The 107,375-nt window shown below is 40.3% G+C and overlaps 5 protein-coding genes, 1 long non-coding RNA gene and 3 other non-coding genes across 13 annotated transcripts; 4 read left to right on the plus strand and 5 right to left on the minus strand.

The window, feature by feature from the left end:
* Positions 1 to 10,837: 10,837 nt before the first annotated feature.
* PSPH (phosphoserine phosphatase) lies at positions 10,838 to 39,730 on the minus strand. 3 transcript variants are annotated; one of them, XM_087889055.1, is made up of 7 exons: positions 37,848 to 39,730; positions 36,762 to 36,830; positions 19,942 to 20,097; positions 17,719 to 17,853; positions 15,593 to 15,738; positions 12,730 to 12,878; positions 10,838 to 11,029 (listed from the first exon to the last, which is right to left on the minus strand). In XM_087889055.1, exons 2-7 carry the CDS (start codon positions 36,785 to 36,787, stop codon positions 10,919 to 10,921), a joined length of 723 nt encoding a protein of 240 aa, XP_087745181.1. In that variant the 5' UTR covers positions 36,788 to 36,830; positions 37,848 to 39,730; the 3' UTR covers positions 10,838 to 10,918. The 3 variants fall into 3 exon arrangements, with proteins under 3 accessions (XP_087745181.1, XP_034276870.1, XP_034276869.1); XM_034420979.3 differs by lacking the exons at positions 36,762 to 36,830; positions 37,848 to 39,730 and adding an exon at positions 30,579 to 30,833; XM_034420978.3 differs by lacking the exons at positions 36,762 to 36,830; positions 37,848 to 39,730 and having other exon boundaries at positions 19,942 to 20,208.
* CCT6A (chaperonin containing TCP1 subunit 6A) lies at positions 39,173 to 50,631 on the plus strand. Its single transcript, XM_034420977.3, has 14 exons — positions 39,173 to 40,107; positions 42,024 to 42,087; positions 43,068 to 43,202; positions 43,992 to 44,165; positions 44,310 to 44,413; positions 44,963 to 45,073; positions 45,500 to 45,659; positions 46,021 to 46,103; positions 46,601 to 46,697; positions 47,064 to 47,211; positions 48,343 to 48,476; positions 48,695 to 48,797; positions 49,809 to 49,881; positions 50,313 to 50,631. The coding sequence occupies exons 1-14, from the start codon at positions 39,974 to 39,976 to the stop codon at positions 50,383 to 50,385; spliced, it is 1,593 nt and encodes a 530-aa protein (XP_034276868.1). The 5' UTR covers positions 39,173 to 39,973; the 3' UTR covers positions 50,386 to 50,631.
* LOC117667793 (small nucleolar RNA SNORA22) lies at positions 43,506 to 43,635 on the plus strand. The gene has a single exon (XR_004592146.1). It is a non-coding gene; the product is annotated as a small nucleolar RNA SNORA22 (small nucleolar RNA).
* LOC117667792 (small nucleolar RNA SNORA15) lies at positions 44,721 to 44,855 on the plus strand. The gene has a single exon (XR_004592145.1). It is a non-coding gene; the product is annotated as a small nucleolar RNA SNORA15 (small nucleolar RNA).
* On the minus strand, positions 46,301 to 52,042 carry LOC148116979 (uncharacterized). Its single transcript, XR_015732971.1, has 2 exons — positions 50,710 to 52,042; positions 46,301 to 48,560 (listed from the first exon to the last, which is right to left on the minus strand). It is a non-coding gene; the product is annotated as an uncharacterized LOC148116979 (long non-coding RNA).
* Positions 52,043 to 52,610: 568 nt separating this feature from the next.
* SUMF2 (sulfatase modifying factor 2) lies at positions 52,611 to 63,724 on the plus strand. The gene is made up of 9 exons (XM_087889066.1): positions 52,611 to 52,837; positions 55,227 to 55,377; positions 56,757 to 56,871; positions 57,571 to 57,615; positions 58,643 to 58,793; positions 59,465 to 59,520; positions 59,931 to 60,015; positions 60,724 to 60,889; positions 62,365 to 63,724. The coding sequence occupies exons 1-9, from the start codon at positions 52,750 to 52,752 to the stop codon at positions 62,471 to 62,473; spliced, it is 966 nt and encodes a 321-aa protein (XP_087745192.1). The 5' UTR covers positions 52,611 to 52,749; the 3' UTR covers positions 62,474 to 63,724.
* Positions 63,725 to 66,156: 2,432 nt separating this feature from the next.
* On the minus strand, positions 66,157 to 90,108 carry PHKG1 (phosphorylase kinase catalytic subunit gamma 1). 2 transcript variants are annotated; one of them, XM_034420975.3, is made up of 10 exons: positions 89,955 to 90,108; positions 86,737 to 86,873; positions 85,345 to 85,520; positions 81,945 to 81,999; positions 76,777 to 76,842; positions 74,672 to 74,835; positions 72,658 to 72,748; positions 70,981 to 71,134; positions 70,535 to 70,660; positions 66,157 to 67,056 (listed from the first exon to the last, which is right to left on the minus strand). In XM_034420975.3, the coding sequence occupies exons 2-10, from the start codon at positions 86,817 to 86,819 to the stop codon at positions 66,805 to 66,807; spliced, it is 1,167 nt and encodes a 388-aa protein (XP_034276866.1). In that variant the 5' UTR covers positions 86,820 to 86,873; positions 89,955 to 90,108; the 3' UTR covers positions 66,157 to 66,804. The 2 variants fall into 2 exon arrangements, with proteins under 2 accessions (XP_034276866.1, XP_060549137.1); XM_060693154.2 differs by lacking the exon at positions 70,535 to 70,660 and having other exon boundaries at positions 66,670 to 67,056; positions 89,955 to 90,085.
* A 3,397-nt stretch (positions 90,109 to 93,505) lies between these two features.
* Positions 93,506 to 99,587, minus strand: CHCHD2 (coiled-coil-helix-coiled-coil-helix domain containing 2). Of its 2 annotated transcripts, XM_034420974.2 has the most exons (4): positions 99,366 to 99,587; positions 95,210 to 95,447; positions 94,579 to 94,732; positions 93,506 to 93,781 (listed from the first exon to the last, which is right to left on the minus strand). In XM_034420974.2, the coding sequence occupies exons 1-4, from the start codon at positions 99,413 to 99,415 to the stop codon at positions 93,771 to 93,773; spliced, it is 453 nt and encodes a 150-aa protein (XP_034276865.1). In that variant the 5' UTR covers positions 99,416 to 99,587; the 3' UTR covers positions 93,506 to 93,770. The 2 variants fall into 2 exon arrangements, with proteins under 2 accessions (XP_034276865.1, XP_087739534.1); XM_087883408.1 differs by lacking the exon at positions 93,506 to 93,781 and having other exon boundaries at positions 94,571 to 94,732; positions 99,366 to 99,573.
* A 2,514-nt stretch (positions 99,588 to 102,101) lies between these two features.
* Positions 102,102 to 103,563, minus strand: LOC117667537 (uncharacterized). The gene is made up of 2 exons (XR_015731617.1): positions 103,374 to 103,563; positions 102,102 to 102,276 (listed from the first exon to the last, which is right to left on the minus strand). It is a non-coding gene; the product is annotated as an uncharacterized LOC117667537 (transcript).
* Positions 103,564 to 107,375: the final 3,812 nt, after the last annotated feature.

The following is a 107,375-nucleotide window of genomic DNA, read 5'->3' on the forward strand; positions in this document are numbered from 1 at the left end:
AACAGGATTCTCCACAAGATCAGGCTGCTCAAGGAAGACATGCTTTCTCTGGAGAATTTCTGTTCTGAGGATAACTGAAAAAGAACCATCTTGCATAACCATCTTGATCCACAATAAATGCTTCCTATTTGACATTTTTGCACTCTAGTGTTGGAGAAAACTGTTGAGAATACCATGTACCGCCAAGAAAGCAAACCAATGAAACATTGGAGAAATCAATTTAAAAGTTTTTTCATTGAAAGCACGAATAACCAGGTCAAATTACCCTAGGTTTTTTTTGTTTGTTTGTTTAATTTGATTTATATATGCCGCCCTTCTCCGGAGACTCAGGGCGGCTTACAATGCATTAAGCAATAGCCTTCATACTTTTGTATATTTTATACAAAGTCAGCTTATTGCCGCCACAAACTGGGTCCTCAATTTACCTACCTTAGAAAGGATGGAAGGCTGAGTCAACCTTGAGCCTGGGGAGATTCGAACTTACAGTAATTGCAGACAGCTGGTGTTAATCACAATGCTATCAGTCTGCTGAGCCACCAGGCCCAAGCATATTAGGCAAAAACCTATTTCTCTCATGTGGACTCTGATGTTGGAAAAGATGGAACGAAAGAGAAGAGAATGAGTAGCAGAAATGTGGGTGGACTCAGTTACAGTAATAATGAGTACCATTGGGAGACCTGAAAACAGGTTAGGGATAAGATTGCCAGGAGGAAAATCTATTCACTAGAAGTTGAAAACAACTCAATGGCACATAATCTTTATACTTCTATCTATCTAACTATCCATCATCTATCTACTTCTTAGTAAAGGTGTCTGATCTTCCCCATCAAAGTCTGATTTCCACAACCATTTGCCACTAATTTGCTAGGAGGATTGTAGAAATAAACCCCCATAAATTTGAGGGTTTTCTATTTCCTGTGGTTCAGACACAGAATAGTTAACTAGACCTACAGTACAGTAGTAATCAACACAAGTAATAAAACCTTGGAAGAATGTCTACAGAGATTCTCAGTCATGCAGGTCATGGTTGTCCCAAAGCTGCTTTTTTAAGAGGCAACTGGACTTTCTGGGTTTTCTTTCAAGACGTTTTGCTTCTCATCCAAGAAGCTTCTAAGCTGAAGAAGCTTCTTGGATGAGAAGCGAAACATCTTCAAAGAAACACCAGAAAGTCCAGTTGCCTTTTGAAAAAGCACCTTTGGGAAAACCTTGCAAGGAAAATCAAATCCCAAGAACCAGTCAGGAATTTGGATGTCTTCCCTTGCATGAGTTTTGATATAAGGACTATTTTGTCTTGTACTTCAGGGATTTCTGTTTTCTCCTTTGAAGCTAGTTGAAACAACGTTCCTGCCTGTCCCCTACCCAACCTCAGCTGGTAGAATCTGAATTTATCTAATGAATTTGGAGAGCAGGCTGGGGTACATAAAGCTAGTTGCAGAATAGATTTTGTTTTATTTCATGGATTGAGATCCATAGATCGAATATTGCCAGTTCTCAAGAGTAAAGCGACAAATAGCATATTTAATCTACTCAACAGTGAATCAGTTTTAGCACAAAAAGATAAATCTTCCCTTGACTTCTGTGCTACATATCTAGGCTTTGCTGACTTCTAGTGATCAACTGGATTTTTGCAACCCGGATGTGATAAAACTACTTAAATCAGGCTCCACTCCTGGTAATTTAATGTGTATATTTGTGTTGCTTTCTTGGCAACAGTAGTAGTCTCCCATTGTTTTCTTCCAACATGGTTTTTGATTTCACAATCTTGCTGTAGCTCTGGGACTCCCTGTAATTTTCCATCCGCATCCTGTATTAACACGCCATGCCACAAAATACTAACTAACATGTAGTTAATTGGCTGGACCTGTGGGTGAGAGGCTGGCGGTTTCAATCTTTCTTGTCTAGAAGCCCACTGAATCTACACGATATGGCTTGACTTCTTGCCCTGGTGCAGCAGTTTGGTAATTACTGCTGCTATCTAGCATCTTCCCTCTAATTCTAGTTTGAGAAAAAGAAGACTTACACAACCTGTAGTGTCTTTGTAGCAAATAAAAGGTTAAAAAAATGGAAATAAAGAATATATATAATGAACCTGGTAGCATGAAGACATCCTTTAACCCTTTCCCCCCATTGGGAGATCTCAGAAGTGATAAAATCAAACTTTATTTTTAAAAATAAAGTCACCTGAAAGAAAAGATCTATGAAAACTCAAATTACACAAAGGCATGCAATGTTCATGGCAGACCACTAGATGGTGATAATCTACTCTAGGGATCATTGGCAAAAGATCCCCTTTGTTATACAGTATATTACCAGTACTTCCAAATAAATCAAGAAGTAAAAATAAAAAGTGAATAGAACTAGGAATTAGAATATATTTTCTAGGATACTCAGACAAACGAAATTGAAATTGAAAACACATAATTAGAGCAGTCATTGCTTTCTTACAAATATCAGGAACCAGTATCATTTACTGGTGTCAGGGGGGCTAGTTCCTATATTGGGGAGGGCGTTTCCATCGGCATTGTGGGTGGGAGGGGCAGATATGGCGGGAGCAGGGGGCCACATCGTGTTAGGGGAGGACGCACTCGCTACTTGCGAGCGATTGCGTGCTCCGGCCCCCAATGCTCTTCTCGCTCCCTGGGTTGTTCAGATCCTCAGGCCCTGGGCCTCCGGTTGATGTGCAATGCCAGGTCCATGGTAAATAAAGCCCCCCTCATTTGTGATCTGGTTCAGGAGGGGTGTGTGGACCTGGTAGGTATTACGGAGACCTGATTGGGCCAGGAGGGGGGGGTCCCCCTCGTTGAGATGTGCCCACCGGGTTTCTATGCATTCCACCAGCCAAGGTCCCAGGGGAGGGGAGGGGGGGTGGCGGTTTTTGTAAAGGAAGGTCTCGCTCCAAGGGAGGCCACTGTACCTCATAGCCAGATGTGAGTCTCTCCTGGTGAAGTGGGGACAAGGGAGGCAGATGGGCTTGCTGATTACGTACCTGGCTCCCTGCCACATGTCGGCTGCCCTGCACGAGCTACTCAACGTGATTGCCGAGGTGGTGGTGGAGACCCCCAGGCTTATGGTCATGGGAGACTTCAACCTGCCATCTGTCAGCGAAGTCTCTGAGGCAGCCCGGGAGTTCATGGCTTCCATGACGGCCATGGACCTGACCCAATTAATTCATGGACCCACTCACACGGGAGGACACACTGTGGACTTGATTTTTGTCTCTGGGCAGTGGATGAATGATCTTGAGATAGGGGCGGTAGCGATTGAGCCCTTGTCATGGTCGGATCATTCCCTCCTTAGGCTTGACTTTCTAACTGCCACACCCCGCCGCAGGGAGGCGGAACAGACCAGATGGTTCCGCCCCAGGCACCTGATGGATCCTGATAGGTTCCAGATGGAGCTTGGGCCATTTCCTGAGGCTCTGACTCATGACTCGGCTGAAGAGCTGGTGGCCGCCTGGGATAGAGCGGCCGCTGACACTTTGGACCGAGTCATGCCTTTGCGGCCTCTGACCCGTCACCGAGTTTACCTGGCTCCTTGGTTCTCCGAGGAGCTGAGGGAGATGAAGCGCCGGAAAAGACGCCTAGAGAGCAGTTGGAGGTCTAGTCGCTCCGAATCCGACCGAACATGGGTAAGGTCTCATATTAAGACCTACCTAGTGGCGATAAAAGCGGCAAAATCTAACTATTTTTCCGCTCTTATCGCATCGGCAGATAACCGCCCGGCCGCCCTGTTTAGGGTGACCCGCTCCCTCCTCCACCTGGAAGCGCGGGAGGATCCCTTGCAGGGTCGCGCTGAGGATTTTGTTCAGTATCTACACGATAAAAATACTCAGATTCGGGAAGGTTTGGTCTCTGACTGGGTAGGTACAGACGGAATGATGGAGGCCGGTCTTGAGAATGTCATTTGGGAGGAGTTCGACCCTGTTGCTCCCGAGGACATGGACAGGATACTGGGGCGGCTGAACGCGACCACATGTTTATTGGACCCGTGTCCCTCCTGGTTGGTGCTGGCCCCCCGGGAGGTTACATGAGGCTGGCTCCAGGGGATTATCAACACTTCCTTGAGTGAGGGTGTCTTGCCATCCGCCTTGAAAGAGGCGGTGGTAAGGCCCCTCCTCAAGAAGCCCGCTCTGGATCTGGCTGTTTTGGCTAACTACCGTCCGGTCTCCAACCTTCCCTTCGTGGCGAAAGTTATTGAGAGTGTGGTGGCGCGACAGCTTCCTGGGTACCTGGATGAAGCTGTCTATCTGGATCCGCTCCAGTCTGGCTTCAGGCCTGGGCACAGCACGGAAACTGCATTGGTCACGTTGGTGGATGATCTCTGGAGGGCTCGGGATAGGGGTTGTTCCTCTATCCTGGTCCTGTTAGATCTCTCAGCGGCTTTTGATACCATCGATCATGGTATCATGCTGCGCCGGTTGGAGGGGTTGGGAGTGGGGGGCACCGTTCTGCGGTGGTTCTCCTCCTATCTCTCCGACCGGACGCAGTCAGTGTTGGCAGGGGGGCAGAGGTTGACCCCGAGGCGCCTTGTTTGTGGGGTGCCACAGGGGTCGGTCCTCTCGCCCCTTCTGTTCAACATTTATGTGAAGCCGCTGGGCGAGATCATCCATGGCTTTGGGGTGGAGTTCCATCAGTACGCTGACGATACTCAGCTGTACATCTCCACCCCAGGCCATCCCAACGATGCCCTTGAAGTAATGTCCCGGTGCCTGGAGGCCGTGCGGATCTGGATGGGGAGTAACAGGCTTCGACTCAACCCTTCCAAGACCGAGTGGCTGTGGCTTCCGGCATCCCGATATAGCCAGCTGGTGCCATCGCTGGCTATTGGGGGCGAGTTATTGGCCCCCACGGAGAGGGCTCGCAACTTGGGCATCCTCCTGGATGCACGGCTGTCTTTAGAAGAGCATATGATGGCCGTGGCCGGGGGGGCTTTTCATCAGGTTCACCTGATTCGCCAGTTGCATCCCTTTCTGGATCGGGACTCCTTACACACAGTCACTCAGGCATTCGTCACTTCCCACCTGGACTACTGCAATGCTCTCTACATGGGGCTCCCCTTGAGGAACACCCGGAGGCTCCAACTGATGCAGAATGCGGCCGCGCGGGGGATTATGGGAGCGGGGGGGCGCTCCCATGTGACACCTCTCCTGCGTGAGCTGCATTGGCTTCCGGTGGTCTTCCGGGTGCACTTCAAGGTGTTGGTTACCACCTTTAAAGCGCTCCATGGCATAGGACCTGGGTATTTGCGGGACCATCTTCTGCCGCCGATAGCCTCCCACCGGCCAGTACGCTCCCACAGAGAGGGACTCCTCGGTGCCGTAAACCAGGCAGTGTTGGCTGGCGATCCCCAGGGGGAGGGCTTTCTCTGTGGCAGCACCTGCCCTCTGGAACGATTTTCCCCCGGAGATACGCATGATACCAGATCTCCAGGCTTTTCGCCGTGCCCTAAAAACTTTTCTTTTCCACCAAGCAGGGCTGGTGTAACCCCCCCCCCCCCTTTTGAGATGTTAGATTTTTAATTGTCTATGGGTTTTAGTTCAGATGTTTTAAATTTTGGGCCAAAGTTGTGTAATTCTTTTTAAAAATTTTAAATTTTGTATTGGAATGTTTTTATTTTTGGCTGTGCACCGCCCTGAGTCCAGCAGGAGAAGGGCGGTATACAAATTTAATAAAAATAAAATAAAAATAAATTTATAGTATACCTATGTTAATAAAAAGTAATTCTGTCTGAAGAGCCTACCAAATGTGAGTTAGACAATGCAGTGACACTAAAGGTTCTTTACCACTATCTCTGTCCCCAAAGTATGCTGATAATGCATTCCCACTTGTAACGGGTCTTTGTGGCTGGGAGACTGGTGCTTGCTGTCCAGTTTCCTCCACTCCATCTTCTTTGATCTTTCTAGGTAACCATGAATTTTCCTTGCCAATCAAGGCAGGTACTGCTTTCCTTTGTCAAGCCCAGGCAGATCCACATTCAGGCAAAGCTTGATAGTGGCTGAGATATACTGACTTCCATACTTAGGATTAACTAGACTCTCCTGTACTGTAATTGTGTATTCCTATCCATTTTTTAAAACAAATCCTAAGATTTTCTATTCATTCTTACATGCGAGAGGAAAAAGTCCTCACTAAGATGCCATTGCCTTTTTCCTTTGGACTGGCAAACCCCTTCAAGTCTAGAATTAAGTTGCAAACATGGAGTTAGCTGCGGCTATCAATATGGCTCCCTATTTTTGTTTTTGCTCTTCAGTTGAAAAAGTGAAGGTTTGGTGTTGCATCACCCGATCATTTCCCCTCTGAGTGCTTCTGACATGTGTCCAGGCATGTTCCCTGACCCTGAAAGTCAGCTGTTTATTTTGTCTGTCAAACAGTGGATTTTTTTCATGGAAGCCCTTGAACTTTCTGACTGGCCAGTGGCATCCATCCAGCTTCACCAGTCAGTGACTTAATAGCCTACACTGGCCAACAAAAGTGTGCCCATTGCCATGCAATCCTTTTGTCGAAAGTGTTAAAAGTTTGGGTAGAAGATATGTGCGTATGTGGCCTGCATTCACATGTTACGTTACTGTTTTTTGTAAAATACGGCTAAACATGCTGTGTGAACCAAGCTGCTATAGCATAAAATTAGTACTCAGCTTATGACCATTTGAAGTTACGATGGACCTTCCTGGGGGTACTTACGACCAAGAGTTGAAGTTCTAATGGTTGGGACTCCCTGGCAGTTGCACGCCCGCAATTCAGAAGCTCAGCAACCAGGCCAAATTTATAGCGATTTGTTTGCTGCATCTCTTGGAATAGTCTTGGAATACAGAACATGGCTGTGTAACCATACAGTCAGGGAAGTTTTTAATCAGAATTTCTCTTACAAAACAATAAACAAAATCTCTGGGTATAAAGCAAGCACATTAGAAAAAGGCAAAAGGGGGAAAGGCCAATACACTTATCAAATTTCAAAAATAAAGTCAGTCCAACTAAACCTAAACATATGATTACTTATTTTTTTATTTATGTATGAAATTTTTATGCTGTCCATTCCCCCTGAAACACAGATGAGCATCACCTCCTATAGTTGGCAACTACTAGCAGAGTAAACTCTGCAGGAATTCCTTTCCTTTTTCCTTTCCACCTCTATGGTTACTCTGGGTGACTCTACTTGCCCAAGTAAATTCCCAAGCCCTTGAACATGCAAGAGTTCCTTCCAGCAAAGATATCTTTATAGGGAGCATATGTGGCTCCTGCTTGAATGTTGTTATACAAGGGCCTCCTTGCTCTTTCCACAAATTTTGTCACATTTATTACAAAGCTGTATCTCTGGCTAGCACCATTTGATCAAATCAAGAAAACGTAATTCCAATGTCACAAGGCCAGCCAGCAAGGAGAAAATACCTAACAGCTGGTGCCATACAAAGACATAGGTTGCATTCATGTGAACTTCTGCAACCCACTTTCTTTCATCATGGAATACTTTGATACACAGCATGCTAAGATATAGAAAAGTGAGCATGCAAAGTTTAGCATGTTATACAGATGCATCCACTTCGTCCTTAACTAATCTGCTTAAGAATGTTCTAGGAACCCAACCGGAGGCCTTGGGTTAGAAAGCAATTAAGAGAGAGCCTGTAAACTTGACCATATTTTATAAAACCTGGCATTGTCCTCATGTAAAGTTTGATGAATAATGTAGAACTGTATTATGAGTTTGGCAAAACAATTCTCAGAAAATCATGTGGTGTATCAGCAGCCAGACAGACACGTGTCCTTGGACTGTCTTTTGAGGCCAAATCCTGTTTTATATTGGAAGAAGTGACATAGAGGATTTCAAGTGAAACTTCTACAATAAGCTGAAATTCTCTTTCCAGATATCTGAGCTCATCTTTTGAGCTCATCAGAGTATCTGAGCTCACCTTTCAGGGCAATTTAGAGGAGGAGGAGAAAGAGGAGGAGGAGGATGTAACTAAATAACTATATTTTGATAGTCCTTTCTCTTAACCCATTCATTCAATTTACAAAGTTGAAAGCAAAGCATTTCATAGGGCTAACAACTATATTATTAAACAAAGATTTGTGCAACAGTATTTATGGACTACGGTCTGCAAATTTGTTACATATTATTGCATTTTCTTTCTGTCTTTCACTTCTATTAGGCTAGAGATTCTCCACTGTCTATGCCAGAGTTTCTCAACCTTGGCAACTTGAAGATGTATGGACTGGCTGGGAATCTTGGGAGATGAAGTCCTCACATCTTCAAGCTGCAAGAAACACTGGCCTATGTTGTCTGTGCTGTAATGGCATTAGAGGTCAGAGATCTATATTATTTAGAAACACTGGACATAATAACTGTTACTCTAATCCAGCACAGTTTTTATGTTCTGCTTTCTCTCTCTTTTTTTTTTTTCTGCTGAGCAGTTATGGATGACCTGAAATTCTGAAATTATAGTGTTGTTGTCTAAAGGGAAAGAGAAACATGCCCCTTCTCAGCCAGTGCTGCATTATCTAATGTGCAGGATTGCATTCTGTTCAGGGCCTGCAAAACTCCCGGAATCCAGAAGTTCCAGAAATTTTCATCTATCCCTGTTCTCAGCAGTGATTATGAAGGAAAAGCTTTGAGGATATATTTTCCTAGATTGAATCCCAACATTTATAATGATGAGCCTTAATCCAGGGATGAAATGCTCCCGGTTTGGACCGGATTGCCCTATCCAGTAGCGATGGAGGCAGGTGGTTCGGAGAACCGGTAGCAAAAATCCCTGCCCCACCTCCCACCCCCCATTGCCCAGCTGAGCCACACAATCATCAGAGGCTTTTTTTTATTTTTAAAAGCATTTTTTCTACAACCTCTTTGGCCGAAAAAAATGCTTTTAAAAGTAAAAAAAAAAAGCCTCTGATGATCGCGTGGCTCAGCTGGGATCATCAGAGGCTTTTAAAAGTATTTTTTCTACAACTTCTTCGGCCAAAGAGGTTATAGAAAAAATGTTTTTAAAAGAAAAAAAAGCCTCTGCTGATCAGGCAAGTCAGCTGGGATCGTCAGAGGCTTAAAAAAAAAAAGCCTCTGCCGATTAGGCAAGTCAGCTGGGATCGTCAGAGGCTTTAAGAGGTTGTAGAAAAAATGTTTTTAAAAGTAAAAAAAAAAGTTGGCCATGCCCACTCAGTTATATTACATCCCCCCACCACCACCAAGCCATGCCCACAGAACCGGTAGTAACAAATTTTACATTTCACCACTGGTTGGATATGAAATTCTACCACTGTAAAAGAAATATGAGAAAAAAAGCGGGTAGGGGATGGGGTGAGGTTTCTTTTTGTAATGTCTCCAAGAGAAATCCTGCCATGGGTCAAGCTCTTCAACTCCCAGCATAATACCACAATTGTTCCTGCCTGAAGATTAAGAAGGAAAGCTGCTTGGCAGTATTTTCCTACCGGAATTGCTGCAGATTTCTGTTGGACTTTTATAGAGCAGAAGTGTCTGAGGAAAGCCTTGTGCTGGTACAGCCTGAGCTTTGGGGTAGGTATTATTGTTGAAAAATATTGTCTGGGTTCAGACTTCACACTAAGCTATAATGGAGTTGGCCTGATTTTGGTTCAGCATGGAATTTGAATCCAGAAATTTGCTATGATTGCTGGGTGGAAAGTGTGAACCCAGACAATTGTGGCATGTTCGATAAATCAAATTTAACTTGTGGCTTGGCATAATTTGTGAACTCAGCCAATGCAAGTTTGGGAATATGGGTGGGATGGGCTGTCAGGAAAGGGGAGCTGGATAGATTGGTAATCTGCATACCATTTCCCTTGCAGTTCTCCACTTCTGATCTCTTAAATCCCTTCTTGGCTTGGGATATGCATCTAATGTTGTATTCTGAAGTCACCTCTTTTGTGGTTTGATTGAACCATGGTCTATTGAATAAGCCACATTTGCAGGATTATATAACATGCAGAATTAGAAACAGGTACTGTAAATCACACTGTGGTTAATGTGCGAATCCTGTCATTGGCTTATATTGAAGTGTAACATATGGCAGTTGTGAGCCACTATATTATATTTCACTGAACCTCAGACAGACTGAGAATGTTATCTCTGAAAGTTACATGGACTTCTGCAAATCAGGGTTGGCCTCAAAGCTGCAGGAGACATGAGGCTGGAAACATATTCCTTGTTTCAATACTGCTTTAAATGGCTTGACTTCAGTTATTTTGATTTTAAATGTTTGCCGAAGAACTGGTGATATTCCTCTTATACTTATCAAATGACACCTGAAAAATTAAGATTGAAGCAGGATATACATTTTGAATTTCAATCTCTTGTTTTACAGTTCCATTTTTATTCCCTTTATCTTCTCTTCCCTTTCATTTTGATGCTGCCTTCTTCACATCATAGTTTGCTGCTTCTTTGATGAACAAAATTTATCTTTCTTCTCTTGTTCCATTCTTAACTTTTTCCCAATCTCCTTTCCCTCATGTCTGAATCCCCAGACTATTTTTCTAAGTGGATTATGGGTACTAGTTATGAGATACCTCATTTATTGAAACCCTCGTTTTACCATCCAATTATATCATTTCTGCCATTTTTGTCCTTTTTTTTTATTTTAATGTTTTCTTTTTATTGTTGTTTCCTTATTTTTAAATATTTTTAACAATTTATAAACTGCTTACAGTTTTTGGGAGCCTGGTGACATATTGTTATCATTATTTTCCCATCTTCAATGGCAAATAAAGCTTTGCTATGATTTTTATACAGGTGCAATTTCCTCATAATCTGAATTATGGGTGTTCAGAGGAAAATGATAGTAGTGATGGCTATGCCCTCCTGCAGAGCCATAAATGAACAGTCCAGAACACATCCATTTGCAAATAACAATATGTTTAATTGCATAATTATATATCTACCTACAATAAGTATTAATAAAATAAGTCTAGTTAATAATTTATCGTTCTTCCAGTTCTTTCAGCAACTCGTCAAAATGAGTGATGTACCACTTCGCTTTTTCTTTTACTTGTTTCCGTACAACGTTGCCCCCGAAGCCGATGAAACAGTCCTGGGCAAACAGAAAACAGACAAGCTGGGGGTTATTCTTCCTCTCCCTAGAGACCATTTCAGAGTTCACAAGTCATGGACAAATTGGAAATGTGTCCTCATCCTCTAGTAACAATTGAAAAAGCAACACTTATGAACAGCAAGACTGAATGGTTGTTTATTCTTAGGAGAATTAAATACTTTGGGCACATGGACGTTTGAGAAAATAAAGATATTAATAGTCAGGCAAATTCCACTTGTGGAATTCCTGCCTTTCGGTCTTAATGCTTCCCGTGGTTAGATAATGTAGGAGGAGAACTGTGTTAGTCTATACAGTGGTCAAAAACGAGAGGGTGTGAGTGCCAACTAATCAATGTTATTAAAGTGTGTGCCTTTTAATAAATGTGTTAGTCAGGAAAGTGCTACAATTTTTTTTTTTGATTTTTTGCTTTTCTTTCTGTATCTTTTATCCTTAGCCGCCCTGAATCACTGCTTTATGTTGTGTTGTCCACTGTTAAAAATTCTTTAGAGGAAATGATTCTGAAATAACTTCTTTTGGCTAGCCTAGCACCATATCTTTCCTACCCAGGAGGCACTGCATTGCCCTCCTTTATTTGGTCATCCAAAATTCCAAATCTAAATCCACTGATCTAATAAAGGAGAAATATTTGCCTTTAAATGTCAAGCTGGCCAACTACCGTGACCAGCACGAGGATTTTGCTTCTGAATGCCAAATCTAAATGTTCTGATTGTTCCATGATCTATTCATTCTGATTTGCCTCCCCTCCCCCAGAAGATATAAAAGACAATAATTAACAATGAGTGATAATTATTAACCAGGAATGGGAATCATGCTTGGTTCCTTATGGAGAAGTATGTACCAAAAAATGAATTTTTAAAAAGGCTCCCCTTTTTCATCTGCATGCTTTGTGGGTTCATTTTGTATAAATGGTGTGTAGATTTTTGCACTGTAATGTGTAAATTAAGTTGCTTTTCTTAATACTAAGGTTGGGAAAGTGCAGGTAAATCTTTCTGGAGTGAGAAAATTGAAAGGAAGACAGGTGAATCTGTGTTTTATCAGGAGGCTAGATTAGACCACTTTTATATAGTATATGCCAGGCAAATCTGCTGACTGATTTATAAGGGGTTTACTGCATTTAAACGGGGCCAAAAAGGCTCCCCAGCTTTTGGTGAGTCTTGGTCTCTGACACACTGCCTATCCCAATCTCTGTGGAGATAAAAATACAGGAAACTCAGCACAGAATTCCCATAGACCAGGGGTGTCAAACTCAAGGCCCGTAGGCCAGATCTGGCCCGCAGGGTGCTTAGATCTGGTACACAGGTTTGCCCTGGAAACAGTGAAGGACTGGCCCGTGGTGCCTCTGCCAGCAAAAATAGAGCTTGGAGGAGCAGCGCATGGCCCTCCCGGGGCTCTGTTTTCAGCCACGACAGCCTCCTGCAGCCCTCTGCCAGTGAAAATGGACCCCAAGCAGACTGGGTGAGGCCGGCTGCAGGAGGCCGTCATGGCCAAAAGTGGAGCCTCGGCGAGTGATGTGGAGCTAGCCATGCCCCTCTGGCCACTCACCCCCAGGCCCCTGAAGTCAAACACAACCCTGATGCGGCCCTCAATGAAATAAAGTTTGACACTCCTGCCCTAGACCAACAGGAAGAAGGGTAAATAAAAATTAAATTGTGGTTGAAACGTCCATCTTTGATACTCACTGCTGGAGGGCAGGCTTCCATATCTGTTGCTCCATCTCCAACCATAACTACTTTCTTAAATTGAAACTGTTCTTTCAAGTAACTGATGACTTGTCCTTTACCACCTGATTCAGCTGTTGGCTGTGTCTCATCAAAACCGGCGTATTCTCCTAAATAAATGACACAAAGGGAAACACCTTGACTGGCTGTCCCAAAATACTAGGGAGAATTTCAAGGATGTTAGAAGTCTGAGAAAGGGAGAAAAATGTCCTTAGGGAAATTCTAATCATCGGAATTCTGATACAAAAGATTTCAAGTCTGGGAAATCCATTCTCTGGTTAGAAATCTAGCTTTTATTCGCATGTTGGATTTATATCTTACCTTTTCATTCAGAAGACCAGAATGAGACCAAACTACAACAAGAACTTGGAATGAGAGTGGCCCAGAGTCACCCAGGAAGATTTTAGGGCTGAGGTGGTCTAGAACAGGGGTCTCCAACCTTGGCAACTTTAAGACTTGTGGACTTCAACTCCCAAAATTCCTCAGCCAGCTTTGCGAGTTGAAGTCCACAAGTCTTAAAATTGCCAAGGTTGGAGACCCCTGGTCTAGAATCTGTGTCTCTCCATGCCGTTCTGATCCTTTAATCATTATGCCATCCTGATTCTGTCTTAATAATCTGTTTTAATAATCTTAGTACATGAATTTGGCTATTTTCCTCTGAAGAGGAAGAAACTTTTTCTTTCATGCTCAGGGGCTCAAATGTCTATTATTAGGCCATTAATTTCAAAACTAAATCCTGAAAATAGGTCCCAAACACATTAGGTTCTGATTCCATCATTTAAAGTTTGGGGGAAATTACTATTCCCCCCTTTCTCTATATATTCAGGCTTCCTATCCTTCTCTACAAGCAAAAAGGATTAGAACAGACAATGGAAAAATTCTGATCCTTCACATTTGCTTCTATTTGTCCCCCTGGCAATACAGAGTGATTAATCTAAAGCCAAGTACCACACACTTGAATGATCCTGTTTATTGCAATGTTCCAAATCAGCTGAGCCTGGCTATCAGTGGGATATCACTAGCAGGATATCTTAACCTTGTAGTTGTATGTCAGCTAATGGATAAGAGACCCTGCTGATTGCTCAATAAACAAGCTGATCTCAGCAACACACCCCTTGCTCTTACCATGTGCCAAAGCAAAGTATCAAATCTTAACCCTTGGAAGAAATTACTTGTTTTACATTACCTGGGCAATTGATGTTTCATAACTGGGAAACTGATTAGCAGGCCTAATTCTTCAAGCGCAACCTTTTACAGTCTAAAGATTTCACTTCAACTTGTTTTCCCAGCTGAGGGTCAACTTACGCAACAACTAGATCTATGATCTAAAAAAAAATTGAACAATTCAAAATATTCCAGAGGGGAACAGGTTTGGAAAACCTTTTCTACAAGAACAGGCTAAAATTTCTGCAGTTTGGAAGCAGGGAAGATTTAGTCAGGGTCACAGTAGTTTACAGATTATTAGCTATGATGTTGGAACAGAATCTCTAAATCTATATACTGCTGAATCCTAGCTGATGGGAAAGCAAAAGATGAAGGCCAGGGACCTGCTGCTTCAAGAGAAACTTGTGGCTTGTTGACTTCTTTGGGAAGCAGGAAGCTGGAATAAACCAGTCTTCCCCTTCCTTTGCCATCCAGACTACAATCCCCAGAGTTCTCAGCTACATGATCAGGTTAGACACAGCTGGCCTAATGGACTTTTAGTTCTGCTTTATGTTCTAAAAAAGCAAATGGAGCCCATAATTGCCAACCCAGAAATTTGAGAAGCTTAAGTGTCCTAAGGCTAAAAGCTCTCAGATATTTATAACCCCAAAGATCCTTTTTGCAGACAGCTCAACAAACTAGTTTTACAGTACACTTTATTCACATTTCTGAAATGTATTCTGTAGTGTGAAAAGTCACTAGAAGATCTGTAAGAAATATGCAGCAAACCTTGACTTATTGTATGAACTGGCAATGAGACTTGTCAGTTGGCTTGTTAAGGCCAAGTGGAGGTTTAGCTACCTCGGAAAAGGCCCTCTGTGCATAGAGTGCATGGTCATTAATTTGAATTATGTGTGAGAAACGAGTAGCCATTTTCTTCATGCATGGATGAAAATGGACTGATCTACCAGTGAGGAAGTGCTAAAATGTAGGTATGACACACATTTTGGGTTTTGAGCCTTCTTGGGTATGCCATAAAATACTGCAACCTTCATCTGAAATAGGTTCCCACTTCTAATCTAAATTTGTTTGCAACTTTATTATTTTTCAATGGAAATGTATCATCTGGCCATACATACATGTATTAGAATACCATTATTTTCCAGAGTTCCAAATCAAAAAAGAAAGTTCAAGTAAAAAGGTAATTTAAAAAGCCTTTCTGCTCATGAGAGGCAATATGGTCCAGTGGTTAACATACCAAAGTAAAAGTGGGGGAACCCAGATTCTAGTTCATTCTCAGTTTGAGAAACTCCCTGGGTGATTTGGCCAGTCTTGCTTGCAACCAACTTCACAAGCTGGTTGTTGGGGAGAAAAAATAAACCCTATGCTTAGAAGTACAAACGAATACCTACTAAATGTAAATTTCAACAATGAAGGAAGAAATGATTTAATCTTATATGGAATAAATTTTCACATTGATTACTGTAGCTAGTCTTCAAATAATTCTTATATATTTCATTTTTTTTAAGGCAACAGACTTTGATTTTGTTGCTACAGAATTGAGATGTTCTATAATTCTGTTTCAGTTAATACATCATAGAGATATTATTATTATTATCTTTGGTCCCTATTAAGTCAACAACCTTATCAGTTCTAAATTCAATCATATGGAAAATTTTACCATTAAAGTAGAACTTCAATCTGTTGGCATAGATATTTGCTGTTGGTATGTTTAATTGTGAGGCGACATGTTCGACAATGCTCTGAAACCCTCCAGAAATTAAGAAAACCTGGACACCGCGCTGGTGGAGCCGGTTGACGAGTTCTCTTTAAGGGGGAAAAAAAAATAGAGACCATAAGGTCAGGGGAAAGGAACGAATACATTCAAACAGGTGGTTTTTGTTTGCTATCTGCATTATTATCATCTGCATAATAGACCCATAATGAGCACTCCCAACAAACAACAGCAGCATTCAGGCTTATATATTGCTCCATAGCACTTTATAGCACTCTCTGAGAAGTTTACAATGTAGAACCATTATTTGCATATTGTCCCCAATAATCTGGGTCCTAATTTTACCCACCTCAGAAGGAGGGAAGGCTGCATCAATCTTGAGCCCTGTCAGAATCGAAGTTCAGGCTGTGGACAGAGTTTGCTTAAAATACTGCACTTTAACCACTGCACCACCAGGGCAATAACTCCAAGGTTTTTTTTAATCAAAATCTGGCACCATGATTTCTTGGCCCTGTTTTTATGGTCATGAGACTGACCTTGACTGGGTAGCACATGACTCTAGGATGGGAACTGAAAGTTGGTGATTTTCACAGATTTACAGCTATGTGGAGATTCCCCTCCCCTTTTCTTTTTTTGAGTAGACAAAAAGAGAAAAAAAAAAAAAACCAACCCAAGAGGGTTAGCTCAGAATGAGCTCTAAACTTGTAGACTTCTTAATATGAAGGAGAAATAAAAATATGATACTAAACTCCTCAAATAGCCAAGTCTGGGCATAGCAAAAGCTCATTTTCACAAAAGAACTATCATTTTAGTCCAGTAAAGGTAAGGGTAAAGTTTCCCCTCGCACATATGTGCTAGTCGTTCCTGACTCTAGGGGGTGATGCTCATATCCAGTTTCAAAGCTGAAGAGCCAGCGCTGTCCAAAGACGTCTCCATGGTCATGTGGCCGGCATGACTAAATGCCAAAGGCACACGGAACGCTGTTACCTTCCCACCAAAGTGGTCCCTATTTTTCTACTTGCATTTTTTATGTGCTTTCGAACTGCAAGGTTGGCAGAAGCTGGGATAAGACAAAAGTAAGGTCTTCACAGTTCTGTGAAAGAATAAGGGGTCAGAGCCACCCATACCTTAGGAGAGATTGTTCCAAAGGACAGGGGAAGCAACAGAATAGACATGTCTTCTAGGTCCCATTGTATGACTACTTCAAACAAAGGACTGTTACCTTGGTGTGTAATTTTGGGACTGTCAGAAATAACAAGAAGTAGATGATCCTGAAAATAACAGCCCTGTTCCATACAGGGATTTATAGATGATAACTAACTTTTGAATCACACCCAGAAGCCTATCAGGAGCTGTTGCAATGCACAGAACACAGTAGTGGTCTTACATGGACATACCAATGTGCCTGTACTACTGCACTCTGGACCAGTTGCAGCAACTTAGAAGGCAGTCATTTGTAGAGACCACTGCAGAAATCCAACAGGGAGATGACTAAGGCATGCATGACAATGAACAGGGCCTCCTGATCTAAAAATGGGGGCAATTTATGCACAAGATAAAGCAGTGCAAAGGACTTCCTGGACATAGCTGTCATCTGTTCTTCATAGGAGCCATGAGTCCAGGAGGAACCCAAACTGTTCACCAACTTTGAGTCAAGGAATGCAGTTGCACCCAGAACCAAAGATGAAAATCCCCCGATCAGAATCCAAATTCCACGTTGTAGCTTGAAAACAAGCAGATAAAGCAAAGTTTGGCTGCAGTTTGAGTACAATGAAAAAAATAGTGTTATTGCAATGGATTTTAATCTCAACTGGCAATGGGCAAGACAAAGGAGGGGGAGCAAAGATAATCTTGCCTGAATTCAGGAGCAGCTTGTATGCTTTGATGGATTGCCTTAATAAACAGGGGGGGGAGAGAGAATCCAACTCAAAGGTTCAAGTCCCAGTGCAGCATTATTGTACTATGTCTTTCATAAGATCCTAGGAACACACAGCAAGGACCTATGACAATCTCCATGGGAAAAATACATCTTGGGAATATTGCAAAACATAACCATTCCTAATATTTCTTACCTTATTCCTGGCGTTAACTGGGGTGGATGCTCTGATATTAATTTCTGCACTTGTTCGTAGGAAGGTCGTATGAGGCCTAGCCGTGCAGTTAAAGCTGCCTTGAATGTTACTGAACCTCCCATTGCTCTGCGAGTCCTAAATTAGGAGTCAAAGAAATTCATTTCAGACTTTTAAGGAAAGCAGAAGGATCTCCTGAGGAGTTTCAATACACAAATCTGATAAACTAGAATGTATTGTGGAAACCCACTGAAAATTTATTCTGTGATGTAAGAATATAAGGGCTCCCCACTATATCAAATACTGTTTCGGGCAGTCCATTCCCCATAATGGCCAAATACATGTTTATGGAATCCATAAAGAGGATAATACTGACTTTTTCAAGCTGCTGTTCAAAAGCTGGAACCCGATGTTCACTAATGCTAAGTTTGTTTATTATTTATTTATTTTGAAGTTTTATATGGCCGCGCACTCACTCTCTGAGACTTTGGGTGACTTACAAACAATAAAAGCCCAAATAACAATTTGGATGAATAAATGTCTGTGAATGTTGCCTCAATCCCAATCACCTGTAGATGCTATTTCAGTGTTAAAAATGACACATATAGTATTTCCAGTATGATCCTTAAGTGGTTTTTAAAAGGAATTAAAAGTTCTTATGGTTATGCAACCTAACAATGGTAAATGCCCTGTGTTCTTGTACCACAACAGTGTTAAATAATTTCTCAACTACACCCATTACAGGCTGGCATTTCTCTTTCATTATTTAAAAAAAACAAACAAAAAATGCCAGGAACTTGCACAGCTGGTTTAACTAGAAGTAGCAAGAGGACAGTGAAAAAATACATACTGTAAGTACTGGAGGCAATAACAACTGTGTAGCTGTGGTCAGCAACTTTTTGGACAGACATGACCAGCTACAGGAACTTTTCACATCCATTGTCAATTCACACTGTGTTCTGGCTTGGGCAAGCAGAAAATCCAACAGAATCTCTCAGCATTTAGACCTGGTCCTGAAAATGCCAGATACTGACCACAACATAGCTATTTTGTAAAGATACTTTACAACACAGCTATTCTAAAAGTTTACTGTAGATGCATTTCTAAACTGTACATTAAAGTTGTGCCAGAGATACTCGAAAACCCACATGGCATTATGAAACAAATTTTACAGGAAGCTTAACTGAATCTCTCATGATTAATTATATGGTATCACAAAAGTTTCAAATCCACACAGACACTGAATGTTATACTGAAGGTATGAGATATAAAGGCCTTGGACTGATAATAAAATTACACAAGGTTTTTTTATTCTTCATCACAGAGCTACCTCAATTGTCTTTTCATCTTTGCACATACAGTCTCTGATAATTTTCTCTGTGTTATTCAGTGAAATGCCAAAGTAAGCAAAAGCACAGGCAAACTTTAGAGTTACTTTGTAAGTCATATTGAAGAAATACAAAAGACAAAGCTTGCTGCATTACTAAAGATTTAAGATGCCATACTAGGGGGAAAAAGTTAGCAGCGTTCTGATTGTGCCATGAAGCAGCTTCCAATGAGATAATAGATGAACTCAAAATGAGTATATGTTGTCATATCAATATATTTAAAGCAGTGGTTTGATTCGGTCAAAGAGAAGCAATATTCCTTGTATAATTTTCCTGCCTTCCATCTTCTTGACTTTAGTGTTTATGATCTGTTTCAAAGGTAACTACAAAACTGGTTTCTCAGACTAGAAATAGTTCTGATCTGTATATGCTTGTTAGATGCTTGCTCACAATTATTTGTTCAAGAAGCTTCATTAGAAGACTCTGTACATGATCTAAGATCTGATAAAACTAAGCAACTCTCATGAAGGACTTTAGATGGGCAACCAAACCCAAACATTAAACCTATAAATTTAATGTATTTAATAAACGGTTTTTGTTGGTAAGAGCAGTCATCATCATATACAGGCCAGTGGCTTTGACCTGACTTCTCAGATTCAGGTCAAACACACTGTTGAACACACAGTCTTTTGGGTGAACAAATTTCCATGTCTGTGCCCCAAAGGTGCTTTTTCAAAAGACAGCTGGACTTTCTTTGTTTTTCCTTGAAGATGTTTCACTTCTCATCCAAGAAGCTTCTTCAGTTCTGAAGTAAAGAACTGGACAACCGAACTGAAGAAGTATCTCAATGTCTGCTCTCTCTTCTCAAAAGCATCAAGCAAGACACAATCATACTTACATTTCTGCCACCGCATCTCCAACACCACAGAATTTTGCCAGTTCATCGATGCCCTCTTCTTTAATGACTGTGCTGTCCACATCGAAGCAAACGGCATCAGCATTGAGGAAGATTTCTTTCATCTCCATGATAGAAGACATCTTTTTGGGAACCTTCCTGTTATGTGAAAGATAGATGAAGTCATTCTGGATGTTGCCAGCCTGTACCCTCAGTTGGGCCATCTTAGAAGCAGATCTGTGGCTGAAAGCCCTGTGTTGAGAGGGGAAAGCTAATGCCGCAGCTCCTTTTTAAGCAAGAGCAGGGAGTGGAGGAGGGGGGTAGAGGACGCTGCTGATTTGCTGGCTTCAGGGGCAGCAGAGAAATGGGCAGACAATCAAGGTTGCCCCCCCCTTTGAGTTAACCATTCTTGAAACTTTCACTGACACAGTCCATCTGAGGTATCGCACACATTTACTAAAGAGAAGGATTTTTCCTCCAGGAGTGGCCATCTATCTTACTCTTTGCTATCCAAAAATTCCACAAAATGAATTTTACCTCTTGAATAAAAATAACCATCTTTGGTGATAGTTTTAAGCAAACTATCCCCTCCAGTTATACAGTCTTGCTCCCCGTCAAAAGCACCATCAACTGGTAGTCAGAGCTCTTGACATAAATACAGCGGAACACTAAAAGAATCCATCTTAAATTGGATTGAAGGCAAAGTAAATAATCATTTTTGATATCCCAGGGAATGAAACCAGAGTCTTAAAGTTTAACCAAAGAACAAGAGGAAAATTAAAAAGGAAGTATTACAAGTGTATAATTGTGGGGAAGGGGAAGAATCAGCACCATGAGGAAAAAACAAGAGTTTTTCATTAGCAACTGGAATGGGATGTTTCTATATATAATGATAATAAATGATTGCATCAAGAAGATCCATTCAGTCACAAGAATAGGAACTATACAAGATCCCCTTCATCCTAAACATAAGTTATTATTTTCCACATGCTTTTTAAGACTACCCTGGTTGTGGCAACCAGATGTCTGATCAAAAGCCAAAGTGTCAATGGAACAACAAAATTGGAGGGGACCTTGGAGGTCTTCTACTCCCAACTCAAGCAGGAGACCCTATATCATTCTGAACAAATGGCTGTCCAATCCCTTCTTAAAAACCTCCAGTGATGGAGCAGCCACAACTTCTGAAGGCAACCCATTCCGCTCATTAATTATTCTCACTGTCAGGGAATTTCTTCTTAATTCTAGGTTGGATTTCTCTTTGGTAAGTTTCCATCCATTACTTCTTGTCTTGTCTTCAGGTGCTTTGAGAATAGGTTGTTCGCCTCTTCTTTGTGACAGCCCTTCAAATATTAGAAGACTGCTATCATGTCATCCCTAGTTCTTCTCTTCGTTAGACTAGTCATATCCAGTTCTTGCAACCAGTCAGCATATGTTTCATCTTCTAGCCCTCTAATCACCTTTGTTGCTCTTCTCTGTACTCTTTCTAGAGTCTAGAGGAGATGTTGGCAACTGGAAGGGAGATCCTGGATAGATCATAACCTCTGCCGTGTCATCACCACTAACTGCCATCAATATGCCACAAATTGTGCACACATAGCAAAGCTTACATGAGGAAAAGATGGGGAATACCACTTATAAATCAGATCAGATCGAAGTTAGATGATCTCATGGATGGGTTGGGGTAAGAAGAAGGCTGCATCATCAGGTGGGGTCCTCAAAGAAGAGTTAAGTGAAGCATGTTCCAACCAGGCAGGAGAACATGAGGAAGTGTTGAAACTTAGCTTGTACCTAAGAATATTTTTAGAGGTTTCCATTGCTTTTTGTTTCACTGTGGCCTAATTATATTTTATAGTATAAGCATAGATTAGTTTTTATACTAATAAAGGTGATGGCTATAAAATAAAGAAGCCTTACAAACTTCACTCTGACATTAGGAAGACACGGGCTATTGGTCCCGGTATATCCTGGTAGGATGTGACAATTAAGTCTTTAAACTTATGCTTTAAGCTTATGGTTTGGATGTGGTCAGAATCCGAGAAGTGGCAATTATGGTAAAAGGACAGGCTCTGGGAAAGTGTTGAGAAAGCGGACCTTCACATTTGCTCACTGGCAGCCTTGACTTGCTGATGGCTTCCAAATGTTCTGTTTGTTTTAAGCCAGAAAAGGCAGAAGAAAGAGCTTTGACTCTGGGGCGGGGTTGGAACACCGTGCAATATGACGCATTGTTACACAATGCCATGAAAAAGACACATGCTCACAGCTTTGGACTACATCCAGCTGTTTTTTTCCAGGCAATATGAAAGGATAAACATCCAACCAGAACTCAATCTCATGTCACCTGGCCAACTTTGACAGGGACATCATGCCAAGATGCACCAAGCTGCCTGCGTCACCCTGTCCCCAAATCATGATGTAATATCTGCTGATTAAAGCTGGATTGCGATAGGGACTTTTGGTGATAAAGGAAAACATGTGCCTGCCATGCAATGATATTTTACTGGCCCATACTGGTACATGCGGAGGAGCTTTATAAACATACACCTGAGCATTCATAGAAAAAGTGAGCCACTTGGGGAAACTAGTCAAATTCTTTTCAGCTAAATATATATAAAATGAAAACTCTAGTAAGAATAAACAAAAGCTAGGTCACTTTTTAAGACCTCAAATGGATTTTTAAAACCGCTGAAATTTTGAGAGATTACTAGATTTGACATCCTCACTTGACATCTCCAAAATTCATGTACCATAAGTACACAAAAATCGCACAAAATCTGGCAATTGTTTAACATTGTACCGGCAACTATCTTTAATTTTCAATATTACAAATTTTATTTAGAGTTGGAGTTCTGTAGATGCTATCTAGGGAGCTGTGAGTACCTTGGCATACAAAGATGTGCAAAAAACTGGCATAAATAGGTAGGACTTCCCACTCTTTCCCCCCCCTCCTTTTTTCTTTTTCAGAGCTTTTGTAAAGTACTGAATGCTGACCTAAAATATGAACATAGTTATTTCTCAGACCCATTTTTTCTAACCATAATTATGCAGAAATTTCAAAACAGCTTACTGCTGAAATACAGCCGTAGGTGGTTTGCTGTGGAAAACCAGTATTACTACCAGTTTTTAAGCAGCCAAACAAGATGGCATTTTATGGGCCGCACCAAAGCCTCATGGGTTTGCTGTATGTTCTTTGGACTATCCAGTGATACCATAAACCAAAGATGAGAAACTTGCTGATGCCTGGTAGCTGGGTTTTTTCCCCCAGCTCCAAAGAGCTGCAGTGAGTAACAGACGTGACATAAACAGCTCTGTACCAATCCATTCCATTTTAATTTAGCATAGTCCTGAAAGGGCATGCCTTTGCTCCAATAATGCTTTTCAGACATGATAAATATGTTTCTTGGATGTTGGATCCAAGACAAAGTTTCTCCACCAGATGGGTTCACTTTGGATATTAGAAGCTTTTTAGACCCTCTTGGGATGGGAACACTTGGACTGGCTCCAAAAGAGGAAGATATGGCAGACAAATATGCCAGAACAGGGGTCGGCAACCTTAAACACTCAAAGAGCCATATGGACCTGTTTTCCACAGAAAAGAAAACACCGGGAGCCACAAAACCTGGGTGGGTGTGGCCAACCCAACCTCACTCACTTCTACCAGTCACATACCCCCTAGCCATGCCTACCCCAGATGATCATTAGGGCAGAGAACCGGTTAAAAAACACTGGAAAGCACAAAACCCTTTTGACATCTCTCTCTCTCTCTCCCCCTCACTCCCTCCCCCCTCTCTCCCCCTCTCTCTGTATCTCTCTGTCTCTGCCCTGGCCGCTTCTCCATCCCCCGCCATCGCCCTTACCTTCTCAGGCCAGGCAAGGAGTGACTGGGGGGGAGGGGGAGGTGGGGGGCAGCCAGTGATGGAGCCACAGCAGAGAGCCCAAAGGAAGCCATGCGGCTCCGGAGCCGCAGGTTGCTGACACCCGTGCCAGAACACTTAGTCCAACTGCACCTGAAGGTGGGGAAATTTAGTTTTCCAAAGGTACCCAAGAATGTGGAAATTTGAAACATGCCAGTGCTGGCTTGTTGTTGTTCCTGTATGAGCATTCCTGTGGGAGCACTTAAAGCTAACTGTAGAGGGATAGGATTATTTGGTTGGGAAGCTGTTAACCTTTTTATAGGTATGAACCTAGCAGATACATAACTCATCTATTTCCCTGCAGGAAACTGATAGAAAATTTCAGGGATTTATTTGGTGGTTTGAGACTGAAATTCAGCAGCATAATCCTGATTGGCCTCTACAGTATCCCAAAAAAGGATTTCTGATGATACATACCTACCCCTGACTTAAACCATAGTTCATATACTGTCCATTGTCAGGGACATAATATAATTACACTGAGCGAGCAACTGTAGGAAGTCTTTCCTCACCAGTAGAAGGAAAAATTGGACTACTTTCCTTTTGTATATCAATTCTCTCTTACATGATTGAGCTGATGGCAGCACACAGCGGGGCTTCCAAGCAGGCTCCCCTTCAGGGTTGGGTTAGGCCTCTTCGGATCATCTCCCTGTCAGGGATAAGATCTTGCACCACAGAGGCTGGGACTTTAAAAAATCGAAAAGCAAAGTCCTCCTTATTTTAGAAGGGTACACTCCATTGCAAACCAATGCAGATGATATTGTTTTCATATGAACTGATAATATAGGAAAATGTATGCAAATATAGCCCTTTGTTCTTGGGTTTGCTTGCCTACAGGAGATATGCAAATAGCTCTTTACATGTCTTGGTTCTGAACTCTGGAAAAACTCCTGCTTCCCTCCTTCTGAGATTTTGCCATAATTTAAATCAATTAAATCAGATACGATTGAAGAGGAGGAAAAAAAAACAATTGATCTCCAGAGCCTTAGGTACCCCAAATGTAAATTCATATGGTTTATTATGTTTGAAAATATTTTCAAAATAAATAAGTAAAATGAGCCAAATTCAACTAAAGTGTCTAATAACAGAATTGTAATCTAATATACACATTTACCTGTGCACTCAATTAGGCTCATCTCTGTATTGGTGTTTATGGGACTGCAATGTAAGACCATAAATCCAATGCAACAAGTTCACACTAGTTAAAAAAGAGAAGTAACATTTTCCAACTATTTGGCATGCAGAACTCTACTGTCTCACCAAGTTCAGTGTGGGACTGAAGGGGATTTCAGAGAAAGAGGCTGGACAACCATTTGTCTAGGCCAGGGTCTCCTACTTGAACAGGGGGTTGGCCTAGAAGACCTCAAAGGTCCGTTCCAACTCTGTTATTCTGCTCTGTTCTGTTTAATTATAATTGCCCTGCCTCATTCATAGAAGAGATTCAAATGTATTAATCCCATTGATAATTTTCCAAAGGGTTTTTGCCATTTGCTCTGTCGTTTTTCTCATAAATCAATCAAGCAAACGAACAGCAGTAACTGATGAAGAGGGAAAGACAAAAGAGAGCTACAGGATATTTTTGATTAGTGGTGTTAAGAATCCTTGGATTAGAAGTTCTTAAATTTAGGTAAATGTGCAAGAGGACTGCAGCTATGGGCACCAACCCTACCTATACTTGAAGGGATAAATGCTAAGTAATGTGGATGACACTGCCTGCTTTAATATTTGAATGCCTTCAAGGAGTATATACATTTTAAATTGTAGAGTTTGTCACTCTTCCTTTCATGGCAAGCTTCAAAGGTAGCGGAAGAGGGCAGTGCTTTTGTTTAAAGCTCTTTCCAGTGAATACTCTTGAAAAAAAACCAAGCAGTTATATAACATAATACTGTACATAGCTTGGAGTTTTGTTGCAAAAAATTACTAGCAGCTGGGTTCATAAAATATGAAAAGTCATGGTTTGCTTGATCATTGTTCACTAAATAATGTACAATTGACTTACTGTATGTGCAATAAGATAAGCTATATTTCAGTTTATAAATCGCTAACCCTAACCAAATACTACTTCAGCTAACTTCTAAAGCTACCCAAAATTTATTTATTTGATTTTCATCCTTTATTACGTTATAAGTATCTCAACAAGTGAAAATATCTAATATTCATTCCTCCACCTGTTTTCCCACAACAACCCTGCTAAGTCATCCAAAGTCATCCAGCCAGCTTTCATCCAGCCTAAAGCAGAACTAGAACTCACAGCCTCTTTATTTCCAACCTGGTGCCTTTAATACTTTTCAGGAATTCAGCAAATTTTAAATTTTGCTGCCTAATGGAACTGAAAAAGCAAGCAACCTAGACCACATCCTTAAACGGTAGACAACATTTAGGGTTACCCAGGTGATGCTCAATTTCTCAATTTATTCTTTTTTTTGGTATGGTATTTTACATATATATTTCAGGCATGATGTAAGGAAGCTAAAGCAAAGCCACCCTGGAGGAGGGCGGGCAGTCCTCTATTTTCTTGTATCTTCTGTTCTTTAAATTTTGAACACTGAAGACATTGGCTGTCAAATTATTAATAACTTTGTGTAAGTGGCACTGGACATCTTTTTGGCTGTAGATAATTATAGCATGAAGGGGATTATTGCCAAAGTAATAAAAACAGGCATGTGATTTAATTAGCATTTTTATCCATTTCTATTGGAAGTCAGCTCTAGGAGCAGAAGAACCAACTTTGTGATTGCTGAAGAACCTACTCAGCAGGCTGGAACTTTGAGGGCGTGATAAATAGCTGTTTTAGCATTGGGCAATAGAGAAAAGGTGGGGTGATTTGGATACTGATTAGTCTCATCAGTAGGAAATGGAAAAGTACTTATGTTTTTTTTGCCAAGGTGCTATTGGTAAAGTTCAAGTGCAACCAGAATGAAAAATGGCATCATCGCAAGTGACATAAGTTTAAAGAATTAGTGATAATTTGACTCTGGCACTAGAAGCATAAAGACTGCTTCACAGTATTCAGTTCATAAGCAATGAAAATGCCATTCTTCTCTGAAAACCGGGCTTTGTTGACATCTCTCCTCTCTCGCCCTCCCTCTCTCTCTCTCTCTTCATGAAAGAGAAGCCCCTCCCCTCTTTTCAGTTTTGGAACAGCAGTCAGTGAAATGACTTCAACTGTATTCCAGCTATTGCTGGGAATGAAAGAAAACAACGCAATCACAGGATGAAAATCCAACAGACACAGAAACAAGGTCAAGAATACAACACATCCAGAAAAGAAAAATTGGAGAATGGAGGCAGCAACATCACCAGACTTTTGGCTTAGACAGCCAGAGCCCTACTCAGAAGTAAGTCCCATTAGGTTCAATGGGGCTTTACATTTCAATGGACAATTCAATAATAATAATACTCAGATGATAGGATTCTCTTGTAACATCAGTATTTTCTTTAATTAAAAAATATTATAATAATATTTAATATTATTAAGTCTTTTAATAAAAACTTTTGTTACCAGTGTTTTAATTTGGAGGACTTATTTTTATTTGAATATTTTAAATCTTGTTTGTGCCATTTTGATGTAATGCAATAGAACATGATATGAATCAATATGAATAAATTAGGATATATTATAGTATTTCATGCATCCCTTTGCTCTAATCTCAGCAATGTGTTTTCTTCCCAGCAATCAAAATGTTAATGATGAGTTTATGTGAGAAAAGGCTACTGTTTTTATATTAAGTTGTAATGAAAAATACTGCCTATATTAGCTACGTGAATGAATGAATAAAGAATGTAATGGATGCCTTACAGGATCTGACAAAGATCCATTCAGTCCATATTCTGCTTCCACTGTGACCATCCAGATGCTTCTAAGAAACTTAGAAGTAAAGAAGGAAGGAAAATCCCTCTCCTATTTTCCATCTCCTGGAAATAAACAGCTTCTGAAGATGGAGATTATGAGTTGCTATAACTATAAAAGATATTGAATGATGATACGTACTCCCACAATTGCATTTAATCCCATTTGACCTGAAACACACATGATTTGATTGCTTCTATTCATGCTTTCTTAATTTAAAAAGCTTTTTTCCTCTTGTTCAGTTTCTCATGGGGAAGAGGAATTAATAGAGCCGTGGTGGTGCAGTGATTAGAATACAGTACTGCAGGCTAAGTCACTGCTCACTCCAGGAGTTCAATTCTGAGCCGCTCAAGGTTGACTCAGCATTCCATCCTTCCCAGGTCGGTAAAATGAGGACCCAGATTGTTGGAGGCAATATGCTGAAATTTGTAAACTGCTTAAAGTGGGCTATAAAGCACTGTGAAGCAGTATACAAGTCTAAGTGCTATTGCTATTTGCTTTCCACCTTTGGAACTGGAAGAAATAAAAAGCCTGTCGGCAGCAGCTGAGCAACAGAAGGCAATAGAGACTGCTGCACGATCCACCCATGCCTAATGTGAGAATTTGAAGTGGCTCCCTCATCAAAGTATCTTATGATTCAGCAATCAGAGTCACACAGAATTTTGTACAAATCTGGCCATGGCTTGGTGAGCAAACCATAGTAAAGCTAATAATCATTTAGTGGGATATGTGAAGCTGCCAATATTCTCTATGGATCCCGTTAATGTGCCATCATCCTTCCACGGTTCTTGCTTTGAGCTTTGTCTCATTCATGCTTTGCCTAATTCAGCACACAGTGGGTTGACCCTTACTAACAGTTACTTTCTGGAGATGCAATTGGCAAGACCCCATATCTGAACAGAAGGTAACTGGGGCATGCCAAGGGGAGACAAAGGCCTTGTTGCTGCATCACTGCTCAGGGACATCAAGCACCATAGCCTGAGAAAATGTGCAACCTACCACTTATATGCTTGCTCTTTGGCCACAACTTGGCTGATAAAAGTCAAGAAACAGGTGAGTCCAGAATATCCTTTTAGAAAAGAGAGTGTGCTAGGTTTGAGGAAAAATAACTGGGAAGCCTTTTTTAAACAGGCCAGTCCTAGATTTCCAAGATTAAAAAAAATATTGACAATGATGAATCATCCTTTTTAAAGCAAGGAACTTGAACTGGCAGTTTCAAAATCTGTTTTGTTTTTGTTTTGTGCAAAGCAATTCACTCTGATCACCAAGAAGAAAAAGAAAGCTGTGTTTATATATTTAAGAACATTTTAAATCAGCAATTTTAAGCAGCATTTTTGTCAAAATTATTATTTTTTAATATCTGTTGCTATTTGTCAGCATTCTTGACAATTTTTAGAATTTTCTGCCCATAGGCAAAGTAGGAATAATGAAATAAAAAATAATAATGAAAATTTTAAATAATCAGCAATACTAATCTCATTAAGCATATCAATGATGATAGCACATTTTTAAGGATCTGAACTTCCCTCTGCACTGGAATCTCATTCTTCCTTTCTTCAACCTTTACAAAATAGAGACAAAATATGGGGATACAATATGATTCCATCAGGGACTGGGAGCATTATCTGTGGAATCTGCTACCTCGAACAATAAATAGTTCAGTATTTGTTTTTAAAAAGGCTCCCAGTTTCTTGGCCTGGTGGAAGAAAGTCCCAACAACTCAAGCAGACTGTCTCTAATAAAGGTAGTGAATTACAAGACCTTTGGAAGATCTCAATAATCAGTATGTGTGAATTCTGTGCTGTTTGTGATTCCTAGACTCTGGGTTTTTTTCCTTCTCATCCTTGCTGAACCTTTCATCAGTTTAGAACACTGGCATCTATACTGGAAATGCTGAAGAAAGTTAATAGTTGTGAGAAATTTGCTTTCCATAAAATCCAACAGATTTCCATGTACAAAACTCAGCAAAACTGCAGCCAAGAGAAACTGAAGGCTGTTTGCAAAAAGAATTTGAAAAGTTCTGCTTTTCTTTCTTTCTCTTTTTCAAAACATTTCCTTTCATTAGCACATTGTTTCAATTTCTTTCAGATAACCACACTGAATACTGTGTTTAATAAAAATGAAGATATGTGTTCTAACTCCAAAGAATCCTGCATTATTTTCCTCTAGCAAAATAAAACATTTCTTCAACATCAGATTATGTGACATGGGCTTAAATTACTTCTAAAAATAAAAATTTCTAATTTAAAAATAGAAGCTTAAAATGCCTTCAAAACAGTGGTCAAATATATCTACTGGATATGATTACTGATGGGAAAAAAATGGAATCTCCATATTCAACAGCAAATCTGTCTAAGCATGTAAACAAGATATCAGTTTCATAACTTGTGCCTCCGGTTCCTTGAAGAATCTGATCACTGATCACTGTAAAAAGCAAACTGCTAGATTAGATGATCTGCTTTAATTTTGAGTGTAATCCAAGTCAGCAGAGCTCTTCATAATAAGATTTTCCCTGAGACAAGTGTTGGTGATTTGGATATAGTTTGTCTTATATTTTTAAAAACCTTTTTACCAGAGGGAAAGGAGCTTCAAAATGACACATATTATGCAATATACAAAAAGAACAACTTTCTGCTCCAGATTGAGATGCTGATGTTTTCCCTCTTTGGGATTGCATCATTCATTCATTGTACATTACAAAAGGGCCCAGCACCTCTTTCCAGCACCACTGCAAAAACAGTATCAACCAGCAGAGGGTTTCGAAGCCAATTCTTTGTGTTAGCTGTCAGTTTGAAGCAGCTGCAAAATCGGAGGGAAAAAAAAAAGAAAAGAAAGAAAATGGAAATACGTTCCCTGAATTTAAACTCCCAGCAACTTACAGTATGGTGGTGTCCTTTGCAATTTTGGACGTCAGTGCCAGCTACCTCCTGACTGTGGAGCCGAGAGAAGGATCAGAGTAGTCCTTCAGTCACATAGATGCAAAAGCACCAAATGAACTGGAAGCCAGCCACATTTACTGTGAACAGCCCTCTTAATTCTGCTGAGCAAGCAGTGGCCCTCCTTTTTTAAAAAAATTGCTGCTTACATGAAAGCAAAGGGCTCAGGTTGTTTACAGAAAGGCTTAGGAAAGAAACGTGTAATTTTGCACTTTGGGGGGGGAGGAGCCCCTCAAACCCAGCCCTGCAAGATTCCCGATTGGTCGAAGAGAAGCCGGCAGAGAGAAAGTGGGTGGAGAAGGAGGTGGAAAATTGTCTTGATTTGAACAAGTCACCTTGAACTTGCCAAGTCTGTAGGAGTCAGATTAAGGGATGGGGAGCTGAGCTAGAAGGCCTGGCATGGAAGGCAACCTGAAGAAGGAAAGTGAAGGGGGGAAAAGCTACTGGCCGCAGAAGACAAGGGGAACAAGCCCGAGAGCTGACAGAGCAACTAATGTGGTGCAGTTTTGAAGCAGGCAAGAAAATGTAAACCTGTTTCTCCCAAAAGATCTACAGATATAAAATTGTAGCACAAATTTTGTTTGCAGCAGTTCAGCTCTTTCAGTCTTTTTCTTTTTTCCCCAATGATCTCTTTTTGAATAATTTTGCCTGTCATGAAACTTCAGTGCTTTATACATTCTGGATTATACTGTGAAGAAAAGTTGCTTAGTACTGAGCCTCTGCTAGGCCTGCTGGGCTCTCCAGGGCTGCTTTCATGAACATGAAAGTAAACATACACTTTCAAACTTCCCCACAGCCCTCTGCAAATCAATTTAGTAAACAAATTGTCTTTTGCAGAAGCTTGTCTTTCCTGTCCATGAAAATAATCATGGGTAAACTTCCAAGGTGTGTTCAAATCAATCAAAAATTATAACCCCCCCATTTCAATTTGAGGTAAAAACAGGAATTATATTAAGATACATACTGTCTCATATTATATTGTCATATAATATGAAGGGAAAGCTTACAGCCAAGAGCTGAAAAAGACCAAAAATGCTGAGTTCAGCCCCTTGTTTAAAGGCAGGATATTACCCAACATCCACACCCACACACTCTATCTATCCATCTCTTGAGCCTTTTTTCCTTTTTTTATATAGTAATATATTAAGTTTCAACATCATGCATTAAAATACAAACTAACATAAAAGGGAAAGGGAAAATAATAAAGTGACAAAAAAGAACATCAAATAAATAAAAGGGACCTCTGATTTGTAAATAACCTTACATTTAAAAAACTACAATATTTCTCTAGTGAAGTCTCATCTCTTGAGCCTTTCCAAAGAAATTTTTACTACAGCAAAAGTCACACCTCTCAAGTAATTCCTGTATCTGACATTTCAGCAGGGGAGATTGGTTCTTGTTTTATGTTAGCATACGGTGTGAACCTTGCCAATTTAATATTTATGATTTAGTATTTTGTGCAACACCAGAAAATGATGTTTAATTCAGTAACTAGATTGTGTCTTATAAATTACACAGCCTATATAGGTATTGGTCTACCTGCATTAATTTTTCAAATATATGAGAACATTTAAAAAACCATAACTTCCCTGTGGGTACATCAGTCTATCCAAAAAAGTTCAAAAGTTGTTATGTGACACCTTTCAAAATCAAGTAGGTATGAATGAAACTGACTATTTTTGAGGTCAATGGAGGAAGAGGCATCTGAGTACCTTATATCAGGAGGCATACTTGTAATATATGTATCCATACATTCATACATACTTTCCCTCCCTACCTATATACCGTACATCACACACACACACATCTTTACATATAAACTTACCTGCCAATAGAAGGATGAAGATAATCTTGTCAATTTCATTTTCCTGATATGAAGTTTCTCTCTAGCAATCCTACTCAATATTGCTAATTTCCCACTATTAATGGCAGATGGAAACCAGTCACCTTAATCAAATTTATCAGGAGGAGAGGAGAAGCAATATAGCTTCCTTCTTAATTCCAGTGGCTTTGATGCAAATCACTGGTTTCACATACCATTAAGAGTTGCTGGGAACAAGTGAAGGAGTTCAAAGCAGATTGCCAGTTTCCTTCTGCACTCAGTTGACTAGCAGGACGAATGGTGTAGGGGCTGCACAACCTTCTCTTAAAGGTTTAGTTACAAAGACCAACTGAAAGTTGATAAACCTGATCTGGGCATTATCTATGACTTATATTGTTTAAGGTAAATAGTTATATTTAATGGATTACTCTATATGTCAGTGAATCTGTCAGGACTGTTAAACATACATTACACACTGATACATATATTTTAACAGATCCCATTTAGAGAAATGCATATTATGGTGATAACTATGGTAAAGTAAAAGGCATGTCTGTAAAACACTATTTCCATTCCTTAATTCCTCAAAAGCAGCTTGCAGCAAACTTGCCAACTTTATTCACTCCTGGAATGCTGAGAACATAATGAACCAATCTGCATTCTCCCTCTGGCTGACCAGTAGGAGCTTACAAAAAGTAAGTGAACAAGTATTCCAAGCCAACACTAGTTGCTATTCCTAAAGCAACAATAAAAATCCCATAACCAAAGGGAAATGTAATGAATGGCTATTGTCTTTCCATACCTTTTTCCAATACATGCTGTATGCATTTGTTTGGATTATTTGGAGTATTGGTAATAAGATGAAGCTGCCTGACTATCAAATCGTAATTCTTCCTTAATTAAAAATTCCATTGAGTGTTGTGCCATTGACATAATGTCTTCATCAGTTTTACACCCAAGCATTTTTCTCAATATTGTTCAGAACTGGAATGGTGACTGACATTGAGAAGATATAGTAAGTTCTGAACAAAATGCTTAGTTTCTAGTTGGTGGCACTAAAATTAATTGGGCAGACACTTGTGGGTTGTAAAAATTCGTAAGACCACCAGACGTCAACAACAGAATATTGTATATATAAACTCAGACTGCTGAAACTCAGGTGGTAGAAGAGAAGATGAAAGAGATCTAGGTGTCCTAGTAGATCACCAGTCAGTTTTGAACCAGCAGTGTTCAGCAGCTCCCAGAAAAGCTAATGCAATCTTAGGTTGCATCAAGAGGGATAATTTTAGGATCACATGAAGTAATAATACTGCTTTATATTGCACTGATGAGACTACACTTGGAATATTGCATCCAGTTCCAGGTGCTAAGATACAAAAAAGATGAGATTCTAGAAAGAATAAAAGCAACAAATATAAGGGGTCTAGCGGCTAAACCATATGATGAACAATTGAGGCAACTAAGTATATCTCGTCTTATGAAGAGAAGGACTGCAGCAATAAGTTCGCATCTTCCAGTGCTTGAGGGGTTGCCACAGAGAAGACAGAGTTGACCTATTCTCCAAGCACTTGAGGGCAGGACAAGTAGTAATGGATAGAAGATCGTTAGAGAGAGATCCAATCTAGAACTAAGGAGAAATTTCTTGATGGTGAGAAGAATTAATCAATGGAATAGTTTGCCACCAGCAGTTGTGGATGCCCTCCATCACTAGAGGATTTCAAGAAGACACTGGACAGCCATTTGTCCAAAATAGTGCCTCTTGCTTGAGCACGTGGTTGGATTAGACCTACAAGTTCTCTTCCAACCCTATTATTCTTTATTCTTTGTTCTTCTAATGGAAAACAACCTGCCCACAAGCTCTGTAGAATTTGACATTACAAAAAGCAAAAAGCAAAATAAAAAATAAATTGTCTCAATTGTCAGTTATTGTCACTATTAATCAGATCTGCTTTTGAACTTGTAGAAAAGTCTCCACCTTTCTGTGGAAAGGTCTGAGGAGGAAGTTGCATAGAAATGTTGTCTGTATGTGTATGCCTTTGAGTCTTGAATCCTAGCAACAAGTCTCTGCAGTTTTCTTGGCAAGATTTCAGAAGTGGTTTGCCCTTGCTGTTTTCTTCCTAGGGTTGAGAGAAAGTTATTCCAAGTTCAAAAATTTCACCTTATTCCAAGATTCTGCTGGATTCCCTGGATTTGGACATATGGGAAATACATCATTAGATCTCCCAAAGCAGAACTCTTTCTTTTCCTTTGTAGGCTTAAAAGAAGTTTTAAGTAGCACTGCAGGTTTAAACTACCTGATAAGTGGTGTCTAAAATGTATTCCCAACCAATACCATTCTCCCCACCTCATCTCTGAAATTGCTCTCAGCCATAGGGTAGAGAACAATCGGTTTCAGAATCCAACAGTTGAGGATTGATTTATGAAAATTCACTTGAGAATAGTTTACATTTTCTACAAGCCAGAAAATGAAGCCAAGTTTTTGGATTTAGTATTAATGCACTGCCCTCTTCTGACTGATTCTATATAGTTCAAGGAAGATAAAAGGCTCCATGTATAAATAAATACAGTAACCAAGATACAGACAGATTTCAGACTAGGAATTCAAAACCAGAAAAGAATGTATTATCTTCTTTTCCAGGGGTTTACAAGCATATTATTGTCCTTGCATCTTTTGGAAAGGGGCCATATTTCCTCTGAATTAGAGAAAAAGCAACTTCCCAGATTCTGCTTTTTCTATCTGAATTTGATAGAATAGGGAGAAAATATGTCCTGGAAAATGTTCCTTCTGGTGCAGTTTAAATAATCCACATATTATATCTACTCAGAGTTAAATTCAGTTGTGTCTGGTCGTATTCATAGAAGAGACTGCATCACACCTGAAGTTCACTATTTTCAAATTCAGCTACTGGGGAACATGGTGAAATGCTCTAGATTTCAAGGTAAAAGGGTGCTTTGGAGGATTTGGAGATGCAAACATAGCACCTGTTTACAATCCTTAAGCCTGGTGTCTGATTTAAGGAAATACAGATCAGAATCTATCTTTGTATCCCAATATACTCTGAGGCACTTTTTTGGAATCAGATCCAAAATGCTATTTTGTCCTACTCTAATATTGTGATTGGATATATTGTGTGACCCTAGAAAATTGGACTAATTTCAATGGATAGGTGATGGATGTTAATCCTATGTAAAGTTTCATTCTAACACATCCATCCACAAGGATGTTCCAGTTTAGAGTGAAATGTCAACCAACTAACAATAACTTACTCAGCAAATAATTACTGTATGAAAATTCTAGTTCAGCATGATGTGTGAATCCAGTTTAGACATGCTATCGTATGTTATACCATGTTTCCTTGAAAATAAGTCCGGGTCTTATATTTTTTTGAGGGGATCAAAAGACCCATTAGGACTTATTTTCAGGAATGTCTTATTTTGCAACCAACTGTCCACTCCCTCCCATCATCTGCTTGCCCATGGCCGCAATGGCTTAAAGGGCTTCCCAGGGCAGACACACTTTTCACTGGAGAAATGACAGAGACTGGAAGCTTTGCCTGCTTGCAAATAGGGTGCTTTCAGCTCTGTTTCAAAGCACCCAATTTGCAAGCAGGCAAAGCTTCCAGTCTCCCTCTGGGCAAAAAGTGTGTGGTGGATCCAAGCGGAGGCAGAGGCACAGGGGGGGAGGCATGTGATCCCCAACGTGCTGTCCACTCCACCCCACCATCTCTCGGCTTGCCTGTTGCCGCACAGGGCATCAGGATTGCCTGCCTCTTCCCCTCCCCCTTGGTGACTCTGTCTCTGCCTGCTGCCAGTGCTACTGCACAAGCCTCCTGCGAGCCTCCCATGAGCCAGGCGGCCACGCAGCATGTCCGGATTGCCTGTCTCCCCCCCGCCTCTGCCTTCGTGCTCAGACTTATCTGCACTGTGCCAAGGAGCCGGTGGGCTATGGCTGCTGCCAAACATCGTCGGCTCATGCATGCTCACCACCTCTTGTGCTAGTCATACCCATTCCCTGGGCTTATTTGGGGGGTAGGGCTTATATTAATTAATCAGGTTAGGGCTTATTTTCGGGGTGGATCTTATTTTCGGGAGATAAGAAAAGTGGACAACCTTCAGGCTGTTTTTGCATTATCTGGTAAACCTAAATAAATGCTGGATTAAAAAAAAAAGAACCAAAAAGAATATTTCTTCCAAGAGTCTGTTAAAAAATCATTGTATACAAAAACCATAGTATGCAAATAGAAACAATGCAAAGCAGTAAATTGGAAAATTTGAAAACTAAGTAGAATACAGGCTTCATTTACCTGTTTCCTTTTTTCTTAAAGCACATCACACTATGAAGAGGACCCAATGCACTTCTAAGTTCCAAACATCTGGAAAATAGAAAATCTGGGTGACTTTCTCAAAAGAAATTACAATATATATTACTCATAATACGTAAGAAATTCTAAAAGTTTTATAAACCAGTAGCCCCCAACCTTTGGGCGCCAAGGACCAGTTCTTTGGAGAGAAGTTTTTCCATGGACCATAGGGGACGTGGTTTTGCATGCTGCCTGCATCCTGTGGATGGGACTTTGCTTATTTGTGCAGACCAGTTTCTAGCATGCTGCAGACCAGTGCTGATCTAAGGATCCCATAGTAGTTTAATTAAGAGATGACAAGGGCATGAGTGACTTTGGTGCATCCTCTTCTAGCAACTTGTACACAAGTCACATCTATGCAAAAATCCAATCAAAGTCTTCCCCTGCTCTCCAAATTGGAAACCTAAAGCCAGGAGAACTGCCGGATTGTAGGACTGTCCTTTCCACAGGAGTTCAATCCTATTAGACACAAACAGACCAATATGTTTCTGAATCAGGAATCCCTCCTCCTTGTCTGGGTTGAGTCTAATTTTTTATATCCAAACTCTGATAGCCTCCAGATCCATGACTTCTACTGAATCTCCCAATAGGCCTAGGGTAGAGCTGTGTAGCAAACATACACATTGTACATAAGTACTGCACAGTGATGGTACAGTACTTCATCCCAAACTGATGGATTACTTTTCTCAACGGTTTCCTAAAGTTACCCATTCCAAGATATGACACAGGACTTAACCATGAGACATTCCATTAAGAACATATTTTATAATTCTGTAACTGTTCTTGGAGCAAATTCTCACAATTACCAACATTTGGCCCCATTTGCAACACTCTGCCCCTATTTTTCAACCCTCACAAGCAATCCAGAAAGATACTGTGGTTGATATTATCAAAAGCTGCTAAAGGATCTAGAACAGGCCTATCAAACTGGCAGCCCGTGGGCCAGATACTTCACACACAGGCCACACCCGCCTCGGCTCTGCAAAGGCAAAAAATGTCATGATAAATCCAGAGGTGGATTCTACTTACCTTTACTACCGGTTTGCAAGAAATAATTAGAAGACAGTAGTTGTCCAATTTTATTCAATTGGGTCTCCTGAGAAGCAGGTGAAGCCATGTACCAGCCTCTACCACCTCCCATTTCCTCAAAGAAGCATTGACTATATCCTGCATCACTAGGCAGGTAGGGCAAGGATCTGATCTACTGCTGGCCGAGTTAAAATTGCAGAGGATTGTATCCATTTCTTTAGAATCTACAGGATCAAAAAAAAAAATCTGTCCTTTCTATAGATTCTGCTCATTCAGCAGAGATCAAATTATGCTTCATTTATCATTAAATGATAAATTTATCATTTAGAGTAAGCTCAAAGCTTACTCTTTATCATTACAGAGTAAGCTCAAAGCTAAGCTTTAACTCATGTCTGGTCACATTTGCCTCTTGTTTTATCCCAAGCATTGTTCCAGGCATCTCTTCAGCCATTTCATTTCCCAGAGGCCCTCACTGAACCACTAGGCACCATAGGATTGGCAGGCAAGGAAAGGCTCCTCGGGGGTAAGTTTATCAAATGCCCTAGCACTTCTGTGTTCCAGAGAGCAACAAGGTAGCCAAAAAGAGTCCTGACCAAAAGCAAAAATGTCATTCGATAAACCTGCTGTGTTCATCAGATATCTGGGAAAAATAAGCCCCTCCTCCCAGGCAGGTCTAGTTAACCTTAAAAGATCACAAGAGAATGATCTGATGTAAATGAAAATGAACTGATATAAAAGCCTCCCCACAAAGGAAATCACAACACATCTGCTCCAAGGTGAATATGGTCTTTCATGTTAGGCCACTGATGGGGATGGGACCATGATTGTCATGACAGCCATGAAACCCTAGGCTGCCTCTGATTTCAGAGAGGGAAGATTGAAATCACCCAGTACAGGTAGTCCTCAACGTACGACCACAATTGAGCCCAAAATTTCTGTTGTTAAGTGAGACATTTGTTAAGTGAGTTTTGACCCATTTTACGACTTTTCTTGCCATAGTTAAGTGAATCGCCACAGTTGATAAGTTAGTAACCTGGTTGTTAAGTGACTCTGGCTTCCCCATTGACTTTGCTGGTCAGAAGGTCACAAAAGGGAATCACATGACCTTGGGACACAGCAATTGTCATAAATATGAACCAGTTGCCAAGTGTCTGAATTTTGATCACATGACCCTGGGGTCGTGTGAAAAATGATCATAAATCACTTTTTTCAGTGCCGTTATAACTTTGAAAGTCACTAAATGAAATGTTCTAAGTTGAGGACTACCTGTACTAGCAGTCTAGGCCACAAAACCCCCACCATGAGATTAAGCAGCTTGATAAAGCATTTGGAAGGATGTTAGGATTGCCATCCCTAGCCTGTTCCTTTGGCCCCAAGTCTTGAGCATGTATTTATTAGAACTAACAAGAGAATTTTAAAAACAAATGGCAAGTATTAGGACTTTTGACTTCTCTATTTGTTCTGAGGAATATGGCATAATTAATGTTACCTACGTTATGTATTAAACGGTTAGGAAAACATTGCAAATAATTTGATATTAGTGACCAGATTTCAAATGACAGGAAGAGTGGAATTATTTTAAATATAGAACTCTCCTATATTTGTTCATTCTTTTGATTTTGTTCCTCAGTTCCTGAGAGTTCAGGGGAGAATCCCAAAATCTGAGATTTAAGAGAGCAATGTAACAGTGCTTTCATGTGTGTGGGTGCATGTGTGCATTCATAAACACTTTTTAAGCAATCCAGAGAACAAAATGTTTCTTAAACAAATAACTTAAATCAGATTATATAGTAATATTTTAAAGTTCTATGAATATTCCACACTTAGGCGCACCACCATTTTGCATAGCAACTGTCTCCAACCGCCACCCTAGCCGTTATATCAGGCAGCCCAGTGGACTCCTGAGCGACGCAGCTATTTGACCAATGGGAATGAAAGGCGGCCTTTCAGAGGACCAATAGCACCCCAAGTGCTCAGGCCTTGATATGGACTATTCTAGAATGAAGGCGGTTGTGACGTCTCTAGGCCCGCCCCTTCGTTTCGTCAGACCTGGGTAAAGTCAGGCGGGAGCGTGCGTACACTCGCTCCTTTCCTTTTTTTTTCTCCTCCAGAAGTAGCCGGGAGCGATGGCGGTGAAGGCGCTCAACCCTAAAGCTGAGGTAGCGCGGGCTCAAGCAGCTCTGGCGGTCAATATCAGCGCGGCGCGGGGCCTGCAGGATGTGCTCAGGACCAATCTCGGGCCCAAAGGAACCATGAAAATGTAAGGCGGGGGGGGGGAAGGGGGAGGGGGCTCGTTGTAGGAGCTGAGGGTTGGGGAGGAGAGGCGTGGCCACGCCTTAGCCACGCCCACCCACATGGCGTTGGAGGCCGGGAGTGGCGTGGTGAACGCGTGCGCAAAATAGCCTCGAACCCACCTACCGATATGCTCCTTTGTACGTAGCCTTTCCACAGCGTTGTCAAATCATATTTTCTTTTATAAAAATGGAAAGGATCAGGCAGTACCAGTAGTGGCATCTATTTTTTTAAAAAAAAACAAATACATGCAGAGAGACAGCAAATATGTCTACAGGGCGTGTAATTAGTTAAAAAGCACTGAGCGGTACGATAAACTTCCAGATGAGCATAAAATACTTATATGTTCTGCCTCAAGTCAATTTAGAGTGATTACATATAAGGCTTGCTTCATTTTATCTCTACGCAGTTAGTTAGGAATCTTTATTCAATGCACATCCTGCCTTTTGTACTGGAGTTTGAGGTGCCATGCGTAGTCTGCCCTCCTCCTGTTTGTCCCCACATGGGTTGGGCTTAGAGAGACCACAAGTAGCTCAAAATCACCTGTGAGCTTGTGTGGCTGGAGGTGGACTAGGACCTGTATTTTACTAGTCCCAACTCCTTACCCCACTGGTTCTCTAAATTAGGCTTTGAGCATAAAATTGTCCCATCAGGCAATTAATTTTGTACAAGTCAGAATTTGAAACATACTAATTGAACACAATTGTCTTACCTTTGAGGGTGGGGGTGGGTTTACAACTTTGCTCGTCCACCATCACAGGTGGAGCACTGTTAGCATGTACTTGGCTTAATTATCAATGCATGGTGTCAGCTGAATGAAAGCATGGCAGGTTTGATTGGCCAGATCTTAGTCTGAGGCAATGTCATAGGTTTATAATTGTACCTCTCCCAAAATTAGCACTCTTACACAACTCCAAAGTACTGAAGTTGTTATGCCGTCTCCATCTGGTTGCTGTAACTGGCTGGAGGAGGAGATAGCATTAGAAGAATATTCCCTTGATTAATAGGATAGTCAGTTCCAGAATTGAAAGTAGAAAAGAGAGCCTTGGTGGTCATGGTGCCTGCTTAGCATTTCTGTTACATAAGTTTTTCTTTCACAGTGATTGTATTATTTTATTGGTCAAGCCCCAAACTATTTTTGCTAAATCCCCATCTCTTTTTCTCTCTAAAGAGAAAGTCAAGGCTATGGAATGCATGCCAAACAATCAGAAGGTTCTCCACATTGGGGTGGCAATGTGGGTCCTTTATACAAGTAGTCCTCGACTTATTACCACAATTAACTGCAAAATTTATGTTGCTAAGTGAGACATTTTTGTGACTTTTCTTGCGACAATTGTTAAGTGAATCACTGCACTTGTTAAATTAGAAACCCAGTTAAATGAATCTGGCTTCCCCATTGACTTTGCTTGTCAGAAGGTTGCAAAAGTTGGTCACATAACCCTAAAACACTGCAAACAACATGAGTCATTTGCCAAGCATCTGAATTTTGATCATATGACCATGGGGATGCTGCAACGATCATGTGAAAAACAGTTGTAAATCACTTTTTTCACTACTGTTGTAACTTTGAATAGTCACTAAACGAATTTGTAAGTTGAGGACTACATGTAATGATATTCTTCATTTCAAATTATGATGGTTGGGTTAAGATATATATTTATTAATAGGTCTTTCCTTAATGATATTTATGATGAGCCCAAAAAAGGAAACATAATTTGCTTTGAAATGTCATCTCTTTTTGCAAAACTATTGAATCATCCTTTGTACTATGACACAGTAAGGATAGTGATATTAGTAAATTAAATTTGTCAGGTCCTTTTGCCCAAACACTTGGAAAAGGAACTGGGATTGAGGGCTGATGGCTTTGCTTTCTGTTTTCCATAGGCTTGTATCTGGTGCTGGTGATATCAAGCTTACCAAAGATGGCAATGTCCTGCTTCATGAGATGGTAAGCTTTCCCTTCCCTTCCAAGAACATAAGTTTAAAATATCAAGTCATACAATATATTCTAGAAGTTTTATTTACATGCAGAAAAGAAGCATGTTGCTAGATCTTACTAGGTGAACACTTTTGGTGATACAGTGTTACTAAAATGTTATGTCAAAGTTACTGATGATTTTATATTTTATTTCAGCACAAAATGCTGTGTTTTGTTCAAATTGTGTAACAATATTCTCGAAGGATCTGTTGATCAAAGCATAAACTTCTCTGCTTTTATGGTTCAAAGATTAGAATATATACATTGCTGGTGTTACTGTGGATTGTTTCTTCAAGTGATTAAATTGATAACAAAGCACAATAGTAAAAGGAGGAGGAATGTATTCATTTTTATTTGATTTCTATGGCCGCCCATCTCAACAAATGACTCTGGGTGGTATACATCATAAAACTTAAAAAGAAATACATACAGTTGTTGAGTGGAACTATTGCCATGGATGTTAATATAGTTAAGAAACACCGAATACATTTGGGATCCCAGGTACATATTCAAGTATTCACGCCTTATGAATGGCCAGTAGGTATGCGGTCATCTTGATATATGAAGGGAAAATATTCCAGAAGGCAGAGGTTAAGGCAGAGAAATGACATTCCTGGCCGGCAGGCCCCGTGACATGCCAACCTAACCTCCTGCATCAAATTGGATGGGTAGAAATGACTGGGAGAGGACAGTCTCTTAGCTAGCTTGGTTTCAAGCCATGAAGGGTTTTAAATACAATAATGGCCATTATGGCCACCCATCTCAACAAGTCTCTATGGGTGGTATACATCATAAAGCATAAAAAAAATAAAAGCTTGGAGTTTTTGAATGCTCTTCCTGGGGAACCCCATGTAGAGCATATTGCAGTAATCCAGAAAAGAGCTCATGAGTGACTAAGCAAAGGAATGACATTTTGATGATACTCTTTTTGTTCTCTTTACATCCATCAGCAAATCCAACATCCAACAGCTTCCTTGATAGCCAAAGTAGCAACAGCACAAGATGACATCACTGGTGATGGGACTACTTCTAACGTCCTTATAATTGGTGAGCTGCTCAAGCAGGCAGATCTCTATATTTCAGAGGTATGTGACAGTGTTATATGTCATATATGTACTTGTAATCTGCATGAGGACATCTTCATTTTGCTTTCAGATTTAAAGCTGAGTGAGAAATTATTGGTGTTGCTATTAAAACAAGAGTTAGTTGCACCATCCCTATTTTGCTAAATCAAAGTGAATATCCATTAACTAGATTAAAATTTCAATCTTTGTAGCATGTTTAACAAATTAATTTTATTTTTCCTGTGGCTCTGAACTTTTATTTATTCAGATTAGGGGTGGTATATAATTGTTTTGACCACAGTATGTGAGAAATTTTTGAGTCTGTTGCACAGTGAACACCCAAATGAGCTTCATAGTTCCTTTGGCATAATTCTGTGCAAGAATAAACTGTACTTTAACCTCTGCATTGAAAGGACTTTTTCCTTTTATATGTATTCAAAAGGACAGTACAATGTGTCTTCATGCGCAGCCCGATCATCTAAAAAAGTTGAAATAGTTTTCCCTGAAATCACTTGATTTAATCTATTGTTGCATAGGCAGATTTTCCATTGTTTTCTTTTCTCTCAAATGTTACCATTAATAATGTCATAATAATATATTAAATGTATATGCCATTCAGCTCGCAGGGATTGGGCAGCTTCAGTACCTGCTTCAGGGGTTTAAAGTATGTCTGCAGAGGTTTTTTTTTTAAAAAAATAATAATAAAAGGAAATTGCTTGTGGAAACTGATTGCTTGATTTTTGCCTATAACCAGAGTATGAAATTGTATATGTGTGCATGGTTTTTTAAAAATTGTTTGTTTGGTATTAGGGGTTACATCCTCGATTAGTTACAGAAGGATTTGAAGTTGCAAAAGAAAAAGCTCTTCAGGTCCTGGAGCAGGTCAAAGTAGCAAAGGAAATGGACAGGGAAACACTCCTAGATGTTGCTAGAACTTCCCTCCGCACAAAGGTCCATGCTGAGCTTGCTGATATCTTAACTGAGGTGAGTTTTATGGATTTGTGTTATCCAAAAATAAATTCTATATAATTCCCATATTTAAAGTGAAGTGGATTCCTGGAGGAGGGATAGTTGAGTTACTAAATTCTGTAGTCCTGTTTGATGAGGCTTGTTCTCTTTTCTTTGAAGGCTGTGGTCGATTCGATTCTGGCAATCAGAAAACCAAACGAGCCAATAGATCTTTATATGGTTGAAATAATGGAGATGAAGCACAAATCTGAAACAGACACAACGTAGGTATAAGATAAATGGACTCTGTTCCCAAAGCCTTGAAACATATCAGTCTTACATTTCCTTCTGGCAGAATTGTCACTGTTCCACATCATGCTCCAGATTTTGGATCTTGTGGAATTCCGTGCCAGCATGACAGAGAATTGTGGGAATTACTGTTCAACACTGTGGGCCCTAGGATGGAAGATATACTACACTGTTTCAGCTTTATAATATCTGATAAATAAAGATACATAGTTATCTTTTATTCTGAACTGTTAAAGGGATTGAAGCCAAAGTTTCATAAGTGTGAAGTACTTAGAACCAAGGGCATGGGTGAATTCTGCATTGGCTTTTGCAATGGCTAATGGAGTCAGACACCATGCAAGATTAAAATTTGCCTCAGATTTATTTAGTGACATGCTGTGCTAAAGCAGTATGTTTGGATCTGAAAGGGATACACAACAAAGTTGTTCCTAGGAGTCCTAATTTTAGCATGAAATGCATGAGACTAGAAGGGATAAACAATTGAAACTAACTTCTTAAAAAGCTATTTTAAATATCTTTTACAGCCTAATAAAAGGACTTGTCCTGGACCATGGCGCTCGTCATCCTGACATGAAGAAGAGGCTTGAAGATGCTTACATCCTTATTTGCAATGTGTCACTAGAATATGAAAAAACGTATGTATACATTAGAATTTACAGCTCTAATTGGGACTTGCAAACTGAGCTGGTTTAATCCTACATTTCTGGAGTTTGGTATTTGGCTTATAGGATCTTCTTGGTTGAAATCCACTATTTCTGGTGTCAATTACTTCTGACTGCCCTTACCTTCACCTATATGTTTACTGGGATAGAAAACAAATCAGGCCAGATATGATTAGTATTTGAATGGGAGACACCACATAATGCTTAGATGATATGCTAGACTTGGGAGATGAAAAAATCCTGGAAGGTGACAATGGAAAACTATTTCTGTATAGTTGTCAAGAAAACTGCCTGAGTTTTGTCCATGTAATTCCTGGAAGTTAGGTTTGACCCAAATGTTAGGTTACTTTTTATGTTTCCTGTCTAACTTAAATTCTGACAGCATTTTTTTTTCTCCAGAGAGGTGAATTCTGGATTCTTTTATAAGAGTGCAGAAGAAAGAGAAAAGCTTGTTAAAGCAGAAAGAAAGTTCATTGAAGAAAGAGTGAATAAAATCATAGAATTGAAAAATTCAGTTGTTGGGGATTCAAATAAAAGTTTTATTGTCATCAACCAAAAGGTAAGAGAAGGGTTTGGTATTGATTGAGATGGTCCAAAGTGCATTGGACAAAATTTGCATCCAGATTTTGTTGATCCATTTTATCAGAAATGGGCAATTTGTGCAAATGGCTATTTGTCAACATTTGTTACTTGTGGTATTGTAAATGATCCAGAATTTCTGGGAGTCAAATTACATTTTATTATGCAAATAACATAAACTGACGATAAATTCATCATTAACAGACATTTAGCTATAATAGGAACCCCAGTGGTCCATTAAATCATGGTATTGTTGCATCTTTTCTGTATTTAATTTTTCAGTATAAGCTTTATTTAAACCCGAGTAGATCTGCTTATTGCATGGTCTTCTGTATTTTCAGGGGATTGATCCTTTCTCCCTGGATGCACTTGCAAAAGAAGGGATAGTAGCACTGCGCAGAGCAAAGCGAAGAAATATGGAGAGGTCAGTTTCTGCAAAAACCTGGGGACTGCCTTGGGCTGACACTGCTGTTTCTTTTCCTTTGAAAATGTTTAGCTGCTAATACAGCATCTTGTTGCAAATCAGAAAAGTGACATCCAAAACTTTTGAGAGGAGTGGTCTTCTCTTACGTTATAATTCTAATCTTAGATGTTTGGAAAACATTAGGAAATTTATAAACAATGTGTTCTTTAGAATTTATTCAAAATAAATTTAGAATATTGGTATAAATTAACATCTTTAATCGCTTTGCATTGTTAGTATTACATAAAGATATTCACATATTGATCCCCCTTTTTTAGAACAAAGGGACTGCTTAATATTCTTGGTTGCATTTAAAAATAAGAGCAGGTATTGCCACCAGCCTAAGTCCTGGTTTACTGAATAAATCACAGCTTGGTTCACAACTTGCCAAGCCAAATCAAGTATGTATGTAAACACAGACTATAACAGAAATATCCAAGCATATTCTTTATGTTCAGGTTAACTCTTGCCTGTGGAGGTATTGCTATGAATTCTGTAGATGACCTTTCCATTGACTGCCTGGGACATGCAGGTCTTGTCTATGAATATACCTTGGTGAGTTTGATTTTTGTAGTATGTAATTCTTTTCAGTTTGATTTCTGTGGCAAGCATAATTAATACCTAACTTCAATAGTTTTATGTTATTCATCAGCTGAGTGGGTAGATGGATGGGTGGAAGAACGTTTCATAGAATTAGAGCTGCTCTTTGAGGGAGCTGAGTGATTTAGAAATATGCTAAATTAATCTTGGAATTCTTAGATATTACTCAATAGAGCAAACTCAGAGTTTTTTAAAAAACATAAAAATAGGCATAGTAATAAGAATATAATAAATGTACTGTTTAAAATTATAGAAAACCAAATATATATCACATAGCATTTATGATCCTTAAATAATGTCTGAATTGTTCTCTCTGCACAGGGTGAAGAGAAATTCACTTTTATTGAGAAGTGTGAAAACCCTCGTTCTGTGACTCTGTTGATCAAGGGACCGAATAAGCACACACTGACACAGATCAAGGATGCTGTAAGAGATGGACTGCGTGCTGTCAAAAATGCCATTGAGGATGGTGAGTCAGGATTAGAAGCACTTCATATTTTAGTAGCCTCAGGGCAGCCAATTGATTAAATGAAGTTTTATTTTAATATTACTTCAATTACTATATTTGATTAATAGCATTTTGAAAATTCACTTTTATCAAAAAGAGGTCCAGTAGCTCGAAGTGGCATACATAGCACTCCCTTCTCTGATTTTTCCAACAAAAGCAATGGTTAGGGGCAGATTAGACTGACTAAAGAGCTTCTTTGTCTGTAGATTTGAATATGCATCTCTCTGGTCTTTAGTCTTCACATCTTGAAGTTGCCTACATTGGTTCACTAATTTTACTTTGGAGAATACAGTGGAATCTAAAACTTCATGAATGGTGCTGCTTAAGACTGATCTCAAATAAGGAAAATTGTATTTGCAGGAAATTATATTTTAAAATGCTAAGTTCAGCATTCTTCATATTTCAAGGTTTTCTTGTGGATAAACATTTTTGCTTCAGGATACTTTTGTGTTGCTACATTTAGATAAGCCCAGTAGTACCTCCTATGTGATTGATGTGTTTTGGTTATGTGAGTACCAATATAATTGAGATTGTGGTGATGGCTAACAAAACAACATAAATTCTCTCATAAAATAGAACTACCACACCAGCTCTGGCTCCTAGTAGTGCCTGTGCTAGTATAGCTAAGCCATCTTGAATGAACATAGGTGTTGCAACTTACAATACACTGCTAAGGCAATTATAGCCAACCCCCCCCCCCCCTTTCTTTTGTAAACTGAAGCATAATAATGCACTAAAACTTCAGATTAATGAGTTTCGATATTTTAAAATAATTATAAGTAGTTACTATTGTCCTGCCTTTCAACTGAAAACTATTTTAAAGGTACATAAATGTATAGTGGGAGGAGGGAATGAAGGTAAAATAAGACTACCACATAGATGATGATTGTACAAACATCAGAGGCATACAGCATGTGTTGAGTTTGAAAGATTTTTCCAGACTTAAAATTCTTCCTTTAAGAAGACTTGAGAACTCCCAAAAGCTTTATATTTAAGAAATAGGGTTACCCTTTTAAAACACTATTTCCTTGGCTGTCTGTTCTGCATTTTGTTGCAGGATTGATGTTAACAAATGATTTTTTTATTCTCCAGGCTGTGTAGTTCCAGGTGCTGGAGCCTTGGAGGTGGCAATAGCTGATGCACTTGTAAAACATAAGCCCAGTGTGAAAGGAAGAAGCCAGTTGGGGGTTCAGGCATTTGCTGATGCATTGCTGATCATTCCTAAGGTAGGAAGCTTCTGGACTCGAATAGCATTCTTGAGCTCTGTAGTTACCATCGACAAGACTTTCCAGCTATCAGCAGAGATACAGCTGAAATGAAAATGAAAAGGAGTGGGTGTCAGTCAGTTTTAAGTATATATTGGGCATTTACTAAATACCAAATAGCTCATTTTTGACAGAGTGAACAATAGAAAATACCCCCCCCCCTTTATTTATTCTTACAGGTACTTGCTCAGAATGCTGGCTACGATCCTCAGGAAACGCTAGTTAAAGTTCAAGCAGAATATGCTGAGTCAGGACAACTAGTGGGGGTGGACCTAAATTCTGGTGAGTACAGAGCAGTGGTTGGGACTAGTATGATTGACAGGGACTTACTTCACAATTCCAACCTGCTGGGTATGTTATGGTCATCAAAGTTTTTCCTTTTACAAACTAAGCTAGCAGATGGTTGATGATTTTTAAAAATGACAGTTACTATAAACTAGTTCAGTTGCAAGCTTTTATCCAGAAAACAGTAGCACAAACTTCTCAAGAGATCCTTGGTGCTGTCTGAGCTTGGTTTCTTGCCAACATTTCTTTATGCAAACTAAGTAACATCAGCACTGATTATGTTACCTAGTTTGGGTAATGAAACATCTGCAAGAAAACAATCAAGCTCAGAGAGCACCAAGGACCCCACAGTTCAACCCTGAGCTGCAAGCATTCTCCTTTATCGATGTTCTCTTTAGAATTTATTGAGGTGAGCTGGTGATAATGGTTGTACTTTTATTTGTGACAATTTAGCAATTACATAAACTTGTAACTGTTAAAAAGGTTACAAATCTGAATATTGTAAAGAAAGCTTGGTCATGTTGCTAATAACCCAGGCAAGGGCAGGCTATAAACATTTGTTGTACATGTAATCCTCAATTTAAATCTCAATTGGGATTGAAATTAAGGTTGCTAAAAGGTGCAGTCATTAAGCAACTTGACTGGACCCAATTTTATGACTCATTTTTATCACAGCCATTAAGCAAATCAGTTTCTTACCACAATCATTAAGCGAATCATATGGATGTTAAGTGAATCACACTATTGTGAAGTGAATCTGATTTCCCCAATTTACATATTGAAAACTGGCTGGGAAAGTTGCAGAATGCTCCCAAAGGAAACAGACAATTTCTTTCCAGTTTCTAAACCATGTTTAACTTGATAGCATATTTATGCATGTCTTCAGTTTCCAACCCAGTTTGTACAAAAGGTCCTTTATAAAACAAAACAACCCTGGCAGTCTTATCAAAAGAAAATGGAACAGATATTATTGTTGCCTTTTAATGAACTTTCTCCTATGTCTTTCAGGTGAGCCAATGGTGGCAGGAGCAGCTGGAATCTGGGACAATTACAGTGTTAAAAAACAGTTGCTTCATTCTAGGTAACATTTTATAGCTAACCATTTTTTAAAAATGACCTCAACTGCATTTGGAATTGTATATAGAATTTGACAAGTAAGACCTGGTTGAGTAAACTTTTTACATAAATAGGTATGTTTTTCCAGACTATTTTAATGCTTGTAACTAGGTATGGAGTCTGATATTTCAGGATTTTTGCTTTTAATGCAGGAAGAAAAAACAGAAATGGCCATATGAACCTTCTTAAGGAATACAAGAAAAGGGGCTGACTGACTGTTTATTAAACGAATGATAAATTAGGCATTTTAACTTTGCATAATGGATTATTGTGGTTTTTATTGTTGTGAGCCACCCTGAGTTTGTTGGAGATAGGGCGGCATATAAGCCTAATAAAATAAAATAAAATAATTAAATAAATAGAGACCAATGAAATTTATCTTCCTGTTTTCTCCAGCACTGTTATTGCTAGCAACATTCTCTTGGTTGATGAAATTATGCGAGCTGGAATGTCATCTCTCAAGGGCTGAATTGGAAGACCTCGAATGGAGAATCTCTACCAACGGTTTCCTGAATTCATGTTAACAGCATCCCTTTTCCAATATGTAATTCAAAAATTATAGGAAGAAGAAAAGTTTACCTTCAGGAATTTGGCCACTCACAAATTGAGATCTTTCATTTCTATAGAAGCAATTACTATTTATTTTTTACATGCACTGAACAAATGCATCTGAAGTTACTGTCTTTCTGCCCATTAAAGTTTTGCCTTCTCTTCAGGCTTGAGTGTTGTCTATTTTAAAAATGCTCATTGTTTATATCATTTTCTATAGTTTCCCCTGCATTAAAAAACCCACCCTTTTTATGACCATGTAGTCCCTTCCTGTAGAGTCAGGGTAATATATGGAGCTGAGCATTTACTGGCTGGATGCCTTTCTTGACACCACATGGGAGTTTGCAGCAGATACTTCTATTCGCCCTAGGAGAGAAACATCGGCCGTTATCTAGGATTGAACTCTCAACCTTCCAAATGGCAGGCGAGCATCATCTCCAATAGGCCACCATGCGACTTATATTTTCTACTGCATTGTTGGTATGAAATTCCATGGCACATATTGCCAGAAAAAACTTACCTTATATATGCATTCAAGGTGGTGCATTACAAATATAAAACATCATAAATCATTAGAATTAAAATCAAGGTGTTAAAATTAGTTTGAAATTAAAAGCCTAGTGATGAAATGCATTTTTGCCATTTTTCTTGAAAGTCTCTAATGGACAAAACACTATACTGGGATGGTGGCTGAGGCACTGGAAAGAGGAGCTTGACAGGCAGGCAGTAGGTATACTGTGTTGGGACATTTGGGCAGGCAAAGGTGAGACATCTTGCCACTGAGTTAGGGTTAGGTTACTCAACTCTTGCTCATTACTACTACATTAAATAGTGTATTTACCATACTCCCCAATTTTCATAGCATTGCAGCACTATAGTTTTGCTGAGTCAAGTGTGGCTTCTTCAAACTGGTTAATAAAATGAGAACCTTTAGAACAGAATTTTTATTGGCCAAGTGTGGCCAATTGGACACAAGGAATTTGTCTTGGTGCTCTCAGTGTACATAAAACGAAAGATACATTCAAGAACCATAAGGTACAACACACAATAATGGTCATAGGGTACAAATAAGCAATCAAATCATACTAGGAAACAATATAAAGGATACAAGCAACAAAGTTACAGTCATGCAGTCGTAAGTGGGAGGAGATGGGTGATAGGAATGATGACAAGATTAATAGTAATAGTAATGCAGACTTAGTGAACAGTTTGACAGTGTTGAGGGAATTATTTGTTTAGCAGAGTGATGGCGTTAGGGAAAAATCTTGTGTCTAGTTCTGCTGTGCAGTGCTCTATAGTGTCGTTTTGAGGGTAGGAGTTGAAACAGTTGATGTCCAGGATGCGAGGGGTCTGTAAGTATTTTCACAGCCCTCTTTTTGACTCATGCAGTATACAGGTCCTCAATGGAAGGCAGGTTGGTAGCCATGGTTTTTTCTGCAGTTCTAATTATCCTCTGAAGTCTGGGTCTGTCTTGTTGGGTTGCAGAACCAAACCAGACAGTTATAGAGGTGCAGGTGACAGATTCAATCATTCCTCTGTAGAACTGGATCAGCAGCTCCTTGGGCAGTTTGAGCTTCCTGAGTTGGCGGCAGAAAGAACATTCTTCATTGTGCATTTTTTTGATGACTTTTTTTTGATGTTAGCTTAACGAAATCTTTTATTTAAAACATAACATTTATTATTTATTTTTATATGCTGCCCTTCTCCGGAGACCCAGGGCGGCTTACAATGCGTTAAGCAATAGCCTTCATACTTTTGTATATTTTTTTATACAAAGTCAGCTTATTGCCCCCACAAACCGGGTCCTCATTTTACCCACCTTAGAAAGGATGGAAGGCTGAGTCAACCTTGAGCCTGGTGAGAATTGAACTCTCAGTAATTGCAGGCAGCTGTTGGACTTTTTTTTAATGTTAGCTTAACGAAAGCTTTTATTTAAAACATAACATTTATATAATAAAATAAGGATCCTTTCGGAGACAAAAGTTTCCAATAGCCATAAATCCCAAGATCAAAAGTGTTTTTCTCTTCCTCTGGGTTTAAGACCAGCACTATGTCGAATAAAAAGAGGGAGAGGAGCGGAGTCCTTCCCCCCCCCCCCCCAAAAAAAAAAGAGAAAATCCCACGCGAAACCAACCCAGGCCCTTCGCGAAATGAAGGAAGTTCGCAGCTGCCCGTACACGTGTGTGTCTCTCCTGTCGACCCCGGAAGCAAATCGCCCTGCCCGGCTGCTTTACGCTACCGATTGCTGCCAAGGGGGCGAAGGGATCGCCCTCTGCCCGTGTCAATGTTCTTCTCTCCCGCTTTGCTCGCCAGTTTCTTGCCCGTCCTGTTGTCTCCCTGGGCGGTGACCGGGAGCCGTTCGGAGCGCCCCGGTGAGTTCCCCCCCCACCCCCGCCGCGGCTTCTTCTTCTTCTCCTTTTCCCTCCTGGGTTAAAGGCTTGGGTTAAATTGTCTCTTTGGGGGCAAGCAGGGTGCAAAACCTTGAAAAAAAAACCCTTTTCTCCTCCCCACCCCCCGAATGTTTTTGCCAGGAAGAATCGAGACCGAGAAATAATTCTGTAGAATAGAGCAGGGGTCTCCAAACCTTGGCAACTTTAAGACTTGTGGACTTCAACTCCCAGAATTCCTCAGCCAGCAAAGCTGGCTGAGGAATTCTGGGAGTTGAAGTCCACAAGTCTTAAAGTTGCCAAGGTTTGGAGACCCCTGGAATAGAGTGGAACTTGCTTCAGGCATAGGCATGCTTAGGGCTGGTGTGCCTGTTGAATTCCGATTAGAATTAAATTGGGATCCATCAGAAGGAAGGATGGTACAACATACCATCATTTCCAGGTTTTTAGGCTGCTAACAGTAAAACAATGCAGCAAAAATAGCCAGCACCCTGTGAATCCTAAATATTAATAATTTTATCACGGCTTTAAGCTTTTAGTGTACCGTTATGGGGAAAACAGCTCTGTATTCAAGCAGAGACAGCACTACTCCAGTATTTGAGGGGCTGCCACAAAGAGGAAAGAATCAAAATTTATTTTTTCAAAGCACCAGAGGACAAGAAACAATGGACGGAAACTAATCAAGGAGAGAAGCAACCTGGAATTAAGGAGAAACTTCCTAACAGTGAGGACAATTAACCAGTGGGACAGCTTGCCTCCAGAGACATTCTAGGTGCTTCATCCCTGGAGGTTTTGAAGAAGAGACTGGACAGTCACTAGTCTGAAATGGTATAGAACAGTGGTTCTCAACCTGTGGGTCGCGACCCTTTTGGGGGCTCGAACAACCCTTTCACAGGGGTCGCCTAAGACCATCGGAAAACACATATTTTCAATGGTTTTAGGAATAATTTTATGGTTGGGGGTCACCACAACATGAGGAACTGTATTAAAGGATCACGGCATTAGGAAGGTTGAGAACCACTGGTATAGAATCTCCTGCTTGAGCAGGAGGCTGGACTAGAAGACCTCTAAGGTCCCTTCCAACTCTATTCTGATTCAGAGTATACTTAATAACGTGTTTCCAAAGAGTATAACTTCAAGGAAATTTCTTCTTTTTTTATGACATGCTGCAAAACCTTTCCACTTGGAAGTTATGTAGCATGAATCCTGTTAAAACTTGTAACATTCCTAAAGCCCTGATGATTTTAGAATGGAGGTTGCCCATGTTATAGAATAAATAATGTAAAGTAAGTATTTTTATTATAAATAATTTGATTTATATTATATGAATATGAAATATATTATATTTGATTTATACTTAATAATGCAGGACAGTCGGTAAAATAGAAATATCCAAATAGATAATGATAAAGCAAAAGCAAAATGTATAATGTATAAAGGTATTGCAAATTCTTGCTTTTAAAAAATACAGTACTGTCATTTGAAATAGTTATTGCATTTGAATCTAAGAAAATAATAGGGAATGTTGGGGAAAGTATACATGAGATTGTGCTTTCTCATTTGTTAAAGTTTTCACATTTTTAGAAATAGCTGAGAACCGAACATACTATTTTGTATGTTCGGTTTTGTTTTGTTTTATTTTTTTCCACTGGCCCTACAATTTTTTCTGCTAGAAGTCTTACTGCAGCCCTCAAAATGTCATTCAAGACTTCCTGTGACTGTCCTCAAAAGTTGAACCCCTGACCTATAAGCAATATTCACACCACACATTAGACTACAACCTTAGATTAGCAAAACTTAATTACTGTGTTCATATAACATGTGCCCGGTAAATAAACCAAGTACTAATCTGTTTTCCCCAAAATAAGACATCCCCTAACAATAAGCCCAATCGGGCTTTTGAGCACATGGCAATAAGGCCAAGCGCTTATTTCAGGGTTCAAAAAAATATAAGACAAGATCTTATTTTCGGGAAAACACAGTAGCTTTACATGATGGGTGATTTAAACAGCAAGTTAAGGTTATGGAGTCTTTTCCATGTCAACTAGATCACAAACTGCCAACCCTTTTGAAGCCTTCTGTGAATCCAGCTGTTATCTTCTGAATTTCCTCCTTTCATTCTTCTTTGTAAATGGATCCAATCTGGGTCGGTCATTGGGACTGGAGGTTTAGTCTTCCGAGCTTTCGGACTCATGCTAGAGCCCATCCTCAGGGAATTTCTCTCTCACCAGAATGTGAGAAAGCTTGGAAGACTAAACCTCTGGTCCTAATGACCAATCCAGATTTGATCCTGTAACATTATCCTGGGATACGTATATTTGCCTTCATTCTTTGCTACTAACATTCTTGCTGCTAATTTTAACTCTTCTCTCAGCTTTCGGGAAAGATGAAGGTACAGTACAGCTGCCTGGTGGGAAATTGGAAATCAGAACCAACATATTGGATGGTAAAAATGAAGACAGATCCCTCAGGACAATCAAACCATTCATTATGGACAAGTATCCGGTCACCAACAAAGACTTCAGGTAAAGTTCACATTCCATGTTAGCTGAACATAGTTTTTGACTGGCGGTAGTTTCTCTCTTATTTAATAATACAAATATTTTCACTACCATTTTGGATTGCATTCACAACTTGCAGCTTTCTAACAATTCCAGGTCAGCCCTTCAACGTAGACCAGATGAGGAAACAAACTTTACAAGAAGACTAGAACTATGCACTACTTTGTTAAGAAACTCCTCAAAGTTTCAACAGCACAGTTCATGCTGCAGTAAGATTGTGGCAGGATATTCTTGAGGACTAGAATCATGCATAAAGAGTTGTCTTAGCTGGGTGGTGTAAACAGAGTGCAGATTTGGGGTTGATGGAATGTTAGGGAAGGTAAATTTCTGATACAGCTATTTTGTGGCGAAGTCCAATCTGGGAGCAATTTAGTAAGTAGTAAGAAACAACAATAATATCCTCAGTGCCAACCTACTCTCTCTATGCAAATTCCTTCACACCCTGGATTTCCTAGTTGCTTTATTTTCAGAATATCATTAGGAAAACCAATACATAAATAGTTTGCAAAGGCTAACACAAGAAACCAGTGCTGAATGAGAAAGGGCATAGTGCATTGTGGTTAGTTGTAGATCATATGTGTTCCCGCAGTCCTTCTCTTTGGGTCCCTCAAATCAGAGGTGAAATGCTCCTGGTTCGGACTGGATCGCCTGATCCGGTAGCGATGGTGGTGGGTGGTTCAGAGAACCGGTAGCAAAAATCCCTGTGCCCCCCACCCCATGCCCAGCACGATCATCAGAGGCTGTTTTTTTTAAACTTTTAAAAGCATTTTTTCTACAACCTCTTCGGCTGAAAAAATGCTTTTAAAAGTTTAAAAAAAAGTCTCTGATGATCGCGCGGCTCAGCTGGGATCGTCAGAGTCTTTTAAAAGTATTTTTTTACAACCTCTTCAGCCGAAGAGATTGTAGAAAAAATGTTTTTAAAAGTAAAAAAAAAAAAAAAAAAGTTGGCCATGCCCACCCAGTCACATTATCCCCACCAAACCACGCCCACAGAACTGGTAGTAACAAATCTTACATTTCACCACTGCCTCAGAGACCTCAAAATTATGTCCTAAGATATTTGCAGACACCCAAATTACAACAGTGCACTTTCCCACTGATGTTTTATGGGAACAGAAAGAACTAGACATATCGGACATTATGTAAATGTATAAAACTGACAAATGAAAACATAGGGCACCATCAATTCAGTTCCCATTCCAGGTGATTTCAGCACATCATTGTCACATCCCCTGCACCCTTCTCCTGCCAGAATTTTAAAAGCAGAAGCCCCCAGCCACAAAATTGTCGAGAGATCTCCAAAAATGACTGATTTGGAAATCAGTTCTATCTTTTGGGCACAGGGAATTTGTGAAGGACGAGAAATACAAAACGGAAGCTGAGAAATTCGACTGGAGTTTCGTCTTTGAGAATTTTGTCCCGGAAGAGCTTAAAAAGAAAGTGACGCAAAAACTAGAGGTAAAGGGCTACTTTTCAATATTTTGGGAGAAAGGGGTGATTTTGATCAACCTGCCTTGCTTTCCAAACTCCAGAAAGTCTTACAGTTCATAGATTACTCAGCACCAATTTACATCAGTAAACGGGTCAGTCAAGTATTGGGAAATAGAGTGGTAAGAGGGTGATTTCCCAGGGAGAGAAACTACAAGTAATAAATTCTAGGAAACTATAATTCTAACCTGAACTGTCATGAAGTGAGTTGATCTATCTCACCTAATGTAGCTTCTGTAGCTTGGCATCTTTTCAGACGTCCTGCCTAAAATTTTGTGATCTGAAATGTTCAGCCTGCAAAGTATAACTTTGATTTCTTATTGCATATATCTTCTATTGCTTCTAGTTTGGCATGTCAAGTCCTTAGGGCTCTGTATCTTTATTGAGCAACAAGCTTTAGTGATCTCAGCAACTAACATTACAACACTTTCCAATGCATTTGAAATCATAAGGGCTAGCACCATCGTTTTCTTTTAAAATGGATTTTTTCATGAACCAAGATTTGTGGTCAAAGTTTACACCATCCTTCTTCCTTTGAAAAGGATTGTCTATCCAATGTTATTCTAAAAATGGGGGACAAATGTATGTTATTTTGGTGAAGAACGGAATAGTTCATAATTGGGATTTTTAAAATTGTTGATTACATTCTACTTTTATTCTTCCCTTTAGTCAGCACCATGGTGGCTTCCAATTGAGAAAGCATTTTGGAGACAGGTGAGTCTTTACTAGAGGACAAGAGGAATATAGATGTTATCAGAGACATGATTTGGGTACCACAGTGTTGATTAGTGAACTGGATACAGTAGTAATCTGGGCTGACATCCAAGATGCATAACATTAGTTGGGGCCCTCTGCATATCCTGCCAATAGAAAATATACAAAATGTTTTTGCCAGCGCTAGAAAATCCACAGTGCCCTTAGATCATATCTGCAGGCTCCCCAGATGACATCTGAAAATTAGTCCTTTTTAAAGGGCAAAATAAAAATAAAAATCAGGAGCTCACCACATCTTGTGAAAATTTGATATATTTTTTTAGATTTTAATGAGATTTCTAGTAAGAAATTATCTGTTTCTGTTTCCAGCTGAGTGTGCCCAAGATCTTTGAGAATGAGACTAATGATGTCTCAAGGTAGTTTGGACATTGAATTAATTAATCTGTCTTTAAACGCTTGGCACCTGAAAATGTTGGTAGACCCTGCCTTGCAGTAGCTTTTTAGGCGTGTAAATTTAATTTAGGGATTTGAGAGAACCAGAACCCCCCAAGGGAATGGATAACCCCAAGAAACTAATTTGGTCTATGGTGGAAAGGCCAGATCACAGTTGGGTTTTGATCCAGTTTGTGCAAAAAAACAATTTAGAAATTCCTTGGCATATGCAGAGATCAAATTGGCTGAGCATATGAGGAAGATCCATGCCCTTGTTTATCTTATGAACTATTGCAAGATTATCTTTGTTGAGGTTTAGAAAATCTAACCTTTGACTTTTCCCCTAGCTGCTTCTTAGCTGGCTGTCATGCCATCAAATCACCCAAATTCTTGCTCAGCTGATTGTGGTAACAACAGAGTTTGTTTTTTCCTCTTCCCTCCTTGTCCTGTTTCCTTATGTCTCATATCATTTAGATTATAAGCTTCAGAAAGCACCTCACTACTGTACAGAGATTGCAAGGCATTCTGAGAGCCTTTTTAAAGAGAAAAATGGATAACAGTGTCTTAAATAACTAGAATCCTTTCCCATCTTCAGCCTTCAGGTCCTGGATCCAGCATCAAAGACAGGCTAGACTACCCAGTGTTACACGTGAGCTGGAATGATGCTCAGGCTTTTTGCAAATGGAAAGGGAAGAGGCTACCAACAGAAGAGGAGTGGGAGTTTGCTGCTAGGGGAGGCCTGGAGAGTACGTAAGCAAGGAACCAAAGTGGTCTTAGATCCATCACCATAGCATCTAGAGCACTGCTTCCCAAACTTTTTCCTACATCACCCAAAACCATTTATCCGAAAGCCCTTTTTACCCAGTGTAGGTATAAAACAGTTTAAGTCAATTTAAATGTCCCTGTTGTAATTGGGTAATGGATTGGGTATGTTGTTAGCCAAAGAAAAGCCACTTTTACCCAATTTGGGGTAATTTACCAGGTTTGGAAAGCATTGATGTAGATCAAGATTCTTGCCCTTTTAATCCAGGCAGGCAGTCTACAGCAGTATTTCTCTACTAACAACTTTAAGATGTGTGATTTCAACTTTCAGAATTTTCGAGCCAGCATTGGGCTGTTCCCTCTCTTTACAGAGTGGAGAGATTGGAGAAAAAAGGATTACAAGAGAGTAAGCAAGCACACAATGGGGCATATACATAGAAAAAAATGCCGTGGCACCAACAGCCCTAAGTGTGCTATTCAAATAGCATATTTAGGAGTTTAGACTTTAATAATCAACATGCTTTTTTAATGTTTGATATTAAAGACAAACCGCTCCAGGGTCAATGGTTGAAGGGAGGAAATTGGCATGTTTAGAATTGATAGTGTGGATTGACATTACCATTCTATTTTATTCTTTTCTTTCCCTTTTTGGTAGACAGATTGTATCCTTGGGGAAACAAATTCTTAGCCAACCGCACAAACCTCTGGCAGGTAAGAGACCAAAACTGGAATTTTTACTTTTACAAAATGAAAAAATGATTTTTTTTTATTTTTACAAAATGAAAAGCTAAAGAGGATGATGAAAATGACAAAAATGGTTAAAGAGAAAATCAGAGCAAGAGAAAACCAATTTTTTAAAAAAGGCAGTAATAACCAGGAGACAGATTGTGTGCATGTATGAATGAGTTCATATGTAGTCTTGACAATAAATAGGGATTCGCAGGCTCAGCGAACTGGTTGTTACCGGTTGAATCCCACCACTTATTTCATTGTTTCACGGGCTGTTCAAGACTACTCTTGAACTATGACACACACACGCACCTGAATTTTGGCACCCAGTTTGGATTTGTTGTCTTATTTACCTTGGTTGTTCGCATATTTACCTCCCTTTCTCTGCACAGGGCAACTTCCCCAAAGTTGACACAGCTGAAGATGGCTTCCGCGGAGCATCCCCAGTGGCAGCGTTCCCTCCTCAGAATAACTATGGTAAGATTACAGGTCTTAGTCATTGGAACTTGTCAGTCTGCGGATGCTGATGTGGAATAGGAAGCATTTTAAGTAAAGGTTCTTGAAAGTTCAAGGTTTTAGTCCTCTCTCTAGCAAGCTAAATTGTCTTCCTAACACATAGTTGCATTTTACAAAGTTCTGTGGATAATACAGGTGGATCTTGCTTAACGACTGCCCTGTTAAATGTCTGTTCAAAATTACAATGGCCGAATAAAAAGTAGCTTTATGACCAGTCCTCGCCCTTATGGTTGTTGCGGTATCCCGTGATCACATGATCACTATTTTTATGCTTCAAAGCTGACTTCTGACAAGCAGAATCAATGGAGAACTTCGCAGTAAAATTGCAAGTTGTGGTTATATGATGTCACAACGACAGCAAGTTATTAATTTAATGGAAATGACATAAATCCGACAGAGTTACATGATATTTTGCTTAGTGACAGAACTGCTGGTCCATATTGTAGTTGCTATGCAAGGACTATCTGGATTGGAACCTCCAATTGAGTTTGTGATATGAGTGCAGATTTAGTTCTAGAAAATATGCCAGCATCAGTTTTTCAGAAACCTTGTAGATACATTTTTCTACTTATTTGCTCTTTTTCTTTCGGATTTTCCAGAGCTCATATATTTCTCTGCAAGCAGTTTAGAGGCTTCCCCAAGTGAATTACTGTCTTTGCTGTATCACAGGCTTATACGATTTGCTAGGAAATACTTGGGAATGGACATCCTCAGAGTATCGTCCAAATGGTCCTGCATCCCGCCAGCCGGGTCAAAAGATGCGTGTCCTGCGAGGAGCATCCTGGATCGATACAGTGGATGGCTCTGCCAATCACAAAGCTGAGGTTACAACCAGGTATGCTGGCAGGTGACATCTTATCAGCACCTTCTCCTCCAGAATTTAAAACTTATAGTCTACTGCAGAAGCACAATCAGCAGAAGCCATCAATCTGACAAAAGTAACAGCACACTATTGTGTAGCAAGTCCTGCCCCTTTTGTATGTGTGTCATAACATCACATAGGCATTTTAAAAAGGGTGGAGCTTCTGGTATAACAATATGATGCTGCTTATGTCATTTGTCAGAAGTAGCCAGGGCTGCCAAGATTTCCAGTGATGAAAAAGCTAACTGACTTTCTACCGGCAGCAAGAGACATTGTGACTGAAAGCAGCAGCTGGATGCTGAATTCAGACCACTGAAAATTCCTTAGAAAGGAGAAATCTTGAGATTGTCCATACAACTGGGGAAGAGACTGAAAAAGCAAGAATGCATCCTTGTTCTGACCCGGCTCCCAAAAACAACAAGCCCTTTGTATTTAACGAAATGTTCCCTTTATTAGGAGCGCCAGCAACCGCTCTCTCACAAGAGGCTATCAAGTCTCTAAGTCCTGTGGAAAGTGACACTCGCTCCCTTTCCCCCTAAATTAGTCCCAAAACACCAGGAATCAATCTCTCTCTCTCTCTTCCTACATTTGCAAAGGAAGTCCTGGAAGGCGCGCTCACATTCTTCCAGCAGCAGAGAAATGCACACACATGCTCAGCAGGTGCTGCAGATTCCAAGAAGAATTCTGACAATTTCCAGACAGGATTCGGAAGTGCAGGCTATCAGTGGCTGACCGGCAGGGAGATGAATAGTTGTCTGCCACTTCTATTCATCTCTGCCCCCTGCCTTTTATCCCCTGAGCAAGGGTGGGGCTTCGCTAGCAGCGATGGCTCTTCCGTCCCAAGGACCGTCCCACGGATTTTCACTGCTCTCCTCTCCTCTGCCTTCTGCGCATCTGCATGTCATGCAGTGGACCCAGCTGTTCCTCCTCTTCCTCATCAGCCACCTCCAGTCCTGGGAGCCATTGACTCTGAGGGCTGATGGACAGTCCAGGCTCTGTCTCTGTCTGTCTCTCTGCCAGCTCCATTCCCTCTTCCCCCTCGGAGCTCTCAGGTTACCTTGATGCTGGCCCCGACTCCCATTCATCCTCCTCATCTGATTCAGCTGCTGAAGGGGCTGGCAGCTGACAGGCTACAACAATCCTTTTTATAATTTATTATCCCTGTTAAATAAACATTTAACATTTACTATTGCCTAATTAATTGGGAATTCCTTTTTAAACTCACCAAGAGTAAACTGATTGAATGAACTAAATCCCACTTTCTCCACTCTGGCATTTTTCAGGTGTATTTAGATTGCAACCCCTAGAATTTCCCAAGCAGAGTTCTGGTTATAGTCCTAAAACATGGGAAGAGAAAAAAATTAGGAAGGCTGAAGGAGCTCTGGATTTGGGCCAGATGACCCAGGAGATCTTCTGCTAAAACAAACTTTGTTCCTCTTAATCCATAGGATGGGGAACACTCCTGATTCCTCTTCAGACAACTTGAGCTTCCGATGTGCCAGCAGCCTCGTCAAGCAGCCAGCGCAGGAAGCTGTCGGCAAAAAGGCTGAACTTTGAAGCCAACATTAAACTCTTCTAAAAAGACCCAGATCTTTTCTCCTATGGAGATGGGTCAGCCTGCATCTTTGTTGGCCAGACTTTGGGTATTTTTTGAATGGTTTTGATAAAGGGCAATGTTAATGCTTGAAAGTTAAAAATGAACAAAACCTTCCTACTGGTTGTAATTGTAATACAGCTACGCATTGTTTGATATTTGCAGATTACTGGTTTCATTCTGGAACAATCCTGTGCAGGAAACCATTGTGCTATCTAAAGTGAGATTGGCTGGGCTCATTCATTTCTCTAACCAAGGGGTGTCAAACTCGATTTCATTGAGGGCTGCATCAGGGTTGTGTTTGACCTCAGGGGGCTGGAGTGGGTGTGGCCAGGGTGGGCGTGGCCAGCTCAACATCACTCATGTAGGGGGCACCTATGGTGGCCCGAGTGCTCTGCCACAGAAAACAGGTTCCCGGCGGCCTCCTGTAACGGAGCTCAGGAGGGCTGCTGTTTTCAGCTGTGACAGCCTCCTGCAACCCTCTGCCAGCGAAAACCGAGCTCGCAGTGCTCCCGAGCTCCGTTTTCGCTGGCAGAGGCACTGTGGGCCATTCCGTTGTTTCCGGGGCGCTCCCGCGGGCCAGATCTAAGCACCTCGCGGCATTGAGTTTGCCACCCCTGCTCTAAGCCATGTACAGTATTTGTTTTTGGTATAGCATTTTGAATAAACCCATCTGTTAAGATTTGCAAGCTTTAGCTTGTGGCCAGCATGCTGTGTTGGTTGATTAATTTAAGAAACCATAGTTAAGAAAATCATGGTTTGGCAGAATGAGTAAGGAGCCTAGGAGCCGCAAGGGGCATGGAGAGGGTGCTGTGATGTCATTGGCACTGCCCACACCCTTTGAAATATTGCTTAAACCACAGTTGGCATTCTTCATACAACACTGTAAACCAAAACCAAACCAATCATATTATGATTTAGCACTATGTCATAATCCAGCCACTAATTCTTTGGATTTTGAGATCCCTTCCAGGAACTGCTTATAATTTCCCCCTCCCCTCCCTTCCCCTCCCCTCCAGCACGACTCTGCCACAGTTTTAAGTGAGACAGGATCATGGCCAATTTGGGATAAGGTTCTATCAACTTTGGATGAAATTTGAGAATCCACATATCACAATTCAGTTGGTTTGAATAAAGAAAACACATTTATTGTTTGTTAAATATTTTTTTAAAAAATCATGTGCAGCTGCAATAAATAATAATTCCATAACACATCTATGTGGCGTTTGAGTCATGACAACTGGATTTCTTTTCTTTTTGCTGCTTTGAAACGTTTTGTTGCTTATCCAAGTAGCTTCTTCAGTCTGAACAAGTTAACAGAATAACAAAATAACAGAATAACCGAGTTGGAAGGGACCTTGAAGGTCTTCTGGTCCAACCCCCTACTCAAGCAGGAAACTCTATACCATTTCAGACAATTGCAGTGGTAGGTTGCCCCCGGTTCGCACCGGTTCTATAGAACTGGTAGTAAAACCAGCGGGAGGCTCCGCCCACCGTCCCTGACGTCATCAAAATGCTTCTGCGCTTGCGCAGAAAAGGGCATACAACCCCGTTGTAAACTGGTAGTAAAGGTAAGTAGAATCCACCCCTGGACAAATGGCTGTCCAATCTCTTCTTAAAAACTCTCCAGTGTTGGAGCACCCACAACTTCTGGAGGCAAGTCGTTCCACTGATTAATTGTTCTAACTTTCAGGAAATTTCTCCTTAGTTCTAGGTTAAAGTTAAAGTTGCTTAGGGGGACTCCATAGATGTCCTCCAGTGTGGATTGGAGGACATATATGTGGTCCCCCTAACCAACTTGCTCAGACTGAAGAAGCTACTTGGATAAGCAACAAAATGTTTCGAACCAACCAAAACAAGTCCAATAGTAGTTGACTACTACTACTATGGCAACTACCTGGATGACTGAGAATCTTCATCAACATAACTCAGCTATGTGTTAATGCTAGACGTTTATCTATCTTCCTTGTTACAGATAATGGAACTGCTTATATTTGATGTTTTCTTTGCCTACTTCTGCTGGATTGGGATGTGTTTCATTGCAGTAATGGCAACCTGGATCTTAACATACAGTACATCAGTGAAGCATGGCAGCAACTCTCCCACCCCACCAGCAATCCACAATAGCTGGCATTCAAAACTAGGCTGGCTTGAAACACGGAAGTTCCATTTCAGACATCATGCCGAATACATCCTCCATACTTTGAATGGAAGATTTGGGTTCTAAGCAGGGGTGAAATCTAAAATTTGTTACTACCGGTTCTGTGGGTGTGGCTTGGTGGGGGGATAATGTGACTGGGTGGGCGTGGCCAACTTTTTCTTTTTTAACTTTTAAAAGCATTTTTTCTATAACCTTAAGAGATTGCAGAAAAAAATGCTTTTAGAAGCCTCTGATGATCAGACAACTCAGCTGGGATCGTTAGAGGCTTTTAAAGGCATTTTTTTTTCTACAACCTCTTCTGCCAAAGAGGTTGTAGAAAAAATGCTTTTAAGATGATCCCGGCTGAGCCTTGCGATCATCAGAGGCTTTTTTTTTTTTTTTACTTTTAAAAGCATTTTTTCGGCTGAAGAGGTTGTAGAAAAAATGCTTTTAAAAGTTAAAAAAACAGTCTCTGATGATCGCAAGGCTCAGCTGGGCATGGGGGGGCTCAGGGATTTTCGGTACCGGTTCTCCGAACCACCCACCGCCATCGCTACCGGATCGGGCGATCCGGTTCAAACCGGGAGCATTTCACCCCTGGTTCTAAGACATGCTACCTTGGCATCCTGAATCTAACAGTAACAGGATACCCCAAAAGCAGAAATCCCCACTTTCTCCAATGTTTCCTTTCAAAAAATTAAATAAGATAAGACTGTGCTGAACATGGAGGATCCATGTATTTATAATAAATTTGTCTACCTCTTTTTAACACCATCTAAGGAAGAGATTGGCAGCCTAAAAACAATTACAAAAGCTTGTGTGTCTCTTTCTAAGAGACGTCTTCAGCCTCAAAGCAGCCACACAGTCCTGGGATGAGAGAAGACTGCTGGTTAGAAAAAGGTCCGTGTTGAATATTTCATCCTATGACTCTTAAAAGTCTCCCCTTTGGAGTGGGAAAAAAACCTTGACGGATGGGACTTGGCATTATGATTTGGTAGTGCAGCTTCGCATTCCAGAGCTTTACATTTATCCTTAGATCTCACAGGTTTCAGAAATAATACAAGTAATCGTCAACTTATGATCACAACTAGGACCAGAATTTCCATTGCTAAGCAAAGCGATTGTTAAGTGAGTCATGTCTGATTTTACTTTCTGCCATGGTTGTTAAGCAAATCACTACAGTTGTTAAAGACTCGTTTAACAAATTCCTCCATTGACTTTTTTTGAAACCTGACTAGAATTGGTTATCACGTTACCTGACTATGCTGCAACATCATAAATTTATTTATTAAATTTATACGCCACCCATTTCTCTACCTAAAGTGGGTGGCTAGAGTAAACACATGCCAAAACGCTGGGATTTTGGTCACATGGCTGTAGGCATATGGTGGTTGTAAGTGCCAGGATCAGTTGCAAGCAGGGGTGAAATGTAAAATTTGTTACTACCGGTTCTGTGGGCGTGGCTTGGTGGTGGTGGGGTAATGTGACTGGGTGGGTGTGGCCAACTTTTTTTTTTTTTAACTTTTCAAAGCATTTTTTTCTGCAAATGAAAAAAAATGCTTTGAAAAGCCTCTGCTGATCAGGAACACAGCTGGGATCGTCAGAGCCTTTTCAAAGCATTTTTTTAACCACCTCTTCCTGGGAAGAGGTGGTTAAAAAAATGCTTTGAAAAGGTTCTGACGATCCCAGCTGAGCCATACGATCATCAGAGGCTTTTGGGGGGGGGGCGCAGGGATTTTTGCTACCGGTTCTCCGAACCACCCGCCGCCATCGCTACCGGATCGCGCGATCTGGTCTGAACCGGGAGCATTTCACCCCTCGTTGCAAGTCACTTTTTTCAGTTCTGTTATTATTTCAAACAGTTGCTTAAATAAATGGTTATAAGTCGAAGACTACCTGTAACTGGTAAACAAAAGTATCAGATCCAGTCTAAACATCTGGCTGACTGTGCAATCAACAGCAATAATAATAATGCACTTAATAAAAAGGCATTCTGGTTTGTATTCGGCTTTACACTTTGCTATTTCATTTCCATCTTTGTTGGCTGGGGAACTGTGGGAGTTGAAGTCTGCACATGTGTTGGGACCCTGCTCAGCCCAATTAGGAAGATGCCAAAGGCTGTTTCAACTGATTTCTTCCTGGAGATTTTGGAAATCAGAGAAGTTCCTCTTCGGCAGCCAAGTTGAACAGGATGACTTTGGGAGTGTTTTCAAAGAGGGCAGCTCTGTTTTGAACTTGTCCTTTCTTCACCCAATGGCCATAGATCCGGAAGGCGCAAGCATCAATCATTTTGCGGACTGGCTTCAGCCCGTAAGGGTCGCGCTGCAGCACATCCTGGGTGATCGGCTTGATGTTGCGGTAGGTGAGGTAGATCCGAACTGAGGCCAGGACCGTCAGGCAGATGACCTGAGAAGAGACGCTTGTTAGACTGGCATCTTCTTTAAAGTATATCTGATTAGTTTGTGATTCTTTTTTTTTTTTTTTTTAAAAGCAGGGCTGTCAAACTCCCGGCCTGTGGGCCGGATGTGTCACGTGCTGGCCACGTCCACGCCTGGTTTAGCGAAAGGGGAAAAAAGTCACGATACATCATGTGATGCCGCCGTGACGGCGCGAGTTTGACACCCCTGTTTGAAGGATGCATTAATTCACCAGGAATGGGCCACTGCCAATAAAAAGAGACTATGTTTACATATACAGAATGCTTTTGGTTCAATTCTTTACCTCTCAATTTGTAGTCAGGTTCACACAGAACATTAAATTCCAGTTGACTATCAGTGCTGCTACATTCACATAATATGTTATGGCTCAAATAAATAAACAGCACTACTTTTGAATGTGACAACTGGATTCCTAAAACATGCTAAACAATGGTTTGAATGTCATAAAACCTGTGTCACCAATTACTCACCCCCATTTGAGCCTAGTTTCTTTATATGCCATCAAGAAGGAATTTATGGTGAAAAGATAAAAAAGAGAGAAAAAGGGTGGAAAATAACAGGAAATATAGGGCAAAATAGAAGAGTGTAGGACTTTGAAATACAAAATGATAATACTGGGATAAATAGTGGGATAAACAGTGGTGAAACAAAAAAAAAAGAAAAGAGGGGGAACAATGGGAAATATAGGGCAAAACAGGAGAGATCAGGATTTTAAGGCACAAAAGGAAAAAAGGAGAAAGAAAAAGTTAAAAATAAAAATGAAAAGGGAAAAAAGGAAAGAAATGAAAGAGGAATATGATGTATATGACTAGAATTGAAAGATGAATTGTAAGAAATAATGTTAAATCATATGGTGAAAATGAATTGAAAAATAATTGGAATAATACAGTAATTGAAATGTTTTTAATGGTTTACTGTGGTGTGTGTACAAACGATTAAGTGATGATTTGGAATAATACGGGGAAAACTATATGATTAGAGGGTAATAGTTAGAATATTTTTAAATTCAACAGGTTTTTTTTTCTTCTGGTTCATATATAAATGAAAAAGATATCTATATAATCAATTGATTTATATTAAAATGTTGGATTGTATTAGTTAAGGAAATGTATGTTATAAAATAAGTGGGTTTATTATTAATATAAGAATTAAATAACTAACACCACATAATTAATTAATTTGAAGATGGATATAAAAATTAGATGATAATGGGAAGGGATTTAATAGAGAATAGAAGGGAAAATGGAATTTGATCAAAATTAGAGATGAAAATGAAGGGTAATATTGGTATAAAATAGATGAAAATAAATGTTATGGCAAAAAGGGAGGTATAGAAATTGTAGTTTTAGTTGAAAGGACTAAAAATTGTTTAAATTTGTTAACCGGCCAAATACTCTGTTCAGCAAAAATACATTGTATGTTTGTGTGTGTGTTTGTGTAAAAAAATAAAAAAAAACTTTACAAAAAAAAAGAAAGAAGGGCTTTAAACTAAAATTGGAGGGGGAGGGTGACCAATCTTTAGAATCTCTAGAACACAAAACCAATCATAAATCCCAAGATTTATGGGGTAACCTGAGGTAGGGAGTGATGAAAAGAAAGAAAAATTCAAACAACAATTCAGCGATGCAGGAAACATAACCATGGACAGGCATAAGTGCACCAGCGTGCCTACCATCCCTATCCTAATATTCCTTTTTACTCTTACTCTTTTCATGTATTCAAATTATGTTTATACTTTTACCTGTTATCTTATATATGCTTGACAAAAATAAATAAAATAAATAAAGGTCTTAAATGCTTATATACAAATTGTCAAAGCTTGGGGAACAAACAGGGTGAACTAGAAGCAATAGTACACCAGGGCAGGTATGACATAGCTGCCTTTACAGAAACCAAGTGGGACCAAACCCATGACTGAGATGAATGCACTGGAATGATGGATGGATACAAATTGTTCAACTTGTTCAAGTTGGTGTTAATTCTTAGCAACCACAGAGTGGTTTTGACTGTGACACTGTCCCTAATTCTGGTCTTTCAGGTTTTCCAGGAGGAGCTTTGTTTTGTATATGGCAACATAATTCATGTATGTTTATATTAATATATTGCTATTTACCAATTTTGAGCAAGATACTGGAGCTTAATTCATGTGCTGAATAAATCACAAACTTCTACAATGCCATGAAACAAAATTAAGGCAAGTGCAATGGCTTAGCATGCTATGTGAACGAATCTTGTTGGTTAGGATCTGCAGCTCAGCAGCATGATGCATGCAGGTACCAAAACAATCCCTGACTTAGCCTTCCACTTTCCCACTTGAAAAGACCCCTTCATCAGAATCAGCATCAGGCACATCCTATTTATTTATTTATTTATTATTCGTATTTCTATGCTGCCCACTCTCCGAGGACTCTGGGCGGCTTACACAAAGACAGTATACTAAATAGCATATTGCCCCCAACAATCTGGGTCCTCATTTTACCCACCTCAGAAGGATGGAAGGCTGAGTCAACCTTGAGCCGGTGAGATTTGATCTGCTAATCTGCTGAACTAGCAGTCAGCTGAAGTAGCTGCAGTACTGCACTCTAACCACTGCGCCACCTCAGCTCTATGTTCTGACCTAGGCTTCCTGATATAGTAAAAAGCACACAATTAATCCCCAAAACCTTTTTTTTTATTTTAACAGCTGTGAATTCCTTTCATTCACAGCACCTGATGAATCACCAAGAGTTTATAAATAGTCCAACAGAAGCCTGCCACAGTCCTTTGGATAAGGCTGGTAAACACCCACCTTTATCTTCTTTGACACACTGCCAAAGACCTAATTATCTTGGCAAGGCCACATGGAAACACAGAGTCAAAAATGGAGCTTCAAAGTACAAACCGACACCATCCAGAACATTGCTTCCTGCAAAGGCCCACGTGCCTTTGCTCTTCCTTTATGTCTTATGGGAGGGGCCAATCATCTCCAAGCCTTACTCCCAAGTCGCCCCTTTTGTTTTAATTATTCTTGCCTTCTGGCAGCTCTGCGCATGCACGCACTAGGAACAGGCTCCCCCTGTTCCTCTGCCTCTCTGATGTCCGACTCTGGAGGCTCCGAAGTCTGCACATAACTCCCAGATGGCCCTGGCCCCATCTCCAAGCCTTCCCCAGACTCCAGGACTGGCCCATGTTCCTCCCCAGCCTCCTCACTGTCCGATTCTGCTGCCAGCTCTGCAGGCTGCTGGCAGACAACAACACATCCATGGGGCAGGTCAAAAAAGTTAAGATGTTAGACAGGAATTGCACGATCTAAGTCCATATCTATTTTACATGCATGGCACATAGAAAAAGGGCAGTTTCAATTGTAATCATCTTGACTTTGTTAAACACCTCCCCCCCCCAATTCCTTGGCTATTACTGAGAAAAATGGCCATCCCTTTCCCAGAATTCTCTGCAATTAGGGATACCCGGAATTTCCGGAAGGGGCTGAAGTGCCGGACTTCCTCCACCATGTACTGCTGGAAGAAGGGGTGGGTAAGGGCATCCTGCACAGTGTAACGATTCTGCGGCTTCACCACTAAACAGTGGGTAATCTGCAGGCAGAAGAACAGAGTTGGGTCTCAGAAGCTGAGGCATTGCTTTTCTGAATGCAGTGGAAAAACACAACGGATCTAGCGCTGGTTAGTACTAATTATTCAAACAACCCCCATACAATCCCATTACACAGGAAAACGAACACCAAGAAACAAAGGGGAATCATTTTCCAATTGGTCCCAAGTACTGTATTTTTGATGTTAGGGTCAATTTCTTAATCATCAGGTGTTCCAATTAGTTTTATCTTTCCCTATCCTGCACTTTTCTCCTTTATTTTTCTCCAAGAGCCTCTGGATCCATCCAGGTGAAAGTTACCTACCAAGTCTTTGACTGTATCTGATTGGTCATCCCACTCTGGAGACCCAAATTTGTAATCTCCATTCATGATCATTCTTAACATCAGCATCTGCTTCCTGTGCCAGAAAGGAGGAGATCCAGCCAGCAAGGTGTACATAATGACTCCTGCACTCCACCTGAAACAAGGAAACCGTCAGAAGGGCAGATTGAACGTTTTTGAAGGTACCAATGTTTGCCCTCTTGTTGTTTTAGCAACAGAATATTTTAAACACAGGGAAACCAAACATTCACTGACCAAATCTGAATTTGTTTCCTAAACTACACCATACAATACTAGCCTTCTCCAGATCAGCTCAAAAGATTCCCTGCAGATGAACAAGCAGGTTGATGGAGAACATCTTCGTTGCAGCAGGACAGACAGATTTTTCTATCTTCATTTCCAGCCCTCAGTAGGTAGTAATGATTTAAGCAGACGTTATGGTCTTATTTACACAGCAATTATACCATATATTGTAATTGTTAATTACACAGAATTATATATGCTGGTACTTACAGCAAATAATTATTCTTTGTCCAATTTATGCTGTAAATACACCAATTGCTGGATGGATTGCTGCAAGGTGTAATCCAACAAATTAAGAGGGCATAATTTTTGACAAGGCTGCTTTGGGGGAAACTGGCATTTTAAAAAAGCAATAACACGGATAGAGATGAAAAGTCATCTCCATAGAACATTGTTTCTCAACTGTGGCAACTTTACGAATAACAGAGATGGAAGGGACCTTGGAGGTCTTCTAGTCCTGCTCAAGCATGAAACCCTATACCATTTCAGACAAATAGTTGTCCAATCTCTTCTTAAAAACCTCTTATATTCGAGCACCCACAATTTCTGGAGGCAAGTCGTTCCACTGATTAATTATTCTATCAGGAATTTTCGCTTCAGTTCTAGGTTGCTTCTCTCCTTGATTAGTTTCCATCCATTGCTTCTTGTCCTGCCTTCAGGTGCTTTGGAGAATAGGTTGACCCCCTCTTCCTTGTGGTAGCACCTCAAATATTGGAACACTGCTATCATGTCTCCCCTAGTCCTTCTCTTCACTAGACTATCCATGCCTAGTCCCCGTTACCATTCTTCATATGTTTTAGCCTCCAGTTCCCTAATCAACTTTGTTTCTCTTCTCTGCACTCTTTCTAAAATCTCAAAAAAAATTTTACATTGTGGTGACCAAAATTAGAAGCAATATTCGAAGCATGGTCTTGCCAGGGCATTACAAACTGTTATTAACACTTCACGTGATCTTGATTCTATCTCTCTGTTAATGCAGCCTAGGATTGTGATTTTAGCAACTTCAAATCCCAGAATTCCTCAGCCAGCAAGATGGCTTGGGAATTCTGGGAGTTGAAATACAGACATCTTAAATTTGGCAAAAAGTGCTATAGAAGATTGGATGGGAAATGAAGTGAATTCCTCTAAAAGCTACATTTATTTTTTCATTAGGATAAACATAGCAGGATTCACATTCTAAGATGTGTTGTCCCTAGCCATGATTTACTGCTATAAGCCACAATTAATGATGTTCACACATCATTAATTGAGCTACATCCTCTGAATATCCAAAAATTACATACCATTTGCTTAAACCCAAATAACCCAAATGATGGCTTAGGATAATGAGTGAACTTGCCACACAATCTTGCTTACATGTCAATTTCCTTCCCATAACCTGGATGATCTGAATCCATGGAACATTCTAATATTTCTGGAGCCAAGTAGCCAGGAGTACCACAGATCTCTGTAAGAAAAACAATAAAAATTTTTTGACTGAAACTTTAGTAACCTTGTTTCTGGAGATGCAAGTCTTGCTGGATTCCTAGAGTTAAAAAAAAAATAGGGGTAGCCTCAGTCAGATCAGATAAAAGACTCACAGCTGCATTCACACAATGTATAAGCCTTAGTTTTCCTTGGTGGTTTGGCATGTCAGATATTCCTAATCCAGTTGGCTACCTTATGGTTAAGGCAGTGGTGGGATTCAAATAATTTAACAACCGGTTCGCCCAGGGTCAGGTTGGCTGGCATGGGAAACGTGGCCTATCCCCATCCTTCAGCTCTGCTGCACATGCAGGACGAGCCTCCCACGACAGCCAACCTGACCCTGGGCAAACTGGTTGTTAAATTATCACCACCGCCCACTATCAAAGTGGATCCTGGGTGCTGCGCTGCGCTGCAATGGAGAAATGGGAAACAGAGCGGCCAGCATGAGGGAAGGAGGAGGAGCAGGGAGAAGAAAGAGGGAAAGCGGCCTTCTCCTTCCCTCGCACTGGCCACTCCGTTGCCCGTTTCTCCATTGCAGCGCAGCGCCCAGGATCCACTTTAATAGTGGGCGGTGGGTAATTTAACCGGTGTGTACCTGCTGAATCCCAGTGTTAACGATAGCCATAGCAATAGCACTTATACACTGCTCCATAGTGCTTTACACCACTCTCTAAGTGGTCAGCATATTGCCCCCAACAATCTGGGTCCTTATCTTAATGACCTTGAAAGGATGAAAGGCTGAGTCAACCTTGAGCCAAAACCAATTAAACTTAGGAATTGGGCATTATAGGTATCCTATAATTTATGACCATTGCTTTCTGACTGTTCAAAGCTTCAAGGTGCCCAAAAAGGGGGATTTACGATCTGGATCCGACTACAGCCAAATTCTGCTCTTTCTCAATCTGTTGTTCAGCACAAGATTATTATTTTCCCAAGAGAAAATTCATTGTTTTTAACACATAAATCTAATGCTCTTTCATAAGAGTGATAATTCCAGGAATATAAGAAGCCTAATACAAGTTCGCTTGTATGAAACAGTGATTGTTTGGCATTATGCAGGCAGATATTTCTGTGGATAACCAGGCCCAAGACAAGAGGAGACAGGATGTGATTGCAGCAACCTAAAATGACCACCAGAGCTAAAATCTTAGCCTCCAAATATATCATCATCGACTGTATCAATGAAGCCTGTCAGATCATATGCACAACAAAATCTGTGTAGGAAGAAAAAACATGACTTTAACATTGGAGCAGCTAAAGTGGACTTAAAGATAGTTCTGTAATCAAGCAAATTGTCTGTCTGTAAAATATCCCTAATTCAATTTTTGGCTACGACGTAACCTTGTGCGGAATCCTGAAGAAGTGCCCTTAGTCAATGTAGAAAATCATTTACACATTGCATTAAGCCCTAGGTTTCCATGGCTTACTTAATGATTTGCAGTTGGCTAAGTCCACTGCCATATGCAAAGTTTTAATATCCATGGTTAGCAAATAGTGATAGCTGGATTCATATAACATGCTACTGCTGTTTGAGCAAGCTGATTCAATGTACCATATTTTTCGGAGTATAAGACGCTCTGGAATATAAGATGCACCTTATTTTGGGGGGAGGAAAATAAGAGAAAAAAATTCTGCTTGAGAGGCTCTCCGTATGAGAGGCTGTGTTTGCAGCCTCCAAAAGCTTCAAAAGGGTGGGGGTTGGTGGGTGGGTGGGGCTACATTCGGTGTATAAGATGCACCCAAATTTTCACCTTTTTTTAGGGGGGAGAAAGTACATCTTATACTCCCAAAAATATGGTAGGTCTCTCCTTACGTAGCTCTGTTCCTAAGCTTCATGGCCACAGGCAGGTCCCTAATTCACAGCTCTCTCCCTTAAAATCTCTGCCCGAGATGGACAGGCCACCTTTGAGTTTTTCATTTTCCTGTAGCTGACACGAGAAGCCAAAGTCAGTGAGTTTGATGTTCATGTCGTCATCTAGCAGGATGTTCTCTGGCTTGAGATCTCTGTGGACAATGTTCAAGGCATGGAGGAACTGAATCACTTCCAAAAGAGCACGCATGATTTTCCTACAGGGAGAAAAAGATCTGATCAGTTAAATAGCAATAGCACTTAGATTTATATACCGCTTCACAGTGCTTTTAAAGCCCTTTCTAAGCAGTTTACAGAGTCAGCACATTGCTCCCAACAATCTGGGTCCTCATTTTACAGACCTTGGAAAGATGGAAGACTGAGTCAACTTTGACTCAGGTGAGATTCGATCTGCCAAATTACAGGCAGCCGGCAGTCAGCAGAAGTAGCCTGCAGTACTGCAATCTAACTACTGCGCCACCGCGGCTCTTTTAAATGAGCAAATATCTGGAAGAAAAGGCAGACATTTTTTATACCCATGCCAAGGATCCATGCTTGGTTCCTGGCATTGCCCATTGATCATCTTCAGCTGGTCTTCCCTAATTTTCAGATATCTTGAAGTTCTCCAACACATGAGCATGTCAGGTTGAGGTGTTTTGATCTCACAATCATCAGGTGTGAATGAAGGATACTGTATTTGCATTAGGGGATTATGTCATCACGGCAGTGGTGGGTTGCTCCCGGTTCAGACGAGCTGGTAGTGGTGATGATGTGACGTCAGTGAACCAGTTCTCTATGACTGTGAGCTGGGCCCTCCCGCCCGCCCCTGCGTTATACCTACCTTTATTTGTCATTTTTTAGCCCAGCTAATAGGCATGGCAGAGTGGATTACTGTGCCTCAGCTGGGCAGAAATCTAATGACCTTGCGCGGAGTGCAAGTTCGGCATGCAGTGATCGCACTGCATCAGGGCTACTGGATCTGGGCTGCCTGCCCAATTCTAGATAACCACTAGAGGGCAGTATAGAGATGCAACAAATCCCATAATGTGTTTTCATAGAATTAAAGTATTAAATAGATTGTAAGGGCTAGAAGGAGAACATCTGGTTTAACCCCCACCTAATGCATCCACCACTAAATCCATCAATATAGCATCTCACTATATAGCATTTCACCATGAACACCTCTTGTAAATGCTCGAAATCCCTGTATTAAATGGAAATGGAAATGAGTTGCTTATGGCTAGCAAACAGAGCAGTCTTTCTCATTCTTTCCAATTTTAAGATAGGTGGGCTTCCACTCCAAGAATACCTTATGCTGGCTGAGGAATTCTGGGGGTTGAAGTCCACATATCTTAAAGTTAGCAAGGTTGAGAAACAGTGAAGTAGAGAGAAGAAAACATTTTGTATATGTCTCAAAGTACTTCATATACACTAAGCCCATGATGGTGAACCTATGGCACGCATGCCACAGGTGGCACTCAGTGCCCACTCTGTGGGAGCGCGAGCGCTTGCCCCAGTTCAGCTCTGCCATGCATCTGCGCATGCCTCCTGCCAACCAGCTGGTTGTCGGGTCTCTGCTGCACATGCGCAGGGGTCGTGTGTGCATGTGCAGGGGTCAGGGCGCATGGGGGGCGTGTGCAGGGGTGGGTTCTACTTACTTTTACTACCAGTTTGCAACGGGAGTGTGCATGCACACGAGCACGCATGCGCAGAAGCTTCTGCACATGCGCAGATTGTACCCTATGATGTCCGGGCGGGTGGGCGGAGCCTCCTGCGCTTTTACTATCGGTTCTCAAGAACCGAACAGAACCGGGAGCAACCCACCACTGGGTGTGTGGTATGCACGGGGCGTGAGGGGGGGGAGGCGTACACATGTGCGGGGCCGCACATGCATTGAATTTGGGGGGTTTGGGCGCGCACACACTTTGGGCATGGAAAAGGTTAGCCATCACTGCAGCAAACTATGCCTGAGCTGAATTGCAATACAGTACAGTATTAAGATTGCTAAACTAATGAGATTTTAGTCACAACTAATCTGTGTAATCGATTATGCAAGGCACCACATATTTCACTAGCTTGCAGGAGACCCTTATATGAGAGGAGGGAAGTTCCACGTTTGGACAGATGATGAGATTGGCAGGTTAGTCAAAACAGCTCACCTAGTTTCCTTCTCACTTAAGGTCACCTTCTCTGTAAGGTAATCAAATAGTTCCCCTTTCTTCATCCTGTTTAGGCAGAAAATTTAGACATGTAGAATATGTTAAAAATGAAGAAAGATATAAAAATAAAATATGGACCCACAATACAACACTTCTGCTTCTGTTGTGTATGTGGCTGTCTATCCCAGTGTTTCTTGATCTTGGCAACTTTAAAATATGTGGACTTTAACTCCTCCAGTGGACTTCAACTTCAACATGCTGGCTGGAGAATCCTGGAAGTTGAAATCCACACAGGTTAAATAAAGTTGCCAAGATCGAGAAACACAGGTCTATGGTAGCCAAAAATCAGGAATCTGATCCTTGATTTGTAAAGCTGAGAGATTGTAGAATTTAATAAAATACAGATAGTCCTAGACTTAAGACCACAATTGAGCTCAAAATGTCGACTGCAGTTGTTATGTGAATTTTGTCCTGTTTTATGACCTTTCTTGCCATAGGTGTTAAGGTGTTGTGGATTTAATAAGACAAACACAACTTTTGGATTAATCAGAGACAATTTATATATTGCGCAATAGGTTCAAAGCTCTGTACATGAAGCGTTGAACAAAGACAGAAATTAGGTACAATGGTTTTATACCTTTCTAGACAAAGGATTCTGTTAACTCAGCAATTCATATGGTCATATACATTTGTCATTTTTAATTGACATTTCCTAATTACTGAGTTTCTTTGCAAAACAGTTATAATTCTTTTTGTAGATTACTGAAGCATAGACTCAAATCATCTTCTGACGATAGACAACTTTTAACTCATGTGGATCCCCTCGACCTAACCAACCTTTAAGCTGTATGTCATTAGAATGTTCCTTTCTTCTGACAACTTAGAGGCCTCCTAGAGGAACCAAAAGGATTTTGGCTGAGTTTGTACTTTTTCCAACCGGATGCATTTCTTTTTAGAATAGAGTGAATAGAAAGTTATCCAGTGGTCATCTATCAGAGCCCGCTTCATTTACATTAAAGGAAATCACTGCAGTTGTTAAGTGAATCATGGGACCATTAAGCAAAGCTGGCTTCTCCCATTGACTTTGCTTGTCAGTAGCCGGTTAGAAATGTTACAAATGGTGAGCACATGGACAGTACAACTGTCATAAATACATCCCAGCTGGCAAGCAGCTGAATTTTGATGAAAGGACCATGGGTATACTGCAGTGGTTGTAAATGTGAAAAACCAGTCATAAGTCTTTTTTCAGTATTGTTGTAACTTTCAACAGTTACTTAATGAATAGTTGCAAGTTGTGGACTACCTATATATCAAAAGGTGTCAGACCATTTTGGAAGATCTCAACAAAGACAAAAGGTTTTTAATGTATTACATTTGTTAATTGATAAGGTACTTATAATGTGCCTCACACCTAAACTGTACCTCCATAACCATCTGTCTTCTTGCTTCCTCTCTTTCATCCCACCCCCCACCCCAAATGATATCCTATATCAATTTAATTACTCTGTGCATATGAAAATGTCAGCTGTAACTCAGAGGTGGGTTTCAGCAGGTTCTGACCAGTTCAGGAGAACCAGTAGCGGAAATTTTGAGTAGTTTGGAGAACCGGTAGTAAAAATTCTGACTGGCCCCGCCCCCATCTATTCTCTGCCTCCCAAGTCCCAGCTGATTGGGACGGAATGAAGATTTTATAGTATCCTTCCCCTGCCATGCCTACCAAGCCACGCCCACCAAGCCATGCCACGCCCACTAAACCACACCCACAGATCAGGTAGTAAAAAAATTTGAAACCTACCACTACTGTAACTCCCAAAAGATTATGCCTTTTAATAAAATATAATGCCTATAATTTATAGTGCCTTAGTAAGACCATACTTGGATACTACATCCCGTTTTGGTTGCCACAATGTAAAAAAAGATGTTGAGATTCTAGAAAGAGTGCAGAGAAAAACAACAAAGATGGTTAGGGGACTGGAGGCTAAAACATATGAAGAACGGTTGCCGGAATTGGGTATGTTTAGTTTAATGAAAAGAAAGACTAGGGGTGACATGATAGCAGTGTTCCAATATCTCAGGGGCTGCCACAAAGAAGAGGGAGTCAAGCTATTCTCCAAAGCACCAGAGGGTAGAACAAGAAGCAGTGGGTGGAAACTAATCAAGGACAGAAGCAACTTAGAACTAAGGAGAAATTTCCTGACAGTTAGAACAATTAATTAGTGGAACAACTTGTCTCCAGAAGTTGTGAATGCTCCAACACTGGAAGTTTTAAAGAAGATATTGGATAACTATTTGTCTGAAATGTTATAGGGTTTCCTGCCTGAGCAAGGAGTTGGACTAGAAGACCTCCAAGGGCCCTTCCAACTGTTATTCTGTTAAAATGTGTTAGTTGAAATGGCGCCACCAAATGCCTTCTCCTCATCTGGAGGGCCCTGAATCAGGAAGGCTGATTTAAATATTTCATTTATGCTGTGATTGTCTACCTTACAATTTAAGAAAATCACTGTTCTACAAGCTTCTCTATACGGTACAGTATTTCATTTATGCTGTTATTATCAACATTACAAGTTGCTTTAAAAAATCAAAGTTCTACAAGCTTCTCTAATATTAAGGGAAGTTGTTACATCCCCTTCCAGCCTGTCAGGTTTTTCATTGGCAAGAGTCCTCAAACAATCTGTTTTAAACAACTTTTTGAGTTTGGGAAATTCTCCCCGCATGGAAGCTGTAATGCTGGTAGAGCGGTTTCAAGCAGACATCCGTGACAGTATTTCACAAGTCCAGGATGCCTAAAAATAGTGTAGATCTGTGACCGCCAAGACCTTAGCAAAGGTTATGTGGAAATCTGAGCAGGCTAATGATACGGGACCAGGAAGATGGGACAGCTGCAGGCAGCTTCACTCCCTTGTGGCTTTGGGGCGGGTGGGTTGGTGGATGGATGGTACAGATGGCCCTGAGATCAGCAGAGACCTTCACAAATGGTTAAACAAGCTGGTACAGATATCAAATTACAATATATGGTTGGAGGGAAGAACACAAGAAGTCTTTTGCTGGAGTCACCATGCGTCACCCTGCTCCTAAACACTGTGGCCTTTATCAAGCAGTCCAAGGCCTTTGAGAAACTGTGCAAGCATGACCCTCTCCTCTTACTTGCCTAAGAAGTAGACTGCTCCCTGACATGGGCATTTCACTTAGCTATAACGGCTTCTTGCTGTATTTATATCCCTACATTTCCTGTATGAAATGTGGATAAACCTCATATCTGGGATGTTAGAATATTAGGATAGAATATTAGAATAACAGAATTGGAAAGGACCTTGGAGGTCTTCTAGTCCAACTCCCTGCTTAGGCAGGAAACCCTACACCACTTCAGACAAATGGTTATCCAATCTCTTCTTAAAAACTTCCAGTGTTGGAGCATTCACAACTTCCGGAGGCAAGTTGTTCCACTGATTAATTGTTCTGTCAGGAAATTTCTCCTTAGTTCTAAGTTGCTTCTCTCCTTGATTAGTTTCCACTCATTGCCTCTTGTCCTGCCTCAGGTGCTTTGGAGAATAGCTTGACTCCCTCTTCTTTGTGGCAGCCCCTGAGATATTGGAACACTGCTATCATGTCACCCCTGGTCCTTCTTGGTAACTGGTTCATATTTATGACCATTGCTGTGTCCTGAAGTCATGAGATCACCTTTCACAATCTTCTGACAAGCCAAATCACTGGGGAAGCCAGATTCATTTAATAACTGTGTTACTAACTTAACAACTGCAGTGATTCACTTAACAAATGTGTCAAGAAAGGTATTCAAATGGAGCAAAATTCCTTAACAAACGTCTCACTTAGCAACAGAAATTTCAGGCTCAGCTGTGGTCATAAGTCGAGGACTACTTGTAGCTTAACGCGATGTGTGAGCCCTGTCAATTATGATTTATTCACTAAGCAATGGTTAAAACAAACCACAATTAAGCATGATGTACAAACACAGCCAGTAAGATTTACTTCTGAGTAAACATGCACAGGATTGCATGGTGAATTGGCATCGTCTTATTTTGTGTTTTGGAAAAAAGGACAGCCATGATTCTTTTCAATAAAAATAATAAAGGGACTATCTGCAAGAAGTACCATTTGCCTGAAAGCAAGAACTGGTAACACCAAAAAAATAGTCAAAGTAATAGAAAATGAAGAAGCTAAAGTGCTGTGGGTCTTTACAGTTCAAACAGACAAACACCTGCCACATAACACCCCAATAAGAAAGACAGAAAGTTTGGATAGTGGACATGGAGGCAGCAGAATAGAAGAAAAAAAATTGAAGAAAATCACAAAATAGAAAGACCTCCAATCAGAAGTAGAATGACTGTGGTAAAAGAAAGCAAAGATAGTGCCAATGGTAATAGGTGCCTTGGGTACAAATCCCAAAATGTTTGGAGCATCACTTGAACACCATATCAGCACTGACAAAAACACCATCAGTCAATTGCAAAAGGCAGCTTTTACCTGGAACAGCTTTTGTCTTGCAATGATACCTTTAATACCATGGAACAACCACCTCTGTCTATCCCAGGTCCTTGGGAAGGACTTGACAGATGGATAAAAATACCAAATCTAGTCTAAACCGCTGGCTGACTGTGCAACTGACCATAATACTAAAAATAGATGAATTTGTTTAACCTCTTTCAAAGCACTCAGATTAGCAGTCTGCATTTGATGATAGAAAAGTCCACACTTGTAAATACATGCTTTATCAAGAAGTGTCCTCTGAAGAAGTACATTGATCTACCTCAAGGCAGGGGTGAAATTCAGTTGGTTCTATCCAGCTTGGGCAAACTGGTAGCAGTGGCTGCGGGAGGCTCCTCCCACCCACGCGGATGTCATGACGTCGCTTTTTTGCAACGATTTTAAGCCTCTGCGTATGCACGGCGCGTGCACATTTACGAACTGGTAGGGAAGGTAAGTAAATTTCACCCCTGCCTCAAGGAGTATATTTCCACACAGATGATCCATCTGCTAAGTCAAGCTGGCCAACATATGATGGTTGACATCACTTTCCTAGCTACAGTTCTCAAACTGCTTCCCAGGAACGTAGAAAGCACAAGGCAATCATCCAGCCTAAAAAAGTCACTTTTTAAAGGAGAATACATTTGACACTTCCACCTCCCCCAAAAAAGAACTTTGGTACTTACAAATCAAACACCAGGAAGAAAAAGGTGTGAGATTCAAAGCTGTCCTTCAGCTGGACTGGAAATAAAATGAGATATTTTAGGAATGTGAAATAACATTACAAATTTTCTTTAATACTAAGCAAGAATGGGAAGGTACTGAAGCACAGACCCCTGGCTTCATTGCACAATCCCACACACTGTTCTGCCTTTCCTCCAGTGTGCCCTGGATCTTCAGCTAGGCATCTCTGAGATTGTTTTACCCTGATCTGGGCCATTAGTTCACCTATCCCAGCATTCTCCACTTTGATAACTAGTGACTTTCTAAAATCTCTGGTTTTGAAAAACAGTAGACTCTGAACCTTGTGAAATCTTGTATTGCCAAGCCATTATGATTTATTTGGTTTATGTCTTAAGAAGATGGGTGGATCCAATCAATGACAGTTTATTCAACAAGCAATTGTTAAACCATGATGGTGCTTTGCAAATACAATAAAGATTTATTTCTCAATAGACATGCATAAGAATCTCCGTGTGAATTGTTACTGTCTCATTTTCTCTGTATTGGGGGAGAAGACATTTGTGATTATCATTATACGAGTAATCTACAATTAGATTCACAGTCAAAGACTGATGAAGACTTAATAATTGAACTTCTAACCAAAAACTTAGGAATTATTAAGGTAGCAGGATAGAGGCAATCCCAAGCAGTGTAACTTTTTGTTTAAAATCAGGGTATCCAGGTCCAATATTCAAAATGATCAATACTGAGGAAGTTCTTTAGTTTTCAATTATGATTGGTATATAACGGCAGATTTTTTTAAAATAAAGCATTCAACTTCAATCTACAAATCCTGGGATTTTGTAATTTTTTTTTTCCAGTTTGCTTTTCCTCAGTCCTAACATCACTGGGTGTAGCAACGTCACTGAATCCGATTTTCTTATTTTCAACGACTGCTCCCTGGGGCATGCTATGAACAAAATGCCTGTTCATTTGTTATTTATTTATTTATGAGGATGATGATTCCATGATATCAAAACTTGACTGGAAGATGTTAAATGTGGGGCGATGCCATTATAATAAATATTGTTTCTTGTTCAGTTATTTTTAGACCTCTGGTTTTTCTGTGTATGCCTCTCTATGCCTTTGGGGGCAGAGCAGGCTAGAAATATTAGTGCTGTAATAAATACATATGACATAACTTGCATTGTAGACGTAAGGATCAACCCAGCAAGGATGGGAGCAAATTCAAAGGAAAAATACAAAGACATATTAATATGATCTTGTCATCTATGTCTGTGTAGGAATGTTTGGGATTCTTTCCAGGCCAGAAGATGCCAATGATTTCTTACAAACAACCCAGGGATGATAAATTTGGTCATAGCTTTCCGTACTAGAAAGTAGCAATACTGTATTTTTTCCAAAAGGCAATGGGATTTTTTTCATTTTTTTTCTTTGAAAGAAAGCATTTGACTTTTCATCCCAGAAGTTTCTTCAGTTCTTCAGAACTGAAGTATCTTCTTGGATGAGAAGCAAAACGTTTTCAAGAAAAAAACCAAAAAAGTCCAGTTGCCTTTTGAAAAAGCACCTTTGGGACAACCATGACCTGAATGACTGAGAATCTCCATTGACATTTAGCAATACTGTAGCTAACTGGATACTCTTTTTATTTATTTATTTATTTATTTATATATATATACCGCTCTTCTTCCAGAAGGACTCAGGGTGGTGTACAGCCAGAATAAAACACACAGATATAAAATTTAAAAAACAATTTAAGAAATATTAAATAATTTGGCCCATATCTAATTAAAATAAACTACCCATTTTGGACATTTAAAAATTAAGAGTTAACGATTAAAAAATTAAAAAATTAGGCCAGCCCGGCTTGTTGGAATAAAAGCGTCTTGAGGGCCCAGCGGAAGATGCGTAAGTCGGGAATCCTCCGCATCTCGGGGGGCAGTTCTTTCCATAGGGCAGGAGCCCCCACAGAGAAGGCTCTCCCCCTGGGGGAGAGCCAGATGACATTACTTGGCTGACAGCACCTGGAGGAGCCCCTCTCTGTGGGAGCGAATTGGCCGGTGGGAGGCTATTGGTAGCAGAAGGCGGTCTTGTAAATACCACTTTATTTTTATGTTTTCCAAACATAAACTCTTCCTCCTGAAATTATATCCTGCAATAATAATGCTAATTCATCAGCAAATTGAAAATACACCATCCCAACTAGTGCAAGGGAAGCGGTGGGGGGGGTGTCTAATCTGGACCACTGGTTGAAATGGAAAAGATCGACAGCCATCAAACAATAAAAGTGGATGGCAGATTGGGTGGTTTTCTAGTTGATCAGAAGGATTTTGGATTCTCAATTGTTTAAAAATTAGTAGAGGCTACCAAAATTAGAAATATATTTGTAAGAATATTGAGCAGGGTGTCAAACTCGCGTCATCATGTGACGTATTGGGACTTTGCTCCCCTTCACTAAACCAGGCGGGAGCAGGGCCAGCATGTAACGCATCTGGCCCGCGGGCCGCGAGTTTGACACCCCTGGTCAAGGGGCTAAACCATATGATGAACTGCTGTGGGAACTAAGTATGTCTAATCTAACGAAGAGAAGGACTAGGGGTGGCATAATAGTCAAATCTTCCAATACTTGAAGGGCTGTCACACGGAAGAGGGATCAATTTATTCTCCAAAGCACCTGAGGGCAGGATAAGAAGCAACAGATGGAAACTTATCAAGGAAAGATCCAATCTGGAACTAAGGAAAAAAATCCTGACAGTTAAAACTACTAATCAGTGGAATGCCTCCAGAACTTGTGGGTATTCCATCACTGGAGGTTTTCTAGAAGAGATTGGACAGCCATTTGTCCGTAATGGTATAAGCTCTCTTATACCATTGGGGGTTGGACTAGGAGATCTCCAAAGGTTCTTTCTAGACAATGGAACATATGCTTTATGTTCTAAATAGCATATAATCACTCTGTTTGTAAGATATATTAAGAAGGGGATGGTTAGGCATGTCATGCAAACCCAGCCAATAGTAGTTTCAATTTGATTGTTTAAGGCTCTGGTACCACTAGGGCACGGGTCAGCTACCTTAAACACTCAAAGAGCCACAAAGGTCCTAACCAGAAGTCCCCCATTCAATTCTGGAGCCAACCGGAAGTCCGGTTCCCCCATCATAGAGTCTCCTCCTAGTGCGGCATCCTTTTTCCTCTGCTGACCGGAAGTCTGGTTCCCCCACTATAGCGTTTCCTCCTAGTGTGGCATCCTTTTTCCTCTACCTATCCTAACCAAAAGCCCTATCAATTGTGGAGCTGACCGGCAATGGAGCCACAGCAGAGGGATGAAAGAGCCACATGTGGCTCCAGAGCCACGGATTGTTGACCCCTGCACTAGGGTGATTTGGAAGCAAAATCTAACTTACTAATGTTAGGATGTCCAGACACTTTCTGGAGGATGTTGATTTCTTTCAGAGTGGCTTCTCTCAGCTCCTGAACTTCTTGTGGGGAGAGTTTTCCAGCTGTGATGTCTATAATTTTAACAGCGTATTCTTGTCGAGTGACTTTATGAATGCATCGACGGACAACACTGCTTACACCTCTGAAAAGACAGTCCACACAAAAGAAACCTTAGAGAGAGGGAGGGAGAATTAGAGGGAGGGAGAGAATCAAACTCACACACAGATGCAGATCTCTAAAAGGCTGGGTTACTTTGTTCATTCATGTTGTGAAAGGAGAAGCAAGGATAATTGTTTCTTTTATTAAAATTGGTAGTTATTGGAAATGCTACTGCATCACAAATGCTTGTAGGCATTGTCTTCAGAAAATAGCAAAAGATCTTAACTGAAATATGAAAGCTACAGCATGAAATGCAGTTATTCCACCCCATGCAGAGGTGGTATTTAGCCGGTTTGAGCCAGTTCAGACCAGTTTGCTTGAACCGGTAGCGGAAATCGTGGGTGGGGGTGGGCTCTATGCCATCCTATTTAGGCATGTTTTTGAGGCCGGGCACATCGTGGAAGGCACATGTGTGAGCAAAGCGCTTGTGTAGAAGGCTAGGTGCATGTGTGGAAGGCAGGCACATGTCCGAACTGTGCGCGCGGGCGCGCAGCAAACCAATAGTAACATAATCTGAAACCCACCACTGACCCCATGTATTCAGTATCAGGGAATATGAAGAAAGACTACCAAATTTATATATAGTTATAGGCTGCTCAAAAGCAAATAACATCTGTATTGTAGGAATTATAATCTAAACTGTGGTAGGTAGATTGTTTTCAGATTTTCTGTTCAATGGTAGCCACAATTCTCTGCAAGTCTCTTTTGAAGAAAAATTATATAGCCAGCTCCATCCATTACCATGTTTTTGAAAGGTTTAAAAAACAGTACTTTTCTTCAATATTTACTTAAATGCTTTGACTATATACCTACCTACCAGTGGTGGGTTGCCCCCGGTTTGGACCGGTTCGCAAGAACCAGTAGTAGTAAAACAGGCGGGAGGCCCTGCCCACTGCCCCTCATGCGCAGAAGCAAGGCACGCACGCGATCCCGTTACGAACCGGTAGTAAAGATAAGTAGAACTCACCCCTGCTACCTATCCTCCTTTTTCAGGGAGCTGAAGTTTCACAATTCATTATTTTCAATAATGTTCTTATAATTAAATTGTTTGAAATATATTCAGATTAATTTGCTATGTTCTGAATTGATTGTGTTGAAATTGGAAATGTCAGTTAAAGGAACAAATGCATTTTTGTTTTTGTTTTGAGAGTTACATAGCAAATTACCTATTACGATAGCATCTACTTTCAAATATTTACCTTCCCAAGATTTCCTTAGGTTCATATTTTTCATAAAACTCTTCAGAAGTATGGCTCTCTGGCAGTTCTTCAGTTTTGGTCATTTTGGCCTTCTTTTTTAGGAGCCTTCCAAAAAATTATTCTAAGATGACAAAATGCTGCAACAGAAACAGAAAAAAACCCACATCTCCAAGTAATTTTTCTCCTATTTATAGTTACAGCAAAGTTTTTCATATTATGCTGCTCGCGATAAATATTCTGTAAGGGTTAGCTTCCTTTGTGCAATTCTAGAACAGTGTTTCTCAAACTCAGGAGCTTCAAATTGTATGGACTTCAACTCCCAGAATTCTCCAGCCAGCATCCAATTCTGGGAATTGAACTCCACAAATCTTAAAGTTGCTGAGGTTGAGAAATACTGTTCTAGATTGATATGCAAAATTATAGAAATGACTGTCAGAATATTTTTAGACCTAAAACCTATTTGGAATATATGCTAACGGAGCCCATTCGTCAGATTTCACAGAGACGTGAAGGTAATTATTTCATTCCACAAATTCATGAACTAGTTAAGGGCAGAGTATGGTAGATAAATTGATTTATTGCTGACCAAAAAGGATCCTATTTAAGCAGAAGATCTGCTTATTGCAGAACACAGAATCAAGTGAGCTTCTTTTCTCTTCCTTGGCTCCAGAATTTAAGTGGTTTCTCTTCTCCTTTTCAAATCTTTGGACTCTGACTAATTCCTGCTTTGCCAGCTTCTTTGTGCCATATGAATCCATAAAATTGAGTTAACTGAATAAATCATGATTCACTTAATTTTGGTCAAAATAATCACAATAAAAAATACTTGATGAAAACAGCAATTGGTGGATTCACATATTTCATTTAGCTAAAATGTAGTTTGCTTTTTTTTTTTTTAGTAAATGTAATGGCAGAATCTAGGCATTGTGGCTTAGCAGGATTTATGTACTGCTGTGATTTGATTAATAAACCATGACTCATAAACTTCAGGCTTAGGCATCTGTATATACACTGGCACTAAATTGACTAATTCAGCCTTTATAAAAAAATTGTTCATATTCAGTTGTCTTGACCTATTTGAGCCTTCCCTCTCTTGCATTTAACCATGGTACCAACTTATCTTTATTTTCTACTCCATCCTCATAATGTTGCCTTCATTTCATCTCCAGCAAATACCTCTATGCTTGTCAGCCATTGTTCAGTCTGCTTTTAAACACAGGTTTAGCACTATTCATTTTTTTGAATGCACTTGCTCCAAAACGTCTTTGCAAAATTGAAATGCATGTTTAACTTGGCCATGGGAAAGAGCCCTTTCTATTTTCCTGACTGGCTTCCATCATCATCTCAACATTTATACTGCAAAACTACCCAATATAGTAACCCTTCTTCTGTCATTAAATTATGTCAGCTGGTGTTCTTCAGAATTAGCCTTCCCCTCCCCCCCCCCAACAATATGATGGCTCCAACTCTTATTAGTCTTATTAGGACTAGGGGAGACATGATAGCAGTGTTCCAATATCTCAGGGGCTGCCACAAAGAAGAGGGAGTCAAATTATTCTCCAAAGCACCTGAGGGTAGAACAAGAAGCAATGGGTGGAAACTAATCAAGGAAAGAAGCAACTTAGAACTAAGGAGAAATTTTCTGACAGTTAGAACAATTAATAAGTAGAACAACTTGCCTTCAGAAGTTGTGAATGCTCCAATACTGGAAATTTTTAAGATGATGTTGGATAATCATTTGTCTGAAGTGGTGTAGGGTTTCCTGCCTAAGCAGTGGGTTGGACTAGAAGACCTCCAAGGTCCCTTCCAACTCTTCTATTCTATTCTATTCTATTCTATTCTATTCTATTCTATTCTATTCTATTCTATTCTATTCTATTCTATTCTATTCTATTCAACTGAAACACTTGGCATTTTCCTCCTGAAATGATGGTAATTGAATCCCTTCTACTGATTGATTATGAATATGGATATGATTGTAGTTCTTTTCCCTTATGACATTTTGTTCTTTCTGTTCAATTGTGTTTCACACATGTACACAGACTGGAGTCATAAACTTACAATTTTCTTAAATAAATGTATTTACACTGCTCTATAAATAAGATATTTTTAAAAATTATGGCAAGTCAACATTTGTCTAAATTTGTTAGACATTGTCTAACATTGTCTAACAAATGTCTAAATTGAAACACACCACAAATAATGAGGATTCAGTGTGGAAAATGTTGACTTGCCATAATCTAATTTCTCCATGGTCGTAGAAGGAAAGCCAAGATAGAGGGGTAAAGCATAAAGCTGAAGCAATTTCCTTATATACTGTATATATACACCTATTTGTATATACAGCCTGTGGGGAGCTGGTTTTACACATGGATCTCCTTGAAATCATGACATACATTAGTTATTACTTAAAATAGGTTGTTTTAAATAAAGGACACATGTAATCTGGATCTGAATAGTACTGTGATTTAGTTCAGATGTAGTATAGTGTGTATTAATTAGTTTGAGGCATACCCCAATTATTTTCCTCTTTCTGATTGCTAATTGTAGGGAAGTGATTTACTTGTAAAAGCAATACAAATACTTATTTCACCCATTAAAATGCAAATCAATTTATAATTTTTTTGGAAATGCGTTTTTCTGGATTTTTTTTTTTGGTTGTTATTCTATCTCTCACTGTCAAAATAAACCTACTATTAAAATTACAGACTGATCATTTCTTTGTCAGTGGGCAAACGTACAAAATCAGCAGGGGATCAAATACTTTTTTCCCTCACTGTAATTGGGGATTTTAAGACATTTCGAGTTTCCCTGGAAAGCAGACTATAAGATCAAAATCTTTGTCTTGCATTCTAAAAGCCTTGAAGATATACTCTGAAAGCCCCGGAATGGAAAATGCTACCTTTTTCTACAGGTTCTATCCAGTGGTGGGATTCAAGTAATTTAACAACCGGTTCTCTGCCCTAATGATTTCTTCCAACAACCAGTTTGTCAAACTGCTCAGAAAGTTAACAACCGGTTCTTCCGAAGTGGTGCGAACTGGCTGAATCCCACCACTGGTTCTATCTACCCTTATCTTTAATATAGTGCTAAACCCAAACTCAAACTTAGCCTTATTTCCCTGTATGTATCTCCAACTCAATTAATACCCTTACAGAGTTGCATAATTTAATTTGCTAAAGAAGACCAATTTCTTGATAAAAGACATGATTACTTACCCTAAACGTCATTTGCACAATCGGTATCTTCTAACCAAGAGTAACCCCGCAGATCCAATCTCAAAGCCCACTTTGAGAAAGAATTCCCCGTGTTATTTGATGGCCAGTAATTAAACCGCATAGCAGGGTCTCGCTTTCTGTTTTAATTTGTTGTGGATCACTAACGCTGTGGCGGCTGCATTGCCAAAAATAAAAATCGCAGTGCAACTCGAGAATTGTTCCAAGTCCTCCAGTTTGCACGCTCAGCTCCCTCTCTGCTTAGGCTGGAGTGACCCTCTTTGAGGTGAAGGAATTCTTCAACAACCAACAGCGCTCCCATGAATGAAAGGACAAGCAGGGATTTCTTTTCCAAGGAAACAAGAACTAGGAACTTAATCTGGAATGCATGCATAATGTGATTCCACAAGGCAGGACATATGAAGTGCTACAGGATTAATTTTTTGCTTTTTTAAGAGGGAACATTTGGGGGTGTCTGAAAATGCAGTTGACCCTAAGTGGCACATTTAAATTCTTAAAATGGTGACCTCATTAGTTTGCCTTTTGTTAAAGAGTGTGAAGAGTGATAACCTACCCTGGATAAATTCTGTTGTCTTTCCGTTTGTCTCATGATTCAAAACAATACCGTTGACGCACGAGACCACATGTTCCACCTATTTTTATGTACTGAAGCAACCACCTCTTCATTAATTAACTTCTATATAATGCCTTGTATCTTAAGGGGCACATTTGGGGGCAGCTGAGAATGCAGATTAAAAATTTAATCCTGGAGAAAATTTATGTCGTTTGCTGAGAGTCAACATTGACTTGATGGCTCATAATCAATTAAATAAAAATTGCAATTGGGCGATAATTTTTGGAAAGCTGTTGTCGGGTGGGGTGGGGTGCCTACTGAAGGTTTTCAGAGCTGTGTGGCTTCAGTATTTTCTTCTCTGGGCACCAGCTGGCCTTGCTGGCTATGCCCATAGTCATTTACAGTATGTAGATGGCATCCGATCTGAGAAACTCAGAATGTTGTATCTAACGGTGCCAAGTGAAATTTTAGAAATCAGGGGGGCTGCTAAATATCATCTGCAGTAATGACCACCTTTAATATTTTATACACGGTTTCCTAGAAGACTATGAAGAGCAGACTAAAATATGAAAGGTTTAAAAGGGCAATATGATGCAAATTTAGACAAAGCCATGTACATTTAATATAGGTAGTCCTCAACTTAGCCACAGTTCGTTTAGTGATTGTTCAAAGTTAAAACAGCACTTTAAAAAGTGACTTATGCTGTTTTCCATACTAATGACTGTTGCGGCATTTCCATGGTCACATGATCAAAATTCAGATGCTTGGCAACTGACTCATATTTATGATGTTTGCAGTGTCCCAGGGTCATGTGATCAACCTTCTGACAAGCAAAATCAATGGGGAAGCTAGATTCATTCAACAACTTTATTACTAACTTAACAAATGCAGTGATTCATGTAACAACTGTGGCAAGAAACCTCATAAAATGAGGCAAAATTCACTTAATTATGTCTCAGCAACAGAAATTTTGGGCTCCACTGTGGTGGTAAGTCAGGGACAAACCTGTATACATAACTCATAAAATTTAGATTTGTTCCTCATATCATTCAGTAAAGTTGATTGGCAAACAGGAATAGTATTGACAATTCCAAGGAAAATTTAAATGTGTAAAGATAATCCAACATCTCCTTCATATTTTCTGTTAGATCACTGCTTCATAAAAGTAAATGTGAGTATTGTAATGCAATAATTATGATCTGAGCTATGTACAAAAATTTAAATTTCTGACCACTGTAAGGTTTGAGGGTCCAGATAAATTGAGTATTTTAAGTACATAGATGTAGCTGTCGTTTGACTCATACGTCTCTAACAGATGTTATTTCTGTATGATCTGGCTTACAAATTAGATCTATGCATTTACATAGTAAATTATCTAATATTTGGGGGGGGAAAAGTGTTTCTCATTTTTCAAACTTGGCAACTTTAAAATATATGGACTTCAGGTCTCAGAATTCTCCCAGCCAGCTGGAAATTAGTGTCTATACATCTTAAAACTGCCAAGTTTGAAAAACACTGGTTTATCCAGTTCTAAAATTAAAATATAAAAATTATCTGTATATTTCAGCATATTTCTGAGGCTGAAGTTTTCTCTGGAAATTACATTTAGTTGAGAAGGTATTATAGAAGTGAATTAATGAAGAGGTGGTCGCTTCATTACATAAAAATAGGTGGAACATGTGGTCTTGTGTCAAAGGTATTGTTTTGAAGCATTGGCATTTAATGAGACATTCTGAAAGGCAACAGAATTTACCCATGATAGGTTATCACTCTTCACACTCTTAACAAAAGACAAAGTAATGAAGACTCTTCTGGTCACCATTTTAGTCCCCAGAATGTTTCTTATTCCCAATGTACCTTTTTTTCTGGATTAACAGGCAGTTTATCAATAAAGTATTGAGCTTCAGCTACCCAGTTTTGTTCCCCCTAGGATATCACTGGGATTTATGTGCAACCCAAAATGATGAATAGAAATACAGAAGTAGATGTGTTTGAATGTTATTTAAGACTTTTGATGGTCCATTACAGCTATTTGTTTTGAAATTTATAGGATTGTGGCTAGTTAACCTTTTTTGACAATCAAGCAAATTCAGTTTTAAAAATGACATCCTAATTCATCTTGTTGCTGTTGCCTATTATTTTACATAAGATCAATTTAGTATCCCAAAGTCAATTATTTATTGCCATTTTCCTTAAAACAGGCACTTTTCAGATATAGTCTCGAGTTCCCAGAATTTCCCAGCAGTGAGTTTAGAAGATTGAAAGGGAGAATGTGTACCGTGCAAGTGGTAACTTTTATACAAATTCAAATACTGTATCAATTGCCATGACTCTGTACTGAATTCATGAAGTGAGACTTGAAAGGTCACTTGAAATGCCCTTGTTGCTTTTTCAGAATAGTGACTGAATGTATTGCTTCAACCATGGAATGTTCCTGAAAGATAGTTTGCTCAAGAAATGTGGGGATCAGTGCTGAATTTTATGACACCTTGTTGATAACTTGTGGAAATGTTACAGAAATATTAAGAAATATTTTGCAGTTGAGTCTGTTAGCAGATGATGCGGAGGGGGAAGATCATCTTGACACTTGACATTAAATGGTATGGTGTCTGGATTGACTCCCCTCACCCCCTAAATCACCCCCATGATTTATTTTTTCCACTTTTGGATCTGGATAGTAGCACTTCCTCAGACACACCTGATGTGTTTTTCGTCTTTGAAATTTCTTTAACCCTTGTTAGCTGTCCATTTGTGAACAGCCTCAAAAATGGACTAAATAAACAATTCTCTCTCTCCAAGTTGCAAAATGTGGATTGAGCCCAACTGTCCAGGAAAAATGTCAGTAGATGTTGCATTTTATAATATTGTGCATTCTTAACAATAAATTAAGAAAACAAATTCTTAACTTACAGATAAAGTAATGCATCCCATGCCTCCTGTTTTCAGTCATCATTATTTATCAAAAGGAATTTAAAACCTCTTTTCCAGAATAATATTTTTTTATTCTAAGGATCATACACAATTACAATCTGGAATATCACAAGTGAAATAATCCTAAAATTGGATGACCATTCTACTTTCCCAATCACAAGAAGTTACTGCCACAATTCTTTTTGCTGCAAGCTTCATGCTTTCTTGTCAGATGGAAAACAAAGACACGTCGGAGAGCTTTTAGATGTTAAAAAGAAAATTTTACTGGCGATCTATCTCAGTGATGGAGCTAGATTTGATCCTCCAGCGTTTAATTAAGATAAGCCTGTGGATTTGAAGGAAAAAATAAAACATATATATAAGTATCAATACATAAAAAGAATGCACTGCAAGATCTAGAAAATCACATTTAAGTTCCCTGACCTTTCCATACCACATTTAAGTACTATCATAGCCCCTTCGCATTTTTTCCTCCACTTTTTACACCAAGCCAATATTATTTTTCATTCTTTTATCAAAATTCTAAAAATGAGCTAGTAGAAATGGGCTGCTGGATACTAAATTCTACCTGAAGATTTTTAGTACAGATTTTCCCAAGTTGTATATTCATGTGACTTACTATCTTGATCAAACACAGGTATGACTTTACTTTAATGCATTATGTATTTGCATTTCATCAGGATACAACGAGGTAAACTGATAGCCAATACTAGACCACTACCAATAACTGGGTATCTTCAAAATACCTCTTATTATAAAGTTTAGATTAAGCACTATGTCAGGAATGTCTAACAAAGTTGGAATTAACAGCTTGCTAGGAGGCACACAAACAATGAAAATCTTAAGTTTGCAAGATAAACTGGCATGCAACTATAGAAATCAGTTTTAAATTGTCATCCTGCATGGAATAATGAAGTTCAGTTATCACTGTAAGTAAGCAGTGTTTAATGTTTTGTATGAATTAAGTTAACAAAATTAAATGTTTTCCTAACATTGTAACCATCACCCTCAAACGTCCTCCAGCAATGATTCATAACAGTGCCTAAACCAATTGTCCTCTTTCTCATGCTTCAAAAAGAAGCCTGCTTCCAATTTCTAGAGGAAGCCACAGAAGCTACATACCATTTGCAAATCGGCATTGCTTCAGCACTTCGCTGAAGCCTTCGCATAGCTTCAGATCAGCCTGGTTCTGAGCACACTCCAAGAACTGCTTCATCTCATACTGGCAAGCCGTGTATTGGGATTGCTGCATAGCAGGCTGGGCTGGCTGAGGTTCCTAAAGAGGAAATGCAAGCAATGAGACTGAGAATTGGAAGAGGGGAAGGGAGAGAACAGATCCTGATAAGGACGTCCAACCAGGACCTCTTTTTGTTACAAACTGCAAAAATGGGGAAAATTCACATACACGAATTGTGGAATTCCATAATTTGTGGAATTCTCAGCCCTGCTGATAATTTCATGTAACACCTTTCCTAATCAGCAGGTTTTATCCTCCAATTTCTTCAACTAAATATCTCAAGCATTCCATGATATTTAATACAATTATGCTAATAACAGCCTGAAAAAAATAACAGATGGTTTGTCTTGTGGAATACTATGAAGAAATGTACTCTTCAAAAAAAGAGTAGCACTTCATCTTAAAATATCATTTTTTAAAGCACATGTCTTTCCCTTTTTGTTCTCCCTGTTTATTAGCCAGTTCACAATCTTTCTTGACAAGTATACATTTCAGAAAAGAAATAATTTCTTTTACCTGGTAAGTGATGTCAGGTCTTGCAGCTTCAGAGCTTCCACCCCCAAAGCCGCCAGTCATGGCATGTCCTAGAGTATGGCCCACAGCAGAACCTACAGCGACACCTGCAGCTGTGGTGGCCATCTGGGCCATCAGGCCAGGCTGCTTGGGGGCAGGAGAACCCACTGCTGAAGCAGGGGCTGGGGCTGGGACAGGAGCACGGGCAGCCATGGGTGGAGCTGATCGCATTGGTACACGGCTATGAAAAGAAAGGGAGAAAACAATTAAAATTCACGTACTATATAATTCCAAATGCCAGCTTCTTTCACATTTGAAGATTACTGAAGATACCGCTCTGCAGTATCTCTTGCATGTTTTCACGAACTGCTGCCACATTTCAACCTATTTATTTATTTTTGGCTTATATTCCACTTTTCATTCAGGAGCTCGAGGCATACAGGTAGTCCTTGTCTTACAACCATTCATTTAGTGACCGAAGTTACAACGGCACCGAAAAATATATATATATATATATATATATATATATATATATATATATATATATTTATATACCACCCTACTCCCGAAGGACTCAGGGAGGTGAACAGCCAAAAAATAAAACACATAGATTACAAAATTTAAAAGACAGTATAAAACCACATTAAATAACTTGGCCCGGGACAAATTAAAAACACCCATAATGGTTAAGACAAATTTAAAATTTACAATTTAAAAAGGGAAAATTAGGCCATTGCAGCATCCGTGTGGTCACATGATCAAAATCCAAGCAGTTGGCAACTGACTGCATGATTCACTTAACAACTGCAGTGATTCGTTTAAAAACTGTAGCAAAAAAGGTCATGGGGCAAAACTTACTTAAAACTGCTTTGCTTAACAAAAGAAATTTTGCGCTCAATTGTGGTTGTAAGTTGAGGATTACCTGTACTTACCACTCATTGCTATTTTTCCCTACAGCAACCACCCTGTGAGGTAAACTGAGCTGGGAAAGGTCATGTTTCAGAGCATACAGTCTGAAAGGACAAGATGAAGCACACCTGTGGTTTGCCAGTGCTTTCTGAGAATACAGAGCCAGTATAGTAAATTTGGGGACAGTGCGATGAAATTCCAGTTGAAATTGGGAATTATTTTAAAAGTGCCAACCACATTCTCACAGACTGTATCAACAGATAAGTAAATAATTGAGGAAGCAGAAAAAACCGCTGTATCTTCTTGGTGTCTTGCACCATTACAACATATAAGAGACGCTGAAGCACTATAAACAGCAATATTTATGTCTGTTTATGCTTTGGCTTCTCCTTCTCTGAAGAAGCCTGGGCAGATGAAAATTAAATTTGAATATAACTTGTTACCATTACCCTTATATTCAGATGAATCCATTTGTATCAGTCATAAAATGTGCCTACAGGTCACCTGGAACACATGTTTTCAGACATGCTGTCTGAACCATCCTATGGCACACTAATATACTAAAGGGGACAATTTTTTCATAGGTAAGGACGGACCTCTTGTTCACAGAATAAGGTTAGAGTTGACTTGTTGGAAGAATCTGATTTTCTTTTTCTCAAAGAAAAGGAACATTTATTTTCTCTACTGTAATGTTTAACTGAACTGTCAACATAACAAATTACAAAGCTGTGACACTGCTAGATGAGTTAAATATTCACATACATTTTATGTAATCTGCACTGCCCAGAAGACAGAAAAACACAGCTATGGCTGATCTTTGGCAAAACTAGCTGACAGTCATTTTGTCGGTCTTTTAAAGCTTGTTTAATTGGAAAAAAACACGTGATAGAAAATGAAACCTATATTTAACAGGTCCACATATAAATCACTCTGAATCATACATAGAAAGTAGGAAGATGCAATTTAAAGCATAATGTATATTACAATTTACAATTGCATTTTTATAATTTGCATTTACAATTGTGACTTTTATAAAACATGGAAGCCCGCAACTGCTGCTTTTGAAGATATAACTAAATTACGACATTTGACACAGACCATGCTTTTCCAGGATAAGCCTACAGTCAGTAAGATTTTAGACAACTAGAATATTTAAGCATAAATTCTATCTGTACAGTTTTGGATATCGTATCTCCGAAAGGATATTGATGGATTAGAGGAAGGTAACAAAAATTAACTGGGGATTTGAGATCTTGTTCTCTAAAGTCAGGCAGATGTTCAGTCTGGAGCAAAGATGACTGACAGGAGACATATCAAAGGTTAGTTACATAAAAAGGCTGCTATAAAGACAGTGAAGTCATCTTTTCTATTATGATAGAAACTAGGACAAAAATATTGGATTTATGTTGTGACTATCTTAATGCTGTTTAAACATCAGGAAAAAGCATTTGGATGTTAAGTTCTGTACAATGCTGGAACAGTCTACCCATGGAATTTATGGGATGTCCATCTAGAAGTTTTAAATACAGCCTGGATAGTCACTATCTGTGCACCACAGCAGGCTGGACTAGATTATCTTTCTGGTATCTTCCAATTCCATTTCCATGTTGCCATGATTTAACCTTTTTAAATACTTTTGGGCTAGATGATTTGAACCTTGATTTACATGTTGCTTTTCATTTTGGGGAGAACCCCCCTGCTGTTTGTATGTCTGCAAGATTTGGTTCATTCCAAAGACTCTCTGCCTACCCAAAAGTTTCATTTTGACTGAAGATGTTACTTGGATGAGTAACAAAATGTTACCTACTTTTAATAAACTTGGTGCAGTTGCCATGATTTAACCCTTTTAGATACTTTTGGCCTGGATGACTGAGTCTTCATTTACATATTCCAATTCCATTCTATATACATCTATGGTATTATTCTATCTTGCAGCCCACCCCTTCCTTTTAGCTAAGCACGGGGTTTCTGTTTTTCCGTTCCTTTCACTTCTCTTGACCAACTATTCCTATTGCATACCATGGTACCCAATCAAATACATTGAGAGTCCACTTTCAGCCCTCAAACCTCAATTCACTGGGTGTGGGTCAACCAACCTTCCCCACAGGTTTGTTGTGTGGCAGCATTAAAGTGAAGAGAGGCACGTTTGTTGCCTTGAACTAAGCCAGTTTGGTGTATTGATGAATGTGCTTGGCTGGAAACCAGGAGGCTGTGAGTTCTAGGCCTCCCCTACCTAGACATAAAAGCTGTCTGAATAACTTTGGGCCAGTCAGTTTCTCCCAGCCCAGTCCGCCTCTCAGGGTTGTTGTGGTGATAATATGAGGCATCAGCATTAAATATGAACCGCAAGAGGGATGGCATATATACATTTTACAAATGAATTTAACAGAAATTGTGTAGGATTTGCTGCTTGAGCGGGAGGTGGGGAGAGGAGGGGGTTGGACTAGATCAGGGGTCTCCAACCTTGTCAACTTTAAGACTTGTGGACTTCAACTCCCAGAATTCCTCATCCAGTATAGCTGGCTGAGGAATTCTGGGAGCTGAAGTCCACAAGTCTTAAAGTTGCCAAGGTTGGAAACCCCTGGACTAGACCTATAAGGTCCCTCTGTTAATAAACGTTTGCCGCCTTAAATTATATGTAATATAAAATAAATAATAATAAAAAAGGAGGGATAACAATCTAAACAAATAAAAACTCTCCCTCGTGCAAGCGGCACTTTCCTTTTTTTTTTTTTAATTCTGCCCGCCATGTTCTCTTTCCTCTGCCTCCCTCAGCCCAGCCTCCGGGGATGCTCCTCCCACTCTCCAGCCTTCTCAAAACGGCCTTTCCGTCGGCTCTTAACAGTTAAACAGTAACAAGAGTTGGAAGGGACCTTGGAGGCCATCTAGTCCGACCCCCTGCTCACGCAGGAGACCTGTACTAGGGATTCGAACCGCCGACCTTTCTAATCGACAAGCTCAGTGTCTTAGCTACTGAGCCACCTAGTCAGGATCTACCTGACGAGTCGCCGCCGCTCTAGGTCACGTGGCCCCTCAGCCGTGATAAGGCAAATAACAGCCTGCGTCCCCCCTCCACACACACACCCCCCCCAGCTTCCCTCAACGGCCTTTCAATGCACTCCCATCCGAAATCCGCCCTCTTCTCCCCCTCCCCCAAACAAGGCCCGTTTAAGGTCCACCAGATTCCCTCGGCTGCCCTCCAGTCGTGTCCGGATTGGGTCCCCCTTGGCTGCAACGCTACCTCCTTTACCTGGCGGGTGGCGCCATCCGGGACGTTCGGCTTCGGCTCCCCCTCGGCATGATTGATTTAACGGACGAACGTTCAACCCTCCTTCCCCTGCAGCGGCTTCTCCTCCTGGTCGACGGTAGCTGCCTCCCTGTTTTCCCCTCTCACCGCGTTTGGCGATGTTTCTTTTTTCACTTCCGTCCCAATTACCACTTCCTCCAGGCCCAAGGTCACCGAAGCCGCTTCGCCTCAAAGGGGGCATGCGCAATGACGTCACCAGCTCCGCGGCGGAAGGGCTCCGTTTGTGGGAAAGCGAGTTTGTCAGCACTTGGATCACGTGATCGGGGCGGCCATCCCACCCCCCCCCCGCGAACGACGTCAAGGAAATTTGAATATGAGGCCCAGGGCGCATCCCTGTTTCTTTAGACTTCTGCTCAAAAGCCATTAACAGTATAGCAAAATAACTTGAAGGTCCTCTAGAGCAGGGGTCTCCAACCTTGGCAATTTTAAGCCTGGAGGACTTCAACTCCCAGAATTCCCCCGTCAGCTTTGTTTTGCTGGCTGGGGAATTCTGGGAGTTGAAGTCCATCAAGCTTAAAGTTGCCAAGGTTGGAGACCCATACTCTAGACTTCTTGCCTGATTTTTTTCCCCCTCCTAGGTGCTCTTCAGATGCACCAGACTTCAGTGATAGTTGAAATTTAGCTTTTAGCATATTTGGAGAGCCTCAACAGAGAGAAGGCTGTAGATGTTTTAGTCAGGATGCTAAAAAGAAAGGCCTTTCTTTTTCTCCTCCTTGCTTGTCCAGCATCGTAGGCATACACTGGAATGATTACCATATTATACGTACAGGTAGTCCTCGACTTACAGCTGTTAGTTTAGTGACTGTTCAAAATTACAGTAGCACTGAAAAATGTGACTGTTACGATCTTTGCAGCATCCCCATGATAATGCGATCAAAATTCAGACGCTTGGCAACTGGTTTATATTTATGACCGTTGCTATGTCCCAAGTTCATGTGATCACCTTTTGCGACTTTATGTCAAGCAAAGTCAATGGGGAAGCCAGATTCTCTTCACAACTGGGTTACTAACTTAGCAACACAGTGATTCACTGTGGCAAAAAAGATCATAAAACTGTGGCAAGAAAGGTCATAAAAAGTGGTAAAACTCGCTTAACAAATGTCTTACTTAGCAACAGAAATTTTGGGCTCAATTCTGGTCATAAATTGAGGATTACTTGCAGTTTTGGGAGCACCAGACCACCTCTTCTTTCCCTTGTTGCCTACTTGCGCTACCCAGAATTTTAGTCTTTATTACAATTTTAATAATTCTAAAGGAGGCATGGATGCCCTGATAAAATACTAATATCATCTTTTCAATAAAGGTTATATTAGTATTTTAGCATGGCATCCATACATCCTTTAGAAATTCAGGAAACCATGTTCTGCTTTTAGCCAAGACCATTTCAGGTACAATAATTTGTAATAATAATAAGCCTTTTCAGCAGGATTAAAAACAATAGGGGGTGTATTCTGGAGGTCTTTGACTATACTTGTAAGTTTTAAGCAGATGTGGCTGGGAAAGGGAGTGCTGTAATGTGACTCATAAATTTACCATTTGCAAAATGTTATTGTGGGAAGCTTCCCCCCCTCCTAGAGTATGAAATATTTTGGGGGAGTTTAAAAGAGGCAGAATATTATATTTCCGCTATAGGAGAAGAGGGGAAACATGTTCTTAACTGCAGAAAGCAGCCTGCTACAGGAAAACAGCCTCAAGCAGAAGCCTGAAGTCTTTATAGAGATGGATATTTTGTACCCATTAAGAAAGCCAGGCCATCCTATTCATAAACAAAATGTCTTTAGCCACAGCTCCCATAGAAGGCTGGAGCTGATGGGATTAAAATCTACATTCCCCACCCATTACCAAAGACAGCACATGACCTCCCAGCCACAATGGGAGTCAGGCAACAATAATTAGAATACTAAAAGGGCACACTCAAGCACAGATCAAAATACATTTAACAAGGAATAGGCATCTCAATCACCAAGCCCCAAATAATGTATAAAAGCCCACCTATTTCAACCCCATTTTGTCAGCCACCACAGAAACATGCTATTGTCACTGAAGTTTCTGACATCCAAATAAACTGAGACCTTCCCTGCAGCCAGCCTCCATTTTATTTCCAGCGTCTTTCTCCTTGCTTGGAACCCGACTGGAGTTTTCTTCCAACATTATCTAGAATCAATGTTTTCTATTGTTCAATTCTTACATGTAATCAATGTCTGATCACTTGCTTTCTGATGTATCACATATACTGAATATATTATGTTTCTGTACTCTGTATAAAGACTTGACATCCCTTTTCTAATACATCTAACAATATTTTTTTAATTAATTTGCTGCTTTCTGATGCATCACATTTACTGTCAAATGTATCATTTAACACCACTGCCTTCATAAACATCTTTCATTTTGCCTGAAGTACTTGGGGTTCATACTGGGGGTGGGGGCAAGTACCTTTACAAAATTAGTGTCTCTCTCCCAAATTCAGGGACCAGGTTCTATTCAGTTCCAAAACAACTTGGGTACCTGAGTTTTAAAGGCAACAATTCATCCTTTTCATTCAGTTCTTCATTCAGATGTATCAAGGACAGCTTTTTTTTCTAGACCAGTGATTTTCAAAGTGTGATCTGGAGACACCTAAGCAATCTCACAGATAAAAATGGAAAATATGTAATAATGCTAAGAGTGGAACTGAAGTGCCCAGATTTGGTGTTATTGAGAAGAAATGGTTTCCAAGTAACACGGCAGGGAACTGAAGTGGATGGAGACTCTGAAACACAGCCGCATACCCTGAAGAGAAGTTCTTAGCTACAGAGCAGCTGCAGTCAGAGATTGTGAGAAAGGATGCTCAGCAGGTGACCATTTCTGGAGTCTGGAAAAAACAGAAACAAAAGATGCCTTGAATCTGTAGCCCAGCTGACCCAGCAGCAATAGATCTGTGGAAGCAAGGTCCACTGCCTTGGTGAAAGAGACTTAAAAAGTGTTTGTTGGAGCTATTGAGGGTACCCATTCAAGGTAGACTGTGAATCGTCCTCTTGCAGTTAAATTACTTGACTGCATCTATAGAACCAAAAGGAGCAGGCATGAGTTAGGACTGATTGGAACTCATATGGAGAAGGGAAAACAGTCTATCTATATCAGTGTTTCTCAACTTAGCAATTTTGAGATGTTTGGACTTCGGCTCCCAGAATTCCCCAACCAGCTAATGGGGAAGGCTGTGAAACACTGCTCTACATTGCGAGTCCTTTAAAACTGAAGTGGCATGTATTGTCACTCAAAGGAAAGGGAAAGCTTAACTAAGCACTCAAAGTATATTTTGGGGAGAGAGATCAGAAATACTGGGGAAAGATGAGAATCACAGGACTTTGGGCAGCATATCTATTATTAAAAAATACAGTCCCGATATCATTGCTCCATCACTGGAGGTTTTACAAAAATAGACCTGACAACTATTTGTCTGGGATAATATAAGGCTCTTGCCTTGAGTGATTCTACAAATCTATTGCCCTCGAAATGGGAGGGGAGCGCAAAGAATACAAAGGGGGCAGGTATGGAGGGGAGGGGGGGCAGCCTTATTCCCGTGACTATCAGCCTTGCAGCCTGGGGAGGGGAGGCATTGTAGTTTATCCCTTCTTAAAGACTCCCAGATCGGGGAAGGCTCTGAGAGCGGGACGAGGCTTATTTGATCAGCCGGCCAAGCCCCGCACCTTAGCGCGCTTTCTGGGTTGCAGCGGGGCAGATCTAGGTCCTCTCCCCGGGCGCTGCTGGAGGCGACGTTTAGCTAAGCTAGCGCGAATCTTGGCGGTGATCTTCCGTTCGTGGCCGGCCGGGACGCGCCAATTGGTGCGCTGTTCCCGGGAGCGGCGGCTGCGACCCTTCCCGCCGGACCCGGGACCCCGCGGGCCATCGCGCCACGCCCGCTCCCTTAGCCGCGCCACGCGCTCCTCCTCCCACTCGGAGTCCTCTGACCCAGAAGAGGGCGCCGCTACTACGGACGCCCTTGAGGCGCTCCGGCCGCTTCGCATGGTGGCGCCTGGCCTTCGCCTTCCGCCCCGAAATGTTGCCTCTCCCGCTTCTGTCTTGTCATTAGACGCGGCCGAGGCGGGTCCTTCCCACCTGCGTCACAGAGCCGGATCTTAATGCTGCACCTTTCTCCTGATCTCGAAGTTGCCGTGGTGACGCAGTTCTGAGGTTAGAAACTGGGAGACCTGCAAATCTTATCATCTACAATACAGGTAGTCCTCAACTTAAGACACACAATGGACCCCAAAATTTCTGTTGCTAAGTGAGACAGTTGCTAAAGTGATTGTAGCCTCTTTTTACCACCTTTCTGCCATAGTTATTAAGTGAATCATTGCAGTTGATAGTTAACATGGTTGTTAAGTGAATCTGGCATTCCCTGTTGACTTGTCAGAAGATAACACAAGGCGATTACATGACCCCTGGGGCAATGCAACTGTCATAAATATGAGTCACTTGCCAAGCCTCTGAATTTTCATCACGGGGATACTGCAGGGATCACAAGTAGGAAAAATACGGTAATAAATCACTTTTTCCAGTACTGTTGTAACTTTGAACAGTCACTAAATCAATTGCTGCAAATTAAGGACCACCTGTAATGTTTCTCAGCTTTGGCAACTTTTAAGAAGTGTGGATTTCAACTCCTGGAATTCTGGAAGTTGAAGTCTTAAACTTGCCAAAGTTCTGAAACACTCTTCTACAGTATAAAGAAGATGAAAATATTTATGATTTGTGCTGTTAATTTCAGGGGACGCGGTGGCTCAGTGGCTAAGACACTGAACTTGTCGATCAAAAGCTTGGCAGTTCAGCAGTTCGAATCCCTAGTGCCGCTTAACGGGGTGAGCTCCCGTTACTTGTGCCAGCTTCTGCCAACCTAGCAGTTCGAAAGCTGGTAAGAAATGCAAGTAGAAAAATAGGGACTACCTTTGGTGGGAAGGTAACAGCGTTCTGTGCGCCTTTGTCGTTTAGTCATGCCGGCCACATGACCACGGAGATGTCTTCAGACAGCGCTGGCTCTTCGGCTTTGAAACAGAGATAAGCACCGCCCCCTAGAGTCGGGAACGACTAGCACATATATGCGAGGGGAACCTTTGCCTTTTTGCTGTTAATTTCAGTCTATGTTTAAAGTATTAGAGTTCAAAAATTCATTCTATACGGGAGTCATTGTTTACAAATGAGAAAAGTACATTTTTAATTTTATAAAAAATGAAAACTTTCAGGTAAATTTTGAAAAAAGTCTGTTGCTTTACAAACATGACAAAAATAGCCCTTGTTTTTTTTAAAACTTTTTTTAGAATTGTGTACATAAAAAGTGTACAGAACAAAGACAAGGGAAAACAATACAGAGAAGCCCTTGGTGAGTATTTTTCACCAGGTGCCCTGGATATTATCAGCAGAATCATCTTTGCTTGGCACAAATAAGACTCTGTTCAAGTTCTAGTCACAAATTTTATGCCCATGTTTCCTCATTATTAGTTGACAAGCTACCTCCTGCTTAAAGCACATAGAACAATGGTACAGTTAACAAAGAATACTCAAACTGCAGTGGAACCCACTAGAACGGGGGTGTCAAACTCACATCATCATGGTGGCGTCACATGACGTATCGGGACTTTTTTCCCCTTTGCTAACCTGGGCAGGGCATGGCAGCGCATGAGGCATCCGGCCTATGGGCTGGGAGTTTGACAGCCCTGCACTAGAATCTCTGTTTCTTTGAGCTGAAGTGAAGTGAGCCTTCACTTGAAAGAAAACCATAACAGCAACTTTGCTGGAAGCCATCTAAGCTTTTTCTAGAGACAAGGACTTGGTTTCTCAAAGTAATTAAGCACATATCTCTGTAGATAAGACTGACACTGCTTTCCAGCAGCTTGTATCCAAAGGTAGGATAACTCTGACCTAGTGATAACAGAGTCTTAGGCCATTGAGAGACCTATTCTCCATAGATTTACCTTTGAAACTGGTCATCACCATGCATCACAAATAACTATGAATTCTACAGCATAATTGTGTGTTCTGTTAAATACTTTCTTTTGTTCTCCGTTTAGTCAGCTGTATTTGGTAATTCTTGGCCCTAATGTTTGAAGAGAGGGAGCAAAACTCCGTCTACTTTCCTCACGGCATGCATGATTTTATATTTGGCAGAGCATAGGAGAGCAGAGGGCAATCAACTGGCTTATATGGCTTCATGCTAGAATGCAGTAAAGGTTCTTAATCTAATTGTGCTATGTCATGTATCTAAAAGTCTTTAGGTGAGTTCAAACTTTGATAGTACCGTAACCACACCATGTTCAGTGTCTTGGAATTTCTCTGGAGGTTTTGCTACAATGCCTGACAGATTCCACTTCCAAAATGTGTCAAAAGTGACTTGCATTACTATTAGCAGAAAATACTACCTGTGCCATGGATTCAGCCACATATCCAACCATTTTTCCTTTATTGAATTAGAGAATTTAAGGATTGGACCTTCAAAGAATCAAGGGATCTAAATATCTAGCCCAATGTTGCTCTCACTGCAGGAATATTCTACTACAGTATCCCTAACAGATGGCCATCCAGCCTCTGTTTCAACACTTCCAGTACCCACAAGGCACTCTCTACCATTGTTGATTTTTTTTCTGACCACTCACCAAAATCTATTTTTTAAAAAAAAAATTATATATTTTATTTATCTATATGCCGCCCTTCTCCGGACACTCAGGGCGGCTTACAAGGCGTTAAGCAATAGCCTTCATACTTTTGTATATTTTATACAAAGTCAGTTTATTGCCCCCACAAACTAGGTCCTCATTTTACCTACCTTAGAAAGGATGGAAGGCTGAGTCAACCTTGAGCCTGGTGAGAATTGAACTCGTAGTAATTGCAGGCAGCTGGAAGCTTAATACTACCTTTTAACAGTAGCATTAGTAGCATTATTTAAGCTCTTGTTTCTTGTCCTATCAGAACAAGTTGCCTCAGGTTTCTATATGGTGCCCTTTCACCTTTCATACAGTTATGCTACTCAATATTATATTTCTCCAGGCTAAATATATTCATCAACTCCAACTGTTTTTTCTTCCCCTTCTAGCCCTCTTATTATCTTGGTTCCCTTTCCTTTAGTAATGATCTAATTCATCAATTACTTCCTAAAATTCAGTGCTCTGAATTGGATCCAATATTGTAGGTGCAATCTGATTGATGCAGAATAGAAAGGCATAATGACGTCTCCTAAATATTTGTGGGTGCAGCCTAGGACTGCATTCACATCTTGGTAGTTGCATTGCTGGCTCATATTTAGTTTAAGAACCACAAGACATCCACATCTTTTTTGTGTGTATTATTACCAAACACAGTCCACTCCTGCACCCATATTCTACTCAAATAGTCTGGTATCATCCCCAAACTTGGCCAGCTGTCTGCTTACCCCTTGTAGTAAACAGAAAGGCAAGCTCTTGTCTTACCCCACATTCATTGATACCCAGACATGTCTGAGTTTCAATTCACATTGACTCATCTCAGACATGGAATTCCCATGTGCGTGAGGGTAAATTGCATATCCAGGTTACAAAGAAAAGTTACAGTATCCAAATCTCTCCCTTTTTGCAAGACAGGATAGGTTATTTTTGAAAACAGTGCAGGAGAATTCTGAGAAAATGAGCAAGCTGCTCTTTATTTTTCTTCCTTTGGAGTGAATGGTATTTTATTTATATCCCACCTTTTATTTTTATAAATAAGTTTTATAAAAAACATCCTTTGTCCTTCTATTCTCCCTACAACAACCCTGTGTGGTGGTTTGGGCTGAGAGTGACTCAGTTTCCCAGCAGGTTTTTCATACCAAAAGCAGGACTAGAACTCACAGTCTCCTAGTTTCTAGCCTGGTGCTTTTAACTACAGGCTCTACAAACTATAAAGTCGCACCCAAGGTGGGAAGCAGGGCTAGGATACGCATTGCCAGAGCACTGCTGGGAAAGGGTG

The sequence above is a fragment of the Pantherophis guttatus genome, chromosome 1, assembly GCF_059756535.1.
Source record: "Pantherophis guttatus breed Tessera chromosome 1, ASM5975653v1, whole genome shotgun sequence".
Lineage (NCBI taxonomy): Eukaryota > Metazoa > Chordata > Lepidosauria > Squamata > Colubridae > Pantherophis > Pantherophis guttatus.

Coding starts and splice junctions, on each gene's coding strand:
- SUMF2 (XM_087889066.1), top strand. CDS start 52,750: ATGTTCTTCTCTCCCGCTTTGCTCGCCAGTTTCTTGCCCGTCCTGTTG. Junction 60,016..60,723: donor CCCTCCTCAGAATAACTATG/GTAAGATTACAG, acceptor GCTGTATCACAG/GCTTATACGATTTGCTAGGA. Junction 60,890..62,364: donor AAAGCTGAGGTTACAACCAG/GTATGCTGGCAG, acceptor CTTAATCCATAG/GATGGGGAACACTCCTGATT.
- PSPH (XM_034420978.3), bottom strand. CDS start 20,162: ATGGCCCAACTGAGGGTACAGGCTGGCAACATCCAGAATGACTTCATC. Junction 17,854..19,941: donor GGAGATGCGGTGGCAGAAAT/GTAAGTATGATT, acceptor CTCCTAATTTAG/GACTCGCAGAGCAATGGGAG. Junction 11,030..12,729: donor TGGAAGCCTGCCCTCCAGCA/GTGAGTATCAAA, acceptor CTGTTTGCCCAG/GACTGTTTCATCGGCTTCGG.
- PHKG1 (XM_034420975.3), bottom strand. CDS start 86,819: ATGACCAAAACTGAAGAACTGCCAGAGAGCCATACTTCTGAAGAGTTT. Junction 71,135..72,657: donor TATGGGAAGGAAATTGACAT/GTAAGCAAGATT, acceptor TCCTTGTTTCAG/GTGGAGTGCAGGAGTCATTA. Junction 67,057..70,534: donor GCCCCTTCCGGAAATTCCGG/GTATCCCTAATT, acceptor GTCTCTTCTCAG/GTCATCTGCCTGACGGTCCT.
- CHCHD2 (XM_034420974.2), bottom strand. CDS start 99,415: ATGCCGAGGGGGAGCCGAAGCCGAACGTCCCGGATGGCGCCACCCGCC. Junction 95,448..99,365: donor CGGATGGCGCCACCCGCCAG/GTAAAGGAGGTA, acceptor TTCTTTTCATAG/CCGTGTACCAATGCGATCAG. Junction 94,733..95,209: donor GACCTGACATCACTTACCAG/GTAAAAGAAATT, acceptor TTTCCTCTTTAG/GAACCTCAGCCAGCCCAGCC.
- CCT6A (XM_034420977.3), top strand. CDS start 39,974: ATGGCGGTGAAGGCGCTCAACCCTAAAGCTGAGGTAGCGCGGGCTCAA. Junction 40,108..42,023: donor CCCAAAGGAACCATGAAAAT/GTAAGGCGGGGG, acceptor TGTTTTCCATAG/GCTTGTATCTGGTGCTGGTG. Junction 43,203..43,991: donor CAGATCTCTATATTTCAGAG/GTATGTGACAGT, acceptor GTTTGGTATTAG/GGGTTACATCCTCGATTAGT.